Here is a 144,179-nt window from a genome sequence, read left to right on the forward strand (position 1 = left end):
GAGTTATTTGCTACCCAATAAGAACTCAAAGTACTTGATTACCGCCAATTCGGTCGGAAACTACGGTCAAAACCCCTAATAAACTAAAAATATTGGGGGTACCGTTATATGGGGACTACTAGAATAAGTGGACATATATTCATAATTTTTAGTGGAGAAATAACGGCGATACCAATTTGGTTCCCAATAAGAACCCCATGTACAAAATTTCAGCGAATTCGATTCAAACGTGGACCGATATCGCCCGAACTTGAACTGCCTGCAGACAAAAGACGAGTCTATGCAGAATTTTGGCGATCTATCTCAATTCGTTTAGCCGCTAGAGTGATTGCAATAGACGGACAGATGTACAGTCTTAAATCGTCATAGAATTTTACGCTGATCAATAATATTAGGTTAGGGAAGAGAACCCATTTATATGAATTATAGTACTTTATTTAACATATTTCGGAATGTCCGATTTGGGCCAAATATGCACCGTTTTGATGTATGATTTGTTGTCATTTTTTTTAAAGGTAACTTCACAATGCCTCTCTCATAGAAGGCCTGCCTTCTATTTGCAAAAAACTCTAGTAGTTGATTTTCACAATTTTGAGTTACAAACGGAAAAACAAAATTAATATACCCTACATAGAGAGGTATATGTAAATCTATCATATACTAAATATGATGATTGCAGTCGGAACTGCAATAAAAATAATAGTTAAATACTTGAAAAAAATCCAACTCGAAAAGGGAATATTCCAAACGAAATTTCTTCAAAAGCATGATATGACATTTTTTTCTTTGATTTTAAAGATTGATATCAGTCCCAGTTCCATAATATGTTCACTCAATATTGCTCTTGTACACGTAGTTTCACTTTCCATTATTCAATTCCCAAGAATTCAATGCACATCTAAAGAAGTATACTTTATTGACTGTGTCACATTTTATTCTAGTCTACGTTGCAATGAAACTAAATACAATTTTTAAAAGTGAAAAAGAAATCAAACAAATACTTCCAAAACAATTTCATAAGTTCAAAGTTATTTTGAGGTGTACCGAACAAAAATTTACTTTCGTAAAATTTTATTTTCGTTCTTTGGTTTCTTGCGTAAATGATAAAAATGTTCTGGCAGCATCACATTTCCAGCATTGCTGCTGCAGCTACCTTTGAAATTCCATCAACGCTTTAACAATGTATTAAATGATATCCATCTTGTTCCTGCGGCCATGGCAAAACTTTTCCAACTCAATTTGTTGCAACCACAATACTTTGGCATAGGGTATTAAAAGTGTGCTACTGGCAGTTGTGGCAATATAGCGGTCAAGAACCAAACCAACCATTCAACCAACCGACCGACCAGCCAACCAGTACCAGTCTTCATTTTCATTTCTGCACAACAAAGGAAAGGCACGAAACGTGGCTGGCACTGGGGTATTTGTAGCATCAATTCAGAAGAAATATTGGCAAATAAAGAACAAAAGAAATGGAGCGAATGCAAGCAAGCAAGGCTTACTGCTGCATTGAATATCACCGTTTTCCTGATAAATACGCAAGCAAATTGAACCTGAAAGCTTGAATGCTGTTTAAATAAGGAAAATGCAATTACATGCGACTCAGTATTTTAACAAAGTCAACAGCAGGGTCGGGTAACTAGATGACTGGCTGACTGGATGGGTGGTGGAATAAACAAATATTTAATTGTCATTGTTGTGTCAGTTTGGTTGGGTCTATGTGCTTTGTCATAGTCAAGGTACATTGCGTTTCACAGTATTGTGCGATGAATATAATCTGCGACATGCCAATCGAATGCGTTATTTTGCATTCGGAAACTAAACACAATCAAATTATGATGTATTCGCTGTTCGGTAGTAGATTTTGAGATATGTAAATAATCTACAACTTTTAATATTCTCAATTCATGTTGTTATAACTGTTTGCAGTATGTTGCCATCTATGACTACATATGTTGACACAAAATTGTATAATTGCATTATCATAGATTGCCTTCAAAGCGTAAAGATCTAATTGCTGTAAAATCAAATTTATTCAATGAATTATGAAAACATGTTACACTATTTATTTATTTACATATGTATATATTGTTATTATGGAAAAAATGTTATGTTTGTGAATTGTGTATGTTTATACACGAATGCATTTGGCAATTAATGTATTCTATAAGAACATGAAGTGCTAACGACAAAACGGATAAACTTTGTTTCATAACAGTTTCTTTCTTGTAATTCTCAACTTCGTGGGGAGCGATAACATGTTTCCTATCCCTGTAATTGTCATATTGCTATACTGTAAATTGAATATTTTCCCGTCGGCCAATCAACACATCCAATTGGATACGTTTTTTGATTATTTTTTAAAGACCCTAATTCAGTTACACTTTTGGTTCAAAATTGCCAAATTTCTATATCTGCCTCTGGCATTCATTTTTATAACAATGGTAGAGGGCGGATATGTTGAAAATAAAAATAATAAAAGAATTTGAATATGTGTTTGTTTTTGGGGGTTCCTAGGCAACAAAAACTATTAGCCAAAAAACTACAATACAAATAAAAAACCATAGCGGGGGAGAGAAAAGGAAAGAAAAACGAAATAATATTGCTGGTGTAAAAACGTTCATTGAAATGGTAATGCAACAACATGGGAACATTATCCCAGCAATGATGTCGGAAATATAAATGTTTGCAAATTGTACGGGAAAGTATAAACAAACATACACACACACACACAAATACACGGCATATGTATCGATGTTTAGGAAATGTTTACATATGAATGTGTGCGAAAGTACATATAAATATTTTCGTATATACTTGTGTGTTATTTGTATTTTTTAGAATTGTTTTGTGTTTTTTTTTGTTTTTGAATATCTGCAAATATCGAAAATAATTACAAATTCTAATTTACATGGAAATTGTTCACAACATAGCAATCATCGTTGAAGTTAGTTATACTACAACTACTGATTGGCAAATACTGTCAACATTCAAAACACAATTTGGTTAGACACACACAATCGTGATACGATACGAATCGCAATATACCAATAAATGTTGTACTAGAAACTTTTCCACCACAAGGCACTATTTGAAAATATTCCATGTAATAATTTAAAAGCATATGCTGTGATTATGAAAATTGATATTTTAAATTAAAATCTAAAAGCATTGGGGAATAATTTAAATGGGAAAATTCAGCACTGATTGTATGTTAAATACAAATAACTGTTATTGCAATGTTATCATAATAAAAAGGAAAAAATATTATTTAAATAATATTTTGTACTTGACATCAACTTTGCGTCATGTTTGAATATTATTACCCTTTACTTGAAATGGTATCTAAGGAGGGAATAATTAAAACAATTGTTTATAATTTTGATGTACAACCTCACATTGTAAAAGAAATAGGATATACATTTGTAAATATATGTTGTATCACACATTCAAAGATTTAAAACCAATACATTATACCCTACACAATTATGTTGTCAGTCATTGTGTAGCCCCAACAGTTTGTAACGTCGCGAAATATTGGTCCTAGACCCACCTTTAAGTATGTCAATCTCGACATGTGTGTCCGTCCGTCCGTGTGTCCGTGTGTAAACGTAGGCTCGGCTTGGGCCAATGGATACCACTATTTTTTTAATCGTTAAATTTGAGGGGATGAAATGAACCCAAAAACTTTATTTTTGTCTATTTTTCTGGACGCTCTCTGGACAATAATTTCTGAAATTGTACACAGAGAAAGGTTTCTGAACATAGAATAAGCATAACTTTTTTGATAAAGATTGGTTAATACTTATCTGGTCAGACTCCTGTGTAAAAAATTACAAAATTTGTATTTCGGGACGTATATATTTACACCTGGAGATTTTGATAGAGAAGTGATTGACCTATAAATTGACACCCATTATATTGTTGTATGTACTCGGATGTGGAAATTATACCCACATCCGCTCACTGGTTTAATATAAATTGTCTTAACCCCAAAGCTAATGGTAATTCTTACACAATAATTACAAACTTTGAACGTAATAATAAGAGTAATTCAAGGACTTGACATTTTGTACCTCTCTTCTTCGAAAAGACACGCTATTCAGGATGATCCCCATATATAGAAGCATTTAGTAATTGTTCGCATTAAACTATTCAGAATCTATCTCTATTAGTTTCAAACTTTACATCAAGTTTTATTGAGTACGCATAACAAGTATCATCAAGCAAGTACCGTATTTCTAAAAAATGCATTATAAAATTCACACAAAATGCTCCTGTGTACATTTTAGTATATTTTAAAATTTGTTGTGGACTTTTTGTTCGAGCTTCAACAGCGATCCACACCTTCGTTTACTTTGTCATTGTGCTAACGATAGTTAACAAATTATTATATGTTAGTAGTTTCATACACCTTTTAGTACGAATTTCAGATACTACTTTTACATACCAGAATTTAATCTCCGATCAAATTATGGTGTTCTAAGTCTACTCGTTCGTTTAATACCACAATAGTACATTCTTCATGTATTTAATATTTGTTAACATCTTTCAAGATTTTCTTATTAAAATTGTTTACACTGGCAGCTACTTAATGTAACATGAAATGGATTTTATACTGTATGCCTGTATTTAATTAGCTGTATTAATATTGATATGTGTGTGTGTGCATACCGAAACGATGGAAGTATACTCAATGAAAATATGTACATGTGTTGAGGAAATAAAGACTTTCCTTCCTTGTTTAATATTTTAAATATAACAGATGGATTCAATTAAGTTAATAATGCAATGATTCGATAAGTTTACAAACACTTGGTTGAGAACAAATACACACATAGTGTAATTTCCAGTTCAGTTCTACTTAAAGAATTATTTAACATTAAGGATATATTCAAGGATTTAAGAAAATGATCAACACATTTAAATGTGGAAGAAATTCGGCAACCTTTCAATTAAGTCGATTATTTGTGTGGCATATTCAAATAAACAGGTTTTATCATTATTTTATGTATTTCCAACTGAAATCAGGACCAAACCAGTGAGCGGAGCAGTATAGTCGGACGGGGCCGACCATATGATACCCTACACAACTACCACGGAACTCAAATTTTCTGCGGATGTTTATTCCGAGTCTGGGCAATATTTCGTGATATTTGCACCCTCGTGCCCGATTAGAGGTAAACAGCACCTCTTAGTCACACTGACATTTTTTCCGAATATTAGGAGTATTCAGTACAGCTATTGTCCAGATTCCCTTCACCGTGGGTTGTGTTGTAATGTTCGGCTTTCATTTCTGGTCTATAGATCGACTCGAAAATGACACAAAAAATTTAGTGATCATCACCGAAAATTATAGGCGTTGTCCTTTACCATACCTGGAACCTCATGGAACATTTCAAAGCGATCAGCGCTATAGTTACGCTCTCTAGAGTGATAATGGGTTAATAAATAATATACGAATACGGAGATACCTGTAAATATTTAGGTGTAACTCCCACATCCGGGCACATACAACAATATAATTGGTCTTAATTTAAAGGTCAACCACTCCTCTTGGATATAATGTCAACTTCTCGGGTCTATGTCCTTCAGTGGTAAATATATATACTATAGAATACAATTTTTGTAATTTTTCACACAAAAGTCAGGGTCAATTTGACCCGCTAAATATCGACCGATCTTTATCAAAACATGCATGCTTATTCTTTAGCCCGATCCCCTTCCCCATGCAAAATTTCACGATGTTCGGGCCATTATTGCGGCCTCTGGAGCGAACAGAAAAACCGAAAAAAATTTAGTATTTGGTCCATTTCATCCCCTATATATTAACCGATCTTTCCCAAAAACAATAGGGGTCTTCATTGGCCAGGACCCATTCTACATGCAAAATTTCGTGAAGATTGGTCCATAACTGTGGCCTGCATCTTGTTTACAAATTATAATGGACAGACGGACGGACGGACGGACACACATGTCTAGATCGACTCAGCTAGTCGAGATATGACGATCGGTATACTTAAAGGTGGGTCTAGGACCAATATTTCGCGGCGTTACAAACTTTTGGGGCTGCACAAAGCTATAATACCCTGACAACATAGTTGTGTAGGGTATAAAAAGTATAAATCAAAGTAATACATTTTGATACTTTGATTTATCCTTTTTTGTCCTACGAATACTCAAAACGGAAGCTGTGTTCTTCAAATTATTACCGTTTAACAGTATTCTAACATTGCGCATCTTCACTGCCAATTTATTGATTTGAATTAAATATCTCTCAGTTTTTCGTTTTCTTTTTCCTACAGCTTGTCATTTTCACGTATCTATATTGAACATAAATGTTTTATGACAAATAAAAATCTTTAATACTACAATTTGAAATTTTGAAGTTTATATTGGCAATTTAAGGATACTGAACACACTCGATGAAGTCAATACTTTTATTCAAAAAATACAATATTGAATTTTGGGTAAAGAGAACACAACTTTCTACTCAATTTCATATGAAATGAAAACAGAACAAAATTGTGAGTAAAAAAAAAACAACAATGACTTCGTCTTTAACTGTGAAGAACATTTTGATGTTAAGTTTATTGGCCAAGATGATGATAAGAAAACACAGTTGTATTTGTGCTTTCTTAAACACAAAATAAACAGATAATAATAAATATAAAATTTATACACAGCCAATGATTTCAAATGTAATGGAGTTTTGGAATATAAATAAAATATATAACTCATGAAAACATTGATGATATTTGAGCTTTTTCTTTTTCTTCTTCTAAATTTTGGTCTCGTACACATGACTCTGGCTAAGTCTAAATATATGAAACGTTTCTTTTTATTTTGGAGGAATTGTACTCATTAAAATAATTGTGGAAAATGTCTAGACAAATGCATGTTAGGATTATATATTACAGAGCATTCTATTCTCTTTTAATTTATTTTATGTTTTGCCATGGTTTCATTTAATTAAATTTATTATGTCGGTGTTTTGGTTTGCTAAAAAATGCTAAAAACCATTTATGTAAATATCTCGTAGCAAGCCGGGTGAAACTAATTTTTAAAGGACCCATACACTATAAATCATGGTACGTGTAATTTGTTGAAGTTTGTTTATGTATGTGTGACACACAATGCATGAAGAAAATCAAAATAGTTTTGATTTTCAAAATGAAACCCTTTGAATCAGGCGAAAATTATTAATTTTCAAAGCCAACAGTAAATAATTGTGATTATACAAATAAACAAGTTGTCACAAAATAAAATAATAAAATATACGATTCAAAATTCAATTTTTTTTTTTTTTTGGAAAATTCCTGTTTTGGAATTATTGATTAGGGATGTACCTTCTAATTTAAACTCGGCCCGGCCGAACTTAACGCTTTTTTTACTTGTTTAAACTCATTTCAGTCTTTTATGTTCTCTATAAATTATGAATCTTATTCTAAAACTTGTCGGCCAATAAGAAAATCTCCGTCTTATTCACACTTCACGACGCATCACATGCAATAGCACATTAAGTTGGGAAAGACCATTTCTTGTAATTACATTTATGTGCGATTACTTTTCTTAGTGAATGGAAATCTGCTTGGTAAAAATCTGTGTTGATCATCACATTTAAAATTGACAAATTCCGACAAGTTTCTGTTATTCCCATGGAGAAGGATATACAAAGATCGTGTCATCCAAACATATATAATATTTACTTGTTTTTCCTTGACTTTAGTTTTTTTTGTATTTACAATGTCTAACCATGAGTATGCATGTTTAACACATAACTTTACACCGTTTTTTTCTGAATAAAATGTAAAATATATGTGTAGATGACTACAGCAGATATTTATTTTACAATTAATTGTAATATTTAATGTTTCATGGACGGCCCTGAATTTACTCAAAACATTTTTGACTGAATTTTGAATTTCCCTTTTGAGTAAAACCCATAAAATGTACTATATTGCTTCCTCTTCATACCTTATATTTTTTTTTTTTGATCATAACCAATAACCGAGTAATAAATCATTTGAAATATTTTGAATACTACAACAAATACTCATCCATAATTCTAACAATTTATTTTGTACAGCTTTAAAGCTTCAGCATGTTCGAACACATCGTACAATTTTCAAATCAATTGGTTTCTTTGATATTTTTCACCGGCTGTTTCGTATCTCCATTCGATGGAATTGGAAATGCCGTGACATTACAGCACTCATGTGTATGCTGTGCATGTATGGGGGAACCATTTTTTTTGTGTAGTGGTAGTATGCATCAAGTTTTTATGTGGGCGAATGTGGAATATGAAGAATATTCCAGCGTCATTGTCCGACCAAAATGTTTTTTTTTCATCTCTGTTGTTCATTCTGCTTTCACCGCAGACATTTGTGAAAAATGAATCTTCAACATTCTACCAAATTGTAAGCTCGCCATCATACATCCAACCATACACTGGCATGCAGGCCACACATGAACACACACACACAAATATGCACATTATATACATTTAGAAATGTGTGAATGAGGACTCACGCACAATCGACCGCAGTGACAGTGGTAGTGGGAAGAACAATTTCCTTTTTGTGAGTAATATTTCAGAAAAGTGTTTCTGAGTATTGATATGTTGGTCGCTGGACAATAATTGCATGTGGTGATCCGCCAAACACGACAAAGAAACCGATTCTAATTATGATAAATCGATTTTCTAGGCTATGTGATTGTGTGCCCACTGTAAATGGAATAAAAAATTAAATAAAATATAGTCGTATGCATGTATGTCTGCACAAATATTTTGTTCTGTAACTGTAGGTTGGTCCAAAATATTTATACATGGAGCTTGTACTTTTTGTGAATGTTTGAATATCCTTTGGGTATTTTGGTGAAAGAAACAGAAAAAAGATCCAACTCGTTCGTGGGTTTTCATTCATTTTACACGTTTGTGATGATTACATTTTTTTGTGCACTCGCCCTGTTGAATTTACGTGTGTCGGTTTGTTGTCTAGTGAAAATTCCTCTGGAATTTATAACAAAACCAATAACAAACAAATAATGTTAGACTAAAATTATGATACGTACATGAGGTATGTTCACACAAACACATCTGCACACAGCCACACATGATGTTCGTCCACAAAACGGCTTTTGGTGCGCGTTATGGGTTTTCATTTGCCCGACCCACCTGGGCAATGGTCGACACACGATTTTAAATCACAACAATTGACCGGACAGTTGTGTAAATAATGCCAATCAATTAAATCAGGACATTGAATGTTCAAAATAATAAAAATGATGTTATGCCAATTTCCACTTAGAATGAAGGTAGTTTTCAGTATTTGCTTTAAATTTTGTTTATTTTTATCAAGAAAAACATGTGTATGTTGATTTGATGATGTGAAATGGAATGAAAATGTTAAATAATTACGTATTGAAGTAGAGGAGAAAAAATTTAAAAATAAAGATGCAGTTTCTTTTTAATTAAGTAAATAGTATAAAAAAGTTAATAGTGAAATTTCTTGGAATGGGATTTCATCACACCTGCATGTAAACCATAATAATTGATTTATGCTCTAAATGGTATCAACAAATTGGACTATAATACACAAACTCACAGTGGACAGAGGCTGGAATTTATATTTTATGTAACAATAAACAAAATAATTAAAAACTATGTCAATTCTATGCGGTCCGAGCTACTTATTTTAATTATTATTTTATTTAAAAAATGTATACACCACATTACTGACTGAACAACCGGCCCAGGAACGGGACATGTTTAAGGTGGCTATGAAAAAACATGGACTTATGTGGACAACAGAAATGTCAACTCGCAGATTCTTCCTAGAGAAAATGCACAGATTACAACCCAAATTCCTTAAACAATTTATGAATACCTATAAATTATCTCAATATGGACATATTGTAAGTTATTATGTACCAAATATAAATTATTAAGTGCCAAATTTAAAATTTGAGTATATTAAAGCAACTGATATTATGAAACTAAAAATAAGTGTAAATATCCAATTTTGCACTTAAATAGCCTGTCAATTTTTCAGCAACACTTGCTATAGCCGAATATCGTGTTTTGAATATTGAATTGAAATTATATTGATATACATTAGTAGATTGACCCCTCCAGAAATGTGACTGACCATAGTGTATCACATGATATTTACAAAATCCAACAACGCAAAATGTTCTAAATCGAATGTACTTGTTAGACTGGGGGTGGCCACATGATTAGAAATTCGACACACTTAACCATCAAACTTTGACATTTTTGTTGATTGGTGTCTATGAGCTTCTTTCAAAGTTCATCAATATTCTGTGGTGTTGAACCGGCTGGCCACAAAACAACAACAACAAAACAACAGTGGCACAAAAATAATATACAGATACCCAAATTGGCCATGAAATGTTAACAGAATGTTATGGCGTATGAGTGTCATGAAATTGAATCATTAAAATTTGTCATACCAGCCCAGGGCCAGAGAGTGACGCTTCAGCATAACATCGATGTATGTGAATCGGAAAAAAGCCTGTTAATTAATTAAATTGCAGCGTTCAGTGTTGCCACAAACGATGTTGGATATTCGATGAAAAACAAAACCAGCAGCACTTCCCATGTAGAGTAGATCAACATAAGGCCTTGTAAAAGTGTTGAAAATCCCGTACAAATCTCTCGTTTGCCAACGAAATATGTTGGATTGAATGCAACTTTTTGTCCGTAAAATATGTGTTGCCATTTTTATCGTTGATATATATTTTTTCATAAAACAAAAACATAAAACTAATATAAAGGAGTGGGAAATATTGCATTTTTATGCTACTGATAAAAAATCATACTTTGAATTGCAGTACCGCAAATTGACCTGATGTATACCTCAAACTCATTTCAATAAAAAAACTACACATACACTTTGTACACACACATTAACAAAATGGATGAGTGGTAAGTATATGGGAGCAAAAAAAATCTCATTGCAATAACAGTAAAAACATCACTAATGTATACATACACATGGGGATACAGACACACTCAAATGATGTGTTAATTTGATATGCGTACTTGTGAAGGTACATTTAATTGTATTTACAGGGATGCAAAATGTTTCTTGTTGTTTTTGAGATAATGTGAACAAAATCAATAAAATTCGAAATAAAAATACAATATATGTTACAACTAAAAATGAAATTTATAATTATTTCAAATTAAGTGAAGTTTGCCCGATAAAGAGCAGTAATGAAAAGGATGTGAGTTGCAAAGGGACCGAATTTATAATGCCCGATTTTTTTTTTAAATACATAACATTTATTTAAAGAAATAATTCAAAATCCTGAAAATCCTATTCTTAATTTGAGGAAAATTAAAATAATAATGAATTGTGATTTGTCTATAGGCAACATCGTTGGCGGAATTTAATGCAGTTCTCTTCAATTCAAATACTAAATGATACCCTTTGCAACTTTGTTTATATACTAGAGATGCTCCTATGATTCTTATTTTAAGGTACAGTAAGATATATACCTATATAGATCAAGTAAACTCCAAGGACCTATGTGCACCATTCACATCAAATCAGTCAAAAAATATATGGGAGGTATTTTTGTTATTTGAATTTTGCCTTATAAGGGCAGTGATCATTTGAAAGTAATTTTAAGTGATTATTTATACACTTTTGAGTCGAGCTTGATGATCTAAGTTTTGCAATGAAAGGAAAGCCAGGAGACGAACCTACCATAGTGCGACGCGTTGGTTAAGCGGCTCATCAGGCATATTGGGCTATGTGGCTTTACAAAGGTCGTACGTTGATAACTTATATTTATTACGCCCTGGGAGATATATCAAAATCCGAACCGATTTCAACGAAACTTAACGAAACTAGACTAAATTTGGTACACTATGCTAAATTTCGTCCCAATCTGACATAACTTGGAATTTATGTGTACGATTTACTTCCAATTGGACGAAATTAAATATCAATTTGGTTTGGTTTTTATCGATTTCAAGAGGGTTCGACATTGGGCCAAAAGAGCTGTTGCAAATTTCATAATGCGACTGTAATTTTTTTACAATTTAACATAGGCAGACAAACAGATGGACGGACATGCACAAATCTAACCAAAAAGATTTTCTATGCATATTTTCAAATATAACACTGGGTCCATCCTGTTTTCTTTTGTACGCTGCAAACATATTCACAAAGACATAATACCCTTTACCACAGTGTGGCGAAGGGTATAAAAAGAATACGAAAGGAACCAAAGTCGGGCGTTATGACATCACCACTTTAGTTCGATTAGATTTTTAATTAATCAATTTCAAACACTCTTACTGATACTTTAAAACCTGAACGGATAAGCATTTAATTCTTTCCGACAGTTTTTTTCACTTATAAATAATTTCTTTTGAAATCGTATTTTCGCTGTTTCAGATGCATTGCTAATAAAAGCAGGATAACTACACCACTGTTGATAACACAAAACTGTGGCATTATTTTCTCTTTGTTTTTCATTTTTTTATAACAATACATACATACAACAAATATAAATAGTCCAAATAATAAAATCAAACAAACAAAAGACACGCACACACATGAAAACTGTGTGGCTGTCGTCAGATGCATAAAATAGTTGTGTGAATGCATGTGAAGATTTGTAAGTGAGCTCTTCATGTAAAACTGAATTCGTCTTCCTTTTTGATGTATTTAAACGAGCCAAGTACACTCTAGCACGCATATTCACTCACATGCCACACACACACAAACGGAGATATCAACATAGAGGCGCAAACACATATGCCATCATGCAGTCGGAAATAATTTTCATATAGAACATGAAATGCACAGAAAAAAAACAACAACAAAATGTATAAAAAGAATTTTGCATGTAAACAGCAGAATTGCACACACACATACCCACACGTTCAATACACGCTGATATACAACGAACCCAGTTACGTACCAAGTTTTTTGGTAATAAAATAACAACAGCATGGATGAGTGAATGTATGTTGATTTGTTTGTATGCATGAAATGCGTGTAAGTTGCTATGTTCGTGTGTGAGTGAGCGTGTATTCGTTTCTGTAACTGTGATAGTATTTATGCAGTTGAAAAATATGAGCGATAAATAAACGACGACGTTCATTGATATGGTGGGCAATAAAAATTTGCGGTTCTTTTAATGCCGGAGACATCCTACATTCGTTCGATTCTGCATGCCACAGCTTGAGATGATTTTGTTTGCATAAATGATAAACGCGAAGATGGACTACCGGCATTCGTAGGAAAAACCTAGCAAAGATGGAAAGCTGTGTCTGGACAATTAAACGAATTCGAAAAATTTCGTTGGCATATGTTGGAAGGATTATTTTTTTACATTCTTTTTATGTATACGACGATTGCGGAAGCATTGCATACGACATTGAATTAAATATTTATATGTGTTAAAAATAACGTGTCTTTTATGGTATATTATCATCTTATGGAAGTATAAGTCCAGAATTTGTGTACTTTAAAAAGAAAGTAAAATCACAGGATTTAAGAAAATAAGTTTGTGCAAATGTGTGTTCACAAAGAAAGTGTTCTGATAACGAGGTAATATACCTCTCCTTTGTCATTTCTTTTGAAAAGATTTTATTTAGGTAATGATAGCAGAGGTATACTCAATACAATGCCGGATTTTTTTTTTTTAAAGATACATATACGACTTAAATATACTCTGATATTTAAGTCCTATCGTACTGCTCCACATTTCACCTGACCGACCTAACCAATTCTAAATTTATTTTCCATGTAACTAATAAACAAGAAAATAAATATTGATTATGGTTTTGTTGTTTCATATCTACTGTAAACCAATGGGCATTTAAAATTCCCTAATTTATATCTTATGCAAATTCCAAATCCATTACACTCACACATACACACTCGCAGTCAGCCACATGTACAATCCTCAATGGTCGACGTAATCCTATCATTATTTTGTTGTTTGTTTCTGGTCGAATTTACTTTTAATAGCCCACAAAGTTATATTGGCTTGGTGTTCTTGTTCTTGTTGTTGGTGATGTTGTTTTTGTCGCTGTTCGTGTATCGGTAACGGTGATATATTCGTTTTAATGGTTTTAAATTCCACATAAACACATCCAAACACACATACACACCCATACACCGCAGTCTAGCACCATTGTTGTCACAGAGTTGTTACTCTTTCATGTAGTGAACTCCCGGCGAATAGCACTCTGTCAGCGAGACAATTGGCAAATAAAACGGAGTTTATGAAAAACAACAAAGCAATAAACATTTTTTACACATAAACTGAAACCATTTTGGTCGTATATTTGAACAGCTGGCCACACCCTGCACCCCGTCCGTTGTTGTGCTCCAGCTGTGGCATCCTGTTGATCTTTTCACGGGAGATTTTTGATTGTTTTCATTTTGTTTTTTGCGCAAAGTGATTGTTATTTAATCATGTATCGGGCAAATGACAAATGAATATTAATGGTTTTTTGGCGGATCACTTCAGGAGTAATGAAATCAAGTTAAGAGAGCACATTTAAATGGAAAAAAATTTAATAGTTTTTTTTAGTATTTAGACAATATATTTTTGTGCGGATATAAATATGTATATTTGAACACTAATTAATGAGTGTAAAGATTCTAATGAGTTATATCGTAAATATTTTGTTCGTTTCTGACAATTGAACAAAAGCGATAGTTTCACCATAAACAGATTAATTTTTACCAAAATTAGATATATAATTAGTTTAAAGTGCTTTTTGCCAGAACAATTATCTTTAATTGACGTACCAATTCATTTGAACAGAATATCAGATCTCATATACATATGCAACTAATAAATATTTATTATACAGAAAAGTATTAAGGTGACCACTCCAAACTGTTAATGTTATAGTCTTTCAATATGTTAATGTAACAAACACAAGGCTGTAGGATTCACACAGAAATAATGTTTGCGTATAACAAAATTTTAAGTATCGCTCGATTTAGATATAGGACTCTTCAATATTTTCTTCGATTTTTAGGTAGGGGGAAATTGGATATAAAATAATTTAGTGTTTGTATTCTTCAGCAAACTGTGTTACAAGGTATTATATCTTTGTGTATATGTTTGGTCCAAGGACGCACCATGTTGAAATTTGTGAAAACCGATTCAGATTTAGATATATCTCCCATATATATTTTCGTCCGATTTAATGTAAATGGTGCACAAAATTCTCCATATATGTTTCGATTTGGACGAAATCTGACATAGAGCACTGTATTAAGTGTAGAATAATGTGTGTTAAGTTTCATGATTTTTTTTCATATTTAGATAAAGCTCCCATGTATATTTTCGTCCGATTTAATGTAAATGATGCGCCAAAATCCGAATATTTGCCCGTTTGAGACAGCATACTGAATTAGGTCCAGTTTTTCCACTGCGGAGTTTTGTTGAAATCGGTCTAGATTTAGATATAACTCCCATATATAGGTTAGTTCGATTTTAGGTAAATGATGCCCGAAACTCCCAATATTTGTCCGATATAGACAAAATTATGCACAGTCCAGTTTAATGTCTGTGGTGTTTTGTTGAAATTTCATACAAATGTTACTCTTTAAAAATGCAAGTCTACCCGATTGACATGACATTTTTCATAGATTTCAGAATGGAATGTTTATGGTCTTTTATTGGCTCAAATGTCTATGTAGATCATAATTTTTTTCGTCCGATTCCATTTCAATGGTCTTCCAAAGATGCTATTTCTCTTATATCTACAGTATATTGTACACATTATGATCTCTTGTATGTACCCAAAGTTGATACATATAGGATGGAAGTACAAAGTCAATGAGAATTATGTATGACATTTTTAGAACTATTTTTTTAGTTGCTGTGTTATTGTCAAGTTTGCGAGTAGTAAAGTATCTGGTGGCATTCGTATTATTATGTTTAGTACGTTTAAAGATATATCACCTCTTAGATATCCTATAAGTAAAATCAGTATTTTTTTCTTTCGACCCACCTTTGTGTATACACACAACTGACAATGTGTGTTAAATTAATTTATCTAATTTTGCGTATAATACCTTTACGGAATGTACGTAATAATAGTTTCCGAATAATTGAACCATATAACTACATAGGTTCATTGTTCGGGTGTAGCCGCAAATATGTAATTAATAGTACGTTTGTTTGTGGCAAACACGCATTCTCTAATTAACGCTTTAGTCGAATTTGTAAGCGTGCAAGCACACATACTTGCCGAAATAGGAAATAATATTAGAGTGCCATTCGAGAAATTCGGAAAAGTGTTGAATCGAAGCATTTATGTGGTGAAATTATCGTTCGATGTGATGCAAAGTGCGATGTTGCGTATACAAAATGTGGTGTACTGTAAATTTGTGATAAGTATACGCTCGAGTGTGACTAAAGGAAATTTTGAATTGAAGTAAACTAAATGGAAATATAAGGCATGCTGCAATGACTCTTAACCATTGAAGGCCTAAGAATTTCATTTTCACAAGATTATTTCATTTTACTAAATTTTTTAAGGATCATGTCTTACATTCAGCATTCTAATGTAGTTTGAATTACATATTGAAAAATATGCTAATTACCTGCAGCCATAAATTAATATTTGTTTAAAACGACCACAATTATTTACAACAACGAAAAATTTACAATGGAAATTTTGGATTTGTGCCATCACAAAGGAACTCAGCTATGAATGGGTGTGCCAGTGAAGTTTTTGCCTTGCGGCACACTTTCAAAGCCATGGTGATAATTCGTGAAAGTAATAATACATTGTATTCACAGTGAAGCCTTAAATTATTAAACATTTTTATATTAATTCCTATTTGAGTTATACAACAAATATGTGTGTGTGTGTGTGTGTGCACAAGTTTGTAATTTAATTGAAATATTTTATTGACACATATCACATTAAAATGCCTCAAAACAAATGCCACATTGATTTATTTTATTAATTGGCCGCAATTAAATAAAGATTTCCCCCCAATGTGAGCGTGTGTGTTTGGGCGGGTTTGTTTGTGTGCGTACGTCTGTTAACCACAGTTATTAATTTAAATCACAATTCAACCAATTCGCAGGAAAGATTAACCGCAACCAACAAATTACTATGTGATTAAATTGGTTATTAATTCACAAAAATATTATCAAATATGACATTGAATGAACGAACAGCTTTAAGCTATGACAAAAAAAGCTTCATTAAAAAGTGAAATAAATGCAAAAAAATTACCTTAAATAGCTCCTGCTTAAGTTTTTGTTTTGTTTGCAATTTGTTTTCATTTACCTTTTTTGTTGCCGATTACGTTCATCAACATTTTACAAAGGGATTAGAAGAAAACAAATAGCTACTTAGCTACGTTAAGCTTGTTTCTAGCTGCTTTTGCTTAAGACATTAATGGTACCGGTAACAAGACAAATTTCCGTAAATAAATTTTAAAAGGGAAATTGAAAGAGAAAATTAAATATAGCAGTTAGGAAAAAATTAAGTAAAACAGAAAAGGTTATATGCTGATATTGAAGAATATACAGGAAATATAGAAATTGTTAGAACATGGACTTTAATGTTTCAAGATACTTGTGCTTATGAAATATATAGACAGAAAGGTAGACAAAATACTTAAGCTTTACATTACTTAATACACTATCCACCTGATGCCAACACTTAATATTTTCGGCTATTAACTGACAGTTTCATTGTTTTTTTTACGACATTTATTACAACTCATTGCCTTCTTTTCTTCTATTTAATTTAATTTATTTTTGTTTTTCTCACAAAAAGCTGCTCTTCTGCATTAAGAGTTCTTAACTTTTGGCATGCCAATGGTTTTAAAACATTTGTTGAAAATTAAGAAATTGCAGCATCATTTCGTTGATAATGGCCTCATTACCATTTTGATCGAATTTTTAATTACGAACATCGTCATTGTCACCACATTCATTCCATGGCATTGTTGTTGTCTCAGACAATTAAGGACAACTGGTGTTCTTTTCTTCGGCTCTGTTCATTTGGGTATGATGTCGTCGTCGTCGTAGTCGCTGTCGTCGGTAAGAATGGTATTGCCTTTTGTTTTTTGTTCATAAACAATGTTCTCTCATTTACATCTCATGTACTTTTTTATGTTCTCAACGTAAAGAAGGCGAATCGACAGAAATACCGCTTCTTTTGTTATATATAATTTTTGGGTAGGTACGGGTATGTATGCGGAGTGGAACAGCGGGGAAATATATACAGATACTGGTAAGTTATATTGCGACATACTATATCTGATTCCCGATAGGAATTTCATCACATAAGAACTCAAATTCAGATCGAAACTTAACACATGGAAACAACATAAGGGATCCATATAAACTTGTCCTTACAAACTTTAGGATATTAGAAGGATATTTATTCAAAGGTCAATGTCTTAATTTTACGAGTTACCTGATTTAAGCAACTCTTTTCGCCCCCGTTGTGTTTTGCTCTTTTATGACATTCGCAAAAATATTATTGTTTTGCATTCGTAAGTATAGAAAAGAAAACTCTTAGGATAAGCCGGTGAATAAAAACGGCGACAACCAAGACAACAATGAAGTAGGACACAACAATAAGAACAATGTCCCCTTTTTCACGCGAAACACACTTTCTTCTGTCAGTTGACTAATGGTTATGAGGACAGTAACGAAGTCTACAACGACGACTATGATGATGACGACTGAGTATTAACCAATGATTTACATACACACACCCACACACCAAAAACATAAGAAACTTTCAGAATTTTTTGACATTCAGCGATAAGTGGGAAACCCATAAAAGAATGAAATAAAGCAACACCCAAATGGCCATGGACAATGCTGCACTGGAGAGACATTTTCGTAAAGGATTTTACCTTTTAAGAGTCAACGTCTGCTCTTATGCACGCCATTCATGCTGTTATCTGTTGATTGTCAACGGCATGCGGACGACAACCTCAGACGTTTCAACTACAGGCAAACAGCAATAAAAATAAATATTTAACAAAAAGGTTGCCACGAAGATGGCTTCGGACTACTGCAACCTCTGCCTGAGTTTGGCAATCCTCGAGAAAAGAATGTCTCTGGCATACTGAAGATATGCCAACGGTATTTTGTCAATGACGAAGATGGTCAGACTTGTGTATGGGCCAGCAGCGCCAGGCAATTGATAGCAACAATAACATTTGCTGAAAATAAATAAAGTGGAATTTTTAATAAGACATGGCTTTCTCGTGGCATGTCTTTCAGTAAGTGGCATCAAATGTTGCACATGTCTATAGCCTGTCAAGGGCGTTTTTTTATATTTGGTAAGAAGTTACTGAAGTTTTTAGTTGTTTAATTTTTATAAAAATGTTTATTTTTCATTTGTCATATATGATATTTGTTTTTTCAATTTCCTAAGGTTATTTGAATACCATACACAACTATTATAGCTTTGTGTGGCCCAAGAGTTTGTAACGCAGCGAAATATTGTCCACAAACCCACCGATTGTCATACCTCGACTAGCTGAGTTGATATACCCATTTGTGTTCGACCGTTCGGTTTTGGCCAAATAAGACCTCTTTTATTTCTGGTAATGATTGGTAAATAGCCAGCAAATAAAATGGACCAAAAAATATATTTGTAATTTTTTCCTAGTCGGTTAGGGGCTACAATAACGACTCGAATACCACGAAAATTTATATGGGGAAGGGAATTTGCCAAAAAATAATCATAACTGTTTTGATGAAGATCGGTGATATTTAGCTGGTGAAATGGAATCAGACTCAGACGCTGTTTAGACCAAAAAGAGTTTTGACAATATCTGTGCATAATTTTCCTTATGAAAAATTATATACACTTGGATACGGTAAAAATGTGGATCATCGAAATATTGGGTTTAGGCTCCTTGTTTCATTGAACCAAATCCGTTTTAGACAATTTGGAGTCGATTTACAAATGTCCGTCCGTCTGGCCGGCTGGTGCGCACGAATGGTGTATCCAATTTCATCCTAACTTTGCGCATGTTAATATTTCTACCAAACTTAGTTCCAGCTCGAAGATGGGGAATATCGGTCCACTCCTTCTTGTGCCTCCCCAAAACCAAACTTTGCATAACCTATTCTCTATCGGAAGTCTCTTTGATAAAGATATATACCTCATATAAAGCGATTTATAAAACATGTGTGTAATTCCGATGACGTCCGTAAACCATAGGCTGAGAGTATATATATATATATATAAATCTCATGGGTTACGCAAAGAACATTACATATATCGCTGATTTGCTGCAAGACAGGCATAACTCAAAAAAACGAAACAAAACACATTTTGTATGGGACAGAGGAACAATCTATGTGGGACAGAGGAACTTCTACAACCTCTCAATTAGAGTGTGTATGAGATATTCATATGATTTCTTTACACAACATGAAGCCTATTATAGCGAACAATCGTGAATCATTAACTCGAAAATCACGTTTTTTTCATTTATTACTCCCTTGCAGGAAATGAGCGATATGTTTAATATTTGTAACAATACATATATTTATATAAACTTACTTTCGGCTGAAATGATTTCCGCTTTAAATCAATAATTCCAATTATATTTTGTACAAAATATAGGTTCACTCATTGATAATATACTAATAGCAAACAGAATTGACAAATTAACAAAATTAAAAAAAACTCAATGATTTAACTCTTAAGAAACAAGACATGAAACAAATTGATTACAACAGACTCAAAGAAATAAACACAACTATTTAATTCCAGTTTCATAATTTTCTCTTTGCCCCAGCCGCCTTCCAAAAACCACACGTCGTATTATACTGCACTCTCTTGGCAACAGAACATAATAACAGTCCACAAAATAGTATGCCATAAATTGAATAATTCTGTGAAAACATTTTTCAGACTGAAAACAATCTTATGTTGTGTGCAACTTCATCTTTCTTAGTATCGACATCGACCACATCAACCAATCGACGCACTGACTACAGAGTTATTAAATTTTGTTGTTGCCTCCTTTTTCCAACAAATAAAAAATATATTTTTCGTAATACATCAACATATTGTATTCCTCAAGACATACGATTACTGCAGCACTTTCTGTTAACAAAATTAATTATTTTTTAATAAAGAGCTCTGAATTTCATCGCATTCTGCAAAAATGCTCTCCACAAGCCACAAAATAACCCAATATTGTCAACTTGTGTACATACAATATTGCTCGCATGTAAATAATTAACGACAATGACGCTGACACACCGACACCGCAAGAAAAAATCTCAGCTTTATCTGGCACCTTGTATTGTGTATTGACTATTATAATGACGCAAAATTCATGCCATATTACTCGGCTTATCTTCTTTTTCCACTTTTTCGTAAGTGCGGTCGTGTAACAAAAGAAAGAGAGAATAACAAAGATATTTATAATTCTACGTGTTTACCTTGAAAGGGAGTTAAAATAAATAAATAAATGTATTTAATAAAAGAAGTAAGAATAATGTTAAAAAAGCCAGGGATAACCTTGCGTAGCATGACGTTTTTCATTTTTTTTTTAATATCATGAAAAGTGTGTATAAAATTGTTAGCGTGACAATATGACAATCACTGTAAGATGTGAAAAATCGCTGTTGTCATACAAAAAGAAGAAAGGAAAAATGTGCAGAAATGTTATACATCAGCAAAATGAATAAACGAAGAAGAAAGTATACACACAGGTGGCTGTATTATGAACTCAATGGAGGTCAGTAGTTTAACTGCAGTGACGATACAAGAAAAGTACACCAACTATATAGCTAAATACAATATACTCAATTGTCTCATTTAAATAGTTGTTTGACATAAAATAATTCATTAATAAATTAACACTCCTGTAAAATACTCATTATGGGCGAAAATAACTCCTTCTACTTTTCTGTGGAAAGATGTCGTTTATAAACATGTTTTTTCGTGTTATGGTCTAATTTGCAATCAAAGGTCAAGATCTCAATGGTTATTATTGACAACAGAGGAATAAAAAATAAATTTAAAATACAATTTAGGTTTCCTCCGTACACAGCTACAATTTTAATTTTTTCACGGATATTTGTATGTCTGTATAAATTTAAATAATTTAGCATTTTGTGTGTGTGTCTGCGTAATACTCAGTACTTGTTGTCATTCTTTTGTCGCTTTTCAGATAATGTTGCAGTTTATGTTCACATCTGTTGACAATGAGTGATGCAGATGCGATTTAAAATGTGCAATCCAAAGCAGCTTTTGTCATTATTTCAGGACAAAATGTTGCCATCTGTCTCTTGACATTGCAATATGAAGTTGCTGTCTAGCCACATCATTGTAATGCCTGCAAAAATGCAGGAAAACAGAGACGCCTGTGAAATGGATACAGGGAAATGTTTTCAACGCTGGTGTATTTATATGTCATTAACTGGTTTCGGAATTTTGGAGACCCACAGTGGTTTGTGAGTTTGATTTCAATAATTCAAAGATGTTCTTTTAACAAGGAAGTTCCTTGTTTGCAAGTTTCATATCAAATGTCTTCGTCAAAAAGTAAAGCCGTATTATCCATGTAACCACGCCCTTTGTATACAGCAACATATGAACAGCTGTCGCATGTGTTCATATATTATGGCAGAAAAATGTTCTCACCCATGTGCCACAATTAAGGACGAGTCGGGTGTATGTGTGAATGTGTAACGTTATGGAGTTATACACACTACACACTGTCATTTATATCTTTGACTGGGTTCGTTAATTAAATGACGTTGGTAGTGTAAAATATGCCACAAAGTCAGTGCAGTCAGTCGACACCAAATGTTGCCATCAACAGCAGCAGGAGGAACTAACTGTAAAAAAGTACTTTTTTCGCCACAAGTCTGTGCGTAAAGGAAGCCAAGCAAAAAAGAAACAAAAAAGTAGTGCAATTTATGCTACCTTTTGGGGGAAAATGCAGTTAATATTAAACATTTTTCGGAAGAAAAAAATTTTGGTAAATATTTTATCATTTCAGATCCTTTTTGTAGTATTTGATGTTACCAAAGGGAGAATTGTTTTACCTGTTGACTGATGAAGGCAAAACCAAAACACATTACTAAGAAATTCTCATCAACAATAATGCCGTTGTTGTTGTTTTTTTTTTTAGCGGAAAACGGATGTCGATGACAATGTCGAGTATGATATTAAAATTTAAGGGGTTTTCTGTCTCAAAAAAAAAAAATCAATAATCCCTTTCATTTGAAACATAAGAGGGGAGAGGGTGATGCTATTTAAGGTCTTTAAATTCAGTGTGCCAGAAAGGATGTGAAAACAAAAGAGAGTTAATGGAAATAACGGAAATAAAAATGATCGTTTAAAGAAATGTATGAAATTGATCAAAAGGAGAACAATGTTGAAATGAAAAATAAATAAAATTTTAGTATAAGTTTACCCATTATAATCTGAGAATTTTATTTTCAAACCAAGACCTTAAATGGATAATTTATCTAATTATTTGGATTAAAACCCGCTAATGATAACCCGAAATGTTACCACTCTTCATATAATAATCCCAATAAGCCTGCCATTGAGCGTGATTCATATATCACGGTATCTATAATTGATGTATTCTCAATTCCTGCCCACATCCGAGCATGTAAATTTATATAAACAAATTTAAAATAAATTAAATGTAAAAATATATATTTTATTTAATTGTATGTTTAAATTTTTAAAATTAATTCCATATGCAAATAATTCACCTGTTATATAAATTATCGCACTCATGTATTTTTGTATTGCGATAATCTCCAGTGAATACATCACATGATTTCAGTGTTGTGTTGTAATACAATCACAAACACACACATACCGACTATTGCATCGATTTCATTCATAACACGATGCCTATAGAGTTAATTTTCAGTTTCCTCTCTTTTTTCTTCTTTAGATGGTGGAACTGAAAGCCAGCTAAGTACATATTGAATATATCACACACACACACACACGTACATCCATACATATCTATATTATTCAGAACAGCTTCTGAGTTAAATTATATGAATTGCAAAAATATTGAAAAAAAAAACACAGTTTAAACCTTAATACACAGCCTGCATTTAGGCGGTGAAGTATAGTCTGGTTAAAGTTAATATGTATACTATCTCATGTGTGGCTTGATCGTGAGGCAGCCGGGTTCGTTGGTAGCATATTGTGGAGTGTTAATTCCATGTAATGCAAATGGCTTGTGTTGGCTTTATATGGCAAAGTAAATGCAATTTATTAATTTCCATTGATATTGTGAACTATGTGATTACAAAAGAAAAAAAAATAATCAATTGAATTGAAAATCAACACTGTGAATGGAAAATTTCCAAAGGAAACTTTATATGATTAACATAAAAATTTAATAACGTAGATGTAGAAATGTTCGAAGAGTAAACAAAAATATATTAAAGAAAGTCCTTACAGAAAATGATTTGTCAATTAATATCACTCGGTGATGACAAATGTTTGATTAAGGGAACTAAGATTTATTAAAGAGCTGTTTTAATTCGAATCTTATTAAAAATAGACATGATCAGTGAACGCTGTGTAAAAATGCGTGGTTATATTCAATAGATCTCTGTCTATTTCAATTAAATTTTTTTTTATGAATTTGATCAAGCCACCCTATACTGCCTCCAATAAATAAATTATTAACAAGCATCAATCAGTGGCTTATTTTAAATGTGTTAATGCAGACTGTGGTTGCATTAAATCAAGGAAGAAATTGAATTGTTATGATTGAAATGAAAATAAAATTCTACATGTTACGCATATATACTTTCACATACAACACCATTATGGGTCAGAGTAGTTCGTGGTGTATGTGTGTGAGTGAGTGTCAGCTTGTTGTCATATAAACATACATGTGTATGTGGTCATTCAACGAATTGTCAATGCCAATTGAAAGCCGTTCAGGGATAAATATTTGTGTGGCTGACATTGAATGATTTATGTACAAATATGTATGTGTGTGAGTGTGTGTGCGTGCATACACACAAGACAAGGCAATTAAAAACAAATCAAAATTATTGTGTATACTTTACTCGGTACAACTGTTAATTAATTAATTAAAAATCAATTTTGATATTGTGTTACTTTAACGGTATAAAATTTCAGAAATAAAAATTTAATCTTAATTGTATCGAAAGGCTGGTCGGAGAAGTAAAAATATACCAACGAGAATATGATCAAAGCTAAATGGGGTCGACTATATTAAACCCCACATCACTTTTGGCATTTACAAGGGTTGATCTACGAATATTATTGTAACGTTTATTCGGATGTGCCTCATGTTTGGTGTATAAATTAACATACAATCGAATAAAATGTATATGAAAACTATACTGGAATGTAGACCGGCTTAGGGTTTGGCGTACCATACAAAATGTCTTATCAATAGGGACGCCAATATATAAAGAATCTGTATTTTATTCAGAATCGATTGCAATCAATTTAATTTTATTCTCAAATAGGTAGCCCAAAGAAAGTTTAAAGTCTGTCGGCCACTACGACTCCCTGTTGTATGGAATCATATATGTGAACTGTTTTTCAATCTGATCCGATATTTTTTAGGGATTTGCAAAATATTGCAAAAATTTTCATAATATTAAAAAATTTCTATCAAATTCCGTACTCAATTCTCTTCATATGGATTTTGTAAAAACTTTTGTAAAAGCTAAGAAGAAGAGTGACCCGATTAGCTTAATCATCGAAGAATTGTAAGATTCACCAGACATTCAAATGTTGATCCATTGCGGGTAGGGAAGGAAATAAAATTAGTGGACTGACAAGCTGGGTCACAGCCCCAAAATTAAAATATTGACTATTACCTTAATATAAATAAAATTGAAATAAACAAGAAGATTAATTACAAACCTTTTTGTTCATCCCTTACATGATAAAATGCAATAATTGTTTCTTCTACTATTTACGTCTTGCTTTATTGAATATTATTAGACATATTTATACATGCATGGAAAAATCACACCTCAGCACTTTTAACGAAGGTCTTTGTTTCGAGCGGCAGTCATAAATAAATCATGGCATAATTTCCTGCCAGTATCAATTTTGATTGTTTCCAATTGCATAGAGAGTAGCAATCAACAACAGTGATTGTTTAGGAATTTATATTCACACCCACTTACTCAAACACACATACATACAAAGAATAGAATAAATGAACAAACAAATATACGAGTACAATAAAATCAATTGCATTATATACCCCAAAGCGCAAGGAAACTCCCTTGAGAACAAAACGCTTTTGAGAATGTGGAAAATAATGAACGCAACTATTAACCTCTCTCGGTTGCTGGGTGTTTTTTGAATGGATGAGAAATGATGACGACAGTCAAGAGTTGATAGTGGAAGATGCAAAACATGAGATATCCTGCCTGAAGGTGAAAAAAAACAAAACGAGCAAACGAGCGTTGTTGTTTTTTAACTAATAGCTTTAGTTGCAACAACAGAAGAAAACAATGTAGCAAAATGCAATAAACGTTCTTTCTTGTTATATTCAACGATTTTTTCTCTGTGGAAAACTCTACCGGAGGATGTTTTGAAGACCTGAACAACACTGAAACTCATAAATTTTCAGATTACATACAAAGAAATGCATACAAACTGACATACAGACAATTGAACGGGCACTTACCCACACATACATGTATGTCTTCTCATAAAGTCTAACTGATGTGCCAGCTACGGTTGGGCTACAGTACCGATTTGTTAGATGGAGGAGGTTAAATCTGTTTTACCCAATAGTGCCATATATGGGTATCTGCCTGCGGTGTTTCTTTCTGTTGGTAGTTGACTACCCTTTCTCCCCATAGCTGGTGTTTTTTTTATTATTTTCCTAAATTTGCCTCTGTTAACACATGTCAACTATTTTAGGTTGGCTTTCTGCTACAACAATGTCTGTAATGCATTGCAATGTCAGGCTCAGTGAGCGAGTGAGGAGGCAGTAGTTGCCTCCTGGAAAGGCTTTAAGCCATTCTAGCTTAAAGTGTCAGTGTCATGCATTGACACAAGTCTAACACGGTGACACATTAGTCACAACGACAACAATGCCATATTATGTAACTGCACCTATAGTGATAGGCATTCAGTGTGCTAGTGTGTGTGCGGGGGTGAGGAGTGTGCAGTCACATAGATACCATGATATGATTGCTACATCATAACATCTATTATATATTTGCAGACAAACGTACATTGGTATATGTATTTGTATTTCGAAAATATCCGTGAACAAATTACAACAATTCTGGGATTTTTTTTTTTTTTTTGGTAAAAGGGTTTTACATTTTTGGCATGTTAGAAACTCAAAAAGAACGAGTTATGGAAAGTATGAAACATTTTTCCAGTATATTATGTTGGGAAATAGACACATTATTTATAGTATATTATGCAATAACTAGTAAGGAAAGCTCAAATCTCGGACGGGCCAACTATCTGATACACTTCACCACTGGGTACATACAAGACATGCTAATATATACAATACCCTTCAGATAGAACGGACACATAATCTTTAAAGGGTCATTGAAAGGGAATCGGGCGAAACTAAATGTGGTGAAAGGTTTAGATATTTGAACCAATTCAAAAACTCATACACATACCATTCTTAAATCTATCGAGCAAAATAATGTATGTGGAGCTATATTGAACAACCATGGTATATACCATTTGATATGCTGCAGCTCTCCACAATTTTATCTCGTGTATATTGAGCAGATGTAGGCTCATCGGTGCACCATTTACATAAAATCGGACGAACCTATATATGGGAGCTATATCCAAATCTGAACCGATTTTTTCCAATTGGTCAAAATAAACGACTTGTGTCTAATTTCATCTAGATCGGATCATAAATGCGACCTGTACTTTGTTTACAATTTAACGTCTGCAAACGGACATGCATAAATCGACTCAGAAAGTGATTCTATGCATATCCTCAAAAGGAGCATGGATCTATATCGTTTCTTTATGTCTGTTACAAATATCTGCACAAAGACTAATACCCTGCACGACAGTTTGGTGAAGGGTATAAAAACGTTCGACAGACTTTTTTGTATAATCCTTTTTCAGTTGTTATTGATACCAATCATACCTCTGATCTTTTCCTTCTCATAACGATTTGTTGTTTTAAGCTACGTACAGATACACATACATACGTGTGTGTATGTATGATAGATGTATGTACATGGAATAGATGGCGGTTGAACTTGCTATCAAGCCATGTTCTACTTTTTCATGTACTTCAAATTGTTTCTGCTGAACTCGAAACATTGGGCACTTCATTTGAATTTGCTGTTGCCCCCAATTGCGTCGTCAACATCGTCGTCGTCGTCGTCGTTTTCACAACTGTTTGTTACAGTAATGAATTTAGTTCCGTTTTACCAAAGTCTCCATGTATGAATGCATGGATGAGATGAAATACAATGCAATGATATGCCATTGCTGGCATGTGTATTGGTATGTGTGTGCGTGTGGGTGTTTGCATATATATGCATGTGTACGGATATACGTGTGGAGGACTTGCATAATACAATCCCTAATGTCATGAAGCTGCTCTGTGTTACCGAACAAATGTAAATTTGCATAAAGTCTGAATGGAAAGTGAGTGGGGAGCGAGAGAGGGGATTGGTGCTACAGAAAAAATAACAAATTGGTACAGAATACAAAGTGATAATTGTTGAAGTTGACAAGAACAAAAACAACAACAACAGCACAGCAATGATGACAAAAAATGTCAAAACAAGGGTAAATGTGAATTTTAATAAAAATACCAAATCATTGTAAATTTGATAAGTGCTTTTGGGTATGTCCAGTTTATTATATAATACAATTCGGTGTTGAATGAATAATTTGATAAAAAAATTAACTTCATTCATGGTTGAGATAATGTGCTCATGGTCATTTTTGTATTTATTTTCTGGTTTAAAATCTTAATTTAATTTAGGGATTTTTCTTCGTTGTGTTTCCATTTGCTGCAAAATAATACTGCCTTCCAAAGTTAATTAGGAGCCAGGCTCCTCTTTTCAAATGGCCAGTGTGTAAATATTTTTTCATTTGACCTTTGTTGCTTTGGTGGGTTGGAAGAGTTTGAGTGTTTTATGGTTTAACTTCCAAATTATTAGCCACATTGTTTGCCAGAAAATGCCGTTAATTGACTTGAAAATAATCCCTAATGTTGGGGGGTTTTAATTTGAAAAGATTTTTGTTTATTTAAGGTTTGTTGGGGAAAATTGCTGTGTTTTTCGATGAACGTGTTTAAATCGTATGGAAATTTTAAAGATTTTATATCAACCTCTGATATTTTTTTTAATCATAAAATGTATTTCAATATATCGAACTATATGTTCAAACGTTCGTTTTAGTAACAACATTACAAAATTAGTATTATTTAACAATGTTCACTTCAAAGAATTCAGTAAATTGTTTAATCCTCAACATCGTGCTGTTTTTTAAATGACACAATAATAAATTAGCTGACTAACGCAAGTATTTATTAGCACGATTTGAGCCTTACAAGTTTTTAAGTCATTTTTGAGCAAATATTTTTATTTACTTTTTCACAATGTTCAACAACACACTACAGAAAAATTCTTGGCAAGCGCACTTCAAAGTCCTCAACTTCGAAGTCATTGTTCAAGGTACAACATCGACTGCCAACTGAACTGAACCCTTAATGGGCGTTGTCTAAACTTTCCAAGACTGTTTGTTTTGTGTCTGCGAACATTTGTGTCGGTGCGAGAATGCTTTGTCGTGACTATGTTTTGAAATCAATATCACCACAACAACTTCACAACTAATTAACCCTAAGACAATGCCAAAATGTGGCACTGACACCGATGCAACCCTCTGTCGGAGTAGCTAATTAAAACGAACTTGCCATCATATCTATAGCTGGATTTGTTGTAGAACATCAGAAAAGTTTTGATCGTAATATGCAAATACGCAGTAGTCGGTTGAAGAACACAACAGCAGGTGTCTATAGGGTTATAATTGTACTATGCGACAGGAGAATTTTAAAATTAATATATCTTCAATGAAGGAATTTCAATATTTTTATTTTCTCGATTATATAACCACGAAGAATTAGTCGCTTAATTTATTTGAGTTAACATATTTTTTAGTATAGGTCCAGGTTTTTGGATAATCGCCCTTTCCAACTGAAATGACTTTAATTGAGCATGTCGTATTCTCAGGATATAAAATACCAACTGATATAAAAATTGTTTTCATGTTTTGACACATATTGTTGATCTTGTCCGCATTTGTCCACCTAGAATTCTGTAGTTTGAAATTTACATTTAAATTTAAAAAGGTTAACTGCAAATTTAAATTGTTTTGCTCATTTGTTTCCCCTTTCTTGGCATCATAGTATATGTTAATCTTTTTAGTTATTTAATCGTGTGCAATGGCATATAATAGTTTGTAATTATATATCTTTGCAAACACAAATTCCCAGAAGTATTTGTAATTATTAAAGTTATCATCGGCACCATTATTATCTTAAATTTCATATAGAAACGAAATGATATACAACAATTCATTTGCATGTCATTGAGTTTCCACTTAATATTTTTCCAGGCGAGTTCAAAAGCATAAACAACCTGGTGTTAATTATTTCCTTTGGGATTTTGGCACAAATGTGCAAATGGCTTTTAAAAACCGAACATAAAAAATACACATAAAACACGAACAACAATGACAACAAAACATTTTTACACGTGTATATGATTATGTGTGCGTGTATTTGTATGTGTGTGTACCTGTATACAATTTGTTCATAAACATGCGTTCAACGTTATGAAAGCATCTGTTTGTTGTTATTCATTTTGTTGTTAATACACTTTGTTATCCTCAAGTTGACAAAGGATCACACGCCTTACCACAAATCCCAATGCAAAGTGCAAAAAAAAAACATATATAAAAAAGTATATGAATATAAACATAAACTGGAATAAAAATTTATTTCTGGCGAATTTATTATTCCCATTGTTCCAGGCAGGATTTCAAAATAGAGCGAAACCCATCAAATCAGAGTTTATGTTTAATGAAAGGAAAGATGGTTCTAAGGGTCAACTAGGTGTGCTGAATATATGCCCTTTGTGAGAGTGAAGGCTATCAGATGATTATCATATGAGACCTGTTTTTAAAATCACGATTTTCGAACCTGCAAAACCTATGTTGTTAGTTATGATCCATAAGCTTAATTGTCTGGCTACTTTTTTTGGCATTGAATTAAAATATTTTTTAAACTAATGAAATGCAAATCCTCAAGTACAGCCAATGTATAATTTATGGATTTTACAACCAATTTCACATAAATAATATTTCGCAAAATTAACAATATATGCATGTAGTTGTATATGTAGTTTTTAATTGGATTACAGCATATATTTATTTTGGGTATGTTAAAATGTTTAAGGTTCAAAGGAGTTAAAGTCTGTATATACGAGGGTTACTATATATATTTTGGTCTAATAATGACAATGTGAATGTTTATTATCGACAATTGTTTTACTGGTTTTCGCAAAATTCTTCAGAACGATTTAAATACTTTCAGGTGCGCTCAAAACAATTTTCGGTTGAAACATCTCCAAAATAGGAGTTTTGAATGCTTCGACAGAATCTTATGGTGACGAAAATTGTAGACCACACATGTTTTTCGGAAATAAAATCAACTTATAGGGTGACGAGTCTGCAACGTTGGGATAGTGATTCATCCTCTTTTTTCTTGATGAAAATTGTGGATTACCACTAAGAATTGACCTTCTACAGTGTAATTTTGTAAATCATATAATATTAAGTTTGCATTTTAATAATATACAATAATAACATTGATCCTTTTTAGAAATAAGAAATGTCCTGTAAATATTATTGGCAGGATTTAGGGTTACACTATATTCTATAGAAGTCATAGAATTTAGTAAATATATACTGAAGAGTTCAATTTCATTTAGCCATGCTGGACAATGGCATATATAATGAAGTCAAAGTAAATCGTTTCTTTACTAAACAAATAATGATATTGTAATACTGTGGCCTCAATCCATAAACTAAAATGTGTAGCCGTATGGAATTGTACAACAAATTTAATTTTTATTTTCATTCTACTTTTATGCAAATCAACTCAAAAAGGGTTGAATTTGTTTCAGCAATTCAATAGCCTTTCTTGTAAAATATTAACATTTATCCCACATAAAAGAAAAAAAGAAAAAGAATAAATAATCAATTTTCACTTTAAAGCTGAAATCTTTAAGAAAAATAAATAAAGTAATTTGCTCAACATTTTGCTATGGCCTCAAGAGGGCAATTCTTTGCGGTTTCTTTCAGAGCTATTTAGCATTTCTCCTATACCGTTATATCATACTCACTTTTTTTTGTCATTTTTGTGTTTCACCACATTTTTGGTCAGATGTGAGGATGAAAAAAAAAAACACCAATACAAACTCACGTACAGAGAAGTTTGGATGGAGCTAAGGGCAAAACTTTTGTTGCCAAATAAGTTTATTTTTGTTTTGGTAAAACAAGCGACATCAATGGAACCTGAATGGGTGGTAATGGCTATGGTGGTAGGTGGTACTCTTGTGACTTTTCAGTCGCCTGCCTGCCGACCTGCCTGTTGAAGACAGCAACGGAATTTTGCTGTTAAGAGCAGGCGGCACTGATTTCTCACAAATAGGAAACAAATACAATTTAAATATTCAAAAGTATATTTTACTTGAGCGTGCCTTTAATATTGTTAACAGAAATTGTTTTGGAAATGAAATGTAAAATTTTAATGAGAGTTTTCTTCAACTACGAAATTTGTTAATATGAAGTTAACAAGTCTTTGATTTCACGTGTCACGTTAATTTCCTGCATGTCTGGAATGAAAACTTTTAATTACACTGTGATACAAAATAACAAAAAAAAAAAAAAAAAAAAATTCAGGGGTTCTAATGTACCAATTCTATTTAGTTGGAGTCCTTGGACCACGAAAATACCTTTAGTTTTTTGGGTCACTTCGAAAATTAGTTTTATAACGGTAAATATAGAGAAAAACGTGGTTTCATAGATTTACAATTTGAAACGCGAACAACTTATTTACTTTATTACGGATTTATATTATTCTTTTTTTCATTCGAAAGATAGAATTTTTCATTTCAAACCAGATATATATTTGGTAAATCGGTTGAGGATTGGCTGAGCTACCGTGGTTGAAATGTGAAAAAATACGCATAAAAAGACAAAATTTATTTTTCTTCGGACTGTACGATGAAATTATGATAACAAGCCGTATAAGTTTTATTATATTACGGGGAAGGAAATTAAATAAGCTTTCTAAAATGAGAAAAAAATCGGTTAAAAATTAATGACATATTTACATTTTGTATTGATTCTATGCATACTCTCTAAAGGAAATATCGGTCTATCTCGTTTCCTCGTTTCGATATTATGTTTGTAACAGGCAAAAGGAAACGTGATAGACCCATAGTTCCTTTAGAGAATATGCATAGAATCAATACAAAAATGTGTATAAGTCATCCATTTTTAACCGATTTTTTAGAATTTTCTCATTTTGTAAAGCTTATTTAATTTTCTTTCCCGTAATATAATAAAACTTATTAGTCCAGTAGTCCAGGGACTACAACTAAACAGAATTGGTACATTAGAACCCCTGAATAATTTTCGTGTCGCACAGTGTTATATACACAACAGATTTTATGTTGCAAATAAATTACTATTTTAATTAAAAAATATACTCATTAAATAAAATAGACTAAATATTACAAGATATCTAAAAAAATACTTTAATACTGCAAAAAAGCGAACAATTAAACGGTCAATGTGGTACTTATTTAACGGATACAGAGATGGAAATGCATATTTGATATGGTTTAGTGAAAAAATCAAAATTTAAGATTTATATGCGTTCTGCAACTTTTTCCTGTTCACTCTATGTGTTTACAATTTAAATTATTCATGTAATATTTCCACTTCGTCAAATATAATATATACCTTAAATGCAAAAATGTCCCTAATTGTAATTAGATAGGTATAATGATATTTGCTGGCATAAAAAATAATACACGAAAAGAATTCCAATGAAATGTGTAATACTAACCAATTAACTTTTTGTGTTTAAGTTTTTTCTTCTTCTTCTTACTTTAATATTAACTGGAAAAAATTCACAGCACTCAATTTAGTACGTACTTTGAAATGTTAAGTTAATTAATTAAATTAAACTCCATATTAATGGCGGAATTTTGATGTTGTTATACGAAATTAATTTAAAAATAAAAATTGTGTGTTTGTGTACGGCATTAATATTAAATGTAATCTGAATAAAATGTTGTTAACTTAAATTATAAAAATAAATGTGCGGTAATGTTTTTGTTTATTTTAGCATTTAAAATTTAAGCAACCAGTCAGGGGTCAGGCGGGATTCGATGGAAATAAAAATTTACTAGCAAGTAACCCAACTACGTTGGATATGCCGAGGATACAATATGCAGTAAACGTGTTATTTTTAAGTTAACCTGCATTTTAAATTTATTAATCAGAGAGCTAAGGCTCTGCAGATCATAAGAGTCAAACAAAGCTGTATGATCAGCAAAGCCTCAACAAGCTTATTAGAAAAAGTAACAAACAGTAAACACAGAAACACAGAGTTTTTAGCAACCGTATTACAAGAAGTGTTCTCTGTATCACAGTGTGGTGAAGGGTATGAATGCACTTACCATCAATGTATTGTTGGACTAAATGATAAAGCCCCCCAGATTCAGTTTGTAGTACTCATTGCTACCACTTCACATTACAATTATTTTACAATAACCAATGCAGACGAAACATAAATAATACTAGCCGAAAATATTAACCGCGTTTAATTTAATTTTATTCAATTTGTGCAACAACAGTTTAAACAATTCTATTCTCAAATGCAGCACTTTTTTATTTTCAAATATAAATTTCCTTTATATTTACTCCTAATTTAAAGAGATTTTGATTATGGATGAATCTCTTTCAAAACACTCGCTCTCTTTGGCATAACAATGGAGAATAATTTACGTATTTATCTCTTCAACACTTCAACGTACGCCAAAAACAGCATAGTATTTCGCCACATAAACCGATCATTTAAATAACATTTTTTACTTTAAAAAAATAATAAATAAAAACGTAAACTAATTATTTGCGTAAAATATTAAATAAGAGCTATAGTTTTTAACAATTTTACTTGACAATTTAAGGATCCACAAAGAAAAACATGCGAACGAAATGGATATGCGACGAAAACTAATGGCGACTTCAAAAGAAGAAGACAATGAGAGAGAGAGAGAGAGAATGATGTGTATAATATAAATGGAGATTGCTAATATAGTGTCAAATAAATATTCGGACATTTAGACCTTTGGAAAATAATTTAATTCAACAGTACAAAGAGAGTTTGTAAAGTGGAGGCAGTTTCTCTATTCAAATTGATAGAGCAAATATGTGATGTGTTTTAGTCCCAGTCAATGGTGGGCAAAATTTCTCTTAAAAAATGTTTAAGGGGACCCCCCCATTCTCGGGGCCAAAAATTTTGTTGATATAATTCGAATCTACACTAATTAAAGAATGTCCCTACAAAATTTCAAATGAAAATCTCAAGAACTCTTGAAGATATAGCCGATTTATAGTGTCAGCATCAAGTGACGGCTGAAGGGCTTCTCAAACTTTAAACGCGTTTTTCTCTAAACATTTTTTTGCGAATGGCGGGCACGATAACTCAAAAACTAATAACCCAATCAATTTCAATTTTTTACACGTTTCTCTGTGAGTGTATAGCTATCGTATGAACTAGGATAAAGCCAATCGGTGAAGATCTTCCTTATTTTTTAACTTGGGTTTTGGTAAACAATCGGCGATTTTCCAAAAATATTTTTTCAAATGTCCGCCATTTTGTTAATTTTAGGGCGAAGTCAATAATCCTAGTTCATACGAGAGCCAAACATGTACTCTTTCTAACACCGTTAAAGCGCCATCAAAAACAAGGACTTTTCTTTAATTACAAAAAACAACAACAAAAATTTTTTGTAAATTATTTTTCTTCTATATTAAATCTTCAATTATATATGTGTAAAGTTACAAACCTTAACAAGCATTGGTATTGATTTACCAGCCCATTGAAAATCTTGAAAAAATAAAATCGAGAATGGGTGGGGTCCCCTTAAGGGAAAATAAAAACATTAATTATTCTTCGGAATTTACTAAATTCAATATTTTTAAAGCATAAATAATATCCCAGGGAGTTCAAAAAATAAATTCATTAAACAAATTTCGAAAAAAATTAATTAATGTTTATTTTTACATCAAAAAATGTAAAGAGAACCCATCAACGCTGGTGTGCAAGTCTGCCCAACTATGGTCCCGGTAAATGATCCCACTTCATTTTCCGTACGTTGAAGTGCCTAACCCTGATTTTTCATCCTGAGTTTCTGTAATTAACATTAACCTGCACATGAACAACTTACACCACATAGTTCTTTTGATTTTTTTAAATTCAGAACACTTCGATATACTGCACTTTAGAGATTTAGTGTGAAAATAGAAAATTATTGCAAGCAATTTTTCCATAAATAACATCGACTTTGAGGTGGCCACATAATTAAAACATTGTGTAATTTGTTATTTTACTGAATTTTTTATTTTGAAAATGTTTAAAGAAATTCTTTAAATTAGTTAAATTATGTAAACTTAGCACCGATAAAATCATTTACAAATAAAAAATCTTGAAAAAAATCTGTAAAATTTATCAAAATTGCCAAAAATTTGTGCAGTACACCTAACATTCAGAAAATCATCCTTATTATAGATATTAATGGTCCGAATGCACCAGAAATTGCTAGAATTAGTAGAAAACAATAAATAATTCTCAAAATAAATATTTGAAATAAAAACTCAAAAAATGGGAATTAACCTGAAGGAACGACTTAATTTCGATAGCCTTTATTGAAGAAGGCCGGAATATTTTTGCAGTATGTGAGGAAATATCAATTGATATTGGCATTTATTACATTAAATCGATTGTTCGAGTAGTACAAAATATATTTTATCAAAAAATAGGTATATTATTAAATTTCAAAAATACTTCAAAAGGACCGAGGGCTGATCAAAAACTTTTTAGCACATTAAATGTTTAAATTACGTGACCACCACTGTATATATATATATATATACATATATGCAACTATCTCTACTTTCTTAAACTTCTAGAAATTTACACACAGTTAGAATTAGTCTTAAGAACTCTTCCAATCTTTACAATTGAATCACTGCAATTTTATTGAGATCATATTAATATTCTCCATTTGCATAACTCCCCTCTCATTCTCTCACGCTATTCCATTTCAATAGAGTAAAATGTCAACACCATCTTCTTCTTCTTCTTCTTTTGAGGTTGCAGTTAGTTTTCGTCACAGCTTAATTTCGTTCGCACGGTTTTTGTGTGGCTTCCCAAAATTCACAAATAAAATTGTGATTAATTATAATTATTATTTAATAATTGATACAAATAATTAGTTTATGGGTTTATTTATCTCGAATATATAAAAAATAGTTTTGCGATCATTTATGTGTGGTAATCGAATGATGTTTGTGTCGTGTGTACTCTGATGAAGAAGAAGACGAATACGTCAATTATTTTTTGTTGTTATGTGATAGAGTGTTGTGAACAAAAAGGAGAAGAAAGAAAATAAAAGAGGTGTTGCAAAAGGAAATGAAAGAGGTGTTGCATTTGAAAACAAATTTGTTAAAGTTGTTGTTGTCCAAATTGAAGGAAAGTAATTTAAAGAAGAGAATAGTACTGTCGGCGTGTTATCAACGTCTCGTATTTGGAGCATCGGTTAACGCGAGTGTTCGGTATTGTAAAAGAAGTGTGGTCTGTAGTGCAAACATCCGTTGATATCGTGTATTACAATTAAAATATTCTGTAATGTCCCTTGTTTATTGCAAATTTGTTCTCTAATTATTGCAAAAATGCTTGTGTATGTATCTGCTATGCTTTGCTCTGTACGATGTTTGGCTAGATGTGCGCGTTTGGCTACAATAAGCTGCTTAATAATTTAGGTTTACCTTTGCAACAATGTTCAAGTGTCCGTGCGAAAGAGAGTAAAAGCTCCACTTCCTTTCGCTTGTTTTCGTTTATCTATTCATGAGTGTTTGTTATTTTTGTGTTTTTTTCGCATTCGGTTAGTTTTACTACAAAAGCTTCTTTAGATAAATTTGTGGATTCGTTTTAAGTGTTCACAGTCAGTGCTTTCAGGGTTTCAACCTTACAAATTGGTATAATTAGATAAAAAAAAAACAAATAATTTATTGGAAAAATGTATTATTTCAAATCCAGTAACATAAAAAAATAATATGAAAAGTGTAACTAATGAAATAAAAGACTAACTTCGAATATGTATCGAGGAGGGTTAACCCTATAAATGTACTTATAGCAGCGCAATAAGACTCCAAAAGGTAAGTGTTTTCTAGTTCTCTTATTACGTTTCTATTACGGCCCTCTATTGTAGCCCTGTTCAACCATGGGAATTGGTGCCCTTGTTTACATGTATAAAAAAGTTCGTTTTCGGCGTTCCCTTTTAGTAAGTCATTTCATAGGGCGGTTTCTCATTTGTTCTCTGAGAACTTTTTTGTTGCACGCCTCTACTCTATTGTTTGGTATCACTACTCACAAGTTTATTTAGTGTTCGACACGAAGAGAGGCGAATTAATTTACATAGAACAAATGCAGTAAAGTACGGTTATAGCGAACTTGTAGGGACCAGGCAAATTAGTTCGTTATAGAAGAAGTATTAGCCGAAAAAATATATTAAGTTCCAAAATATGTAATTTGTGCGTCCTTTTTGACAATACTTTCGCTGTTTCTCTTTTCCTTTTATAAATCTGAGATTTTTTTGTGAATGTTGCAGCGTTATCTATATTTTTTTTTGAGCAAGTTTGTCATTTTTAAGTACTTTGTATATTTATAGCAAGATCGTTATAACCGAATTAAAATAAATGAGAACTGAAAGATGGGACCGAATAAATAGTTTGTTATAAAGAAAGTTCCCTATATCCGTAGTTGGCTACAAGAGTAAAGATTTGTACGAAAAATATGTATTTAAATTTCGGGATCAGGAAATGTGTTCGCTATAAAGAAAATTCGTGTAATTGGTGTTCGTTATAAGCGTACTCAACTGTAATTTGGGGTGGTATATTAAATTTGAAACCTATAGAGATACTCCATTTTCAAAATATTATAGCAAAAAGTTTCATCTTCGTTTTCGACTTTTAGTAAAATTGTGACCTTTTTCATTTATACACATATAAAACCACATTTATTTTAAGTTTTTCAAAAGCAATCCTAAACTAAACTCTCTCCCAAGTAATAACCCTTTTCGACAGAATAAGGTGAAATAAAATGGTATCATGTAAAACCCTAACCTTTAGGGACTGATATACTAAACTGAACTTTTCGTATATTTATAGTACGAATTTCCTTCAACCTTGGCAAAATTCTGAAGAAACAATTTCCAACATTCTCAATTTTAAGAATATATCTCTATAAATTAACCAACTGTATATTGTACTAAATTTAGCTACATTTAGTACTATTCGAACACTATTTTAATTCATTTCATAACCATCTCCTACACACACTGAAAATGAACTAATGACAATTTTCAGACGTTCAGCTTTTTCTATTCATCCATTAGAAAAGTACCAAAGTTTAGTATAGTTTTCCGAAATCGTCTTCATGCCTAATTTCGATTTCGTTCACCCAATACCAACATCATAGTTGGTATTGTATTGTACATTTTGTACACTATTTGTTGCAGTTTTAGCAAACCAAATTTCATAGGCCTATGTTATCCCCCAATATTACCAATGCTACCAATGTCATTTGTAGCACTGTTCGATACAATTTCCGTACACTTATAGCGTGAATTTCCACAAACCCCGTCTCGTCATAAATATACCAAGCAATATTGAAACACAAACTTCAATAATTTCTTCTGGGCGATGATTATGGGAAATAGTTATTTTAGAACAACATCAACATCAGTTTGATTGTGTTGCATTTACACCAACGAGTTGCGGCTAACCCCTTGTTATAAAATTAATATTAATTAAATGGTAAAGAATGCGAGGTTTTAAAATTATGTTTAAAAAACATTCAACTGTTTTACAAAAACAACTCTTTATAATTAATTTTATTAAGTTTTTTTCTAGTTTTAATGCATTTTAGTTGCAATATTTTGCCATTGTCAATGTAAACAAAATAAAAAAGCTCGTAATTAGTGAGTCGACAACATGGATTAAAGATTAAACAATTAACCTCATTTGAAATAAATAAATGCATATTTAATTTGATTTACAAAACAATGTTTTTTTTGTTACGCGTTGTTGATAGAATAACACTTTTAATGTATTAGTTGGGATAAGAATTGTTTAAATGGTGTTCAGGTCGTTTTGCTGGAACCACATTCATCATACATTAATTATGGTCCATAAAAATGTCAACATTCCCAACCCTTTTTTATTTTTTCTTGTTGTTTATTTAGCATCACGAAACCTTTTTTAATAAATTATATTAATAGTCCGTAATTAATTTTCAATTAAATCTTATTCAATCATTTTTTGCGAGTCGTTGAATACAGAATCGTTTATTTATGTGAGAAACCCCAATATCAATCACAATATCCTCAAGATTAATTAATTTTGTCATTCGCATAACTAAAGTTTGGCATAAATTTGCTCAAGCAAAAATGATTTGCAATGAATTGTGAACAAAGTTTGTCAATTTGTCTTTTCTTCACAGAATTCAATAGAAAAAGGATGTTTGTTGGATTTCAAATGCTCTTTGGGTAACAATACAAAAAATTGATTTCCAAAAATTTCTATATGAACTTTCTCTATCAAAGGCAAAAACAAATATCTCAATAAGGTATATAAATTGTGAAATTGTACAAATAACACAAGACAAACATTCGAATCTTTTTTGTCAAGTGTTTTTATTTTGGGGTTTCGAGGCATGCCATTTTTGTTTGCCTATCAAATATTGATTTAAATTGATTCATGCAAAGGTTGAGGTTCCGACAATTGGAAGTGTATTATGAAATTTCTGAAAACACTTATTGTATTCAATTCAAGAAATTTGTACATAGAGCATTTTTTTGTTTTAGTATGTCTACTATGTCCTTCACTACACATTGGAACTAACATTGTTGAATAGCAATATCGAAGAAACAGTTATAGTTATTCGTTTAGGCGCACATTTTTTTTAATTAAGAAATTTTGGATTGTGGAAATGTTTGCTTTCATGAATGGATTATAAATAAATCTTAAACCTCAAAGTTAAATCTTCAAATTTTGATATTGGTATGCATGTGTGATAAGGTTGTATTTTAGGAAAATGTGTACAAAATGATACTAAAACTTCTACTTGTGCTACATTGTTATTGGGTGAGGAAGAGATATTTTGGGCAAAGAGAAAAAGTATGGAGGTCGTAACTCAAATTCGAACTAACAGAATAGCAATACATTCTTGTATATCCAGCATGTCATTTAGGTATCATATCTTCGTTTTAAGCCTTACCAATATATGAGGTCTTCAGGGTATTATGTGATGTAGGAAACTATTAGTAAACCTAAATCTAAAATGATTGAAATTGAAAAGTATTTTTTAATATCAACACAAAAATAAAAAAAAATAAAAATGTTGAATGGAGATATTCACCGGAACTGTTACCATTTTTGTTTCCTATTAAATACATAATCAAAACACTGTAAGGATTTTTGAATTCTGTTCGAGTAAAAACAAACATTGATTCAGGATCATCTTCCTACTTGTCATGGCCATTATTGTTGTTCATTCTTAAGTATTGATATGGCTATGACGATGTTTATAGTCGGTTGAAAAAAAGCCAACACTCTTTACCAATAAACCAAAGCACAATTTTGTTAATACCACAGCCTCGCATGCAGAGGATGCCAAGAGAAGAATGAAATTACTAAAATTTGTTGTCAAAACAAAATCCGAATTAATGTGTTTCCTTGGAAACAAGATAGCAATAAAAACATCTTACCGCCAAAGGAAAACTTGCTTCGAAGTAAAATAGAACACTTCTTTTCGGCTTATCAATGTTGTTTACAAGTCATTCGCGTGTTTTGTTTATATTTCCAGGTGGCTTAGATGAACCTAAAAGCAATCATTTGTTTACCTAGTTAGCTATCAAAGCCCAACAATTAACTTGATGGACAATAAGATTTGAGTGAAATAATTTTCCATACAACTGGGATGAAAAGTACGACTTAGAAATAATCTGCAAAGAAGTCCAATTTCCAATTTAAAGGGAAATTGCTATGCCAAAGCAAAATGGAAGGATTTACTACAATGTAGTTAAAGATATAAATATGATACATTTGTGAATTTGCAGCTCAATTTAAATTTCTGTATGTGCACACAAAGAAGATTAAAGTAAAATTCTATTCCTTGCCTATCTTTATATATGCTCGTATATTCAGTGGCCATGTAACATATGCTCTATCCAAACCAGGCAAATAAAAATGTACAACAATTGAATCATAAAAGATGTCTCTGTAGTTTGCCGCCGTTCTTATCCCAGACATACACATCATATTCAGGGATATAAGAAGAGAAGATCCTACCGATAACTGGAAAAGTTAGTTTGTGCGTCCGTCCATATGTTTGACAAAGTTGAATTGAGCAAAGAAAATTGCTTCCTGATAAACGTTTTCATGGAAAAATATATGGCAACCAGATCTGAGCGCACATTCACCAATACATCCTTACAAATATTTTCTTTTCACTTTTGCTTTGACGTTCACAGGTGAAACTTCTAAATTGGGTTTAGTGACATTTATGAAGTTAAGGATATAAGATAGTAAATTTAAAATAAATATGCTCATCGATTTTCAATTTTAAAGAAGATAGTTCAAGCATAGAATGCATTTTTTCTTTTTTTAGTTGCACAAATTATCGCAATATTCTGTGTGGAGCAGTCATTACAAAGTGTACAAGTGATTCCATAAGTGACGTTGCAACGACAGATTAACGTGAAATCAGCGATATTATATATCAGATTTGTTTATGATTCAATTAAATAGAGAATGACAATTACCTTGGTGAATCATGTACAAGAAATCGGAGGAACATAGGCAGGTATTTCCAAATATTAACGAATTTTCACAATTTTCAAATTAATTATCCGTCACGATTGGATATGAAATATTTAATATGCAAATACAATTTTTTAACATCATTTATTGGTCTACATTTTATAAAGTCCTTTTAACTGCAGATTTTAGGCATTTGGAATATAAATACGGTCGAAACCACCAATATACCGAATATTTGGGGGTACCGTTTTATAGGAGCTACCAGAAAAAGTTGACATATTTTTATATTTTTTTGTGGAGTAATTTAGTACCCAATGTACCAAATTTGAACGAATTCGGTTGTAAAACGCGCTCAAGAACCCCATAAAAATTGACATATATTTATATTAATTAGTGGGGACATTTGCTGAAAAATAAGAACTTAAAGTACTAAACTAGATCCAATTCGGTCGAAAAATGCGGCCAAAACCCTTCAAAACCCCTATATTTATAATTTTTAATAGAGAAATTTGGTACCCAATAAGAACTCAATGTAGCAAGTTTCAGCGAATGTGCTTGAAAAACTAGCTCAAGAACCCCAAAATGCCGAAAATGTGTACTAGTACAGAATAAAAAAAATTGGCTGTTGCAAACATAAATTTATTCTGAAAAAATTTCCCGGGCCCCAGGGCCCCCCTTCTGGCTACGTCGCTGGTGAAGGGTGTAACAACTTAATCATAATTGATGTAAATTTGTACCACCGCTGCCAGGAATATCCCAAATATATATAAGCAGCATTTAGTATTTCGAATTTATTTAACCCACAATTTTACTCTCATACTACCTTCCATCAGCAACAACCAAATTCTCAAACATGTATGTGTAAATCTTATTAAATAATTATAAATATATAAATTTAATTCTTTATTTTAAATTTTAGTGTTGTTCCTTTTTTTCATTAATACTATTTCATTGTAAAAATATTTTCCTTTACGATAAGCAACAAAATAGGATTATTAATAAAAATGAAATATGAATGCATGAATGAACATGAATGTGAGTAAGGAAATCATATTTTCATATTTACAAAAAAAAGTAAAGGAAAAAAATAAAAGAAAACATATAAACTGTACATAACACACATCGTTGTGTGTGTGTGTATGTAGAAAAGTGATGATGTGCAAGAGTCACTTTGTCATCACTTGACTCCATTGATGATTAGTGGTATTGGTGTTGATGCTGCTGTTGCATCTGTTGCAGTTCAGTGCGCACTGTGCCCGTCGATGAAGACGTTGATGATGTGGCTGAATCTGATTGCATCGATGATGCCGACGATGACGAACATGACGATGTTACAGATGCAGGTTTCCTGTTCGATGGATACGACGATAAGACTTTGACATCGTCGTAGACTCTGACAGCTTCATCCGTAGCACTTGTCTTTGTCATCGCAACACCCGAAGAAGAACTTGTAGAATCCTTCGCCTGCGAAGCCTGCACGTTGGGAGCCCAAGTTTTGTTTGGAATTGATGTCAATATGTTTGTTGCCTGGGGTATTATATTTGCATTTGTTTTATCCTTATTGATAAGCTGTTTGTGCTGATTTGGTTGCTGGTGCTGGTACTGATACTGTGGGTAATGCTGGTGCTGAGGTGGATGCTGATGGTGCAGGGGCGGTACATTTGCATTTCTATGTAATTGTGGTATACGTGATTGTGACATGGTCGGTTGTTCTTCTGTTGATATATCACCGGTGGCTGGCTGTGTGGCTGTTGTTACTGTTGCCATTTCCGCTACATCAGGTGTTTGTAAAGTTTCCTTGGATGACACTTGATTGTCATCCAGTTGCATTGGTGTAACTTGACAGCAATTAGTAGTATCTGTTTCTGTAGCACCAGCTTTAGTTGATGCTGATAATGCGGCCGATGCTGATGAGGATGACGGTGTAGTGGGCGACGTGGGTACTGCTGCTGCTGATGTGGCTGTCTGTGCTATTGTGGAATGTATTTGGCTGGTGGTGGCCGCCAATGTTGCTGCTGCTCCGATTATCCTTGGTATGTGTGACTTTTTGGGTTGGGCATAAACGGGCGAGCTGCATGACGTAGTTGTCACTGGTGTACTTGGTTCGGAGGCATAACATGACGGATGATGTTGCTGCTGCTGCTGTTGTTGTTGATTAGTTGCGGGTGCTTGTATGTTATAGACTTTCTGTGTCAGATGTGCTGTCACTTCTCGTTCAGGTGTCTCGTAGATGGGCGATGACTCAAATGATTGAAATACTGATTGCTTTTGTTGGAAATTACTTGTATTGGTCTCTATTTGCGGAGGCTTGTTCTTCCGCTTAAGCGTGGAATAGTAGCCCTCGGTGGGTTTCAATGAACCCACAATCAAAGTGTTTTGAGTTATTTTCGGTTCTTCTTCCTCTTCGGTACAGTCTTGGGCTAGCATGACTGGTGAAGTGGTAATGTTGTTGCTATTTCTACGTCCAGGCGATGGTTTCCTTCCCAATGTGGCCACAGTACGAGGTGGTGGTAAGGGAGGTTGCTGTTTTAGTTGCTGCAGTTGTGTGTGGTGTAGGAAAAAGGAGTTGGGTGGCAAAGAATTCCGTTTGTATGTGGTAGACAAATCCTTGGTCATGGGTGGAGATTCCGTCTCACGGTCTCGTTGCATAAATGTGGGCAACACTTTTGGATATTTCCGTCGTTTAATGACATCGACTTGCTGTTCTAGTGTTAGGCTTTCGTGGGGCCATTCATCATTGTCATCTTTGCTGGTGACATTGATGTCCAGATCATTTCCGGTATCGGCTTGCATGAAACTGGTAACCTTTTCCTCTTGTTCGGGGTCCAGGCGATAATACATATCAACTGGGTCCGACCTTGAGTGCGAGTGCATGGGCTGAATAAGCTCGCTGTCACAGGTCTCCGTAACGGCGGAGTGTTGGCGCATCAAGGTGTAGCGGCTGTTATCGAGCGAATCTTGGGGAGTTAACAGTTCTTGATCTTCTACTTCCACTTCCTGACATATTATTCGGTTAGCCTTGCTCTTAGTCACCTCAATGGGTTCCTGTTCCATGACACTGCTGCCTCGAGTCTCAGAGGTGGCATCAATTGCCACACTAACCTTGAGCGGATGTTTGCCAAATGAGCCACTTCCTCCTCCTATCGAGGAAAATGAGGACGATTTCTTGGAGTCTTTGTTGCTGCTGGTCCTTCGTGGCAATGCCACCTTATTTTGACCCATCCATTCGCTCACCTTGGTGTGTGTGTCCACTGTCGAGCAACTTAATTGCCGTGTCATTTTAAAGCCATTCATTGAGGATCTCTCGGTTTTTACGGCTTCATAGGTATTCGATTTTCGCACAGCATCCATAATATAGCTGTCACCATCGTCCTGATGGGTACTGGGCTTAGAGCGCTTCAAGTCATCGTCGTTGGTGCCATCGTATGCCGTGAGGATGCCCGTGCCCAACTTGCGCTGCATTGTCTGGGTCTTCTTCTTCTTTTGCATTAAAATTGTCGAATAGATGACGACATTCAATATTATGAAAATGATAATCAGGCCTATCAGTAGCTGCAGTGTTGTTTCCGATTTGGCCACATGCTCTTGGCTGTCTTCTTCGTCCACCGTGCCATCGACGGCTTTATTATCTTCATTTACGTAATTGCCACTGATGCCCGTGTAGGGATGACTAAATTGAGTTTGCTCAAAATTATCACTGGCTCTGCCCGGCACAGCTGCACCCTGCCCGCTCGTATCATAGTGGCGTATGCCGTAAATTGTTGCCGAAGTGGTGGTGGGTGCACGGGCCACAAAACCATAACCGCCATTGTAATTCAACTCATAATTACGTGACTCGCCGCCTTCCTCCGCTGTGATGGGACGGTGCCTCACCTTGCCCACATACGTTGTGGAGGGCGGTGCATTATACATATTTTCAGCCGTCTCTGATGCTGGCTTGTGGCGTTGATACGAATTTGGTTCTTGCATTAGCACCTTCAGCGTTCGGACCGGATCTTCTGCGCCATTATCACGTGCTCCAAATTTATTCATATGACCGGTTATTACTTCACTGCCGACAACACCGCCAGCACCACCACCAGCACCACTTACACCATAATGTTTGGGGTAAATTGCCGTGGTTCCTGCAGGTGGCAGTGGTGTTAGTGATGGCATTGTGTTTGCATAGTTGGCCTCCAAAAATGGCTGTTGTTGGATGTGTGCAATTTGATTGAGTTCATCGGGCAATTCTTTATTCCAAAAATGCATGTAGACTTGTCGATATTTATAACCGATAGATGGTGGTATTCCTGTTGATGATGTAGATAGTTGCAGTCGTGATGATGATGATGGCCGGTTGGTTGATTGCAATCCATTGGTGGTGGTGGTGGGGTGTTTGCAAGAGAAAGAGAGGAGAAAATGCATGCACATTTTGAAAAAAAAATTGAATAAAAATTGATTTTCAATATTATAAAGTATGGCATAAAATAATGTAAAAACTATCCATAAAGATGCCTGTTTAGCATTATTCATAACGGATTGTGCCGAGTTAGCTTTATTTTAGAGGAGAAAATTGAATAAATTGAATTTAGCAATTGTTTGAACAGATAGTTGATTGTGTGTTTTTTCTTTCGGTTTAAATTTTATAAACTAAAATTGTGGTGAAGTTTAGTTATTGTAAGGAGTTTGTTAAGGGAAAAATGAAATTTTAAAAGTTGAAGGTGTAAATAGTCGAATTTCCAAATACAAATCAATTGATGGGAAAACTAATACACATTACTTATAATAGTAGATCTTTATAAAAAATAATCATCATAAAGCTTTTATTTATTCTACCATTATTTTTTTAATAACAATTTTTCAGATTGCTGACGTTTTTCCAATATTCTCCTCTTTAATAAAGTAGCTAAATATTCTTCCTATAAAAAATTTTAAATTGCCATTGCATTCACTTACCAATATTCATGTATGCCTGTGAACGTTTATTAAACTGTGGCCATTCTAAATCGTAGCGATCCCATTCCAGTGCATGTAAATTTATGAAACTCTCCTTCCATGGCGCCTTCGGATTCCTTCGGGTGGGGGACAAACAAATAATAGAAAAGAGAAGCCAAAGAGCAAGCAGATTAGAAATGATGATAATTTTGTTTGCAATAAAGAGAAAATAATCCAATAATGCTTTTTAAGTTGAAAAAGTGTTATGGCATTTTATTACAATATCCACCAGTAAAGGAAACTAAATAAGTGCACAAGTATAACGATAAACTTGAAATCAAATGGCCAACAATTTTTTTTGTGTGGTGCCCCTGTAACTCGAAATAACCTTAGATGTTAGGAGGAAACGAAAAAGTTAGGGGGAAGAAAACAAACTAAAGTGATAGAAATAAAATTTCAATTTCTATTTGAAACTATTACAAAAGATGCTTAAATTTTTTGGGGAATGCCAGTGTCACTGCCACTGTCAAACCAAAAATAAAATGTATCCAGCTATTGGCCATATAACCGAGTTAAAAGAAATACCATGCAGATTCTTAGTCTGTTGTGGAATATCCCGTGAATTTCCTGTATTTTTTTCATTTTTGTTGGCTTGTAGTAAATGTAGCTTCTAGATTCTTTTGCCACTTTGAAGTGGTTTAAAGATATGAACTTTTTTCAGTTGTTGTTATTTTCATGCTTAGGATAGCTAGTATGAAAATCACAACAACTGTTTGTTGTCCATAATAATAATAACAATAATAATGATAATAACAAGCAACGCCATAACGTGGCACTACTTACTGTCGTTCGTTGCAGTTCTAGTAACACTTAACTATTGCCACGGCAACGGCGATAATAGAAATCTTCTTTAAAATGTTAGAGATATTTTGAACAGTGGTAATCCTATATTTTTAAATAGAAAAATTTAAAAGGTTCTCAATGTTAGGGCTGTTGCCACTATCAGGACCTACATGGTAAAATTTTTAAGGCTGTGTATCTTATGCAGATTGTAGTAGAGGTCATTTAATAACAAAAATTTCTCAGACCATTTTGTACACTGTTGTCCCTATTGGCGCCACTGTATCTTGTTGATGTAATAATGTTTTTATTCATTGTTATTACATCATTTGTTGTTGTCGTTGCTGAACATTTAATATCCGCACAAACTTACCCAGTCTTGGCGAAATTGCACCAATACGACATAACAGCCTCGGCCAATAGTTTCTCTTGAGGCGTGTAGTGAATACCATGGAAAAGGCCAGCTGATGCCAGTGGTGCTCCAAAAACGAAGGCCAACTCTTCGCCCGCAATACTATGGGGTAACTGCAAAGAAAGAATAACAACAAACAACAACAATACAATATTATAAAAAAACTGACAATGAACTGCTGCAACTACTGGAAAAAGTGAAATTCGTTTACTGGAATTTGTGATTATTTTTGGTAATTGGTTTTATTATCATTCAAGATGCTAATGCCATAATGCACTATTCTTGACCCATCCCCCAACAACAACAACAACCACAACACAGTAGAAGATGTTAATAAAAATGCAATACACAAGTTCACAATCACACTTTCACACACACACCCAAACACACCATTGTAGTATAACTCTTTATAGAATTGGTTTTTAAATTAAATTGCATACTCCCAAATGTAACCCTGCCACCCGAGCACTTGCCCAGCTTATGGGAAATGGAAATAAAGATCTATACACATTAACAAAGATGATGATGCCGGCAACAACGTCAAAGAAGCAGAAAAGTCATCATCTAACAAACATTCATTTGCAATGTAAGTGATGTTATTTGGGAACTTGACAATTGAATTTGCCAAGACCCTTGTGTAATTACTCTTCAGGGAAAAGGTCAAACAAATAAATTTACATGCAAATGCAAAGCTGGCCTGGCCTGGCCTGCTCTCATCTGGTCTGGGTATGAGCAGAATGACTAATGGGAATTGCTTAAAATTGAACATTGATTAAACCACAAACACTTCGTAGTCAAAGGAAATGAAATTATTTCCCAGACAACACAAAGAATTGCATTCGTATTAATCAATAAATCACATCACATGACTGGAGAGATATGTTCCGAGGACATTTGTCTAATGAACAATGACAACATTAATTTCTTTGAAAGTATGGATTTGTTTTTCTTAAATGCCCGAAAGAGACTAAATGAAATTCCAGTTAGAAATGTTTTTTGTTGTCTAATATTGCTTCTTTGTAGTATTCCTTTTTAGTTTCGGTGAAAAAAGTATCAGGAATTAAGACAATGCACTATGGGCCAGAAACCCATTTTTTTTTTTTTTTTTGAGGAAATAGTCCATTTCAGATAGAGATAAAAAAGCTAATAAAATTGTATATCATTGTTTGTATTTAATTCAGTTCCCTATGGTAAATTTCGTGTAAATCGAAAAATATATAGGGACTTTGGTACACCATTTACATTAAATCGGACGAAAATAAAAATGGGAGCTATGTCTAAATCTGAACCGATTCTAGACTTAACTCAGTACCAAATTTCTTGCACATCGAAGGATATATGGGGACTTTCGTGCACCATTTACATGGAATCGGACGAAAATATATGAGAGCTATATCTAAATCTGAACCGATTTTTCCCAATTTCAATAGGGTTCGTCCTTGGGTTAATATATGTCTAATCTCATCCAAATCGAATCATAAATTCGGCCTTCACTTTGTTTACAATTTAACTTGGACAGACGGACAGTCGATATATGGACTCAGAAAGTAATTCTATCCATATTCTCAAAGGAACCATGTGTCTATCACGTTTCGCTTTGCTTGTTACAAACATATGTACAAAGACATAATACCCTGTACCACAGTGTGGTGAAGGGTATAAAAATTGACCGCCATTTTCGATCCTTGCAGAATCGTAATCATTTGATACTTATTTATTTCATGAACCAATTGTTCTAATTAAGACAAACAATTCCATTATCTACGTCTTTTGATGTTACACATGATGGAAGATGGAATTAATAAACAATTTTGTTCTATTATTAAATTAAAATTAATAGCAATTTGAATACATAAAAATATTCAACAATTCTTGAATTTGTTACTAAGGGAACTTACACAAAAAATGCTTCCTTTCACATCCCCAAAAATACATCGTTTTTAAATATTTATTTCCCCTTTTTCCAAAATCAACATACCACATTATGCTGGATAGGGAATAATTACTTCTTATTTTTGTATCCATGTTTATTTAAGAAAATGCAACTATGTTTACTAATTATCTTCATTCAGTCTGTTTCTTGACAATGTAAATACTTAAAACATGCTTTTCAGTAGCAAAACCACATTTCAATGCCTCGTGAAGCAGCCATTCAAGCGTGGCAGTAAAGAAATGCATTCTCATAATGTAAAGCTAACTCATTTTGAAGATTAATCCGGGAAAAACAGCAACAACAACCATGCAGTCTTCATCCAAAAAATGTACACACAGACAGCCATGCACGCAGAGATACAGACTTAAAATACGTCTGGCAATTTCTTACAGATGCGCTTTCCATATACAAGAATAACAACAAAGTTAAAAAACACATTTCGTAAAAGACGTGCTTATATTTGTGTGTCTATGTGTGTGTGTGTGTGTGCGGTAAGAAGCTCCTTGTGGTTGAGAAGGACTCTTTGCCCAAAAATTGAATTACAACGCTAAAAAGGAAGTGAAATATAAGAAAAGCGTACTTTTACGCCACGCAACACACAACACGTTTATTGTAATAATGTTAATTCAGGAAATGCACCAGAATATCTCCTTTCTTGTAGTTGTTGTTTTTGTTTTGTTTCTCGCAGCACGGCTGTCATGCTCATAGATATCAACAAATATTTGCGTGTTTTTTGTAGGACTTTTGTTACAAAATTTAAACTTTTTTGTGAAGTTTTGTGATGAAATAAATAAAAGGGGGAATATTTTCTTGTTTTATTATATATAATAACCATGAAGAAATATATTGAGTCGTGTATATATACCTACATATATTCCATATGTCACTTTGTCATTGTGTAAACGTCTACTCGTACTTTTGTATTTATTTATTTAACACACTTAATTCTGATTGAATATTTCTATTATATACAATTTACTTTTCATTACCCTAAGGTGTGTCCTTATTGCACTCAGACTTGCCGATATAATTTCATAGCCAAAGGCTAGCAACAAATCCAGCTACTAGCAGACGTCTTAGAAATGATTAATACCATCTCAGTAAGACCAGTTTAATTGTCGTATAATGGGCTTTAATACTATTACAGACACCTTGGCAATTATCCTTTTAAATCTGATCATTAATTCACGATTAAAATTCTTCTTGTGCCGGCAATTGCCAAGACATTAATTACAGAATTTAATCATATTATTTCCAATTAATTTCACTTATAAGCTTTACATTTTTAAATACAACAGCAACATCAGCCGATGCTGTACTCAACAATTTAAAGTCAATGTCTTTAAGTTTATATTTGCTATCTAGCATTACAATAAAACTTTTTAAAAACAATTGCCTGTCTGTCTGTCTATCTACTTGTTCATACTTAGAACAAGACAGGACAATTTAGCTGTAACAACAACAACGAAAACAAAACAGAATTGAGTACATGAAATATTGAATTGTTTTGAGTATAAATTTCTTAAATGGAAATAAAAAGTTGCTGCCAAAAACCAAAGTTGAATACTTGTCTATGACTTGATTCTTTTCTTCTTTTTGTGGGTCTTGTTGTGTTGGCGTTCTTCTTTATGTTCTAGACACACAGCAGCTCTATGGCCTTACTAAGCCAGGACAACAACAATGTGCACCCACTCTCAATGTCATCATACAAGTATTCCAATAGAATGACATAGTTTTTTTTTTGTTTTTGTTGGATATGGAACACCACAACATGTTCCCCGAAATAAACTTGAAAACCCCAAAAATCTGGCCACAAAAGTAATTGACGACAATAACAGCTCCAATGAGCGTTTCTCCTTTCGTTCTCAAAGGACAGTAGAATGTGCAGAAGTTTCTGTTTTAGCTGTTGTTGTGGATAGTTACAATAATGAAATGAAAACTTATAGAATTTTCTAATCGGAAGACAACAAAATGTCGACAAGAAACTAAATGAAGGCGATACAATAATGAAACTAGAAGTCAATAAATAGAACACAGTCGAAAAATATAATATTTATATAACTACATATATATAAATGAACATATAGTAAAGGGAATGTCCCTTAGGAGCAAATATAAATACGAGGATATATGTGCAATTTGGTTAACTTTGATAAATATATCATTTTGTAACAGTAGTATATGCTTATTTTGACCAAAGTCATTGTATTACCATGAAGTACTACTCCAATATCTATATTTGTGTTCCTAAATTTTGAATTAAATACCGGTTCGGCACGAATGAACGAAACACAATAATTTTATCAAATAGATCTATAGGACACAATTATTATCCAGAAACATGAAAATGGTATCTCAGGAAGGCATTGACAGCTTTTAAGCCGAATTTGGTATACCCTTCACCACAAATTGTTTGTCAGGTATGAAAATTAAACCAGTAAGGAAAGTATTATAGTCGGACTGGACCGACTATAAGATATCCTTCACCACTTTGGGTATATTTTATCTATATATCATAACAGAAGTCGCATTTTCGAAGGAACTTTAACATGAAATTTAACGAACTTAAATATGTGATCTTCATTTATATGTGAACTGACTGACATAAACTCTTACACATGCCATTCAGAAACCCCTACACATGCCTATACATGTTGTGTCAATAGGCCTAGTTTTGGGTCTTTAGTGCACCATTTACATTAAATCGGAAGAAAATATATACGGTCATTCTAGACTCAATTTAGTATGCTATGTATATATATACGGACATTGGGACTCCATTTACATAAAATCGGACGAAAATATATATGGGAGCTATATCTAAACCTGAGCCGATTTGCATGAAACTTTGCATGCAACATTCCCAACTCAGTTCAGTACGCTATGTCAAATTTCGTCCAAATCGAAAGACATATGGGACTTTGGTGCACCATTTACATAAAACTCATATTTAGTATGCTAAGTGTGAAAAGTAAGTTTTTTAGAAGCTCTCAAAGTACGGAAGTTTCTTATATCTTACGTGCCAAATATATATACTTTGGTTTGGATTGGCCGATGATTACCAACATTTCAGAGAATTTAAATTAAGGACCGTAGTATCGAAAAACGTAAAGAACTTTAAAACATGCTAAGTCGACTTAGCATACTATGGATCGGAGGCGTCGATATATAGGATCTATGTCTTAAACTGAACCGATTTTTACCAATTTCAACAGGGTTCGTCCTTGGGTCAAAAAAATGAGTTGTGCTAAATTTCATCCAAATCAGATTATAAAAGCGACCTGCACTTTAAATTGACTTATATTTAATTAAATTGACTTATATTTCGAGAAGCTGCATACTAAATCGCAAATTTACAAACACCTCTTCACTCCGGGTTAATTTTTGCAAACAATTTTTTCAAAATAAGATTAGCTGGAAAGAAAAAAGTGGTTTAAAATCGAATCTTTGGAACCAAGGAGGAGAGGGCTATGATTAAGAATATTTGTAATGGTTACTTCGATGGGTTGCAAAAAGAAAGGCAAAATAAAAATATTCCTTATATTACAACTCAGAGCGGGTTTAAAAATTTGAACAACGCTTAGAAAGAATTATGATCAGTATTACTTTACAAAAATTCTAGTAATCAAAATGGAAAGTCTGCTGCATCAGAAATAGATCAGAGCTTTGCTCGGAACTATGTCTAAACAATTTGGTTCAAATCGGTATATGTTCCATCTGATTCTAAATTATTTCCCTTTATTTATTTTCCCTTCCGTCCCATTTTTCCAGATAACAACCCAGTCTAATTTTATGTGATTTTTAATGGTATTTTAAATAAAATGATAAATGACGTCGCCAAAATACTTTAGTTTATTTCTTCATCTTTTCATACCACCCTTGGGACAAGTAATAAAGTGTCAAAACGTTAAAAGAAATAAACACTTCGTTTTGGCTTTCATTGATATTTTGTTTTCGAAACAAAGTTGTTATTACGACAATGGTGAACTTTTACAAATTTGAACCGAACATATGAGGAGGGGTAATGAAATTTTCCTAAACTACGCAAATTGCAAAAAGGGAAACAACTTTCGATAATTTTCTCATATACAAAGAACTGCAATAAATTACTTCCTCAATTTGTTATTTAGAGTTGGGTGTTGCTCACAATTTAGCCATCGTCATCCATTGTGATACCAGGCAAAAATGAGTTCTTACATGAAATCGAAATTGCTACCCAGATTGTGTCACAGATTTTAAAAACAATCTTCTACAATGCTAAAAGTAATACTACCATGACTATTTGTTGTATGAGCTGGACCAAGTTAAATCGTTTTGTTTACCAGTTCTAGGCTTTTTAAAATAAATCCCATATACCATTTTCGCATGGTCATATTTCTTGCAACTGCTCCCCAAAGGCTTAAGTTTGCTTCGCTTTCCTTTCGTTTCGTTTAGTTTTGGTTTGGTTGTTTTTATTTGTATTTTCACTGGCTGGCCAAAAGTAATAAAAATCTCTGGGTGGATGTTAAGTTTAACAACGTGACCGAAATGTTTAGGTTACTGCCAATGTTTGGCAAATCAAACAACAATAGCCATGATATGTTGAACGCACACACACACGAACACACTTATATGACAATGTAGACTTGCAGACGCAAGGCCAATACTTACATGTGAGGAAAATGTGCATGGGCTGGAAATTTTATGAGCCAACTGACCATAGTAACCAATGGCTAGGAAAAATGGAAATTCCGCCTTTTTACGACCCGAATATTTTTTTTTTTAGTTTTCCTTTCTTTTGTGTTAGTATAAGTCTGGCTTCCAAAAAACATATTTTCCGAACATGTTCCAACGCATTCTTTTTAGTTTTTTTTAGTCGGCCGTTTGGTTATGTTTTAGAGAATAACATAACATTTTGCCAGATTGTTTTCTTTTTTATTTTCATATTTTTACACAAATGTGTGTTTGTGTGTGCGGGACTACTGCAGTCACCGTTTGTTACGTTGTCTAGCTGAATGGGCTTAAAAGCAAATAAAAATCGAGGGAAATAAAAGAGCAAACATTTAAAGCCTAACCATATTTATGATTGTTGTTATTTGGCTTCTCTGTTTCCCTGCAAGAATCATATCCTGCTGTTTTGCCAGACAAAATAGGAATGGGGCTCATAACGAACCTTTCGTATCCGAGTTGATTTTATGCAACAAATAATAAAAAAGTGCGACTGTATATAAGAACAGGAAAAAACAAATACTGCATATTCATATTCATTAACATATGTGTGTGTGTCCTGGTTTTGTACGCTTTCCTCGGATTCTATTTTATTATATAGTTAGATGTTCACTATATTATGCAATTTCTGTTGCCAAAAACTTAGTTGCAATTTAACGGTTTGATGCTACAGTGAATTAAGGTATAGCATTTTACTTAAAAACAGTTCGTATGAAAATTTGACAATAATATAACTTAAAAAAAAGATCGTAGAAGTACTTTGGTGGCATTTTAAAAAGGATCATTTTATGATCCATATATCTTGATATATTTACTTATAATAAAAACTGACTTGCCATAATTCAAATTCAATAAACTCAACTAAATTATGTTTACTTTTAACGAAAGCTGACTCGATTGTTGTTTTCCACTGTTCATTAGGAGAAAAATTATGAGAATGCAAATACTTGTATGTATATAACATATCCTTAGTTTCTTACGAAAAAATCATGTGTATAAAACAAATAAGAAACTATTTTCAAATATTGTCTTCTTATCTTGATATGAGTATTTCATTTAAAGTGTCTGCACAAGCACATACACACACACACTTTCATGCGGATTTCCTATTTCTTTTAATCAACAATTTCAATGAAATTCGCAAAAAAATCTCAATAAATATTTTTTATGAGAATATACTTAAAGAATCTTTGAATTTTGTATGTGTGTATTATGATTTTTTTTTTGCTATGAAATATTCATAGAAGAAAATTAAATATTTTATCGACACAAACAAGTAACAAGGTCAGACATTATTAAAGAGATTCAATAGCAAAAGACGGGGAAATTAGTAAGAAAACAAGAGTAGTGAAATCATTTTGAAAGGAAATAGTTTCCTTTCTACTAAATTAAAACCAAACATACAGCACAACTTGCAGGAAATTTTCTCAGAAGAAAGTCTTTTGAAAATAAAAAAAAGATTTTTTTTTTAAATAAAAAAGAAGTAGTGTAGAATAAAAAATAAGAGGTATTGATTAGAATTATGACAAAAACCAAAACTAGGGCAATCTATTTTTATACCCTCTACCATAGTATGGAGGGTATATTAATATTGTTTTTCCATTTGTAACTCATCGAAATAATCATTTCCGACTCTATAAAGTATATATATATTGATCAGCGTAAAACTCTATGACGAACTAGCCATGTCCGTCTGTCTATTGTAATCACTCTAGCATCTAAACGAATTGAGATACATCGCCAAAAATTTTCATAGAGCATTTTCTCTGTAGGTAGGTCACGTTTAGCCACAGCTCCCATATGAGGGTATTTTGGGGTTCTTGAGCGCGCTTTCAACTGAATTCGCTGAGATTTAGTACTTTGAGTTCTTATCGGGTAGAATATCTCTCCACAAAAAATTATAAAAAGGATATTTTTATGTAGATCGCCTCCGATTTGCGGTATTTTGATGTACTTGAGCACATTTTGCAACCGAATTCGCTGTAATTTGGAATTTGTTAGTCATATAGGATAACAAACCTCCCGACCTACCCCATATTGGAATTCTGAGATGATATATCCATATGTTGTAATTATTACGTCTTCTAAGATTATCGTGATAAAAAGCCTGACGATGATGAAATATATCGGCCATTTAGGCATCTCACCCATATAATGATAACTCCTGAAGGAAGGTATTGAGATACAAAACTAAAATATTGAGTTCGGAGTTGAGCTATATCGATCATTAATTAGACATAGCCCCTTATATAATGATAACCCCAAAATTTTCGCTTAGGCATAGCCTCATATAACTTTGCACTCTAAATTGTAGTAATAGTAGTTTTAGGATGTTATACATGTGTTCCACTCTAGCATGGGTTATTAATATCGGTCCACGCTTTGGGGTTTTCAGATTTTAGGAAAAATATATAGTGCAGATAATGGTTAACATAAATCGGTTTGTAGAATTGTCGGTATAGGTCCACTTTTTGGTATATATTTCATTTCACGTAACTATAAGTATTCCTATGATGGAAGGTATTCAAAGTTCGGCCACGTGGAACTTATACCCAATTGTTCTTAAAAATGTTCAATCTAAGGTATAATATGAATTAAAAGAAATAAATTAGAATATTTTTTTTTACATTTTTCGAGATTCTGACTCCATTTTGATTCTGCAGCAGTGGTCGATTGAAAGACCACTATTATCGATCCGACTTCACAGCATCGATAAAACCTCCTTTTTTGTTTTATGTTTATCAAAGTCTAAATAGTTAAAAGTTGTTATAAATATTTTTTTTAATATCAAATTTGGGGGCTTATTTGCTCTGTTTTTGGTGAGGAAGTAAAACTATTGAAATATAGAAATTGAGCTTAATTAAATAGCTAATTACCTGATATCCGCCCTTAGCCTTTAACCTGTTACATTTAATTTCAGAGTATATGAAATTTTTTCCAAGGTCCTTACATATAGTATTATACTTTGTATACATGACTGACTATTAGATAGTCTGGTACCGAAATTATTATGTACTAATATCTACGTCGGATGCTGTTCATTTCGACGCCATTGGTGAATTATATTCTATTTACTCGTGATTGGTCTTTCAAATACCGTTAACTTCTTCATACGCTTTTTGATATTCATCATTAATGTTCGCATGCATCGAAATTAATTTTCCTCAAACAGGTGTCATCGGTGTCATATAGTTGGTATTCATGTTTTAATCATAATTTGTCGCTTTAGCAGAGCAAACAATTTGGATGATGTGAAAAGGACGAAGAAAAAATTCTTCGAATTGTATCGTTTAAAATATTTTTACGAATAAAATGAATAATTATCTCATAAATTGTTCTTACAAAAAAATAAATAAATGACTATAGCATTTTCAATTGGAAACAAATTATATAGTATTTTCAATCACTTCCCTTCACCTTGAGTTATTGCGAACAGGCCGTAAACACGTATGAATATAAAGTGACATAATAAATATTCTCCGATTAAAAATCTTTTGTTCGTTTTTAATTTCAATTGATAAATATAAAGATTTTATTTTTATTTTTTTCACTTCAGCTGTAAGTAAATATGCCAGTATATGCTTCATGTTGATATTCATTGTAAAGGCAGGAAAGCTACATGTGTGGGTCTTGCTGTTGTTATGGTTTTTCACCATAAAACGGAAAGTAAGGTAAACCTCGAAGCAAGGCTCCAAGCAGCAATATTTATCGCACTTATGTAGGTAACAATATAAGGATTTTTTTGGTGTCCTTCGCCTGCTGCAGACAAATATCACATTGTATGCTTTCATGTCAGGACAAAAGATTTAAAATAATATGTGTGACTACTCACTCGATGTTGGAAAACATGAAACATATGTGGCAAAACATTTTTGTATGTAAGAAGGATATAAGTGAATAAAAAATAATAAATATGAAAAATAAGCCGATTTTATGATAATTGAAACGATTTTATTTTTGTATTTTTAAAACTACAGCTTTTCAGAAAATATGTATAATGAATAATAATGTTATCCCAAATATTTTTACAAATAACCATGAAAACAATACACAGAGAAAAACTTAAAAAAAAATATCTTATCAAATTGAAGTCAAATTGTGGACAACATTATAAAAAATTGTATTTCCTTTCTGAGAATATTTCGAAATCCTGTCAGACAAATATAAAAGTTTTCTTTAGGGGAAAATCTGTACAAAAGTGTAGTTTTCTAAGGAAAACTTGATCTGTCACATACATTTTGTGAATAAATAATAAGCTATGGCAAAAAAGTTATTTCTGTCTGTACACCATAAGTCTTTGAAGATGATTGTTGAACATTAATGGAAGAAAATAAATCAATAATTATATGAAATCGGATGTAATTATACATGCAATTCAGTAACTGGTGCAAAATTGGAGCACCATGAAATCCGAAGAAATTTTACAGGGGAGATATATCTTAATTTGAAACGATCGTTTAATGTTTGCATACATGGGTATTTGCCTAAACGAGGTCATATTGGTCTTAAGCTTTCCTGTAGCATTTTCTCATTTCAATTTGCATTTTACCAACATTTTTTATCTTAACTCATTCTTGTTCTCATCCATCTCTACAACACTCATACACTCGCATACACACAAACAACCATCGTGCGTAAAATGAAAATGTTAACGGAAAATATTGACATCCAACTGATTTTGTTTGACTTTGATGAAAGATTTCACTGAATTCATTGACATTATCTGTCTCAATTCATTCACTCACACTTTATTCTGCTGGCAGTGTCGAACAATCGTACAAACGATATAATTGAATACCGAGTAAATTAAAAATAAATTCCATAATATCTAGGTATGTATACTTACACTGGCATGAGGTCCTCCGAAACTGTTGTGCCCGAACACGTACATATAATTTTGACGATTCACCTCAGCATGAAATAGACCAGTCTGCAGCAAGGGACCAACAACACGAGCATCTGACAATATATCCAAGACAACGTCACGATGTTCCATATTCGTAGCTTTAATGGGATTTGTGTACATGTCACTGTATCTGAAAATTGAAATTCCATTGAGGAGTTGGAGAGCATTAACTTTGGTAAACTATAAATGATTACTTAAACATACTTATTTAAACGTTACAAGTATTTCGGTTGTTATACAAATGTTAATTACAAAACTATTGAAATTCGTACACGTACACACAGTATTTGGACAATAGGAAGTTGTACCACCGACCCACCCATTGGGGATGTGCATACATAATAACTATATTTTATATAAATATATTTATTCAATGGAAATAGTTAAATATCGTGTTAAAATATTCAACTACATAGTGACGTGTGTGAGTATTTATAAAATATCCCCTTTTTGCTTTTCCGCACACACAAACATCATTCATCTGTGTTTATTGGTCTTTTTCAAGTACATGGCCCGGAGGAAAATGTTATAATTGAAATGAAAATGTTGCAAAGGAAATGAGTTTTGTAATCGTTAAATATTCATTATCATTAAAGGCGGCATTTCCTTTGAATTCTATACAATTGAAATTTGCCAATTTTTAGTTTCCATGACATACACATGTAAATGAGTGTTATGTATGCACGTGTATGTCAACTTTTGGTGTTAGCAGAGATATTTGCTTTTCATTTGCCTGTTTATTATTAATAAACTATTTGCATGTTTTAAATTAGAAATTAAAACCCCATTATTATAGACTAAACACGCCATCACATTAATCTTAAATGCCAGCAAAACCGATATCATGGCAATCCATTCGATCTTCTAAGGTAGTATTAGGGTAATTGAAAATGTAGATATAAGTGAAATAGTTTAATTTGATATTCATTGGCAAAAATGGTCTTTACAAATTGACAAAATGTTAACCCACCGAATCGAGATAATGCGCAAGACAATGGGGACAATAATTTAATTTTATAGTTAAGCAATTATTTTGTGTTGTATTTCTGGGTCATGTTGGGCCATTTTATTTAAATGTTAAAAAAAATATATGTAAAAATATTCATATTTGTGTTTCCTAATATCAAAAATACAAACAAATATCTCTAAAGGATATGAAATAATCACCATTACAAACGGAAAATAAAACCAGTGAGCAGAACAGTAAAGTCTGACGGGGCTGACCATGTGATAACCTACACAACTAGCGCTGAACTCGAACTATTTCGCGATATGTGCACCCTTTTGACCGATTAGATACTCTTTATTACGCTTGTATATTTCCCGAATTATGTTTACCCGGAATGAACATTTACGCCATGCAATTCAAATTTTCTTATTAACCCACAAAATTCTTCGGTCATTTGACAAGCTAAATATTGACCGATCACTATCAAAAAGTTGGCACGATCCCATGCCAGGTCTCTAGAGCGACTAGAAAACCAGACAAAAGTATATTTTATCCGCCCATTTCTTACCAGAATATCATTCGATCGTCATCGTTAATTATAGATCTTCATCCACGACGCCCTTTACGCATAACTCCCACATCGGATGACTAAGAACAATATAATTTGTATCAACCACTCGTCTTGAATATACTAATAACCTCTCCGATCTATGTTCTTTAGGAGTAAATATATGAAAAGGAGTAAATATATGGAATGCTAATTTTGGCACTTTTTACACAAAAGTCTTGGTCAATTTTATCTGCCGATGTTTATCAAAACATTAATTTACTTTCTTTGACCAGATCCCCTTCCACATGTAAAATTGCGTGATGTTCGGGTCATAATAATGGCATCTGCAGTGATCGGAAAAACAAACAAAATATAGTTTTTGGTGCATTTCATCTACTAAATATTAATCGATCATTACAAAAATCAATACATTTCGTAACGATGGGTCCTTGGTCCTTGGCAACATAGTTGTATATGGTATAATGACATTCCATTCTAATTCTCGGTATTGGACGGAATCGGGCACATGAATAAATGTGTAGTTTGTAAAAAGTTTGGCCCCGCCGATTTCTTAATTTGTTTCATTCTATTGTTGGAAAGTTTTTAAATCTTGGCCTGGCCAAATTTAATGTCATTCTTATTTTTTATATACCATGAAAGTAGTTTGTTATTGCATAACACATTTGCACTTTTCATAGCCTTCAGAATAAATATTTTATTTCAAGCAAATACGTCTTGTTTATACCGAACCTCTGAGCACAACAAGCTAAGTAAATCTTTTGTAGTGTAAAAGCCTCACTTGACAATCATAAGAAGTGACAACCTTGTTTAACCTCAAGGCTTTCAAGGAGCATTATTGCAACGTTGTGTACTTCTGTTGGTAGCGAACGCTACCACTATCAAACAACAGGGTTGGTTCCTCAAACGGATGATGCTGATGACGAAACATGAATACACACGCACGCATACACACACACACACACATGTACTGTGTACAATGTGTCCTTTCATGTGAAAAAAGTACCGCAATACTGAGACGAATCTACGGAATGTTATCCCAAGTGGAGTAAAGGGGTAGGGCAATAACATGTTCTAAACCTAATACGTTTAAAATCAACCACAGACAACAGGGATTCTGGTACCTGAAAATATAAAACAACGATAAGGAAACCTGGCGACCAATGTTCTATTGAAGAAAAGTTAAAGATTTTCTGATTGTATGCTTAACAATATGTATATACATATTGAAGATGAAGTTACAGTAGTGCAGAAATATTTTCATAAATTTTTTAATTTAATGTTTTATAAAGTTAGGAAAATATACACATTGTATGTGTCGAAAAATATTTATATTATCATGGAATGTTCTAGAGAAAACGAAGACATTTAAAAATGTTGTCCCTAATTGATATACTAGACGTCATAAAGAAGATAACACATTTGCCTTTTACTGTACAATTGTTCAACATTCAAAATGATACTAGACTGGTATTTGCCATTATAATCATATGCACATGTGTTTGGGTGTGTGGCTGTGTATCAACGTGTAGAAGGCTATGTCATGTACGTCTTATTTATGTGGGTTAACGAGCCAAAGCACATAACACTTAAAGGAAGCACAACAATCCACCTAAATAAGAGGTTTAATACCATAAGTGCTGCTACCTAAGAGTTAGGAGAAAAATAAGAAGACGACGACGAAAGACAAATTTAACCTCAAACAAACCAAGTAAACCAAACTATTTTGCACTTTATTACCCACAAAAACAAAATAATAACAAATGTAAACTCATACATACTAATGAGTAAGTGTGGGTGTGTGTGAGTCTAGGTGATTGTGTGTGTGTGTAGGGGAATGCTACTTCTTAGTAACAATTTTACTTACAATTTTGTCTTAGCCTTATATTCGACTATGTGGGAGTGTGTGTGTGTTTGTTTTATACTAATGCAAATAACACCTGCAGCTACAACTAAACTCATGTGTGTAGTTGTAAATGCATGGACATTTATTGTTCTGTGTAGCTGTGTATGCATTGAGCAAGTATGTTTTAAATAGTCAAATGTACACAAATACCAACACCTGTACAAAAACAAACAACTAATGTCTACAGATAACCAAGCATAACTATATCTAAATCTCTGTTAACATTTACTGTAAATGCTATGGACTTGTATTTCACCTTGTAGACCGCAAATACACCCACACAGCTAAATACCTCATACGTGTAGACGAGTAAATTCGGAAAATGCATATGGGTGTGGGCTGAGGGTGGAATATATATATATATATATATTTATGTTACGAAGTCTTTTGTTGCCATAACGAAATTTATACACACACACATACCCACCGAAATGCAAACACAAATACATTTTCTCTCATATCTCAATAAATAAATACATTGGCAACAGCTGTTGCAACTATTTTCTTTGTATCCCACGCTCCACCTCCAACCGGTGGGAATGATTCAAAGTAAACACACACACATACACGCAGGCACACATACACTCATGTCGATACATTTAATTTGGAAATGTACTCTGAGTAACACTTAAAGCCCGGTTAAGCCAAATTTGCCATTAACATTTAAAATGATTTGGAAAAACAAATTAAATACCTATAAATGGCGTATGAGAAAAATCTTCTATGCCTTTGGAAATTATAAACAATTTGTAGAAGTAAATTTAGATTTACATTATGGGTGAAGAGAATTAAAATGTTAATAATGTACGAGTACTCGCAGTATATATATGGAGCTATATCTAAATTTGAAACGATTTCCGCGAAACTTAGCACACATCATTCTAGAATCAATTCAGTAAGCTGTGCCAAATTTCGTGCAAATTGAAAGAAATGTAGGGGCTTTGGTGCTTAATTAATATAAAATCGGACGAAAAAATATATAGGAGCTATATCTAAATCTGAATCGATTTTAACGTTATGTTATAGTAACTTCAGTACGTTGTGCAAAATTTTGCGGCAATCGGACTAACTTTGGGTCTTTGGTGCACCATTTCATTAAAATCGGACGAATGTATATACATATGGGAGCTGTATCTAAATCTGAATAATTTGTTTCCAATTTCAATAGGGCTGGTCCTTGAGTCAAATAAGTGTCCTGTGGCAAATTTCATCCAAATCAGGTCATAAATGCGACCTGAACTTTTTTTACAATTTAACATGGACAGACGGACGTACGGACATGCAAACCCTCTGTCACAGTGTGGTGAAGGGTATAAAAATGGTTTGAAAAATACCTTAATATCGAAATTTATTCATACCCAGTTTTTTGCTTTTCTTTAACCAAATTACAAAAGTATATTGGAATGAACAGTCTATTGTATGGACTTTTTAATTTTTTAAATAATAAAATGTTTAAATTTCTCCTTTAACTTTTAACAAATAAATATGGCATTATTAATGTTAAATATATGACGTCTTTGTTGTATTTTTTTATTATTGCCATAGTATTTATGCATATAATATTTTTCTTAAATACTGCATATCAACATGCCACACATAAAATGTCCCTTTTTGCCGAATATAAATCTTACACATAACCTAACAGTCGTAGCCAAGCACAAAACCACAAATATATATGACTGCCGTCTTTGCTTTTATTTGTGGCTTTCGTTATTTGCTTTTTCATCTTCTAATAAAATGTTATGCACTTCAAAACAAATATTTAAGACTTGTTTGCTTCTCTTTTGTTGCCATGAGAAAAAAGGACCCAACCACGGGGATATGATGGGGGCACTGTATTCTATATACCACATATACCACAAAAAAGGACAAAGATCAAAACACACATAGATGGGTCCGGACGGACACGGACAGCGTTGATATAAGAGTACATGTGAGCACGGCATTACATCCTTAACAACCTCTTTAGAAAATCTCTACAATTTCCTTCCCTTTGCATTTCCTGTGTGCGCTCGTGTGTTGTGTATGTGTGCACCCATGAACATGACTACATGAATGAATACAAATCTATTTTAGATGTCTGCAATGCGAATGGGTGTGTCGGTGTGCGTGTGCGAAGAGCTAAGATTTTTGCCATGGAATCTTTAAATGTTTATTTTGTTAAGATCGTTATTTGAGTACGTGCAACGTCCAAAACATGTGTACGTACGTATGTATGTGAGTTGATGTTGTTGCTGTTACCTTGTAACCCCTCACATAGCCATGCATATGTATTTGTTTTTTTCTGGTGTACCATTGCAAAAGGCGAAGAAAGATCTCAAGTAGTAAAACGAAAGGAAGCTTCTTATTCGTTTGCCGCTGCCGGTTCTTCTACTTCTTGGTGCTACAGCATTTCAACGTCACTCACTTCGTTTTTGTGCTAAGCTGAGGAAAGTAAAGTGAAAAATCATAAACCAAGCAGCAAAGTTTTTGCGGTTTGTTCTTTTATACACTCTGTCATATGTAAAGGATAGTTTGTTTATCAATGTGTGCATGCGTGTGTGTGTGAGAGGCAGAAGCTCTGCTGATAGTGGATAGTTTGTCAAATGTTATAACATTCACACTCACTTTTTGTGTGTTTTAAAGTGTATGTGGTTTCCTTAACCCACATTTTTGTTGCTTTTGTTTGCTTCCATTTTGTACAGCATTGAGATAATTTTTTTTGTTACAGTTTTTGGATGCGTTTAGCAAATTAAACTATAGTTTGTTAAATTTTTTCTTAGACACACACACGCACACACAAAAAAAGAAAGTTTCATTCTTCAAACACTTCTTTTCTGCCATGCAAACCACATTCTAGTGTTTGACTTTGGATTACAGAGCAAAAGAAAAAGTACTAACATAGCTCATAGTTTCGGGATGATTACTTTGTAATTATTTCGAAATATGGGTTCTTTGAGAAAAAAAAACTTTATAGTTAAACAAAATAATTGGTTACAGTTTTTTGTGTTGTGTATAAAAAAATATTTTAATTTTATTTGTTTCTCAAGTAAGTAGTTTTAAAAGTAGTTTAATTAACATTGAAGGAAATTGCATTGAAAGAATTTGAGAAGCTATAAGAACAGACAATAGGTATAACATCGAAATGCCATTATCTTTTGGGGTATTATGGGTAAGAATTGTTTCGGTTGATAAATGTTGATTCCAAGATTACGGAAGGTATGCATTCCATGATGAATCCTAATAATATATGCTAAGTTTCAAAATGCATGGAGTTATATGGGTTGTTATAAGAAATCAAATTTACACAGTATTAAAAAAAACAACACACACAAAAAACAACACACACAAAAACACAACAATGGTTGAAATGTGTGTATGTTTGTTTTGATAACGTATACGCCGTATACTATTTCCCCAGTTCATTTAAAATACTTTATAAGCTATTTTTATTTAAAACTTTAATATCTAATAACTTTAACAATAAATATATTTTCATATATCACTTCATTAAGACATCCATAAATGTGAAATAAAAATATAAACTACAATTTCCCCCCAGTTTAATTTTACAAATATCCTTGGAAGAGAAAATTGCACACAACTATTTTTCATCCACCCACTTCATCCATAAAAATATGCACATATGAATTCTTCATTATCACATCATGTATTATATAAACTAAAAACTTTGCACGATGTACATTTGCACGTACTACATACTCCGACACCGACGACAACAACGCCAACAACTACAGTTAGTACATTAACTGGTACAAATATCGTAAAGCATTTTGTTATGGCATTTCCGTGCCGGAAATGCTAACAATTCATAAACTGTTTGTCAGTCAGCTGTAGTTTTTGTTTTTTGTTGTGGCAGTTGTAATTTCGCTTGTTCAACCTCTTATTGTTCTCTTAGAGTGATATTGTATGTCCGTCCGTCTATCAGCCAGTTAATTTATCCTTTTGACTTTCAGTCCGTCCGTCCGCCAGTCAGTCAGTCAGACAACCCGTCAGTCAAGCTGTCTGCCAGCTGCATGTGTCTATTCACATATGCAGTTCATAGATGCCAGTTGGCGTTTTGTTAATGTTAAGTTTTATTGTTGCAGCATAATGGTTTTAGATGTTTAAAAAACATTGAAATCCTCTCTCTCAGTTCCTTCCCTCTTTCCCTTAATCTCTACGATGAAAATGCATCATCATATTTGTATAGAAATTTCACTTTAAAGCCGTTTCCATTTTAACTTATAATCGGGTATGAGCGCTTAGGTATACCACATAGTGGCATAGTTAAGGACAAACCATCCATGTGTGTGGGTGTTTGTGTATGTATACATATTTTTGTAAAAAGTGTGCTCTTACATGAAAACAATTTAATTTCCCGCCAGGAAACCACTATAGCGCTTCAAAGAGTATGGGGCTTCCATGCACCATAGACGACTCTAGGGATAACCAGATAACAATTTGTAATTACTACGCTCCACTTTTTTCAGTTTAAGGCAATGACGAGTGAGTGGGTGCTGGAACATGAGGTGCGACATTGTTATCCACCATAAAGGTGAAGGACAATAGAAAGTAGTAGTAATAGAAGAAACAGAACAGAAGTACAATGAAAGAAATCAAATAAATGAACTCATTATACATGAAGGGTGGAGTAGTTAATTTTTTTTTTGTTTGTTCTCCATTCCTTTCCTTGTGCTCATTGTAATGATAATAGAATACTAATCGTGTGTGAAAAAGACCATAAATGATGAAGAGGGCAAACGAAACCGCACACAAAAACCGCAAGATATGTATATTCACGGCAGATGATGACGGTGGCTGGGAGGCATGAGTAAAAATATAAATTAACGGGAAAAAAGTTCGACGTTAATGAGGGTGACGTCAAAGTTAATTATAATCATCGGACAAGTAGAAGAGTAGCTGATAATGGATGGTCACTCACACCACGGATAAGTTCAAATGTTACACCAATATAAAATAATAATTGTTTGTTTGTAGAAAATGGGAGGAGGGCTATTGAAGGACAATAAGGTCACCAATAAGTATGTACATACAAATATACATAAGTATTGTCTTAATCAGTAGTAGCGAAGTGTCAATTCCAGGTATTATATGATAATGTGATATTTTCTGAATATCATGTAATTTGAGGTCATAGAAAGGAAGGCAATCATAATTTGAAAAGTTAATTTTTTAGAAAATTAAGGTATTCAAATTTCATTAATATTTTTTCAATCAAAAAATTTTTTGTGAAGACGTAAAGCTACATATTACGTGGAAAGGTCAGTAATAATATAAATTTCTAACGCGGGACAAAAACACAAAAGGATATTAACGCAATAAAAGAGTAACAGATGTATTCCCCTTGGTAAACCATTTTCATGAAATTGGAAAATTCAATTCAAAAATTTCTTCCACATTGGGTCAAAGGAATTAGCTGTTCCAAATCACCGTTCATACATGGCGCTTTAATCGACACAAAAAGTTATATTTATTATATATTTTCCAAACTATTTATTCTGTAGTTGTCAATAATTTCTTCATTTTTATAGAGTGTTCCGTGTAGTAATCACAATTCCTTTCAATAAGATCGAATCCGTAGCCCAGTAAACGAAGACGCCTACTTCACTGATCATTAGATATCTAAATTTTCTGCATCTGTCTGGAGATATTTATTTTTGAAATATTTTAATATTCACTGATGACATTGAATAAAATAATGACAAAATATGTCATGTCAACATTGTGGGTCTCCATACTACGTTTGGGAACTGCTAATATTTCGATGATTTTATACAGTTTAAAAATTAGTTGATTTTATTTTTGCAGTTCACAATGAAAACCCATTATTTACTTAAGATTGTATTTTATTTTTACTCCTCACACAAAAACACACATTATTGTTTATTGTTGTCTTTTTGGTACTAGTTTGTTTTTTTTCTATTTTTATAAATGTGGACAAATGTTTGTGTTGTAAACTTAAGTTTTTATTTCAATTTAACGGCAGAGTAAAGTTCCATAAAAAACAAAGATTTTTCTTTCGAAATATTGATATGTTAAATGTTCCAGGATTAGAGGCTGGTGTTAAAATAAATATATGCAATAAACATGTGTGGCAATGCTTCCTAGTTTGGTCTTGTAAAAGGGTGCGTATTATTTATGTCAACAATTATATAACAAATACGCCTTCACATCATTGGAAGAGTAAATGTTCGTTTGCATTGCTATTATTATACAATTTATTATATATATTATGCAAATAAGTTAGCTCTTTTAATAACAAAAACTAATAAATTTATAAAGTTTTACTTTTTTTTGCTATATAAATTAATGCGTTTGTAATTTTTGAGTTTTCTTTTTTTTTTGTTGTTGCCTGAATTAAAGTCAATGATAATATTGTCCTTTATTTCGTTATGTCAATTTTATTTTCTCTTATTTGTTTGTGTCCACCTCTTTTGTTCTGTTTTTATATATTTTTTGTTTAAATCCTGTTTAGAAGTTGATGCACATAGAAACCCCACACATCTGTTGGTTACAGTTTCAATTTTGATGTTCTTCTTTAAGCACAAGTTTGGTGTGTAAGTGTTTTATCTACACTGTGGATTATTTAAATAGGAGCACAGCAATTATCGTTATTAGCGACATCAACTATAGGAAAAACATTATTTCGGAACTATTTTCATTTTTACGATTTCGATTGCAAATACAAAACTCAGATATAAATTTATTCGATTTTTTAATCCGTTAAAGTGTACTGAAATTTGTTGTTATATGAAAGCCACGCAGACAGACATAGAAACCCCCAATTAATTTTTGCACAGGCTTTATATACCCTCAAACTTATGGATTTGATAGGCAAAATGTGTCTCATCAAAATTTTTTATTTTTAAGATTTTAAATGGGCTGGTAAATGAATACCAATGCTTGTTAAGGTTTGTAACTTGGCACATATATATTTGAAGATGTAAAAAAAGAAAAATAATTTACCAAAATTTGTTGTTGTTGTTTTTTGGGTTCAAAGAAAAATATTTTCGATGGCGGGCATGATAACTCCTCACTGGAACAGAACGAAAATTCTAACTGTGTTATGTCTGGCTCTCGTATGAACTAGGATTATTGAGTTCGCACAACAATTAACAAAATGGCGGAACTTTGAAACAAATGCCTATTTTTTACCACAAACTAAGTTAAAAAAAAAATTAATTGTACAATAGCTACACACTCCCAGAGAAACGTGTCAAAATTTAAAATTTTAAATTTTTATAAATTTGACACAATAAATCGGCTATATTTCTTGAGATTTTCACTTGAAATTTTGTAGGGACATTCTTGAATTAGTGTAGATTCGAATTAAATCAAAAAATTTTTTGACACCGAGAATGGGGGGGGGGTCCCCTTAAAGAAATATGTTGTTCCTGTGCACTAAATCTGTTTCAGACAATTTGGATTCGATTTACAAATGTACAAAACAAAAAATTAATTGTACAATATCATGGTTAAAATTTTAAATTTTTATAAATTTAATATTAGGCGAAAGGAATATCCAATTTGAACCAAACTGATATTGATCAAGCATAGATCAAGCCCGAAGATGAGGCCCATTAGTTCACTTCTTCTGATAACTCACAATTATTTTCGCAATAACTATTTTAAAATTCTCCACTGTATATTTTATTTCAATTTATTTCGTCTTTAGTTTCTAATGTCCCATACGACTGTTTTTCACCACATATATGTGTATATTTTTGTACATGTGTTGATAGAATTTCCTGAAGAAGAAAAACAAAAACAAGAAAAGAAAAACTAGTTTCGTGTTTAGTTTAAACTTACTCATGGTGGTGGTGGTAGTGGTGGTTGGCATAAATAGTTTATAAAAGACAAAATAAATACACTTGCTGTATATAATTTTTAATTAGATTCTTTTGGAATAAATGAGAATATATGTGGATACGTATGTGTGTGTGTTTGGTGTTGGGTTGTCAGCACGATATTTTCAATCTTTTTCTTTAATTAAAAAACTATTGTGTTTGGATGTTAGATATTTTTCTTGTTGTTGTTGTTTCGTTTCCTTTGCCTGGGTGTATAACGAATATTGACATTGGTCGCAGATAACCAACATTGGATTATTGCACCAAAATGACCACAATGAGTTTATTAAATCTTTAAAACGAGAGATACAGAAAAGCTGTCCATTATAGTTTATTGTGCGGTAGAAGACTGCAGGTTTTTCGTGTGAGTTTTTAAATTTATTTTTTTTTGTTCGTTTTCTCTTTTCGTTATCTCAAACGTATGTTTCTCAAGTTCCACTTATTGTACAATATGTCCTTTACACAAACGCTTTTAGTTGTGGGACAAATAAAATAAAAGATACAACAACGAAAAGCAAAATAAGTTCAGGCAGCCCAACAAATCGTAAACGTATGTGGCATGTTAGCTATCTGTACATGTGTCTGTTGGCGCTGTAGCTGCTGCTGTTGTTAGTTTCGTTGAGCTGTGGCGGATAACGTCGTAAAATTTTACTAGTTGAAATTTATGATATTGTTAAGCAAATATGAAAGGATTCATGCAAACAAGTTTATACCTTTTTGCCCGGGCGTTTTGAGGAACTATGCATAAAAGTTTTAGATCACAAATGTTACTGCTGCTGCTGCTGACGTTGTTGTTGTTTTTGTTGCCTCTGTTATGCATATAGAACGAGTTTATCAAAAAGTTAGCTGTCAGAGTGGGTGTGTAAAGGCAGCATAAATGTTCATTGTTGTTTGTTTTTTTTTCACCCATTTTAAATAAATAAAAACATTTTGTAACAGAAAGGACTTCAATTAAAAATAATTGGATTTTAATGACTTTATTTGTTGTTATTGCAAAACTAAAGCCCTTTTTCTGTTCGAATAACAACTATAAGGGGAAAGCACTGTAAATCGAAATATTCTGTATGGTATCCAAAATGTTAAGTGGTTTCCTAAGTCCTGGACAATGAAAAACACAATATAAACTGTTTTTAATTGTTGCTTAGGGATATTTTCGAATTAAAATAACAATGTCATTGTAGACGACAATATATTTGTCATAATTGTAGCAAAGGTGTATACATTTATTACTTCATACACTTTGTAATTCTCATCACAACAAAGGATCAATTTAGATTTTGATTCCCTGATGAATGAATTTGTCATGACCGAAATAAGAGCCGTTTTTAATATTTTAGTGTATATATTAGGTTGGGGAATTTTTATTTTTTTATTTTTATATGAACTATAGGACTTTATTTAACATGCTTCGGAATGTTCGATTTGGGACAAATATGAACCGTTTTTTTGTATGATATGTTGCCATTTTAAAGGTAACTTCATAATGCTTCTCTCATAGAAGTCCTGCTCTCTATTTGAAAAAAATCCCTAGTGGTCGATTTTCACATTCCTCTTTAGATACCAATTTTTTATCATTAAAAAAATTTGCATTGCAACAAAAAGATGATAATCCCTTGGTGCCAAGTCCAAACTGTGTGACAGATGCATTAAAACTTCCAAACCAAGCTCTGGAAGTTTCTAGCGTGTCACTGTAGATGTGTGTGGCCTAGCTTTGTCCAGGTGGAACACGACACCTCTCCTGTTGGCATATTCTGACGGTTTTTGGTCAATTGCTATCTTCAAACTGTCCAGTTGTTGACAGTAGAAATCAGAATTTTGCGTTTGGCCATATGGAAGTAACTCTTAGATAATAAGAATAAATAATCCCCTTCCAGTCCCACCAAATGCATAGCCGAACCCTCCTGACCGTTAGTCCTGGTTTGGCCACCGTTTGATGTGCTTCACCGCTCTTTGACAGGATTATCGTTTGTGATCCATTTCTAATCTTCAGTCAACTTCCGTTTAAAAAATGGATCTATCCGTTTGGAAAAGGCTTCGCAGATGGAAATTCGATCCATTCTATTTTTTTGTCTGTTAATTGGTTGGGCAGCCAATCATTTAGCTTCATTTTGAAGCTAGCTTTCTGTAAACAGTTTTATGCACGATTTTTAGCTACTGGGCGATTATACGACTGCTAACATGCCGGTCAACTTCGATCATTTGTACGATTTTATCGGTATTTACGACGACCGTCCTAATTGATTTCTGTTTCCCCATCCTAATATTATCTAAAAGTGTTTTCTCAAAATTGTTTAAAGTTTTTTTTTTTTTTAATAAATACAATATTTTAAGACACGTCGTAGCTAACTGGCAAAAACATCAAAGTTCTTATTTTCAATTTTCTATATATATAAAAAAATAATTGCCAATTACCTCAATAGACACTTAAATTACATTTTAACAAGCCACTTACTTAACAGCGATTAACAAGTGAGTGTGTATTTTCACAAACAAAATACCCTTGAAGAGTTCATTTTCTGCGTGTTGTTTTTCCCATTCTTCTTCAGTCTAAGACCCTTTAGCTATAAATCCACCTGTCTGCCAATGCCACAATAAATTACCACAAGAATTCGACAAATTCTGTTGTATTTTTTGTTCAATTCTTCATCATCAAATGTTGAAAAATTTCTCATTTCATTTTCAAAGCTTGTCAGATATGGTTTTCAACACATGATAAAGACACTTCATTGCAATTTTGCTTTTGGGAAAAAATTAAAATTCAACAAGCCACGTTGTTGATTGGATCCCGGGCATAAGTGAGAAAATAAAGAAAATATTAAATGTTTGTTGCGAAAATGTTGGAATTTTATGAAGGACATATTATTTGTTCGCTGGCATTTAAACGATGCTTAAGCTGCAAGTAATGCTGCTGTACGTGTACAATTTTTATGTGTACTGGGCAAAGCGATGTCATCAATTTATTGTCTAAGCTGCAGGATATTAAACATATATATGCTGTTAACAGATATAGAAATCATAAAATTGGTATTTATATGTGTAAAAATAAATTAGATATTATTTTTTAATAGCTTTATTTTATATGTTATTAAAAAATGTAAGTCTTTTCTTACTCAATTAAATAGAAAGTGAAGAGGAATACCAAATAAATACCGATTCGTTATGAAATACACCGAAGACCATCAATGACGCTTTAATTAGTAAATACGTCTAAAACTTTGGAATTTTCGGTCCAAGGTTTTTCCAACCACCAAGAATCCGGAATGGCAATTTACAGCCACTTTTAAAAAAATCAATATTCTCTATCAAAAGATAGACTTATATTGAAACCTCTCTCTACAGATGTTTTTTTCATAATTTTTTTCCAACCACCAAGAATGCGGAATTTACAGACACTTTGGATAAATTTACAGGCACTTTGAATAAAATCAATATTGGTTATATAATATGATAGACTGATATTGAAACCTCTCTACAGATGTTTCTATTTTTTTATCAAAAAACTATTTGTAATATCAACATATGTTTAAAATTTAAAAGCTCTATATTAAATATTGTGGTCACTATCGCAGTTTCAACAGACGAAAAATGTTCATTAAAATATGAACTCATATCAATATTTCTTAGCATTTGCTAATCGCCCCCAACAAGTAAGTGACAATTATTTACACAAACTAAGTTCATCAAATGTTGTGTTAATTTATGTCAGCCAATGATAATCATAGCTTGTATGAAGATGTCATCTCAATAATAGTCATGCAAATGTTCATTTAATTGCAGTGTTCATTGCAAAGCTTAAATTTATGAAATATTTAATATTCACTTCCACCCGACTGGCTTTTGGAATTCTTCTTTAACCCACAATTATGTATAGTTTAGTGATAGTTATTCTCTCGTTCTCATTGCTAACGAAATCCATATATTTTCCAACTAGTAGCTGTGTAGCAACAGTGCAGCAATAGTATCTGCTACTTTTATAAAACACTTGCATTTTCATTAAATGCGTAATTATCAACCTCCCACCCCAGTCATCAACACTGCACACACACACACATTCGCATACACTTTTGTCAACACATAGACACCTCCCTCTCTACTTACTGCTACGTTCAGTTCATAAAATATGATGGCATAACGGGAGCTTAGTTTCTGCTGCTGTGTTGTTGCGATAATAATAACAATTTATGTTGTATGTTTGAACAATCACACGTATACACACACACCCGCCCGTTCACATACACAACGAGCTACTTGTGCATTTATGCTTTGCAATGTAATTAAAATTTAAAAACGTCATTGCAATCCCTTTCAACTCAAATTACTATAATTTTGCAGCAGTAAATGAAAAGTTGTAATGTATAATTTAGATGATGTTGCTGCTACTTCTTCGAATGTTTTTGTTTTTGATGTTACTGCTATTGCAGCTGTTTATGACGGCTGCATTTGTACTAAAAGAAGACGACGACGACGAAGAAGAGGAACTGCAACTGACATCAAAAATATAGCTGCCGGTGCACTATAGAAATATAATTGCCACAAATCCTTTTGTCTCGGAAAAATAATGATAAATTATTTGCTACACACAAACACATGTTGTCATACATACACACAGACACATACATGCACAATACACGCCCACTTGTACACCTATAACGTTAAGGTGGCATAAATGATCTTAAATTGTTATGACACGTACAATGGTGACCCAGTAACGCCCACCTCAAGTATGTTGTGCCTGTTTGTTGAAGTTGAACGGAGGAAATGAAAATGGGGTTTCTGTTTTCTTTTAAAGCAAAAAGAAAAGGCTAGGTACGTGAAAATATAAAAGTATTTAATTTGATGGTCAAACATCCAAATCCAAATGTTGTTAGAACAAATATGGTGTTGAATTTAATTTCATCTGTTTTAATCACCTCTCCTCCCTCTTAATCCCCAATATTACATACATAAATTATATTTTTATCATAGATTAAACTGAAAATCAATTTCCTTATTACATAAGAATAAACAAAATTGTGCCAAATTATCACTTATCCACCCCAATATTTATACATTATGTGAAATATTAAACAATAAATTTTATGGTAGGCGTTCAACTAGAATTCTGTTGGCATGTTTGCATCCTCCCCCGGGTGCTCATATTACAACTGTGTGTACTGAAATTTGCTTATATCTAAAACGAACTTACTTCTTGAGTGTGGCCGCCAATGCTAGATCCGGTCGAACATCAAAACGGCTTTGCATATAGAAACGCAATAAATTATCGCGTTCATTTTCACGTAATCCTTCATCCAGAGCCACAGCACCTAGTGTATGATACGACTCCGATTCAGTTATGCCAAATAATAAATCATAGCTAAAAAGGGAAGATGAAGAAAAAACGTGAATGAAAAATTGTGTGAAAATTAAACAAGCCAAACATGTTGATGTTGAGCATAAATGTTAAAGTCATGTGACCTTTGTATATTGTACGGCTGGTAAATAGAAATAAATTACTTGAGATATTTCTCAGCTAAGCATTAAAGAACATTCGAATGGGTTCACATATTTTAAATAAAAAATAAGTAAAAATGTAATGGGATTTGGCCGGGTCGATTTCTTAATTTCATTCTCCATCAAAAAAAAAAAAAAAAAAAAAAAAAAAAAAAAAAAATAAAAAATAAAAAATAAAAATCTTTCAGGCATTTCTTATGATATCTACCATTTTTTATCTTTTCCAGACATTCATGTGTGAAAATTGGGCAAGAGTCTACAACAGACTAAAAAAGGGATCGGACCTCTATATCGTGTATATTTCAAAACTGGTACGTATATTGGAAATGTTTTGAAAGGAATTATTTCACTCCATTAGAGCCCGAAATACCAAATGTTTGCCCCTTTAGTTATAAAAATGGGCCCAGGATCATTAAATAGCTTAAATGGGGTCGAGACATTTATATGATGGCTATGTCAAAGTAAGGACTTATATTGAACATATTTTTCGTTCATAACGTAAATTTTACCACTCTCCATATAAGTGATCTTGAGATTCATATTTTAAACCATAAACATACAAATAGTACAAAATTTGAGAAAACGGACTGTAGTGCTTATGTAGCACATCAATTAACAGTAGCTGAAATGGAGTCCAATGAGTTAAGAAATTTGTAATCAAAGCTAAAAGCGACGACACCTATATATTCTTTATCAGAATAAAATTCTATGTCGATTTACGCATGTTCGTCTGCCGCAATATTTAAGATAGAGCTCTGTAATTCTGCACAGACATAGTAAACCATCCATTCGTTGTCCACGTTTTGGTGTAGCCCCCAACGGATTTAGGGATTTTGGACACGTTTTCCAAACGAATTGGCTGTAATTTAGTATTGTGGGCTCTCATTGTTTAACACATCTCCGTACCAACATTTATTAATATTGACCCAAGTTTCAGGGTGACCCCATAAAACGGTACTACCCAGTATTCGGAATTCTGGGGATTTTTGGCACGTTTTCCAACGAACTTGCGTCATTGTTTAGCACGTTTCAGCCCATAAAACGGTAGCCCCACTATTATAGATTTTGTGAATGTCAATCATCTTTTTTTACGTGTTTTTCGTTTTGTTAAATCATTGATCAACCAACTCTTAGTTTATAATTTTTCCCTACCTTCCTTTACCCATTTGAATATACACACTAATGAAATGTGATTCTTGTAAATGGAAGGAAACATGCCGATCCACCGTCCCATCCATTAGTGTGTTAAATGTTAGTTATGTGCCACTCACCCATATCCAGATGAAATGTTAAATTTCTACAACTTTGGCTGTGACTTCAAACACCATGGCAACAACGGAAACATCAAAGGAAATGCAATAAAAACCTTTGTTCTTTAAGAACCGAAACTGTGTTTTTGTTTTGTTTTTTGGTTCCCTTTTCAAAATAAATAACCCAAAATGTTGCAGTGGATTTGTTATATTTGTTCTCTTTAGTATAGAACATAAATTCAAAGGCATTAAAGTAATGGCCCAAGCTTTGCCAAACGTACGAAAAGTAACAATGGCAATAACACCAGCAGCAGCAGCAACAACAAAATCAAACCACAGACAGAGAACAAACAAACTAATTCCCCACAAAAAAAGTGAAAGAACGAAAATCATACATACCGGCTAAAGTGTTCTGTGTATTGGCCCATTACTTTATAGGGTTGATTGGGTATAACATGACCATCGACAATGGGACCCAATGATGTTGAAAATTGTGACAAAGATGTTGGTATCTTCATAATGTCCTGATAGCTGTAAAGAAAGAAACAAACAAAAAATTTATATAAAAAGGATATTTTCTTAAAAGAGAAGGCTTGACAAAGAATTACTCTAATAAAAATGGCAAATAACAGAAAAAACATACCCCGAATGAAGACAACAAAACAAGTATTTGCAGAAATAAATATATATGTGTTACATTGTAGAATTTTACACGTCCAGAGACACACATACACACATATATATTTTTATGTGACATTGTGTGCACACGCATTGATATGTATGTAGGCTAATAGGGATTTTTATTACGTTTCTTTTTATTTTCTTGTTGGCAATATTTTTCCTTTGCTTTGTTTGTGGCTAAAAACGAAAGAGAATCAAAAACACATACACACTCACATTCGCATTCATCCAGACAAAAAGGATTTTTAATGCTTTAAATGCTTTAGGTTTTGTTCAGTTAGTCCTTGTCCTCATAAATACTACTGATACTTGTTGCAAGAGAAACAGATTGCCTAACTCCCACTTAATGGATGTTTTTACAAAGTTGGGGATACAGTGGAATATCTTATATGAAACCATTTTCAAAATAAAAAAATATATAACAGCTTTAGTGTTTTTTTTTTTTTTGCAAATTTATAGAAAAACCTTAATTTTATGGCTTATCTCATGCATCACATCACGAAATGGCAGTGATATAAAATTTCCCATTTCTTGTTCATTAATGTATTTTTAATATTTAAAATGGCTTTTAATACGAACGCCTCAAACATGCTATATATGTAAATTATGTTTATCAATACGAGTATGTATTTCTCCTTAGTTTACAGAAATTATGTATCTATAATATTTCGACACTTTGCTGATTGAATATTCGTTGCAAAATATACTTTTAATATTGTATTTCTCTTTTTGCTAATAAATATTTATGAAAAACATCACCCATTGTGCTTTGTTAGCATTAAAAAACTATAAAACATATGTTTACCGCAAAAACTGAATTGAATTACGAAATAACGCAATTTTGAAGTTATTATAAAAACAAATATTCATTTAATATTCCAACAATATTGTATGGACGCACGAAATGTTTACCAAAGATATGTGTTAAAAAGTTAAATTAAATTTATAAAAACAAAAACGAAAAAAATAAACCCACTTTCATAAATAAAAAATTATTTTTTATAGTCATACTAATAATGTTAATTGTATGAAGCTAAAGGAAGTTAATTCGAAATTCCAACCCGTTTGACATTTATTGATAAAATTCTACTATACTACTTGAGGAAGGAGGCAGCAGGCGTTTCAATATAAGATTACCCCTATAGTCCTTTATTTAAGGGTTTGGCCACTTTTTTTTAATCGAATTGGCTCTGATTTCATTTTTAGGCACTCATGGAGTGTCTCCCCATTGTCAGTATGTTCAAAGTTTTAGGCCTTCACCACACGGTGAATGTCAAAGTACAGTTCGCATTTATGAACGAATTGGATTAATTTGGCACAATTTCGCCCAAGGACAAACCCTATTGATATAGATATAGTCCCATATGTATTCTCCTCCGATTTTATGTAAATTGTGCACTAAAGAACCAAAATTTGTATGTCTGACACACAATTTTGCACAATGTACTGAAGATAATATAAATTAATCTCTGGCAAGTTTCGTTGAACTCGGTTCAGATTTAGATAAATGGTGCACCAAGTGACACTAAATTTTTCACAACGTATCGAATTGAGACTAGAATGACGTTAAGGCGTTTTGTTGAAATTGGTGCAGATGCAGACACAACTTGCATATATATTTCAAACGGGTGATTGAGTTTAAATGTTGAAATGTTGTTTGAGTGCGGTCTACCGAAAAGAGTGTATCAAGATTGCTCTAAATCGATGTACATAAATTTGTCCCATTGTACCCAAACGACTCTAAAAACGCACAAATGAAATCAAATTTAGCATAGGTTGCAGAAAGGCATGTGTATAGATTGATGTTATAAATAAGATCATCTTCATTTCAATGTTCTTTCGAGGCAACACTGACATGAAATGGTTTGGATACATATGTAGAATATACCCAAAGTGGTGAAGGGTATCACATAGTCGGCCAGTCCGACTTTACTACTTTCCTTACTGGTTTGTAATTGTATTAGCTGTAATTTGCATTCCGGCATATTGGAGGGTAAAATAAATTTTTTTGTGAAAATAGTCTATATAAGTCATCGAAATGACTATCAGATTCCTCGTGAACGAAAAGCTTCTTACCAGAATCTATTAATATACATATGCTAATTATCTGTATGTTGAAGTTCCTACGCCAGTTTTCCAACATTATGTTTTGTAATTTGGAACATTATATTCAAAACATGAAAAGCCTAATATCTCATATTCACACCTCGTGGTGGAGTGTATAAAAAGTTGGGCCGGCCATACTTAACGAATTTTTTATATTTTCTTGTTAGTAAAAACACCAGTCTCAATCTAGTTTTGATAAAAAGATATTATGGAGAATAAAAAGCGTAAATTAATGTTATTAACAAGTAGTGATATACAAGAATGTATGGGCATATAGTGTTGATTCCTCCTTCTTCAAATTATTCCTTCAAATTATTGTTACCATTTTTCGTATCCATTGCAGAAATGTTAGATTCTAAACAAAAACCATTCTATGTCCATTTAATCATTGAAAAATGTCCCACTGTTTCGTAAGATTTATTGCTTAATGTTGAGTGACTTGAATCGTTTTACTAAGTTTTTCAAGTACATTCATTTTACTTAGACCGAAATGTTGCTCAATAACAATGTAAAAGAAAGTGTATAGGGCGAAAAGTGTTACATATGTATAGGAAATATTTATGTATGGCCTTATAGTTGCACTTCAAATGCCTGCAAACAAGACATTCTATATAGAATATTTTACAAAAAAACATAAAGCTTAAAGTTTAAAAATATAAACTCATTTGAAAACAGCTGCAAACATACGCATGCACGTTTCTATATATCTTAAATATTGCAATACAACAGCAACAACAACAACAACAGCTGCAAGTATTCAATGACTTGAGCGTGTAAGGCCAAAAGGAGGAAGACAACATTCAGATTTATGTATTTTCCAACATATTTTGTCATCCTCAAAAAGTTAATGCAGTCAAGTGTGATTTATGGTATAAATATTTAGCCATATCTCTTTCTCATAGCTGAATTCAGTAACAACGTGCAGTGGCAGGATGTGTACGAGAATTGAATATATTGTATAGCTGCAGTTCTGATTCAACATCATCAACAACAACAACAACAACAACGTTCTCCACAACAAGCAACTATTACAACACATTTTCCTTAGTACCTTTACAAGTCAAATACTCAAACAAATGATTTTGTTATAAAGCCATCAACGGTTCAGCCATTGTTTGTTGGCAGGTGTATGTCGCTTTTCTCATCATTCCTCTTCATCCTACACTATCCTTGTAGTATACATCTATTTTCCAACATGTCTGTCTGGATTTGATATACAAAATCATAGAACCATACCTTGTCCACCTTGGCCTGTTGCTTGGATAAAACCATTAGGATATTTCACCTCCTCATAAGAAGCTTTTAGGGTAATGAAAAATTTTCGTTTGAAATATTATTTGGAAAATTGCTGTCCTTAAATGTCTTAGCCAAATATATATGGAATAATAAGATTTCTTTTTAGACATTTGCCGCAACAAAAGTAAATTCTTTGGCCAAGAGATTATAGAGGTTGGTACGCTGGTTGGTACTTGACCACACAATGTAAAATATTATTTTGAATTAATAATGCTATGACCTAAAGGGATTTAGTTGTTGCAGTTGTTTATATTAAATATAGAAGAAAAAACGAAATAAATATTTTTCAACAACAACAACAACAAAACATATTGTAGTCAAAAACACTTAGAAAGTAAGGAAACCACATTATTTAGTCTTATTCAAGGTTGTACAATATTGTAAATTCAAAGGCTTTGCATTTACATGGTTGTTTAAGAAACGTCCTTCTATAATTTTTGTATGCTGTAAATTTTGCATGCAAACACACACAACATAGTTCTCCTAGATTATGATATCTAAGGCCAGTGTAATCTTATATGCTTGTTAAGGCGGCATTTATGTAAAATGTGTGTATGTGTATTAGAGGGGGAGAATAAAACATTAAAGAAGTTTGAAATTAGTCGGACAACCGCAATAAAAAAACATATATGTTTTTAAAATTAGGCATGAATTTATTTGTTTTTAAAACATTTAAAGTTTAGATATAGGTTCCATATATATATATATATATATATTCATCCGATTTCATCAAAATTATGCACGAAATAACAATAGTTAGGAACAATTAGTGCACAACGTACCAAATCGAAGCTAGAATAACGTGTATTGGATTTCGTGTCGATGCCACAGTTGCTCAAATGTGTCTACTTATGTATCTATGTACGTAGTTAATTTCGCCCGATTCCATTTCAATGGTCCTCCAAAGATGCTATGTCTATTCTATATTAAGGATATTGTATATATGAGCATCTATTGCGTGTACCCGACTATAATATAGTCGACCCGAGCGAGTTTTGAACGTTCATTACTGGTTTCAAATTATTATTCTGCTAAGATTTTGTTTCATATTATAAATTTAGTCCCCATACGCATGGTATATGTTATGTTATCAGTCCAACTACTATCTTAACTATTCCGCTTGTAACTCCCACCGACAAACCACATATTTGCCGGAATTAAAACAACTTAGTGTAAATCAAGACTAACCGCATATTGAAACTGATTGTGTTTTGAAAGTTTAATATACATAGATATTGTGGTTTTACACGCTTTAATAATTGATTGCATTAATATTATTAGTTTTAAAATTTAATTTTTTTAATTATATCAAGTATGTTTTTACGCCAATTCAAATGATGATAATGTTTATATTATTTGTTATTTTTAACCACAATTTTTTCACTTAAACCAAATTATATAATGAGAATATGGGCTTGGAGTTTTGTTGAAAAGTTCAACAATGTGGCTTTGTTTTGTAGTATTTTTTCCCTTATTTTCAGTTTAAAAATCTACATTTTGTTTAATTACATATATAATTATATGTTAATTCCATAATTTAACAATTTTGTATATTAATTAAATAAATAAGTTAACAATGGATGTTCAGTTAGTAATTCCTGGTAAAATATCATCAATATATGCATTGTGTGTTGGTTAAATTTAAAATTCTGTAACATTAATTATAATTTTATCTCGTTTGTATAATGTCAACAATAACAATTTTGAAAAGGGTTCAGCAAAACAATGACATTTTATTGAATGGCATTTCATACAAGCGGCAACGGTTTATTTGTATTGTGATAAAATGAAAACGCTTGTGTTTTTCATATCTTAAAATATGATTTAAATTTAAAGATTTATATAAAAGTAATATTACTGTGGTAGTCTCTCCAATCTGTAGACTTGTCCAGTCAAACAAAGTTAAGTTTCTTGGAAAACCTGCCATTGAAGAAAAACCCCAAAAGGCAAAATTAAGAAATTTCCTAAATAAACAAAAGACCCAAAACTGGAAATGACGTCGCTTGTTTCGTCACTAAGTTTTAATTTGAAAATGTTTGCAGTTGTTACTTTTTTCACCTGGAAAAAATCGAACAAACAAGCAATCACCTATGCAAATGTTTTGTAAATAAATGCCCATGTCATGTACGTGTGTGTGGGTGTTTTCATTCAACAACATTTTTTCTGCAAAGTCATACTCATTAAAAGTTACACTTCCCACCTCAAACAAATTGGACTGATAAGTATTGTTATGGTTATTAGTGTTAAAAATTCCCAAGCATATCTTGTTCGTGTGTAAAAGTTAAATTTTCTTTGGAAAACTTAAGCGTTCAATGTGTATATAAACATCAAGATGGTAATATAAAATTTTAATTGGAATTTATATTTTTAACTGAAACCCGTAAATTTGGTGTCCAGATGGCATGATGCCTAACTGGTCATAGTAACCAATTTCTTTGTATTGTCTGAGATGTACTTTTTTCCATAAAAAATCTTATTTTAGTCTGAGAATTAATTTTTTTTCAATAGAAAAATAAACGCAGATAATTTCGTGAATATATTTTGAAAAAGACAAAAAAAAACTTCATGTGAAAATTTCCTGAAAATATTTTAAAGTCGCGTGCTCAGAAACTACACCTTTTTCCGAACATGTAGTATGTTGGCAAAGTAAATTATGTGAAAATATGCCACACATTTATTTCGCCATACTTCAGTCTCAATTAACCAAAATTTGAAAATGACTGACAACGACAAAAGCTTAAAATGCTACTGGTCGTTGGCATTATGTGTAAACGCATTAGGTTAATTAATATTTTTATTTTTTTTTTCGAAACCACACATAATGGATTAAGTCTGAATATGGTAAATATTCTTTGGAAAACGTCAAAAACAGCAAATAAAAAGATTAAAACATATGTGGGGTCGTTGTTTTCATTTACTTTTTTTAAAGTTTAATTATTTCATTGTAAGATAAAATTTTACAAAGATTATGATATATTCAAGTAATGTTCTTATCCCGCATTTGTATTAAATTACACCAAGATACGAATATTCTAAAACAACAACAAACATACTTTCTATGTGCATAATCAGAAAAAATGAACAAGAAGGATAATTTTCGATCAGCCTGTTAAATTTAAAAACGTTTCAAATTTGATAAACCCATTTGAAGAAGTCCCATAAGTATTGCCAGCCATTACTTTACATTACAATAATGTACCCGGCAAAAGTTTCTCCTTTGTTCAATGCAATCCGTTTTGGCAGAGAACTTTCAAGAAAAGTATTAAAACGAAATACAAGAAACATTTACGCACCATCACCACATAACGGATGGACAATAAATTGAACAATGCAATACAATAATTGTGTTTAGAATACGAATACATTTGCAATCACACACGGATATACACATCAACACATATGGGAGTGTGAGTGTGTGCTGTTTCTAATCTCCAGATAACCAATGGGTTTTTCTTTGAAATTTGCATTTTCGATTTCTACCCCAAACCAATTTATTGTCAAACATATTGAGCTAGGTTTGGTCATGGCAATATAGAGCTTCAGTTCACATTGCAAATTCTTAAGAATTGTAGTTTTTTTTCTTGCAACAACAATACACATATGTATGATTGTGTGTTCGATGCAATATTATGTTGTATTGAGTGTTTTCGTGTTTGGAGATATTACTAGAAATGTGAACTGACATTTATCAATATAGTAATTCTATTCTTCAGCTGGTGATACGTTTCAGAATAAAATATATATAGATATATGTATATAGTTAGATATTCAAGCCAGACGAAACCGTCTAGATATATGTGATTTAATATTTACATCTATACACCAGTAAATGACATATAATCTATGTTGACTATTGTATTAACAATTATCAATGATAATAGAACATATATAATATATACCATATATAAAAAAATGTTCAAGAAAATTGATTGGTCCTGTATCAGTGCCAATTCATTTCAGGAATAAATATTTCCAATGTTGAATCGAAGATTTGATTGAAAAATATTGCAAAAATTAAAATAGTAGGTGGCAACACTGAAAGGAAAAATCCATTTTCCAAGAACACATTTACATATATACGAAGTAGAGGATTCCATTACCATACTTAGATACATTGTAATTTATAGCATTTCAATTTAACTTTTATCATATTCGGTATGGGGCAAACACAAACATTTTCATACATATGCATGTCCTTATGTAGTGATTGGTTTAATAAAAAACAAAGCAGAACATCTTTGTAAGCATTTAAAAAAAAGAGAGTATTTTTCTCTTTGTCAAAATAGACTATTTTTAAAAAACCGAAAATCATAAGATAGTTTTGTCATTTCATTTGTAACACTTTAAGCAATTTTAAAAATAAAAAAAAAAACATCGATAAAAAAACTGATTACAAAAGCTTTATCCAAGAGAGCTGAGATGTTTTGGTATTTTGAATTGTTCATTAGTGCATAGCAAAACCAATATCCTAAAATTTTTCAAAAAAATTTTGATTTACTAAGTACTACTACTATTGTATGTATACCGTTCTAGTCTCAGATAAACTAATTTGATAAACTTTTTCGAAATTTATCAAATAGATGGAGTAGACAAAATGCTCCTGGAGTGGTATAATGACCAACAACTTAAAAAAAAACAGTGAGCGGAGCAGTATACCCTACACAACCATCTCGGAATACTAACTTTCTACGGATCTTTATTCCGTGCCTGGGTAACATTTCGCAATATTTGCAACCACTTGACGGATAAGAATTCAACAGCTACTCCTTTTTACCCTGGCATATTTTCGGAATATTTTTCCTGGGTTGAATTGAAAATTATAGGCGTCGTCTTGAACATAACCAGAACTTTGTGTAGAATTTAAAATGAATAAACGCTAAATATATGCTCTACAGAATAGCTATATCTCTTTAAATATTTACTTATAACTCCCGTATCCAAGTATATACGACAATATAATTGGTATCTATTAAAGGTCAACCTCTCCTCTAGTATATACAATCAATTTCTCGGGTCTATATCCTTCAGGAGTAAATATATTCATCATAGAATAGGGTCCGTTAAACATTGACTCCTAATAATTTTGAGCTACAAGAAAAACGGACAAAAATAAAATGTTAAATATATTCCGTAAATACGTTTATTACTTTCCAAGATCCGGAAATCCTATACTACAACTACTTTTGTATGAAAATCCGGTTATATGGCTGAAAATGGAGCGCCAGCGCTATACGGTAAATAATATAATGTCGAACCATACATCCGATATTAAATACCAAACCACCTAGGATTAATTGGCAAATCTCTATCTTAAATATTGTGTGTTCAATCATGATATGAACGGAATATAAATACTTTATGCGTCCTGAGATCTGTTATTTAAGGGACATACAAAAGCCGATATTAGAAAATTAGAAGTTGTAGATTTTACCTAAAAACCCTTGTGATTTTTTATGATTTTTTTATTCTTTTTGGTTACAAAATGGACATCTAACTACAGGGTTAGTTGACGATATGGGCTCAGAGTTTAAAATTTACTTAGATATAGCTTGATTCATCAAACGTGGCCTAGGAAATCATTATAATTTCATATGTCTATAGGTGGCCTTTATTCATATATTCAAACAATTGATTTAGATTCCCAGAGTAAAACTCAACATTGATATCCATCCATCGTAGCTATTTGATATGGCACCTCATATCTAGTTTTTTAGTTTAAAACAAAAATACTTATACACAGCTACATATAGACAATTCATTTGAATTCCAATTCAATATTGTACTTTTTTATTATTGAATATTCTTTATCAAGCCTAAAGTTGTTGATCTCTATTTCATTTTTACGAAAAAAGTACACAAGGATTATTAAATTGTAAAGAAATTCCATTGTTTTTAAACTATTGAAATATAGATTATATTACCGATAAGACTAAGACTATAAAATATAAAAAAAAACCTTTTTATATATGTAACAGATTATTTGTCTTGTCCTTAAGAAGAACATTCGTATAGATATGTGTGTATAACTTTCGTTTAATTGCCACAATAATCCCAAAAACTGTAGATTTATAAATTAAAATTTGTGTAACTAAGCAGCAAAGTACATAGAATGTACTTGAAAAGGAATTGCACCACAAGTATTGATTTAAACAATTATTGCTGCAATATCGTTTTGATTGAATTGAATTTTGCTTCAAATAAAGATGTCTACTTTTTTAAGAATATATAGCAATATAACTATATTACATATTGTATAACTGTAGTATTTTGTGAGCATTTAAAAATTGTGATATATTGCAAATTCTTGATTGGATATTTCAACATATCATTCATCGATTAAATTGACCTACATATATTATTTGTTCGTAGCATAATAAATGACATATTTGTAAATTTTTGTTTTTCGATATTGTCTTAATTTTCTATGGTATTGAAATAGGCTCTTATTGATATTATATGTGTTTTTTAATAATAGTATCAATAATCTATATCACTTTTCCATATCACAATTTGTTGTGGGTTAATTTGCGGTCACTGCATATCTCTGGTTTTATCGAAATGTTCTGTCCCTAGGACGTTCTCTTTTTTTATAAAAATAACTGAATTATAGTGTATTGAATATGACCATAACAAGTTCATGTGTTTACAGCTGGGTAAATATATTTTGCAGACATTGCATATTATGAGCATAATAATTGATAACAATTTAATTGAGTAGCATATCTCCTCCAGTAGGGCCATAGGCGTAATGTGAATTTAATACAATGTGTGCGATTTTTTTTAACGAAAAAAATATATTGAACCATTTTTTGTATACCCTTCACCACGCTGTGGTACAGGGTATTATGTCTTTGTGCATATGTTTGTAACAGTTAAAAGGAAAGACACAAGGTTCCTTTTAAGTATATGCATATATGAGTCGATATATGCATGTCCGTCCTTCTGTCCATGTTAAATTGTAAACAAAGTACAGGTCGCATTTATGATGCGAATTGGATTAAATCAGTTCAGATTTAGATATAGCTCCCATATATATTTTTGTCATGGCATGGCATACTGAATTGGGTCCACAATGATGTGTGATAAGTTTCGTGAAAATCAGGTCAGTTTTAGATATAACTCCCATATATATTTTCGTCCGAACTAAATCTGGAATGATGTGTGTTAAGTTTCGTGAACATCGGCATCTAAATAACGAAAATTTGCCTTAACAGTTATATGGGGTCTATATCAAAACATGGACCGATTTATCACATTTCCAATACCGAACATCCTGTGTGCAAAATTGCAAATTTCTATCTTTAATTTTGACGGACTGTTTGCAAGAATGACAATTTTAATATACACACCACCTTATAGCGCAGGATAAACAATAAATAAAAATCTCAACCTTTTTTTTTGGAAAACTTGGAATATTTTCTTAATTTTTTGGCGATTCTTTGGTTACCAATAACGGACCTAAATAAAAATTATAAAAATATCTCATTGTTATTTGCTCTACGGAGAAAAGAGAACTGCAACATTTTTTATTTTTCATTTAGATATATTTTGTGCAAAAATTTCAACTAGAATTTGGTATTTTAATTATCTCTTAAAATTGTATTGATAATTTCGATAACCACAATTTATTATGACTTGTTATTAATAAATCTCAAACAGTAGAATAAAATATAAAGACCTTGACAACCAATGCCTTTAAAATATCACCTCAACTCAATGTCATCCCAATTGGCCAACATCATCAGCACCGTTACTCGACGTCATTAATATTTAATTAAATATTTTCTACTTTCATTTAAAATCAGTTTTGTAAAATTAAAATGTTACAGACCAACCAAATGGATGATGATTGGTGGCCGAACGATTGATCCTAGTCAATTGACTTGCAATCCACATTGAAACGATTACTGGTTGACTGTGAGGCCGTCGTCATCGTTCTCGTTGTTGGTGGTGGTGCTATGATGATGTTGGCTTGGAGACGTTTGTTGGTTTGCAGTAAATGTTGAAAATCCGTGTAAGTAGATGTAGGCCGAGTAACAAGGGTATTGAAAAGTCATTACATAAATTTGTGGCAAATGTTTTGTATGTATCTGAAATTGACCGCAAATGTTGTGCAAACAGAGTTGAGGAATGATCAATGCACAGCATTAAGGTTTATCATTAAGTGCAGGCACAATGGGATGTGTACTACCTTTGAATTTGTGTCCTCAAATAAATAATTAAACCGAACCATAATTCAACACATATTGATATTTATAGTAGACATTGATTGATGAATGATATTTCGAACATTTGTGGCTAAAATACAAGACTTGTTATTTTTCCCGAAATATTTTTCTACATTTCTTTTTTTTTCTAGTAAATAACAAAAAACAAGCAAAAATACGTAATGTTCCCTTTATTTACAATCATGGCAGATTGAACTTTCGTTAATTATTCTAAAATAAAAGAGGAGGATGAACAAAAAATGTTTTTATTTTTATAAAAAAATATTCTCTTATGAGAATGCAAAATCCGAAACTGCAACTGCTGGGAAAATCGACGGGATTTCAAATTACCATCGAGGGGGTTTTTTATTTGTGAAAAATCTAAATCCTAGATTACCAAAATTAGAATTGAAAATGCGACTAGGGTCCCCAATATACCTATGAGTTGTAAAAACATAGAAATTGAATGTCAGATTACAGCCACATTCATTATAAGATGTATGTGGGACCTATAGAACACTAGACGTATATTGGAAATATTATGCCAGGCGCGTCCCCATATTGAACATTTTTTTTTTCATTATTACTAATTTAAGTAAAATATAGCGTTTTATAAATCTGGTAGGCCTATATTTAGACCTTTTATATGAATTTAAATACCTCTCCTCAGATTATTCGATATGCAAAATTTAAACTTCATTGAAAAACTACGTTGATACCATAATACAATATTCTAAAATATTATTTGGACTTTTCCTATAGCTAATTTGCTAAAAATACCTGTGGTCATTTCTCAATTAATGCAACCCTTGTGTTTCTCGCAACATTATCCCACACTTTGAACTTCTTTCTTCCATTGTGTTTGGGAAAACTTTTAACCAATTAAATCAAAACTTAACATAAAGGTAATTGATGATAGTCGAGGCAACAAAGTTGTTGTTTTTCTTTCTGTTTTGTTCATCCTTCTCTTTTATTTTAGAATAATTAACGAAAGTGCAATCTGCCATGATTGTAAATAAAGGGACGCTGCTGCTATAGATGAACAACAACACAAAGAACTACAGTAGACAAATGGTGGGACAGACGACCCCTTTTGGCATGATTCAATCAAGTCATTAACTTACCGCTTTTGTCGCAAACACGATAACATCTCTTCATTGTCATCATTAAGGGGACAATTAAGGCCATGGGCGATTTGCATGGTAAGTTGCAACGAATGATTAGTCGCTGACCAATCAGACATGGCCGAGCCGGACATCAAAATGGCACGATGGAATAAACCTGCCAAAGATTATGGGGATGCAAAATAGACACACAAAAAAGAAGAAGAAAATAAGTACACACAGTACAGAACAAGGAAAGTTGTTAACATTTCCTACCTGAAGCAACGGGCGAGATCATCAGATAGTTGACACAGGCAGCACCCGTTGAATGACCCATTAAAGTGACACTGTCCTTATCGCCGCCAAAGGAGTGTATGTTCTCTTTTATCCAGTGCAGGGCAGCTATTTGGTCCAACAAACCAAAGTTGGCAACAGTATTTTCATTAATACTCGGTCGCATGAAGCCTGTTGGCCAGGACACCAACACAGAATGTACCGAAACAGCAAAAAGGAATGAAACGAAACAAAGCATAACAAAAAACAAAGGTTTTGTTAGAAAATGTCTTTTTCTAAGTTCAGGGGAAAAAGTCCATTGCAAAAACTTTACCTAAAATTCCAATACGATAGTTTACAGTAACTACGATAACTTCGCCGTAACTGGCCAGTACGGAGCCATCGTAGGCATTTCCGCTATTCCATTCAAATGATTCGCCATGTATGTACACAATAACCGGATACAAAGGACGATGTTCGTAGGAATCTTCTGAATCGAATGCGGCTGTGGTTGTTGTGGTGGTGGTGCTGCTGTTGCCACTGGCAGTTGGGCTCCGACCAGCAACATCATCACCATCGCCATTTGTATTTGGAACATAGACATTCAAATACAAACAGTCTTCACTTTCCGTTTTCAGATAGGGCAACAAACGTGTCAGGTGACGATAACGACTTTTGGACATTTTCGCTGTGCCTTGAGGAGACATATCCGGTAATTTTTGCGGGCACACTGGCGGCATGTGATGGGCCATTTTTAAGCCTTGCCATGGCAATGGGGTACCTAAACGATACAAACAAAAATAAAAAAATGAATAAATCAAATAAAATTATTTAAAACAAGCTTCTGAGTATAAAATAATGATTTCATGATTTCTTTTATATGAAATGTAATAATTTGGTAAATGTGTTTCGTGCTTCCAATAGCAATTCCGATTCCAGTCAATGACCTTCTACTACAAACCGTCATTTGTTGTCTTGTGCATTCATTTTTTGTTCCATTCGCATTTATTTGCGACTCTCGCTTTTATGATCCCTAATGCAGACACCAAGTCACCCACTTTCCTTTTAGCCAGTGACATCATGGCGTCAAACGTTATTGGAAACTTTTACTTGGCCAAAACCAAAAAAAGAGGCAACTGTCATTGATGGCGTTTGTCGGTTCGTCGAAAACATTGAACATCAAATCAGCGATACAAAGCACGTTTCATTGCTGTGGATTAGGGAATCCAAAGGAAAAGTTGGTGGACTTGGACGTGGCTGCTGTCGATGATGATGATGTTGGTGATTTTGATGGACGGTATAAATATTACAAATTCAAACTTGAAATTGATCAAACAAAGTCCTATTGATAGGCATGCCTATAGAATGCGGGGTCAAATTTGATGAAATGCATTACAGAGAATAGTAATGAGATTGAAATGGAATTTAGATTATATTAAAGAATTTAATATGACTTTTTATTCAGATGTTTAATAATTGCCGATAAAATGATTTTATTTGAAAAACATAATAAGTTGAGTTTGAGTCAGATTTTCAGGCTATAGAAACACACACCTTTGAGAGTTATAGTTAGTTAGTAAAACAATTACAACTACAAATAAGGTAACATAAGAGCTTGAGATTTGTTGTATGTGGCTTTGTCTATGATGAACAAACAGATGCAAAATACGTTTTATTTTAATTGGAAGCAGTGGATATGAGAAATGCTACAGCTCGGATTTTTAAACAAAATATTTAAATCTTTGAAGTAAATTTCGTATTCGATTTCCATGAAAGAAGCTATAATTCTAAATTTCTTCAAGATTGGTGGTTTTTTCCACTACTCTGGGTTACAAACATTCAAATTCGGGTTTAACCAAATCATGCATTTCTAAACTCGAATTAGGCTTAGCATCTGCCTTTATGGTTAGTCTGGATAGCTCCTGTGCGATGTTACGACTGCTAACATGCCAGTCAACTTCGATCGTTCGATTCGTTTTTATCACAATTTTTTAGGTGCATCCTTAACATCAATGAACGGAATCTACGAAACCAAAATTACACATGATTGACTGTTACAGTATCGGAACTATAAACACCATTCACAATTTTAGCCGCTTGGCTTGCATTCTTCTTTGACAAAATCGAAACGACATTAAGGAGCACTTGATTAAATAAATTAATTGCTAAGTTTATACGATTTTTCAATAATGCATTTTTCCTCAATCCTTTCTCGAGCTGACTTCAGTTTAGGTTGACCATAATTTTAAACACAACATAACAACAAATAAATATATAAAACTTATAAATATATATATATATGTGTTTGCGTTTATGTTTAACAAACCACATCAATGTTTATAACAAACTTTCCTAAACATTAACTTTTGATTTTCGATTCCGATATATATGAGGTATTTGGATGCTCTGTTGCAGGACTGAGTTTGACGATTGTTAGAACTTCTATTATACTGTATATTTTCAAACACAACAATAACTCACACACACAGACGCAAAATCTTAGGTTTAGAAAATCAAAAATGGCTGTAAGAGTGTAAGCCACATATCTGTATATTTGGGTATATATGCTTGTCTTAACCATATGAAGGTTGGATATAATTTTGCCCGTTTACAAATGAAAGTGAACAAATCCCTTTGTATTAATAACATTTTGTTTTTAAATACTGAGAAAAAATTTAACATAAATATAGGTATACTATTGCTTATTAGTTTTTTTTAGAATTTCTTTAGGAGAACACAATTTCTTAAATGGACTTGTTCAGTTTGCTTTGCAGAATTAAAAACAAAATTCAAATCTCCCTTGTTCCATATTATATTTGAGCTGTCTTTCTTAACGTATGAACTAAACACTTTAGAGATTAAACATTAAAGTTTTAACCACCAGCAAACTCAAGACTTTCTTTTGTTCTGCCAAAAATTAACAAACAGTTTAAACTGGCATGTGAAAACTTTAAATTAAAAGGGGAAATATTTATTTGAAAGTTTATAAAATTGTAATTAAAAAAAGAATGCAATTTTAAAGTGCATAAGGCATCCCCACACACACACACAGCTATAGCAAGGAATAACAAATTGAAATCAGAAATATAACTTTTACCAAAAATTTGTTTTTAATTCAACCAAAAAATCGGATTGAAAAGCTTCCATTAGTGGGAAGTTTGGAATAAAATGGCGTTGTCGATACCGAAAATTACTTTTTATTCTTTATATAAAAATAAAAAATATAAAAAAATATTGCCGCCCTCATTTCCCTTGGTAAGTGCAATTAATTAAGAAATTTCCAAAAATTAACAGGCTACTAAATTGCGATTAAAACCATGATAGTAACTTTAGTAGTTTTTTTAACCTAACCAGTGTTAGCATTTAGTGCACATATTTTTTTTATAAAAAATTGAAACTATTCACGTGATAAAGAACAGGAAAAAAAAACTACAAAAATTTCGACTATTTAAAGTAAATATTCAGGAATCCGTACATTGTGTGTGCTTTTTTATGTTGTTATATATACTTATAAGGCAGCAATGAAAAAATTGGTTTAATATTTAACTAGACAAAACAAGTGAAAAAAGCGGCCGGGCCGAACTTTGGATACCTTCCACCATATGTATGCTGACAAATACTTGGAATGAAAATATAGGGAACATACCAAAAATGGACCTATACCAATAATTCTACAAACCGATTTATGTAAACAATTATGTACGCCAAAATTTTAATGGATATTTCTCCTATAATCTGAAAAACCCAAAGCTTGGCTATGTCAATTTCGAACCCAATATTTTAGTTTTGTAGCTCAATGCTTTCCTTCAGGAGGTACCATTATATGGAGGAGATACTGGCCGATATATTTCATTATCGTTAGGTTCGAGTTTTTTTTTTATCACGATATCATTAGAAGGCGGAACGATTTCAATAAATAGCTACATCAACTTAGAATTCCATACTTTTTAGGGTAAAATCTGCGCTTTAGAACCCCAAAATACCGAAAATTGTGGGTACCGTTATATGGGTCTACCAGAAAAAGTGGACCTATATTTATAAATTTTAGTGGAGGGATTTGCTATCCAATAAGAAGTCAAAGTAGTTAATTACAGGCAATTCGGTCAAAAAAATTCGGTCGACCATACTATGGTGGAGGCTGTATAAATAGTATATATAACATATCATAGGATTCGGTGATCACATGCATGTTTAGCCCTTATGGAAGAAACGTGAAACCGTCTTAAAGTCCCTCCATGAGATAAACATTCATTATTTTGAATCGGTCAGGACTTTTATATGGGGACATGTATTTAAATGACATGGATTTTTAGCGAAATACCTAATCACAGCCCATTCAAGAGGAAAAAAATGCCGAAAGAGGAAAAAAAATGAAATCTCAATTGCGGCAATAAAATCAATCGACTACTCAACCTTGTTGAAATATCATTGTAAAAGATCATGGATAAATTAACACTGCTGAATCGGTTCATTTTGACAAGATATCAGTATTTGTATACTATACGGTGAGTATAAAGTGTATCTGGAGGAAAACTATTTTTTTATTTATAAAAATTTGACTTGGCAATATGACCTATTGTAGCTTTTACTTTAGATCATATGCAAAGTGGCATAACAATCAATGTTAGAATATTTCAAAGCAACTATGAACATTTCCCCTGAAGCAAATATTTGGGTATATATTTTTTATGACCGCCTCCTTTCAAGTTTCCCAACTGAATATTCTACACTTAGCACACTTTGCAATTGATCAATTAGTGGCTCATATAAAGTCATAAAGAATAGCCTTTATATGTTCATCTTTTTTTGCTGTTGTCTATGTGGCCACATATTTATAAGGTTTTCGAGATTTATTTTTTTTTGTTTTTGTACTACATACCTGGTGGCATAAAACGACGGCTACCCACTGGAGCTTCTGCATACGGTATACCCAGATATTGATCAACATCACGTATGCCCGCAGAGGGATGAAAATTACGTCTAATGCCCATAAGGCGACCCTGTTTGATGGTAATCTCTTTGGTGTATTGCAATTTTTCGGGCACAATGTGACGTCGTTCCGAAGGTGGTCCTTGTTGCTGTTGTTGTTTCGCTGAACCATAGCCATAGCCATTGTTGTTACTGGCGTTGGTGTTGCTGCTGCTGCTGCCATAGCCATAGTTGGAGAACGGATATACCATTGAAGTGGCTCGTGGATGTGGTGTGACCGGTAGAGAGGAGACAGCACGCTTTATAGTTGAGCTGGTTGAAGTGGCCATAAGATATGCATTATCGTTTGGTGATTTATTAATACTGCTGCTGAAGCTGTTGCCATTGCCATTGCTACCAGCTTTGTGGTTCCTTTTATCATCATTGGTGTGACTCTTTAAGAGTTGTTGCAGATTTTCTTTAAAGTCCTGTACCAAAATCTCGCCATCAATCTTTGGTGTTTTTTGTTTAATAGTTTTAATGCGGACCCTGTTGTGGTCGCTGGACTCACTGAGATTTCTAGATTTTCTTAAGTTCGAAACATGATTGGTTACATTCGCCTCATTACGGCTGGCATTGAATGCGATTTGCACATTCTGTTCGGGTAAAATGGTGTTTATTGAATTTTCTTTTATGACTTCCGCCAACAGGCCATGTTCTTTGTCTGCTCCAGTGGCATTTTGGAGATCTCTTCTGTTTATTTCGGTAACTAGGTTTTCAACGTCACCTATTACTTCCTCTGTTGGCCTCACAGGAAAACGACGTTTTGCATCGGTTTTTTGTGGCTGTCGTTGAAATATACCGCCAGCTACATCTGGTCGCTGTTGCAAAGGCACATTGGCCGCCTCAACACTCGTGTTCCTTAATTGATGGGACTGCTGATGTATGCTGACAAATGTCAGACAGACTAACCAAAATGTTGTTGTCAAATGTTTCACATACATCTTTCTTCGTTGTTCGTTTCGTTCACTTATTTTATATGGGTATTTTTATTTGGCTTTATTTTTATTCTCTTCCAGTTGGGGAGTTTTCGTTGTAACACCAAATAAATTGGATATTTTCTTTTATTTATATCTTTTTTTAGTTGTGGACATTTGTGTTTTATTGTACACTATTAAAATTCCATTCATTTTTATGCAGATGTCTATTGTTGTTGTTTTTTTATTAAATTTTATTTAAATGTGTATACATTGGTTTTTGTTTTAAAAATTATATGTCAAGGCATGTAGAATATTTCCGATTAATTATTTAGGTTTAAAAAAAACATAGTTTTTTTTTGGTTTTAAAGATAAGTTTTCCATTAAAATTAAGTTATTCGAAATAGCTAATCATAAAATTAAAAAAAAAACAATTTTTGTGGAGGAATGACGGACATTTAAAATAGATTTCATAAATCATTCATAAGTAATTCCCTTCAAAGGTATTTCTATTAGCTAAAGAAATGAAAAAATGTGTCGTGGAATTCATGATATTTTTAAATTATTCACTTAAGACCTTTTGAAATGTTTTCAAGGAGAATGAGAGCGTATATTCTCAAGATATCCATAAAAGTTTATATATTGTTTTCATCGGGAGGAAATTTTGGACGTCAAATGTTTAATGGAGAAAATATATCGATATTGAATACATTTTACATTACATTTTTTTGTTTTTCTCAAATATAAAGAAGTTATCTGGTTCTTTATTTTCTACAACAAAAATATTCGTTTAACTGTAATTACAATCGGTGAATTTAATTTTTTTATTTTTTTTTAACACATTAAATACAGAAAAATTAGTTTTAATAAAATTAGCTCGAGCCGAACAAAATAATAATCTAATTATTTTTAAATAAAAAATTCAAAGTTGGGCAAAATGGGTCTACTTCGAAAAATGGGGCAATAGAAAATATATTTCTTCTATATTTCACCACTTTGGGTATATTCTACATATGTCACCTAACAGACGTCGCCTTTTCGAAAGAACATTGACATGCTTTCCTGGAACCTATGCTAAATTTCATTTCATATGGGCAAGTTTAGAGTCGTTTGCGTACAATGGAAGAAATTTGTAAAAATCTATTTATAGCAAAATTGATACACGCTATTCGGTATACCGAACTCTTCAAAATTTAATCTCAATCAGAAACCCGTTTGAAATATATCATGAACACCTCATTATAGACTCAATTCAGTACGCTGTGCCAAATTTCGTGCAAATCGAAAGACATATAAGGACTTTGGTGCACCATTTCTACTAAATCTTACGAAAATATATATGGGAGCTATATCTAAATCTGAACCGATTTTCACGAAACCTAGCACACCCATATGAATTGCTTTAAATCAAATGGAAGTTTTACACCAATATATAATGTTATGGCAAAATTCAATGCCTATTTTAATTTCAGATTTAAAAAAAAATATATTATGTATATTGACTTGCCTTTATGGCTAACCTAACTATAAAACACAATAAACCATTGTTAACCCCATTCAAATTAAATGGACAATTCAAATTATGAATAAATTTTTAATTGCCATTGAAAATGTTTTTTTCACTGTAAATGCATCCATTGAAATACTGGACATTTCCTACAAAAAGTGTTTACCATTAGTTTTGTCCAGTTATTTAAATTTGTTTTCTTTTGTTTTTTTTTTATTATAAAAAAGTAGAACACAATAATAACACCAATAAAAACATTCGACTAACCATTTTATGTAGCCGAATATTTATTAAATTCATTTGCGATGTCATTCAGTCAGTTAACGTGTTAAACTGTTCAGAAAATGGTTTTTGTGTGCAGCCGACATTTATTGCATTTGCTAAAAAACTAATTTTATAAAAATAAATAAATATTTTTTGTGATGAGATTTTTTGTTTTACTCAAAATAAAAACCAAAAGTAAATGCAACACACAAACAACAAACATACGGAACAAAAATAACAAAGACAGCAAGCTAACAAATGGTGTAATTTCTATTTTCGAGTTTTCTATGCGAAATAATAAAAAAAAAAACAAAATGAAATCAACGCGATTTATTTTTGGTATCTCATTTGCAACAAAAAAATATTTAAAAATAAATTGAAATAGTATTTCTCTTTGATACGATGTATAAATTTAAAATAGTTCACTAACCCCAAAAATTCTTTTATGCTAATAAAACATGTAAAATTCGGTTCTCCTCGCATCGCCTCTCCTCAGTACGTTGATGATGCTTCTGGTGCTGCTGCTGCCGTTGATGATGCCTGCCAGTAGATAGTGTCAATGTAGCGGACAAACACACACACGCTCGTACTAAGTATATTTAGAAGCAATCATGCACATACCTACCACATACGACGTGAGGGCAACTGTGTGTGCATGAATGCGTTTTTAGGGGGAATCGAGACACAGTGTCATTGAAATAGTTTTATAAATAAATTGAAAATTTTATTAATTTTCTATTTCCAAGTCAAACGCTCCATTTAGTGTCATAAATCAGTCAATTGAATGAATTATTGGAACATATGAGGAAAATTAAAACGCAATCACACACACACACACACACACAAGAAAATTTAAGTATTGAGTTTTTAAAAATTTCAATAATAGAGAATGCAATGTGTTAGAAAAGAAATAAAAAACTCATTATGAAAATGGAAATAAATAATTTTTTCAGGACAGTTATTATATCCCTAGTTTATACCTTACACCACTCTAGAGTATAGGGTTTGTCCGATCAACTCGAAATTTAGCATGGGCTACCGGCTTGAGACTATATGCAAAACTATCGGTTTACATATTTCGGTCGTTCAAAATCAACGTCACTCATGTTATATTTTCTATAGCATGAGTGACGTTGACCGGGCTACCGACTTAAGGCTAGAATGCAGTTTGTAAAAATTGGTTTGGATTTACATAAATCTCCCATATATTATATTTTGTCCTCATAGGCTAATCATTTACGTCTAGAATATGCTTAAATCGGTTCAAATTTAAATATTACTTCCATGAACCGTGTTTACTGTTTTCAAGGGTGCATTTTATTGAAATAGACAAATTTTCACAAAATATAGGATGAAATTTAGCACAGTTCATTTTTTTTTTGTCCCGAGGACAAATCTTATTGAAATTGGAGAACACCGATTCAGATTTAGATAAAGCTCCCATATATAGCTTCGCCCGATTTCATGCAAATGATGCACCAAACTCCCAATAAGACACAATTGTGTCTCAATCAGACAAACCTTGGGTGTTTGGTGTAACATTTACCTAAAATCGGCCGAAAGTATATTTGGGAGCTATATTTTCTGGAAACCGGTTCTGATTTAGATATATATACTTTCATCCGATTTAACCTAAATGGTATACTAAATAACAAAAGATTTAACGATTTGGGTGAATTTCTGCACAACGTATAAAGTTGGAGCTACGATAACTTGTATTGGATTTTGTAAAAATATTCAGACTTATATATAACCCCTATATATTTTCGTCTGAGTACGAGTAGTGTACATTTTGCAAAATCTCTTTGCCTGGTTGTCTCTCATAGATACCATAGACGTGTATGTATGCAAGTGTTTATATTATTTTAGATGCAAAAAAGTGTTTGTTGTCGAACTACTCTATGAGTATTTGTGTTTTCTTTATAAATAGGACAACATTGGGGAACACACACAAAACCATGCATATAAATAGGAACACAGAAAACGTCAGCGTCTTAGATGCGCCTTTTTTCTCTCCTTTGTTACAATGGGTGTTTGTTATCTCCCCATGTTTTCCTGTGACTGCGGCATCTTTTTCTTTAATCTGACTTTTGACTTTGATTCCTTAACTGATGAATAATTTTGTTTTTTTTTCTTTTTATCGGTTTATCGAATGTTTCGTCAAGTTTGTTATTGTCATTAGTCTCGTTTCCTTTTTTGTATAGCAATTAATGCATATTGGCTAGCTTATTAAAATTCATTTAAATTAGTAAAAGAAACTTGTTTATTCTTCGTGCTTTGTTTGAAGCTAAAGGCGAAGAGTATAACTTGACTTAGAAAAGTAATGTATTGAAATAATATAAGGAATAAGGAATTTATATGATTGTCCTTGTTGGAAATATAAGAATAAAAGGAGCATAGCATAGCATTTTTATATTGACATTTTTTATTTGACATTTTATATTTGTAAAAATACTTGAGCCCTGAACACAAAAGATTTTACTTTCTTTGTTCATAACAAAGTGAAATAAGCAAATCAATGAATTCTAATTTACTTAGTAAATAATAAAAGAAAATAAAGATATTGAAGAAAACAAATATAGTTTATTGTGTTTCCTTGCTTTAAATAGAATTTATTCCTTGTATGTAGTAAAAATGACTTTCTGCTTTTATATGTATATACTATTTAATCTGTATATTCGCTTCTTGTACAGCTGCAAGGTGTTTTAAAGAAACTGCTATCCAATATATAATATACATTTTTTCTGAAGTAATAACACCAACTAATATTTAAAACCTTTTTATTTGAGGATGGTATATTAATTTGTCATTCTGTTTGATAGTTTTCGAAATAATCAGTTAAGGCCATATAAAGTAATTGTACTGTCAGGTTTTCAGCGTTTTGAAAGTTATTGTTCTATTTTCTAACTATCATTGTTAGATTGGCTCTGCATTTTGGCAAAGACGTTTTGTAATGGTGGCGTTAGATTTTTACTAATTAAAATATAGTAACAATATTTTTCATCTGAATTAGCTTTCAATTTTATTTATTTTTTCAAGATAATAAGGAGAAATAAATTGTCCCAATATATTGGGTATGGACACCTTCGGCATAGAGGCGCATTCGGCAATCGCGTTTTCGATATGAAGCTCTCACTGTACATCACTAGCTTCGATACATAGGTATCGAATATCAAAATAAATAACTGTCACAAAGTTTGAAATCTTTAACTAATAAACTTGTTTTGATGCACGGTTTTTTGAAGTCGGCCATATACAGATAGTGCAATATTATTCCACGATCTATGAGAAAAAATATTGAATTTTTTTATCGAAGAAATTTGAATTTTGCGACTAGTTTCGTAGATTCGGAGCCGAAGGGTTTCATTTTACTATCTAATAGAAACGTTTTGTGTAAAATTGTCACATTTGCCCTATACCTAATATAGAGTACCAATATGTATATATGTGCCTATTTAAATTTTTAAGTAATTACTCTTAAGTAAATGAATGTGTAATATGTGTATGTCTTTTTTTTACTTTTGTTATGCCCTACTAAAAATGATTGAATAGTATTTTAGTGCGTGTAGAAACGCTGATAAACAAATCGCACAACCATGCAAACACTTGGTGTGTCAGTTTAAAAATAGTTGTTGAAAAATAAAATCCGTTCAAATCCCACACTTGTGAGTAAAAAACTATTTCAAATACTATAAAATAACAAAAACAACAAACGAAAAAAATGCTAATGAATATCGTGAAAATAAAAAATCTTGGCATGCTTCAATGTTTGAATTGTTTGTTGTACCCTCATGTTTGCCATTGCGAAAATTGTCTATATGTAGTTGGTCCTAATAAGCATCAACATCATCACTACCCCATCAACATTAAAATAAACTGCGAACAACATCGACATCAATTTGTTATGGTGCGCTGTCGTCGTCGCCAACGTCAGTTGTATTTGTAGTGTGTGCGTGTGTATATGTGTGAATTTTTTGTTTATTTTTTGCCGCCAAATTCGGGTTGTTAAATATGTTTATTTTGATTTACTTTTAAATGTAGTATTGTTTGCAAAAAAATACAACAACAGCAACGACAACAAAAACATGCACACAAATCATCAAACACCTAAATAGAGGTAAATATTCCGAACATGTGTTCAAATCATCCTCTTTTGTTTTTATCTCACCTCGTAAATGCAATTATACACTCTGTTGTGATGATGACGCTGACGATGATGAGTGTAAAAATCGAATACAATTCACATTACCTATAATAGGTATTACCAGGTTAAATATATCTATTTGCATAAATAATAAATGTTGTTTTATTTTTGAATTGCACAACGGGGGTTTATATTGGTGCCTAAATGATTCTTATTTTAGGAGTCATGTTAGAAGAATATTTTTAAAATTGCCACGAATTAAATCAATTGTTATAATATGAACATTTAAATAATTTTCTGAAACTTTCCGATATTCCTTCAACAACTATTTTCGATTTTTCTGCTATATGTAAATATCGGAACATTTATGCAATAACCCTATTTTAATTTAGAAACTAATCAATTGAACTTTCATGTATGGTATTTATTGTCTCAATGCATAAATGTTGATTTGAATGAATGAATGTTTAGCTGGCTGTTGTTTATCATCTGGTTTCATTGAATCGACAATTACTGGCCTAATATCAGAGTTTTGCGAAAAACAAATGGTAATTTATTTTAAAGAGGATTCCTGGGAATTGTTAGTCATGCATTAACACTTTAGCTCTGAATAATCAATTGAGGATAATTACTATTTTATTTGCCGTTTGATGTTGTTATTGTTCAAATCATACAAATTGTGTGTGATTACCTGAGAGATGGAAAACTAACATAACTCTGAACAGGACAAAATGTGAATGCTTGTGTTTGTATGTTTGTATCTATGGATTGGTCACATATGTCATCAACTGTGCTGTTGAAGTCAATTCAAATAACGATTATTTCATAAAATATTAATCCGAATATGTCGTTGATTTGCATTGGTGTTTTGGGCAGGATAATTATGGAAAATTGTTTGTTTGGAGAGTTTTAAAGCCAACATTAAATTTCAAAAAATTAAAAATTAACGTCAGAGATTTTGTCCTCGAAGTGTACTATTTAATTTAAAAACTAAAATATGTGATATGAATCTTGGCACAATTCATTCCATTGACCTAGGACGTATATATTGAAATTGCTTATAATCGGTTTAGAGTTTCATATAAAATTATTTATTTAGGTTCATGTAAATTGCGCACCAAATACCCAACGTTTGACCATAGTCATGTTTTTGGATCGATTTAGGGTTTTTGTTAGATATAGATCGCATATTTAATTTAGTCCTATTCTATGTTAATGGTCCACCAACGATGCTGTGTATGCTTGGTTTAAATAGGTATACATACAAAACTAAAACTGAACTGAATAAATAACATGTACCTGCTTTTATATCCTTCACCACACTGTGGTAGAGGGTATTATGTCTTTGTTTGTCATAGGCAAAATGAAACGAGATAGACAAATGGTTCCTTTTGAGAATATGCATAGAATCACTTTCTGAGTCGCCCGTCTGTCTGTCCATGTTAAATTGTAAACAATTCGCATATATGATCCGAATTGGATGAAATTTGGCACAGATCCTCTATTTGACCCAAGGACGAACCCTATTGAAAATCGGTTCAGATTTAGATATAGCTCCCCTAAATATTTTCGTCCGATTTAAGGTAAATGGTGCACCAAAATTTGGCAGAGCGTACTGAATTGAGTCTAGAATGATGTGGGCCAAGTTTCATGAAAATCGTTTCAGATTTAGATATAGCTCCCATATATATTTTCGTCCTATTTAATGGAAATGGTCCCTATATATCTTTCGATTTGCACGAAATTTGGCAGAGTGCACTGAATTGAGTATAGATTGATGTGCGCTAAATTTCATGAAAATCGTTTCAGATTTAGATATAGCTCCCATATATATTTTCGTCCGATTTAATGGAAATGGTGCACCAAAATCCCTATATATCATTCGATTGTCCCGAAATTTGGCCCAGCGTACTGTAATGAATCTAGAATGATGTTTGCTAAGTTTCGTGAAAAATCGGTTCAGATTTAGATATAGCGCCTATATATATTTTCGTCTGATTTTAAGTGAACTGCTAAGTTTTGTGAAAATCGGTTCAAATTTATATATAGCTCCCATATATATTTTGCTTCGATTTTATGTAAATTGTGCACTAAAGGTTAACACGAAATTATGCAACGTATTAAATTGAGACTAGAATGACGTTATTGCGTTTTATTGAAAATGGTGCAGATGCAGATTGAGATTAAATTTTGAAGAGTGCGGCCTACCGAATAGCGTGTATTAAGTTTGCTCTAAATCGATCTACATAAATTTGTCCTATTGTACGCAAATTACTCTAAACATGCCCGAATAAAATGAAATTAAGCATAGGTTCCAGTAAGGCATGTCAATGTTTTTTTTCGAAAAGGCGGAGTCTGTTAGGAGACATATGTAGAATATATCCACTGTGGTGAGGTGGTATCATATAGTTGGCCCAGCCCGATGTTACCACTTTCGATACTGGGTTTACTAAATTTTCCCATTCTCGGTAATTAGTTGCACAGTGGTAGTTGAGTAGGCTATCAAGTGTTTGGCACCGTCTGACAATACTAACTATAAACAAAATGTATGTTTACGTTTACCACCAAAATTGAGATAATTAATTAAAATTTGTTTACCTATATCATAATATTAGGCAAAAGTTTATTAACAAGAAACAGGTATATACATTTCAAGTTCATTAATATTTCCCGTTATAAAATCAATATATTTTTGTTTACCCAACAGGGACATTGGCCAATTTTTTGTTTTGTTTACTATTTGTACAGAATGTGCTATACCGTCATTAATGGGAAATACACAAGAGTACTATCGAATACTCTACAGGACATTTGAAATGGTATACCATATTTAGTTGCGGTGAATTTGTAAAAATTTAATTAAAAAAAATTAAGTGAACATTTTTTAATGGGATTGGAGAATGGCCTTCCTTCCTTTACGGTGATAATAAAACGCATAGAATACCGAAGGAGAAAAATATATTTAACATATAAATCAAACACAGGACTGTTATAAAATTGTCTTCCCGTTACTAATGCATCCAATTTTTTGTTATAAATACACACCCATCCAAAGATGCTGTATACAAAAATTATATTTAGTTCCGTAAATGTGGCGCACATTTATCTATATTTTTTTCTGGATGCAGAATGCGGAAAACTAAAAAGAACACAACACACATTGTCATAAATATACATATTTTCAATTTACAAACTGTCGTGTTCTTTTTGGGGATAACAAAATTGTTTGAAAAAAAAATTAAAAGAAAAAAACATAAATTTCTACGATCACTGACAACGAACGGGAATGAGAAAATAAAAATTCCACAATACTTAGAGAGCAAAATGTTGCTCCATCCTCCATGCCATAAGGCCATTGTGATTGTGGCTAAAAATAAATGGCCAAAGCAATCGTCAATGGAATCCATTAACATAAATCATTTATGAACGTTTTATTGTTGCCGCTGTATTGCGGTTAATGCCGGCTAGTTTTTTGTTTTGAAAATTCTCATATTATTCCAAAGAGAATTTCTTAATCCCGCAGATTTGTGTATTACATGTATTTCTATTAATCTTAAATGCCAGACTTTAAAGTTTTGTTTTATTTATTTTTTCGTTTTGTTAATTAAACATCAACTCCATATGTTTTTGTTGTTAACGCTTGTTTAAATATTGATCCGATTTAATTATTATTTGTTTTTGTTCTACTTTTCTACCTATTTACACAATTAATGCTCATTAATTCCGTTTGATTTTTTCATACTTTTTTATTGCTTCTCTATTAACTGCATAAAAAACTATCACAAATTGTGTAAATATAAACAAGTTTTTCGTTTCTGTTGCGTCCATCAGTTTTTATAACCCAAAACTGTACGTCAAACTGAGGGAAAAATATATTTCTGAAAAACAGTTCTGACGTTCAATACAAATCTTGGCATATTGCGAAAAAATAACATTTTCAATATACAGTCATGGGTTTTTTCGTCTTTATTCAATTTGATAGATTATAAATAAACAAAATGACGACTTTGATTTGATGTCGTCGAAAGAAAGATTTATGTATGAAAATGTATTACGATGAGGTATGTTTCATTTTTTCTTGTTTGTAGGTAAGAGGAAAACACCTATGAAATAACAGATGTTGATTAATCTACACCATTTCATAGAAATGTGTAAAATATTCTCGGCGCCATGATATAATTAATTATTGTTAAATGTTTCTGCCAAAATTTAAATGTGTCAACAAACGGCCCACGACTTCCGAGAAAGATTTTTGTCGTTAAATTATAGTTTATATATAACTGTTTGTGGATCAACACAAATTCCGGGTAAATAGAAGAGTACGTCTTTGACGGTGTTGGTCTTCTTCTGAAGGGAAATTCGAAACTAATTAGCATAGGACGAATAATATTTGCACAAATATATGTAAACCGTATCATTGATAGACTTTTCCATAGCGAATTCGATAGCATGTGTTAAAACTTGTTTTGATTAAACTGTGGTTCAGAGATTATGAGGTTTTTATCCGTTCAGCCTATAATTACCCTAGTTTGCTTCAAATTTATATTTTACTCCCATATATTCTTCAGATTTCATTTCAAAATGACATGAAAATTTGCATGGGCAATATTTATATATTTCTTCCATATATAATTTCATCGGATTTCTCGTAAATAACATATAATAATTTTATACTTATTTCCAAATTAAGCGTACAGTAGCGTATGCCTATGGAAACCGCATATAATTTACTATGTGTTAACAATATAAGGTTGAAAAAAAAACATTATTTTTATATGAACTATAGGACTTTATTTAACATGCTACGGGATATCCGATTTGGGCCAAATATGCACCGTTTTGTTGTATGATTTTAAAGGTAACTTCATAATGCCTCTCTAGTAGTCGATTTTCACAATCCTACCCAGATACCAATTTTTTATCATTAAATAAATTTTACACTGCAAGAAAAAAATGAAAATCGTTTGGTGCCCAGATACCAATTTTTTATCATTAAATAAATTTTACAATGCAAGAAAAAAATGAAAATCGTTTGGTGCCAAGTCCGGACACGACACCTCTCCTAGTGGCCAATTCTGATCGTTTCTGGTCAATTGTAAATAGTTTAAAACAGTTTTATGGTCGATTTTGAGCTCCCGGGCAATGCTACCACTGCTTAAATGCCAGTCAACTTAGATTATTTCTCCGATTTTATCGACATTTTCGATGACCGCCCTACCTGTGCGAGATACAACTTTAACATCAAAAATTCCTGAACGGAATCTACGAAACCAAAATAGCACATAATTGCCTGTTACAGTAACGGAACCATAAAGACTATTCACAATTTTTGTCACCTTTGTCAAAGAAAAACTGTAAAATGTACCGAATTTTGTCATTGTTCACTTCCATCCTGTAACTCACAACTGAATGCACCAACCAAAAACCAGCAAAATATTTTTTACTCCGAAATGTCATTCTTCCAATGAGCATACATCTGAAGTTGTTTGATCGATACTTTACGAGAAATCTATCAGTACAACCATCTGCCGAGAAAATAATGGATTTCTTTTTCTCCTAAGATCACCTCACCAAAGTGTTGAAGGTTAGCATATAGTCGACCAAATTAGACTTTTGTTTCATTTTCCTTATTGGGGTTTTAAAGTGTTTCCTTTTTGTTCTTAAATCCATAATTATTGAATTTTATACACATCCGAATGTCATTATTTTAAAAACTTTAATTTCAATGGAAAATACAGACACGAAATTAATATTAAAAAAATAACTTTTTTATTTTAAAAAACTTTAATCAAAAATTCAATGGTTTTCATTTTTTTTAAACATTATTTCATTTTTCACCGCTTCGTTACAGCTATGAAATGGTGTAAATGTCGCATTACCACTTGCTATATTATATATTTATGTATATTGTGCAAAGTAGTAAGCAATTGGCATTTATAATTGGTTGCAGCAACAAATATTTGCATTACATTTGAATATTGAATTTCTTTTGAACGGCGAGGCTGTCGACGAGTTTGTTAATTTTATTTCTTTTTTTGTGCTGAAATGCATTGCAAATAAACATAACTCATATTTTGTTGTCACAGATTTATTATGTTTTTCCACGTTTCGCTTTTTTTTGTGCACTCTCCCGTTTTCACCTATTTTCTGTTCACTTGCGATTGTGTGAAGTAGAGAATCCGCATTCAATCAAATATGCATGGTTTTATCCGAATGCAAATAATAAATAAATTCCGGTCATAAATTTCATTTAGTGAAAATTACCAAATGACTTTTGGTTTTATCACAACAGTGACATATTTATTTTCCTATTTTGTTTCTCTCTCTCTTCTTTTGTGTATTTCTTAAGTACATTTGGCTTTGTTGTTGTTACGCGGCCGACAAAACAAAAATCGAGGGTGCGTGTATGCGTACCAGAAACATCACGACTTGAATTTTATTTTTAAACTTCTGTGTGTTTCATCGAAAACAACAATAACAACAAGAACAGCACATGAGAGCACAAAATTTTTCTTTAGATTTTTTACTCGTTGACGAGATCACACACACGAAATTTTCCCGCTGATGTTGTTTCACTTTCGGCGTTTGTTTCTCAACTGAAAGGTATTCAGATCGTCGGATCTTTAGGGAGATAGCTATTAATGCACCAAGGATCGTGGCATGTCACAAAACCAGAGAACCTTACAAAATGCCGACGATCTTAAATATTTTCGTATTTCTATGCACTTAAATGTGGGGGAATATTTTAGAGCGTCTACGAAAGAGAAAATATTTTACTGAAAATATCTGCTAAGAGAAAATAGAAAAACATTGGTATATGTGGGGAAGGCTGCCTTCTGTGCGGTTATATGTCGAGAAAAATGTAAATTTGTCTGTTGAGAATGAAAGTTTCCTTAACATAGGTTTGTTTGTAAGCTTATTTCCTAATAAAATTTAATTCTGTTGTATGTTCTGTGAAAATGGTTTCATCGTTCCACGTCAGGCCTAAGAACAGTTTTCAACTGAAGTGACAGTCAACATTAACGTCACCCCCGTATGAATGTCCAGATCGATGTTTGGTATTTTAATTAAAACATAGTGGAGGTTATACCATAATCGATCCGTTCGAATTTAACAACGTTGTTTATACCATCCACTATAGTATGGACAGTATTTTAAGTTTGTTTTTCCGTTTGTAACTCATCGAAATATTCATTTCCGACCCTATAAAATATATGGTTCATTGATTTTAATAGACAGGCGAGCGATAAATCGTCATAGAATTTTACGCTGGTTAAGAATATATTGCTCATTTGCAGCAAGACAGGTATAACTTTATATCGCTCGCCAGTCTATTGTAATCAATCTAGCCTATAAGCGAATTGAGATTGATCGCCAAAATTTTGTATAGAGTTGTCTTTTGTCTGCAGGCAGATCAAGTTCGAAGACGGACTCTATCGGCACACGTTTACGTATTATGGGGCTTGTTTTTGAGTGCGTTTTTCAAACGAATTTGGCACTTTGTGCTTATATTGGGTTTATAATCTCCACACTAAAATTATTAAAAACAAAATAATTGGATGAATTGAGTCTAGAATGTTGTGTGTTAAGTTTCGTGAAAATCGGTTCAAATTTAGTTATAGCTCCCATATATATTTTCGTCCGATTTTATGTAAATGGTGCACCAAAGCCAGTATATATTTTTCGATTTGGCGTGGTGTACTTAATTAAGTCTAAAATTATGTGTGTTAAGTTTCGCGAAAATCGGTTCAGATTTAGATATAGCTCCCATATATATGCTCGTACGATTTTAGGTAAATTGTGGTCTTAATGTTTTTGCACAACTTATACAATTGAGACTAGGATGAAGTTATTGAGTTTTGCTGAAATTGGTGCAGATTCAGACATAGCTTTAAAATGGTGCCTGACTGAGGTAGCAGTGCGGCATAACTTGCATCAAGTGTGCTATAAATCGATTTCCATTAATTAATCGTTACACGAAATTGTCGGATTTATTCATCTGTTGCAATCATTCTACCTTCGGAGGATATCGAGATAAAAAACTCGAACCAGCCGTAATGAAATATATCGGCCTAGCCCCCATATAATGATAACTCTCGATTTTGCGTAAAAAAGAAGGCATAATGATAACCCCAACTATTCGCTAATTCCTACACGATGTGATGAATATTGGTGCAATTTGGCCCTCTAAATTGCGGTATTTTGAGGATTTTACACACATGTTCCACCATACCACGCGTTATCAATATAAGTCCACGTTTTGAGATCTTAAGAAAAATTCCACTTAAAAATTAATGAAAATTGTATTCGGTGTATATTATGGTTTACATCAATCGATGGGTGGAATTGTCGGTATGGGTTCACTTTTTGGTATGTTCCTTATATTTTCATTTCAAGGAACTGTCAGTATACGTATTCAAAGTTCGGCACGACCGAACTCAAAACTCTTTTTACTTATTCTAGTTATATTTTTGTTTTCTACAAAGACAAATCGTTAGACGACTTGTTCATAGATATCTTTACTACTCTGTTAATCATCCTAAAATCCTTTCGATGTTCCTAGCCATAATCTCCCATCGAATTTAAAATAATTGTAATTCTTCTTGCAAATTTTGGTAGATTCTGGCATTTATCTTTGCAACTTTACTTTTCTGCTTTGGTCATTAAATGTCTTTAGTCACATTCATTTTCTATTCTAATTTTTCCTCATTATTTGTTTTACTCCAACACGAAAATGTTCCTATTTATCACTTGGCGTTTGCGCTAAGCTTCTCATATGTATTTATCCATGACCAGTGTATTACTATTAGTCTATGTAGCTTTTCGATTTACAGATATAATATTTTTTAAACACAATAGCCAAAACAAAATATTAATATTCTATAGCTAAGCTATTACGATAATTTATGTGTCTTGTTTCTTTCATAATTTAGCCCTGTTATACAAAATATTATCCTTTTGCTTTATGACTACCTATGCGTTGCATTTGCTTCCTCATGCCATTTTTTTCTCTCCTAATCTCTGTCTTGTTGTCTTGGCCTCAATTATGCTATTTAACGGTATTTTAAACTTGTTAACTCTTATCTTTATTATATAGCATAGCGTATGTTCTTCGTGGTAATTATGTTTGTATTTCGCTTTTCATGTTCTTCTTTTTTTGTTTTTGATAGGACTATCATAATCCTTGGCTGTTTTGATACTTTGTAATTCTGAAAGGCCCTCTGACACACATGCCGTGCTCTCATTATTATGCTGCCACTAGACTTACCAAACTAAGTTTTATTCTGAGCTGTGTGTTAGTTTTTTTCATTCGTTCTATGCTGTATTATTTACTTGAGTTTTTCTTTTAGCGTTTCTTTTTCTACATTTTATTTTGGCTCCTACTACTATTACTAATTTGAGTTTACCTTTGTGAGTGTTGCAATGTCTTGCCGCACTCTGCTGGCTTCTGCTGCTTTGTACTTCATTTTGTTAAACATTCAACTTTAAGCTGTTGATATTCCTCTGATTCGAGATTTATTTTATGCTTGATGCCACTTTAAATGTGTAAAAAAGAAGAAGTAGAGAAATGGCGTTTTTTTAGAAATCAGGACTCTTGAGCAGCTAACGGCACAAGATAAACGCACTTTACGACTTATGTTTTAAACTTAATCGCACCAAATAACTTTGCAGTAGGTTTATTTTTATTTCCACTATTACACTATTTCCATTCCATAAGTTGGAAATTAATTGATTATTTCTTAAAGAGGCAATGATTGGTTCAGACCTTTGTTTTTACCTTTAAGGCTCTACAGAGCAAATTAAGTCGAAAATATCGAAAAATCTGGTCACTTAATATTGACTCTTTGTGTCCCTACAAATGTTGGTAGACCATGAAATAAATATCATTTCCCGAGTTTTCCTTTTGGAATTGGTGTTCTTAAAGCCTTCGACTTTATTTGATGAAGAAAAAAACACAAGAACGAAGAAAAGATTAAACTTTGCGCATGATTGCTCTTAGTAAAAAAGTTTAAATTGTCACCGGAGTATTACGCTGTAAAAGAGTTGCAAAACATTCTTAAACGATTGGCCAACTTTTTCGTTTAAACTACACTAAGAACCGGTTAAAGCAGCTTGAGAATATTCTGTGTTTTTACTCTCAGTCTCTCGTGGCAAGTATGACAGTTTAATTAGCAGTTACATTTTCACTCAAATCCGCCACCGCGTGATCTATTTTTTTGGTTTCGTTTTCCTTGTTTCCGTGTTAGTTTCATTGATTGCGGGACTTTTATTCTTTAACGAATGCCGTTGGCTGTAAATCTTGACATTTAATTAGTTTACAAATATAGTTAGGCCAATCTTCGAACACATAAATTCTAAACACAAACATTGGATGATTCAACCGATGTTTTGGGCATTTTATGTTGTGTGCGGTTGGCCAACATCCGTGAGTACACCTTGCAATATTGTCAGCGTTGCTGGCGACCATATGCTAGATGTGGTGGTGGTGGTGCTGTGCCAAGCAAGGCTAGTGGCAAACAAAACGCCACTATTTACTATCGGACACTAACAACATTAAAAGCATCACTTTAATTGCCTCATTATGCGTACGAGAGATAGAGAGTGCCTTTATTTGCAGGTCTGTTTACCTCGGAATTTGGTAAATTTGTGCGATGATATGGTTGTGGTCCGAGTTAAACGACCGTACAATGCTATACACCGTTAATAGAGTAAATCATGGAAAACTGTTGGCAATATTGCGGACATTTTAGTAGTCAAGGGGGGTTTGATCTGGTAATGGTAAAATTCAGGGTATAATGGGATTTCGTATGCAGATTTTATTTTCAATCCAAAAAAATAATACTAATTCTTATTGTAATCTTTATATACATATTAGCAAAGTGCCCGCTACTTCGTATGCGGAAAGGGAATACAAAACATATAAATAATATTTTGGATAGAAATCGTGAATACCATTATTCCAAATTTTAGGTTTCCAGCTCTCTTCGTTCACTCAAATCCACATTTCACCAAATCTGGTGCCGTTAAGTACTTTTCGTACGCATAAATACGAATTTCCAGAACTGTGTCTATAGATCAATCCTCAACAGTAATTTTAATTCCAAATTTCCGGTTTTCAGCCCTATCCGTTCACTCAAAATCTTAATTTTACTTAATTTAGCACCAGTTAGAACTTTACGTGCCCATAAGTACGAGTTTCCTAAACTACCGCAATCTTATACTCCCACAGTCATTTTAATTCCAAATTTCAAGACTCCAGCTCTATCTGTTCACCAAAATCCAACTTGTACTTTTCGTACACATATCTAGGATTTTTAAAGCTTCCTCCTGTACTCCAAAAATAATCCTAATTCCTATTTTCAGGATTCCATCTCTAAAACAGGTATGCCCATTCTTTACATAGGTCCCCTTCCTTGTGTCAACAAACACTCTAAAGACAGAAAAACGTTCCACGAAATCCCTTCCTCATTCTCTGAATTCCATTGATAGTTGTTTATCCATTGTAGGGTAGCTTCATACAAACACATTATACAAACTATATTAAGTTTGAGTGTATAAATATTAGTGTATAGTTTTCAAAACAAATTTCCCATAGTCACAATGCATTTTCAATGAAATACCAAATGCTTGATGCAGTGAAAATAAAATTATCAAAAGCAAATTATTATAAATTTGTTCAAATATTCTATCAAGCACTATACACAAGCATATGCAAACTTATTGACGTAAATAATAATGTGAGAATGTTTGTGTGTTTGGATTTGTTTTTTGCACAAAATTATAAAAATATTTCCGATATAATATTTCTATCTATAATCGGCTCTTCTATTGATGATACCATAGCTGTTGTTCCTACTCTTGTGGTTGGTTCGAAATTAGTTCAATGTACGCCAAAAACTATTTAGCTTTTTACGTCGTCGCCGCGCCGATTTGTTGGCATTTCACAAAAACACGAATTGTCAGGAACTACAACGTACTACATCGATTGGCTTGTGCGGTTGCAATTTGCCAGCGGAAGAAGGCAACCTGCCATGCCACAGCCGCTATGCCGCATTTTAATATTTAGGCCATAACATTATGACATCGCTTGGTTGGTTAGCTGGTTAGCTGGCTGTGGAGCGCCATCTCTAAGAGGAAGCAAATTAGTGTTTGTATGCTTTGGTAATTTTATTATATTTTAGATATTTTTGTTGTTGTTGCCTTCGACAGTGCATGAAAAATTATTTCATATTACAAAATAAATTATGCATGTTTTGTATTTAAATATTTATAACATTTCTGTTAGGTGTTATACGTAGGTGAGGTAATGTAGGTTTGGGTACTATTTTAAATGAATTCAGAAGAACAATGGCAGTTTATTTAAGGAAACATGAAATATTAGTTGGAAATTTTAATCTGTACCTCCTCTATGACTACTAAAGAGATTTTAATACAACATTAAGCATTAACATTCACAATGGATTAAAAAAATTATAAATATTATTTAAATTTGAAAAATCTGTTTGTGTTATTCTCACGATAGTACACTGTTTTTCTTAACATTCTTTTACACATTTCATAATAAGGTAGGATAATATCTGAAAATATCTTTTGTTTGAGCCACAAAAATATCAGAATGATTTATATTTAGTTGGATTGTTTACTCTGAGAATGTTTATATATGATCGTTACAGTTTTAACACAAAAAAAAAAAATAAATAAAAAATAAAATAAATTTAACAATTTGGCATTTGTAGACACATGTAATGGGGATTGAGTTTCCTCAAAATTGTATTAAATGGTGTCTTATTAAGTCTTTAGCAAACCAATGAATCGTTTAACTCCTCGCCACACCTACGTAATATTAATTTTTGTTCATAGAAAACTAGGCTCATCACAAATATGTGAAAAATTTAATTAAAGTTAAAAATACTCATCTATTTTTAAACGCAAAACAAACATACTCTCTCACGAATATCGTAATTTTTGCTTCCTTTGAAAACTGTCATTGATAAACAAATTAAAACATTACATTTTATTGCTCTGTTTTGCCCAGCTTCCTATTACGGTGTTCGGTTCAAAATATACATTTTAAAACAAATTTATTCCAAAAGTGCATTAACTGTTGAAATATGCGTTGAAAACATAGAGTCAACTATGAATTCCATTAAAATAATTTACCATCTATGGATTTGCATAATGGCCAGTGAGTGCTAAAGTGTAATGATGGTGGTTCATTTTCTGCTCGTTTTTTTCTATCTTTCGGTTCTTTTGGTTTTTATTAGAAATTATTTTTCGCACCATTTCATAGACACTGCCATTGGTGCGTTACGCCGCATACGAATAATTATTTCGTAATTAAATCAGAAGTGGCCAAGATTATCATGGCAATTTTGCCACACACACACAAACATGAACACCGCAAAAGAGAGCGCGTGCTACCCAAAAGTGGCATCTTAAAGATGCTAAGTTATTATTATAATTGTGTAGAAGTGTAGAGTGGCAGGAGAAGAAGAAGAAGCGTATGCTAATGTTAATACAATTATTGCACACTTAAGAGTGTCAGTTTTGAGCTGAAATTATTTGCGAAAAGTTCCAAGTGCTAGGAAAACATTTTCAAGTAAAGACATATACTATATGAGCAAATCTTCATAAAATGTTATGTGTGTGTGTGAATTTGTGAGAAAGCATTTTGTGGTTCCTTAAGTATGATTACAAATAATGAATACCATATATTATAAGTAAGTGTGTGATTGAAGTTATTATTTGACGCTATGAAATTAGATTAATAATAATAATTTAAAAATTAATTTCAAAATCATCCTCCTATAGTTGAAAATTAGGCAATAGCAAATAAAATATAGCGCAAATAATTGTGGTTCAAGCCGCATTTACCAAGAATTCGGTGAAGGAAGGATTTCGATAATTCACAGTATAATACGCCTTTTGATACAAAATATTCCATGTAGTTCATTGTTTTGACCTTTGAGACATGACCACCCTACACGGCGTTATATTTCTTATTATTAAAACTAATTTTATTCTGTTCCTTACTAAACATGTGGTTTTTATAAATGCATGCTTACCTCACTGAAAAAGAATTATCTTTCAAAAATCCCTGCCCACGCCTATGTTTTCAATCTTGTTCCGCACGTCTGGCGCTGTATAATATTCAATTTTTAAGTGTATAGTCAGATTTATTTTGTTATCATACTGGTATTGATTAATTGCCTAAAATACGAAACAAATATATTTATACATAAATAATTCGACAATTTGCGATCAATCATCAGTCAATACTGTATCCATAAGATATGGTCAACTAAAGAAATTTATTTACAACGACGAATTCAGACAATATTTGCCAACAATTAAAAAGACATTACAAATTTATGTGGCATCTTCATTATACATTAAAACATAAGGTAGTGTAGCTAACACGTGTATCTATGTCCTTGATGTAATAAACATGTAAGTAAGTGGGTGTGTGTCCTTGAGTATACGCATTGCTGGTACTGCCACATAAATAAATGTGATATACGTGACATAAACTAGACACGTATTGTCTTTTCTTATTAAGATGTGAATGTCTATTGACAATGCGGAATATTCTATCAGAATTTCATAATTATTATTATTGTGTTTCTTCTTTTGTTGAACGATATTTTAGATACTCACACAGTTCAATACATACATTTAGTTTCGTTTTTCCTTTTTCCCTCAAACTAACATTTATTCCCGCTTTGGAGAATGAACTCTTTAACATACGTAAAAACTATGTTGATGATGACAAAAAGAAGTTTCAAATCAAAGTTGAGTAAATTTTCGTTTTGCTGCATCTTCTGGCATCTGATGGACTTCAAGTGGTGACAACTTTAAGTAAAGAATGTTGAGAAAAACTACCAGGCTCCAAAACAATGTAACACGTCAACTGAGAATGGCATAAAAAAGCAAATGAAAACCAGACAAAAAACGGAAAGTCTGAAATGTTGCTACTTGTGGACACAAATTTAACATTATTTCCGGTTTATTCTACCGAGGTTTTTTTTTTTTTTTTTTGAAGAGAGAATATACAGTGATAGATGGAAATTTTGAAGTACACCTAACAGATATGTTAGTTTCGAATATAACTATGATTGGTTACATGAATTATTTTGAATTGTTACATATTTATAAACTTCGAACTATCTTCAAAAATTCTTGATTTTTTAATTGACTACGTCTCCATATAATTGTCCATATAATAGAGTTAAATCTATCAGTTTATTTTTTTTTTATAAAACTTATTCTGCTCTCAATTTTCGAAGAAAAGTAGCAAGTCTTTCCTCATAAACGCTTCAAGCAATTACTTATATTAAACTTTTCTGAAGAAACTTTTATAAATTATGTTACTAACTTCATTATATGTTTCTCACACATATACTTCTGCCACACCATTATCTTTCACATAAATATACAGAGTACACACCTGATGCACTTATCGAATAGACTACGTTTACACCATAATAAAAAATTAGTGGGAACAATTTAAATGTTTAATATGATATTGATATATAATAGAGCTTAGTGTTAAGAGAGTGTCTGACAGATCACAGATTTGAGTGTGGGTACGAAAAGTACTAAAATTTACCCTTTGTATTAGGCGAACAGGGAATAGCTAGTATTCTTAAATTCGGAAGGTGGGTCATTGATTGAAAGTTAGAAAGGCGTACAAAAGAGTTTTTGGGAATTCGACCAATAAGTTTACGAAAAATACTAAACTTTATTAAATTTATTTATAATTCTATATATATATATATATTGAACATATGTTGATGTATGGAAATGGTTAAGGAAATACTTATGTGTATAAAATGTACAAAATGGTACTAAATTTGGTACTATTTGCATTTAGTTGAGCGTATAGAGATGCAATCATGAATATAAGAAATAGGATTACTATATGAGTACAGGATTGAGATAGCTTTAAAAAATCGCACTTACGTGTACGAAAAGTACTAAATGGTACTACATTTTGTGCAAGTTGGATTTTGGTGAACAGATATATCTGGAGCCTTCAAATTGGGAATTAAACTGACTGTTGGAGTGTAGGAATGAGGTAGTTTACGAAATTTGTACTTATTTGTACGGAAAGTACTAAATTTAGTACAATTAATTACTGTTGAAGATTGAGCTATTGAGACATCTTTGGAAATTTGTATTTATGAGTACTAAACGGCACTAGATTTGGTACAATTTGGATTTGGGTGAACGGAGAGAGATATAGAATTGAGATATGTACAATTGTACAAAATGGTACTATATTTGGTAAGACCTGATTATGTGTGAACGGATGGAGCTGGACTTCAGAATTTTGGAATTAAAATTACTGTTGTAGTGTAGGATTGAGGTAGTTTAGGAAATTCTTAATTATAGGATCAAAAAGTACTAAATGGTATCAAATAGTTTAGAAATTGTTTTTGTGTGAACGGATAGGACTGAGGAAATGTAAATTGTACATCCTTTTCGTCCGCGTCTCCAAATTTTCAAAAAAATATGATACACTTTTAAAACCAAACATTAGTAGAGGTCTTGAATAGTCACATGACATTCGCGTCTACCTCAGAGCACGTATCGGTCGGCAAAATTGTATAGCCTGCACACAAAAACATAAATATTAGAGTTAAGAAAGTTACATGCTTCCAATCTTAAAATTTTCTGGGCCTTATTTTTATATACTCCATCAAGTTATATCCAAATTGTATCTATCCAAATTGTATCTATATCCAACAAAACGGGTGGTGCAATCTGAAATATATATTTCAGATCGTACCAACTAGTTGTGTTGTCGAACATATATTAAAATCAACGATCTACATGTTAATCTAAAAACTAACATTCCTTGTGATAATGCCAATACGACAATTCTATAACTGTAGAGTGTGTATAAAGATTTAAGTTAACTTCAAACCATAGAAAAACTCATATTTTTTTCTTTAGATTCACTACAATGAAATGTTTGTGGATGTTTTTTTGTTTGTTTTGCTATTTGGTCATACCGGAAAATATTCTTGTCAAAGTTATATTCTCATCTATAGCCAATGAGTCAACTCGAACTTAGGACAATGCAGAAAAAGAACACACATAAGAAAAAAAAAAAACAAAGATAAGTACAACAAAAACCACTTCAGATTCGTATAACTGAATATTTTTCTTTGAGTTTATATTCAATAGAATATATGATAGGAAATGTCATATACACAAACATATGCACATGGATGGTGTGTCCGATGAAGACGAAGAGGGGTATACGCAACAACTGATGGAGAGACAGACAACGTCGTCTGAGAAGTGTTGCAATGATGGATGATGACAACTTTGTCAATGTTTTTATTGAACAATGTAATAATTCCGAAATTGAAAACATGTGAACGGCATCATTGCTATGGCATACAACACCAGCAACAACGATAACGATGAGGACGATGGTGATGATGGCGTTAATAGCCAAACGATGCTGTTGAAGATTATGGAGACGGTTTTATTTCTTTTGTTATGGTTTATATAAATCAATTTAATTAAAATAAAAAATATACATATTCACTTGAATGATACAAGGGGTAAATTTAAATTTAAATAAATGGTAGGATTATTTAGATTTAATTATTTGGTATTTAAGGTTTATTTATAAAAAACGAAATTGTTCCTATAACTATAGATTTCTATAAGTTCCATAAATAAGACATTTTTTTTAATATCAATATGAAAAGCTGTGGTGATATAATAAAATATATGCCCAGTATTTGCGTAGGGTGCCAACTAACAAAACCATCCTTGGAAATACCAATGTAAAGCAAATGAATTTAAATTCCTTGAATTCCCTTTTTTCGATCACTGTCTAGGTATTTTTTCCATTTAGACCTCTCGCCATGATATAACAATTCCTCATTTCGTGTTTGCTCATGAATTCGCCACAACCAGATTATTTTTGTCGTTTTTGTTCTATGTAGTCCCCACTTCATCTGTCATTTTCTCGATTACAATTTACTTTAGTTTTAGCGTTTAAGTTTATTTTAGCACAAAAACGAAATAGCAAAGATAAAAATAAACGGCAAATCGAAATGGATTCCTTTTAAAAGAATAACAACGAGTCTGGGTATGCCCAGAAAACCGTCAAGGGCACTGGAACAGGAAGCGGATATGACATGCTTAATGTTAAACAGATGTGCAACGAAGACTCCGTGTACTCTTGCAGTTTCGTTAAGCAACAACATCTGAAACAATACAACGAAGAATGCACAGATAGCCAGCCACCGACGTTTTGCTCTGTGCGCTGGGAGCATTAATGGTTGTTACTGTTGAAAATGAAAATATTAAAATAATATTTTCATTATCACGGTGCCAGAGAGTGTGGCGGGAGGGAAGAAACCGCACATCAAATCACATAAAACATTAAACCTCGGTAGCAGTGCTGTGTTATTTCGTTTTGATTCACTTACACACACACACACACACCCAAAAGCACTACTGGGCATCTTTCATGCTGGTTACGATTAAACTAAGAACTATTACCACTCTGGACTGAACACTGTCGGCATTTGTAATAAACTACAATGCAGTACTTATTTAGGGCTTTGGCGAGGAGCTAACCGCACACACACCCTCATACACTCATTGTACCATGTGGACTAAGAGCAAATGAAGTACTTTAAAAGAATAGCAACAACAAAGTCGGAATATAAACTACTTGTCGGCACTACGCTCACTTAATCGAGTTAAGTACAGGATTTGTGATTAGCATAAACTGAAAATAAAATGTACACTGCACACCGAGGCATGGCTCTGGCACTTGAGCAATTGTCAATTGATGATTTCTTCCTTTTGGAGAAATGATTGAGGCGTTAAATTAACTTTTGAGGCGAAGAAAAAAGTTTGTTTCTTTGTTTTAATACCAAATGTTGTGAATTAATATAATTAAACGTTTTGTTTTACAAAGAATTAAAGGAAGACTTTACTTGTTACAATCTTCTATAATTAATTTTATGATTCTAAATCAAATTTGTTCAATGGAAAAAGGAACATTGTGGGTTGTATTAAGGATCTCATACCACAATAATTCAATGACATATTAAAAAAAATCGAAGTCTATATGGACTAATCAGTTTTTTGTGTGTGGAGCATCCGAACGGATTTTCGGCATTTAACATACATTTCACACATATATCATAATCTTTTCATGAATACATATCATCATTTTCATATCGATGAATATGATGTATATATTGTAGCCAAATTTTAAACTCAAACTTATCCTTTCATCCTGAGCGCCCATAATTTAATTTAGTATTTCGTATTTTTCAGACGACAATGTAATTTTAGCAAACAAAAAGCCAAAGTAGTTCTTCCTGTTTAAAAAGATGAACATGTTTTCTATCAGAAACATACTTGATATGGATAAATACACGATTTATTTTATAATCATGCTTAAGTCCAACCCTATAAGGTCTCTAAAAGTCTAGAACGATTACAACAGAGAGACATGTACTTCTTTTATAATCACTATATAGCTACACGTTTAGGAATAAAACAGGTCTAGTCCGAAGATGGGCTATATCAGTTCACGTTTAGGCATTTTGGGGGGTTTTAAGCGCGTTTTTCAACCGAATTGGCTGAAATTTGTTACAATGGGTTCTTATTTGGTACCAAATCTATCCACAAAACCTTATAAATATAGGTAAATTTTTTTAGGTAGACCCAATATAAGGGCTCAATATACCAAATTTCAGCGAAATCGGTTGAAAAAGCGCTCAATCTCCTAAGCCTCCAGGGACATATTCATACACATTATTTTCTGCAATGACAATTTTCATATTGAACCAGCAGTTTCCACCAAACTCCCGAAATAAAATCTGGGTGCGTGGGTGATCACCTCATATAACTGTGGCCTCTCTAATTGCAGTATTTTGGGGATGTTCGTCGCCAATATCGGTCCACTGTTTGGTATTTTTAGGAAAAATCGCCATTAAAAATTGCTGAAGTTTGTATTTGGTGTACATTAAGGTTTTTACAAATCGGTTTGTAGAAATGACGGTATATGTCTACTTTTTGGTATGTTCCCTAATTTTCATTTCAAGTACCTCTCAGTTTACCTATGGTGGGGGGAATGCAAAGTTCGGCCCGGCCGCTTTTCACTTGTTATTTTTAATATACATTACAGAGTCATTATCGATGACGTATCCTTCAAAATTTCGTTAATATGAAGGGCAGATGTGTTCTGAATGAAGTGGCTGTATTTATCATTGTCGATTATCAAAAGCAAAGTATATTGAAACTCCAAACTATATCTCAAACTCTTCCAATTATTAGCAATGTATTTGCATTTTGATATTTATCTTAAATTTCTAAGCCGTGTTGAAATTAGCTTCTGTTTATATCTGCAATGTTTTATTTTCCACAATTTTATTAACCCTCCAAACAATTTTGCTTTTAATTTTAGTAAACACAACACAACTGTTGTCATTTTTCAAAATAAAACTCAAAAAAAAAAAAAAAAAAAAAAAAAAAAAAAAACTTAAAATTTATTTTTCCCCCATTCTATACGACAAAACTTTTGATTATCATGCCCATTTCGTGAGAATGCCACCCCTAATTACAATTAGTAAGGAAAAAAGAAGAACGAAACTAAAAACACAAACGAATGAAAAACTATCATTGCTTTTAGATGTCTGGGCGAACAGATTAAAGATTAGTAGTGAACATAAAGAGTAGTGTGTGTGTGTGTTGTTTGTTCTAAGCAATTTCGGGTGATATGCAGACGAAAGTTAAAAGAATTTCTGCTAATACTACATAGAGTGTGTGTGCAATGTTTGTGTTTATTTTGTTGAATACAAGCCCATCACTGGCCCATCATTGTGTCTAGTTGTCTGTCTCAATGCCGGTCGGCCTGCCCGTCTGTATTTAACGGCATTGCATCCCCTATGGGAACTATCATTTGTGTAGTACACTTGAAAACACAATAAATCAAGTGACCGCCAATCCTTTGGACTCCTACAAACTTCTTTTGTCAAATGTTGGGCAGGCAACACGAAAACGAACCTGCTCCGAGGATATTTAGATCTCCCTTTTGGCAACAAATAGCTAAAAGGCAGCGGTTGAACCTCTGCATGAAGAAACAAAAAAACCCACAACCAAAACTCACAAGCAGAGAAGCAATTTTAAGAGGCCACTTCTAAATCTCACGGACAACAGCTAACGAATTCATCATTTGCAAACAAACGAACCTGCAATAAAAGTCGACTCATCAAAAATAGAGATGTCAGATTCGAATCTTTTAAATTCTATTCGTATACACAACAGAAGAAAACTATGTGACAGCGACCATAGTAAGAGCAGGGCTTAAATTAAATACTCATTTTCGAAGAAGAAGAAGAAGAAGTTTGGTTCTTGTTCCACGTCTTTACCAAAATAGCTGTGTATCTGGGATTTAAAATTAATTCTCATTTTGAGTCGATCTTATCCTCAACTTTGGTTTTTAATAAATTCCACTTTAAAGAAAGTCACATATTTACCCTTTTATGATAGAAAAAAATGCCCTATTTCCATCTTTGGTTACAATTCCTGATAATGTCATACCTACCACACACCATACAAAATGTTTCCCAATTGTAAAAACAAATCTTCTACAGTTATCTAGTTTTGCTTTATTTCGCCATTCTTAGCATCATCGCTACCATTACCAACCAACAGGAGCATCATTGGTGGCCGTGGTTGTGGAATAAATAACTCTGTGTTTTCCCAACTCGCTGTGCCCAATAAAGTTCCGAACAATGAACGAATTTAAATGTTACTTAGAAAGGAATGCAATAGAATAAAAGGCCATATTTCTTTCAATCCCTTTCTATGCGAAAACAATCAAACACTGAGAGTCTCGGCCCACGGCCAAACAGAGAATAAAAATAAACCCGAATAAAAGAAATGAAACTATTTTCTTTTTTTATCACCACACGTAACAGGGTGGTGTAGATATTCAGGTTATCCTTGCGTGCATGGCCTACAAACATGGCTTGGAAAAACTTGAGTTTTTTCTGCAAGTATCCAATAACTAATTGTCAGGGTTTTTATTCGAAGTTGACATAATTATAAAGTCTTTAAAAAATCTATGCGAATTACATTTTCTACTTCTTGGTCCATGTCTATTTGAAAGTAAAACACCACAGCTGGCTTTGTGTGGCAGAGCTTATAGTGTAATATTTCATGCCAAACCTCAACGTTTTACTTTCCTTTTTTACGCCCAGCATCCTGGCTGTTATTGTTGTCAAGTTTTTTTGTGTTTTTTGCACCTTGGGAGCAGAGCTTGAAGTGCAACTTAATGTTCGCAGAAAGGGTTTAGGAAACTAAAGAAGAAACATTCAGGCTACCCACTCGTTGCAACAACGAAACCCAGAAATAAATCTGTAAAAAACGACAATAACAACATTCGCTTTTCGCAGATAGCCCTTTTTAGAATAGTAGATGAATTTAATGCAAACTCCGCTCGAGGCATCTTCCTCCACAGGTTGTATGGAATCAAGCGAGTTACTTTTTTGTGTGGCTGCATCCTGCCTTTGTCGACGTTGGTGGTGTCCGTGGTGTCGGCGTTTGTTGACACCAGAAAACAACGCAATAGTTGAAAGACAGGCAGTGAAAAGACTGCAAAGTTTCAAGGATTAAAGGATAAACTATGGAGATGGCTATGTATGAAAACGGCAACATCAAGCAGACAGAAAAGTGCTTATTTGAAGAGTGTTGCTTTTTTCGGCAATTATTTCCGTTAAAATTAAATCCATGATTTTTAAAGGGCGAAATTTGGGTTGAACATATTAAAGTTTTTTTTAGTAAATGGCTTGAGTTGGTCTGTTTTATTTCCCTCAAGATCATCAGATCAGTATTCAGGGTTTGTTATTATACACCCAAAAATGGGCGCTATATAATAATATTCGACGGAAACCCTATAAAATATACATGCTGTATTTGGTACAATTTTATGTTGAGCTTTAGAATTCTATTTTTAATAACCTAACTATAAATTGTCAATATATATAAAAAAGTTCATGCAGTCCCGAATATATCTCCCTCATTTGTGGAATTTGGTGTGTTAAAACTTGTTAGTTGAACTTGAACTTGTTGTTCAAGGTAATTCTATTTTTGACATAGCATCCGCCGCTACCACATGATGGCCTCGCCCCATATTTAGTATTTTCATAGTTTTACTGGTCCCACTAAATTGTAGGTATTTTGACGCATATTTCTACCGAAGTGACTGTGTAGATCCCCATATACGGTTCTCGCCATATTTTAACTCATCAATCGACGCAACCGTAATTTTTTATGTCAATGACTCAATAAGCTCTTTTAAATGCCGACCTTTTGCATATTTTTTTCACACAATGACTAATTAATGTGGATCTCTTAATAGTTTCATTATTAAACAAATCGACGAATACAGAAACACCAATCAAAACCACACAATTGAAATAAATATTTTCTAATAATGAAAACTTTTTTCTGCATCCTTTGGCGTTAAATCATAAAAGATTGGTTAGAGAAAAATCATAGCAAAATACAAATAAAAACCGAACACTCAGATTTAGTTTTCATGCACATCTGCGGTAGATTTCATCATTTTTCATAGGTTTGTTAGTTGGGTTGGGTTTGGATTTTATTTCCATAGAATCGTTTACTGTAAAATAAATTTGTTTTTCTCTGTGATTTCTTTTTTCGTCTTCTTTCCCCAAATGTTCGTTAACCCTTTTTCGTCCTTTAAAGTTATTTCAAACCGAAGCAAATGTTTTATGTCACTTTTGTGAAATGTACCCTGATTGTGATGGCTACTGGGCAGTGAAAAAAGGCTCCAGATTTTTGCTTATTTGAGTTCAGATTGTTTCCTAGAATCCATTCAGGCATTGATACTGCAAATGAGGAGAATCAGAAAAACAAAACAACAACAATGACGGCAAATAAATGAATAAAAAAAGAACCGAAACGTACCCAACTGAGTGACTGTATGCCAGTGACTGTTTTAGGAAAATGGAAACTTTTAGCCAGCATTGGCACAAATGAAAAATTTTCTGTGCAATTTTTCTTTGCAGCCTTTTTGTTTTGTTGCCACTTTTGCCATTGTAATGATTTTAACATTTCTTGTCCCCACGCTGCTACTGCAGTGCCTTGCAGTTAATTCATTATTAGCCCCCTTTCACGTTTTTATTTTTTTCATATTTCTTCTGGTGCTGCAAAAATAATAACAACAAAAACAATAATATTAGAGAATACTTGGGTAGTACACTGAACAATTTTTCTCTCATTACTGCAGCATAATGTTGTCGGTTGTCGGCGGTCTGGTTTTGACAATAATAATTACAGTTCTGATTGGCTTATATACTTGACTTTTGTTGTTATGGAAAATTAAAAGTTTATTTTAGTTTTTGTTTTGGTTAAGGGTGAAGCTAGTCTCAAGTTCTGGTTAGAAACTGAAATATTTCGGTGGTCTACTTTATGTTGATTACAATGCTAAGTATGGTCGTTGTCAAGTGTTGTTGTTTAGTTATGTACATCAATGATAAGACAGACGAATAAAATAATAAATTAGTTAAACAAAATTTTAAAACGGTATTTTCAATATTTTGGAAATATGGAAATATTTTGCTATATAGAAATACAGTATGTGAAGGAAACTTCAGTTCCTTTTGCAAATAATTTAAGTTGACTAACGATATTGCCGTTGGATCTTCGGTTGCATATATTAATATTACCGCTATTAATCATATACGCCGCATATGCACTTCAACAAAGTGTGATTCGAATGGCAAGACTATCGAACTGAAATGCCATTGTCTAAATCCAAAAAAAAGCGAGATCAAAATAAATTCTTTTCATGATTTGGAGGAGAGATAGGAACAAATATGTACATTATTGCTATGTAGCTCAAATAAAACACTCAATGGTATTTCCGATGATGGTTTTTTCTACAAAAACAAAACAAAAAACCAGGAAAACAATTACCTTTTCCGTTGATGATTTTCATCTGCTTGTAGGAATAAAAAAAACAACTAACATTGAAACAAACTAGCTACATTTAACAAAGGAAATGGGAGTCAACAAGTAAATTCAACACAGTCGGTCGAGGACGACTTCAATGCATCCTTAAAATGGAATATAAAATCTGGAATTTTTATCGAGATCATACCTAAACAAATTACGGAATGTTCATTTAATGAATCAGTTCTAAAAACTATTATCGAAACTGCAAAATTTTTACAAAATGTTTTCATTGTAGAAAAAATTTAGTTTTAAATAAATAACGAATGATGATATGTATACGGAAAACAACAGTATGTCATAATTTTGCATCCTAAAGTATTTTGCTACGTTCAGATATAAATCGTGGGAGGCACAAAGTGAAGCTAAATCAAAGAGTGAAGCCAAATTACGTTACAGCTCAATGATATAACGGTATTTTCGATGGCAATATTAAATGCACCAATGATACCAATTCCTGATCAAGATAGGAGCCTGATTCCGTTACAGATCAACTTTTCGAGGAGGTATTCTGCCGTATGGAAACACAAAATGCACCACTGAGACCAATTCTAAAATAAATATTTATGGAAACTCCGTAGAATATCCATTTTTCGGCAGATGGTTGTCAGAGAGATTTCTCTTAAACAATTTCAGATTTATGCTCGATGGAATGGTGACATTTCGCAGTAAAAAGTTATTTTGCCGTTTTTTGTTTGGAGCATTCAGCTGTGAGTTGCAGGGTGTTAAAAATGGAAGTGAACAAAGGGAAAATTCGGTACATTTTACATTTTTTGTTTGACAAAGGCGAAGATGCAAGCCAAACGGCTAAAATTGACCATTTTGTGTGGGAGGTACCAGAAGGAGTAGACCGGTGTTCCCCATCTTCAAACTCGATCGAAGTTTAAAAGAAATATTACGATGTACAAAGTTTGAATAAAATTATTTACTCCCTTTGACATTTGTAAATCAACTCCAAATTGTCTGAAACAGATATTGTCCAAAGAAACATGGGGTCTGAGACCAATATTTCGATGAGGCACATTTTTTCCTTATCAAAATGTATATACCCTCATTAGTCATAAGGCTGAGGGTATCATCATTTTCCTAATCCACAAACGTGAAGTGTATGCTGTATTCGTTTAACCTCAAAGTATCTTCCATTAGAGTTGGTTGTTGATTTTTGATTTGTATTCCAATTGCTGTGTTTGTTAAGTTGTGATTTTACGATCCGGTACTTACTCACCTCATCGTTGTATGTAGATATTTTCTATTTCCTTTTTGTTTCGCCGAGGCGTTGTGCAATAAACTAGCATGTGAAATTGCTTATCGATTTTTCGCTTCCGATTTTTTTATTGAGGTGGTGGGGAGATGCTGCCATATTTTACAAGTAACATGTTTTTGCAAATGCTATTGATGCAGATTCAGATCTAGATGTACATTTTTGGTGGATTGTTATGTGAATACCGCTGTCCGTAGCTTTATAACATTGGCGTTGTAATATCTTTTGTTGTTGTTATTGTTGACGCTGTCATTGCTGTAGATATTATTGGGGGGATTCGTTGTTATTTTGATTACAATGATTTGTTGCATACACTTGTGCACCCACACAAACACGCACACACACACACTCTTGTGTATGCGTACTCACATACATACCCCTGTGCCACTGCAACTTTAAAACTATAACATGTTCCCTTTTGCCATTCACGCTGGTGTTACGCCGAAGTTGGTGATGGCTACATAGCTGCTGATGGTTGACTTGCACGGGGGAGTTTCTTTCAAATTGTGCTGGTGCAGCTGCTGCTATGAGTGTGGGTTTTTTTATTTTGAGAAAAAATGCACATATATATTCCGAAATGTTGCCAATGTTAAAGTAAAATGTCGAGGTTTTGTTTGTATTGCTTCTTTTTCTGTTTCTGGTTCGGGTTCTGTGGCTGTTGTTTTGTCGGTTGAATGGATTTTGATGAAATACAATTTTCACAAAACTGCCACACAATGCCAAAAGGGTGAAGAGATAAATTGAGAATTTCATTGAACATTGCGAGACAAATGAAATGCAAAAACAAAAATAACAACAGCGACCGTATCGGAACAATGACGGGGAAAAAGTAGATGCCTTTTATTGATAGCCTGGTTAAAGGTTAAATCCAGTTTGAAACGCTGAATTCATGCTGATGAATGTGGTGGCTCCGCAAATCCCAAAGGGCGATGCGCGGGAAATAAACAATTGATGACAATTCTGGCATTCATGTTGTTGTGACAAAGCAACAAAAATGTGTGGCACATGCAAATTTAAACATTTTGTTGTTTATGTCGACCTCACGACAACTTTCTCGACGACAATCTTTTGTTTAAATCTGAACATTTTAGCAGACCCCTCTCATTCAGTCTTTCGGTCATCTTTAAAGTTTCTTGATTTGCTATTTTGTGAAATAAATTCACTTTTGCAACTTTTAACCGCGCGAACTGCCAAAAGTTATTTTTGTTGTTGTCTTGTTTTCCGGCTGAGAAGCGATTCAAGTGTTGCGATTTTTTATTTTCAATTTGAGTTATTTTCCACTCCGCCAACAGAAAACAGAACAAAATTTTGAAAGTAAAAGAAGAAAAAGAACCTCTAATGTGAAATCTAACCCAAAACAAATTTATTGTCTGATCTTTTCATAAATTTCATTTGTATTCGAAAGGGTCTGCAATTTTTGTTTTTATGAACTTTCATTTTGGTCCCCCTCCCCCATGAATTGCAACGTCAAATATCCTTCAAATATGAAATAGAAGGGTACCAATTCTGAATATGACAACACCATTCGTTTTATTGGTAGACTACACATGTTTGTGTGTCTGTTTTTTCCGAATCCAAGGTAAATGAACTTATTTCCCCCTAAAGGCAAAGAGTTTAAAGTCAATAAATTTTAAAATTTTGTAAAAACACTTGGCTTGCTTGTATGGCTGGCTGACTGACTGACTGGCTGGCTAGATGGTTGATTAATTTGGAGGGGAGCGAATCCATCCATTGGAAAAGAAAATCCATAGCTGCAGGCAAATATGTAACCAAAAAGACGACTATTATATAGAAGATGTTGTGCATCAGAGAGAGTATGTGTGTTTGATGGTATGTGCTGAACGTATGTAGTGTTCAACAACCAGCTTCCCTTTTTAACATCTGACACTTTACAATCGACCGAAAATCGCTGCTTAACAAACAACAAAATTTAGTCATAACAACAACATCTAATCGTAATTGGATGAAAACTGAATTCGTCATAGAACGACTATTAGTTACACTATTTTGTTGTGATATGAAGTAGCACTAAAAATAGAAATTTTTGACATCATAAGAAGGCTTTAAAGAATTATAAGATGAACCAGTAAGACACGATAATTTATTTACTAATAATATGTTTTCCCTAGTGTGAATAATATTAGACAAATATTGTAAAATTTTGCCGCACTATTTATAAACTTCCACACACTGTGGTACAGGGTATTATGCATTTGTGCATATGTTTGTAATATATATATATATATATATATATTCGAACCCTATTGAAATTCCGATTTAATAGAAATGGTGCACCACGGCCCCTAAATATCCTTCGATTTTCACGAAATTTAGCATAGCGTACCGAACTTGGTCTAAAATAATGTGTGCTAAGTTTCGTGAAATCGCTTTAAATATAGATATAGCTCCCAGATATATTTTCATGCGATTCTACAGAAATGGTGCACCAAAGTCCCTATATATCTTTCGATTTAACGAAATTTGGCATAGTGTACTGAATAGAGTATAGAATGATGTATGCGTAGCTTCTTGAAAATCGGTTCAGATTTAGGAACCATATTCAGTTATAGCTCCCATATACATCCGATTTTAGGTAAATTGTACACTAAAGACCCAAAGTTTGTACAATTTTACTGAAGTTAATATACATTAATCTATTTCAAGTTTCGTTGAAATCGGTTCACATTTAGATATAGCTCCCATTTTAGGTAAATGGTGCACTGAGTGACACGAAATTTTGCACAAGTAGTAAACATATATTCATAAATATGTATAATTTTATTTACTTTCAAAATTGTCATATCTATATATGTAATTATGATAACGAAATACAAGACCTATCTATAGATATAATTTTACAATGTTGCCAGACCACTTAACGTTCTGAGCCATCAACACACTTCCAAAACGGTTGCGCAAAAACATGTGTATACCATGGAAGTAATTGTAGGTGTGTGGATTAATTACCCATAGCTACAACAAAAATCTGCTTTGAAAAGGACTGTTCCTAGAATGAAAACAAATGTCGAACTTTAACAAATTTTGATTTAATTCGCATATGCAAGTTTCGCATCAGGGCGGAAAAAATACAAGTTATCAACGTACGACCTTTGTAAAGCCACATAGCCCAATATGCCTGATGAGCCGCATAACCAAAGGCGAAACGCGTCACATAATGGTGGGTACGTAGGTTCTTCTCCTGGCTTTCCTTTTCATTGCAAAACTTAGATCATCAAGCTGGACTCGAAAAAGTGTAAATAATCACTTAATTTTACAATCACATCAAAATCCTTAAATAGCACATTGAAGGGATCAAGTAATGTCATGCCAACCAAATGCGAAAATGTATGCAGAACGACCTCATACTCGAATTTAAAAAAAGAACACAAAAAAACAACATTCACAACATAACTGCAACGTAAAAATACCAACCAAACCCCAAGCGCGTGCTATGCTATAATATTAGACGAACACATAAATATCCTAGAAACCATACGCGTCTATATTCTTATGGATAATTCTCGTTAATACATGCACACATATGTACAGATGTATATCTGCATGTATGTGTGTATGTATGGTACGGCAGATTATGCGTCTATGTTAATATGTGCAGTTTACTAGAATGTTGCAGCATAAAAATAGCAACCATCGCAACATACTATGTACATGTAGACGCTGCAAGAACACAACAATCATCCACAAGGAACGCCGATGAGAATAATTGCAAAAACATCTGAGAATAGCAACGCAACGTTACGCAAAGAAACCAAAACAACATATTAAAAACAAAAGTAGAAAACAACCAACTGCACAGCCCAACCAGCTATGCATTGGAACGGCGAAGGCAAGTGCATATTCATGCCTTTAGACATTCTGCGACATCATGGTTAAACCGAGCAACTAAACCATCTGGTCGTTTATATCAATATTTTTTTTTCTTCCTCACATCGTTGCTGCCGTTTTACCCATAATGATGATGCTGTTGTTGTTCTTTTTTTACGCTTACGCTCACGAGAATGACGATGATGATCATCGTCATCTGGTACTGACGTTGACGCCGGCTATGATGATGCTTATGGTGGTGCTTGATGGGCCCTCCTTACAATTTCGAGTGCAACTCAGTGTTTGTTTTCATGCCTCTGTTTATAATTAGCTTGGGCATTATTATTTTCGAATACATCGTCCCAAAATGAAACAAACATTCAAATAGAACGACGTAATATTTTTCCCCTTCCATATTATTAGGCATAACACTGCAACGTATTTATATATGCGAGATATATTTGTACATAAAGTATATTTGGATAAAGTGCTTTGGATAAAATGTAAGGCGTTTTAAGCGTTTCTGTGCTATTTTGTACTCAGGGCAAAGTCTATGGAAAATCATTTTATAACGCCATCCTTATTTTTATAATTTTTTTTTTGTTTCCAAAACGCATTTGTCAAGTCTTTACAATTTTTGTGTCATTGTCGATAGTTACAAGCATCTATTATATTTATTTATGATTTTATGACAATTGCGAATTTATACAAATGTCACTTACTAAGCTTTTACAAGCAAAGAGAATTCCTACAAAAAAGCAATCATGCCGCAACAAATTGACCTCTCCCTTCCTTAATTTTTTTCTAACAACTGACAAAACACAATGATCCTATACAATTTACGCACAGTGTACATTTTCGTATATTATGTATGCAGCTATCAGTTGCATCCCACGTTGATGATGGGGAGGATTTGTACCGTTGAATGCAACATGTAGCAAGTATTTATAAAATGTTAATCTCGTTTCATGTTTTTTTTTTTTTTTGGAATCTTTGGATTTTTCAAAATTGAAAATGACATTTTGTAGGAAAAACAAAACAAGAGATAAACAAATCAACCCGTTCTTATTCGTGTTTTTTCTTTGGTCCCTTCGACAGTTTGAAGTTAATATGTTTTTTATTTAATTTACATGAACTTGTATGCGAGTGTGTGGCTAAATCTTACTCTTTTGTTAGGAAATCCGACGATACAATGTTATACCTAAATTTATAAGAGCATAACAGTGAATTTTGGGTATAAAATGTTACGTGCAAAGAAGTATTTAAAATGCATCTGGAAAGAATGCCCATTTACAAAAACTAAGTAAGAAAATTATAATATGTGGATAATTTTAGTAAAAACTAAGGATCCGGGATCGCAAATAACATATACCCTCTTATACTTTGGAATTAAAGACTCATCTATTGTAAAATGTGCCTAAAACCATGATAATATAAAAAATGGGGAGGTTGTATTATATGGGGATTATGTGAAAATATGAATGAATATTTTATTTAAAAAAGTCGAAATCGTGTATAAGACATATCGGCTGTAACAACGAAATTCGAAAGTCCCGAATTTCTGCCCTTTATAGCCCATACAATAGAATATCGCTTGTAAATTCATTACTTATAACGCCATATCGGTTGGAATGACCGGTTTTTGCAACATTTTCTTGAAAATTTTAACGACGAAACCTACAAACAAAAAATCCTTTTTTTTTGGTACTTCAAATATAAATTCCCGAATTTCTACCCTTTACAGCCGATACAATAGAATATCGTATAGGTGGAATATTTTAAACAAACGATTCTATATCTCTCCAAATGAAAAACTATTGTCTAGATTGCAGAATGACATGTTTATGATTGATCTAATTCGGTTCACATTTATATAAATAAATAATGAAAAATTATAATAAATAAAAAATCTAAGCTTAATTTGCATTTTAACCAACGAACGAAAAAAGTACTTAAGCATACATATGTGTGAATCATGAAATAACATTGCTATATATTTGTATTATTATTGATTTTAGGAGGATTTCAAATCATATTCCCTCTAGTGGACACTTCGGGCAATTTGTAAAATTACTACGTCGAAGAAACAAACGGAAATATTAAAATTACTAAGACTACATGTCACATTGAACGTAGAAACAAAAGAAGAAATCCAACAATCCGAAGTCACACTCAAATACAGATGACGCCTTGACTCCGTGCGGAGAGCTTTTATCATTTCCAAACATTTTCCGAAAATTCAAATTATAAGTTGGCAACTACATTGAACTATTGGCTTTGCTATATTGCTACTGATAACTTTAAAGCTTAATGTATGGCAACACTAAAGCTTTTAGGACAAATTGTTTAATGTGCTTTATAGCTTTTAACCAACATTTTCAAAAAGATGAATATATATGTGTGCATAAAATAAAAGCCTCATACGGTTCGGAAATGTAGTACATCTTCAATGAAATATAAACACATCTTCGATATATCCAAATTATAGATGGCAGAAATTATAAATGTGGCGTTAAGAGAAGAAAAGGCGTGCAACCAATATTGCCGGTTAAACAGGCAACTTGCTGTAGATATACAAAGAACTGTTTTATCGACAAGTTACTTTATGTACTTCAATACTTTAATGATTTTATGTACTTACCATAACGCTATCAATAGCTTTAAGTTTTTAAAACGTTGATTTCATGCAAATACCATACCGTTAAAATAAATAAAAAGCTTTACATGGTTTAAATTTAAGTATGGAAAAATATACATTTAAATATTCCTTATATAATGTATAGTGGAATTTGTATTATGTACATATTAATTTCATATTACAACACTACATAATTGGTCATTTAATTTGTTTTTCGTAAGTGTGAAGATTGTTTAAATCTCATTTTAGATTTTTAAAATCTTTTTTTCCAACCAAAGGTGTAGGTCCAAACAGTTTTGCACGTCAAATTTTAACGCTTTTTCAATTGTTTACTACTGAGGCAGCTGATTTAATATTACAGATGCCATTATAAATACTGCAAAAATATATAGGTTTTCTTCCACGAAGCTTTTCGAAGTCAAACGTGTCCTTTAAGTTATTTATTTTTTTTTTTTTGATTTTGAGGATGATAGTATTTTTATTAAGGATGTTCATTGTTAAAGTCATTCCTTTTTAATTTGAAAACATAATTAATTCGCTAGTTTTGGCCAAATATGTTCCCAATATTTCTTTTGAAAATATGTGTCATATCATGTACTTCTTCCTTGTATTAATGTAAATATCCTTTATTCAACAGGCTATATATTTCCCCAACAAAAAATGAACAATATAATAATGATTTCCCAAAACTGGGAAAACTCTTCCCAATATATAAAAGGATATTTTCTCTTAATTACACATTCTTATATCCAGTCACTCCTTTTTACCGCATGCGCTCTACATCCAATAAAGTTTAGTAGTTCCCCTGATAACTGTTGGCGCTGTTGTCGCTAATGAGAGAGAGAGCGTGTTAGTCCTTTAAGGAAGAGTATTGTACCAGTCGGCCTTACGAAGAGCCACTGGAAGTGTAACAGAATGAGCTGTGGAATTTTTACAATTTTAATTTCAGTTTATGTTCGATATTTGTGTTGATTGGTAACGGCAGCAGAGGTGCTGTAACGCTCGTACTCAAATTACGCGTTTACTATACGGTATTCATTAGTACTTGCCAAAAGGATAACGAGGCCGAATAAAATAAACCCAAAAAAGAAACTGTCAAATGTCAAAAAGTGTTTCGTTTTTGTGACAGGAAAGAAAACAAAAAAGAAAAATATTAAATAAATGAGAATAAAATTATTATGGAAAAAAGGAAATGTTGGTGTAAAAAACAACGCCCTTAGTAAAAAAATTATCCTGACACAGTAACAATGTTGTGGTTTGTTTTTGTTCTGTAAAATAAAGAAGAAAAGGCTCGACAAGAAAAAACAACAACAAATGAAAGGCAATGCAAAATAAAATTGCTCATTCTCAGAGGCGACATAAAATTGCGGCATATCTTGTGTTGTTGATGTTCACGTAGACAAATACACACAAAATATCCAGTAATACTCACACACACCCAACCAACGTACATACATATAAAGCGAACGTGTTAAAAACACATACCGAAAATCTTTATGACCTAAAGTCGCATAAAAAATATAACAAAGAATTTAATTGAAAACAAAGTGGAGCACCACAAAGCGGGGGAAGAAGTTCACCAGTAATCCTTAAATCGCCCCGAGTAATCAAAAGTTATAAGTCCTCGCCGAAGAGGCGGAAATACGAAAGCCAATGTTTAAAACAAGTGAGTGTGAATGAGAGAGAAGAAAATGTTCATCTCGTAAGTGATTTAAAAATTGTCCTTTTTGTCGTGATATTCGAAAACAATCGATGTAAATAAAAGTGCGTAGCGGTACGAAACGGTCCGGTTGTTTTTATGGTATTTTTCTGCGAAAACCCTCTTACGAATTTGTTCACACTATAGGGTGAAGAAAATACGTTCAACCAAAAAAACAGGGGTGGCAATAAAAGCATACAAGCACAACAACAAATGCATGAAATAAATAAATAAAACAAAAGAAAATATGTCTATGAAAGCAAAGAAATAAATGAAAATAAATTTCAAAAAAGGTGCTCACTTTTCTGTGTAAAAAGAAATAATAGATGTCTATTAATTAGTCCCTTTCCTCGATGTGCACCCCCATTAAAAGAGTGCGAATAAAGTGTTATAAATTGTCCCATAATTAAATGTAATTAATTGTTATTTTGCAAAATTGTTCCACCCATCATTGGAATTTTCTACAAAACCACCGTCGACAACAAGAAGAACAGCAGCAGAAGCAGCAGGCGCCATCAACGCCCACACACAATCATCAAGCTAAGGATTGCGACTTACTATCATCCGTATAGTGGATACAACAACACTCTGGCCCAGAGCCTATTTAACAAAAGTGGTAAATTGAAATGTTTATAGCCTATCCTAGATTTTAGCATAAATAATTGAGGGTATTTTTATTGGCCATTTAGGTTAAGAAGTACTGGGCGGTCACGGATTAGTTCAAATTACAGAACGTAGAACTGATTTATTGCAAAATTTGGCATGGATGTTGTTAATATATTTTGCGTGTCTAGTTTTGGTGTCTCTATTGTGGGGAATTTCCTATAGGATTTTTGGTATTTATGTAAATTAATAAAATATGAACTCAAGTTTTATAGTTTTTAGTTAAAGAAAAGTATATTTTATTTAGAAAGAATAATGTTTTTAGAATATGGGTTAGTTTACTACCAGCAATTACAATTTGTTAATGTGTTTTTTTATTTTAGGAAAGTACATAGTATTAATTAGCATATTAAAGTCGGAAAGCATTACAATCTTTATATCAGTCTACATGATTTTTAAAAATTTCAAATGAAATAGCTGCGATTTATTTTTAATCGTTTCTTCTGGACCGAATTTAGTAATTGTCGAACGTGTCTTATCTGGCACCCAACTTATTTTTTTAAGGGTTTCTTATAAAAAAAATATTGATTAGAATTAATTTTGTTTATAATTATAGACAATTACTCAATATTATAAGAATTAATAAAAACATCCCAACTATTTTACATCGTCAGTTGTTAGATCCACATACAAAGGCTTACAATTTCGACCCATTTTGAATAACGCGTGTAAAGTTTGATTTAAATGAGAACAGAAATGAAAATGTTCTATAGACACATAATTTAAGTATATAACGCAATAAAGATTAAAAAATTAAACCCAAAAATTCACTCTTGCATATACTTCAAATGTAGTTCATGTATCTTGGATCTATATGATGTCAAATAATAATATGTAACTCGAATGTTTACAATAAAAATATGTAGTAATCATATACCTGATATTTAAAGGTACCTAATTAATTTGTTCTCGTATTAGGCTTGTGAAGTACACAAAATATATTTAATAACTCTCAACAACTATTTTAAATATTGAAAACTTTGAGATGCCATCCTCATTAGATTAGATAAAATTTCCAAGCATTGCAAGCAATTTCCTATACTTCGATTTGATCATTCAATAATCCCAAATTCACTTGGATCTGTCACCTGGCGTATAAGGTAAATTTGCCATGTTGACGATCATCGATCGGTTCAAAAATATGAGGTCTATGACAAAATATGACTATGTATTTATGTTCAATTGAGATGTCATTTTTTAACTAGTTTTGATTGTAACAATCTCAATGTCCTAAACACGTCAGGTATTGTCGTATTGGGAAAAAACTGTAACTGAACATGCTTAATAAATCCAACTACCATTGAGTCCATTCTAATACTTGTGCCAATATGAAATTTTGGTGTAAGGAAGTCTTCTCCTAAATATAACCAAATCCCAAATTATAGTACATTTTATTATAAAGTGCGTTTTAGATATTAAAATTGCTAAAATTAAATCTAATTATCTCTAGAACCTCTATTGTTCATATACAGTGACAATATAAATGAATGGGAAATGATACCTTTAAATATTGTTTCTGCACAATTACCGATTTAACAACGTTTCCATATAAAGTCTATTTTTTTCGTGACAGTCCAATATATACAAATATTTTATTTAAACAAATGCTGATATATTATATTCCCAGTTAACTATTTGTTCCGAGTTTTATCCGAATTCAGAACGATATTCTGCAAAAGTTTCCGATTCTGATGCCGAATTAGTACCAAACTCGAAGGTGCCGACGAATTTGGAAAGTTTTGTCCGAAAAAACACGGAAGGAACATTTGTTTAGAATTCGTAAAGAAACTCGGATGAAATAAATGGAAATTGTATGGGAACTTTTGATTTTCTGCACAACAACACTAAGAAAAACTCTTAAAGAATATTAGAATATGGAAACGTTTTAGGATACTTTTTCATAAATTCAAAAAAAAATGGGAATATATTTATTCGAAATTCAAAAATTTTTTGGATGTTTGATCCGATATTTGAAAAACTATTGGGTGCTGTATTCGAAAAAATTATCCATTTTATTTTTAGAATAGGGTAATAGGATTTTTATTTGCAATAATATGAATGTATTTCAGTACAAGCTTTTATTATTACTTCCCATGATTAATAGAAAGTGGCATTTGGACATTAGTTTATGTTTTACATAGATTCTATATTAGTGTTCGGCCTAATTGCCGTTATTTTGAAGGTATGTAGCATTTCATATCCAAATGGCTATAATTAGGTATTTTCGAATTTCACGTTATAAAAGGCCGTCTTCCATTTTATTATAGTTGCACAGGATTCTTATGGTTCAATATATTATATTTACAATAAATTTTGTTTATTATTTTTTTCAATTCTTTGTTATTTTCCAAATCACATTTTCCAATTATCCCTTTGTCTGCTTGCCAACAACTAAACATTGGGCAACAAATCAAAATACAAAAATTTGGTTTTTCTAAAAAATCATTCTTTAGAATGTACTATAGGCAGAGCTCCGAAATGCTCGCTCGAATTCGAGTAAAGAGTGAAACTTGCTCGAATTCGAGCGGTAGTACTCCTGCGAGTAGAAAAAGTAAAACGAGTATACTCTATTTTTCCCTTCCACTCAAATAAGAGCGCAAGTGCTTCGCTCGTATTCGAGTGGGAGTGAAATTCGCTCGAAATCGAGCAGATTCCACTCTTGTCGAGTACTCTTTTATTATTATTTATTTTTTTTTATACCGTTGTTCCGTTTGATGTTTTTTGTGTTCTTTGTTTGTTTTGTGATGTTTGGTTTGCAACTTGTCACATGTGTAATGATGTATATGATCTATCTCCCCACATCACACAAAAGATCAACAACATTAACAGTTTGCTACTACGCACATACAAACAACCAAAAATCCAATTTAATTGTCCGCTCGATTTTACTCTTATAGTGAACTCTTACTCTATTTCGAACGTTTTAATTCTCACTCTTTTTCTTCAATAAGGAGTACTCGCGAGCACTCCCAAACAAAATAAAAGAGTGAAGAGTATACTCCTTAAAAAAACTCGTACTCTTCTCGTACTCCCACTCGGGAGTATTTTTCACTCGCGAGTAAAATCGAGCAAATCGGAGCTCTGACTATAGGTAATTTGCCCTGTTTTGAGCCAAAAATGAATAACAGCGGTTTTATTATTATTATTATTTATTTATTCATTTCAAAGCCAAGCCAAAAAGCCTTATATGGCCAGTATACTACAAAATAAACTTAGACCAAATTAAAAATATAAATTTTAAACACTAGTATTTCTTTTCATGTTACATTTGTTCAAGCTCCATAATTATTCATTAAAAGTAATAGATTAAAATCAATTGAATAAGAACTACTCTGAATTGACTTACAAAAACAATAAAGTAAAATATTAAGTAATTATAGAAATTTTTCTTCAGTATTCAACTACTCAAAAAAACGATTTTAAACGATTTTTTTACTTTTTAAATGATGTATATGTACAACAAAGAGAAAATGCAGATTTCTACAGTAAATAACCGGATATAACGAACAACGGTTATAAGCAACTACACATATAACGAACAAAGCTAATACTTTCTCAGATATTTTCATTAGTTGTTTTATACACAAAAACGGTTGAAAACGATTAGGGTAGTAAGTTAATAAAATTTCGACCCCGCTATTAAATTTTTAAAGGAATAATTATTACAATGTCGTATGTTTTTGCAGAATGCATTAATAACGATTAATACAGTACCCATTTATACTCCTTAAGGACATTAATATGTAAAATTGAGATAAAACCATGCTTACTACAGTCGAACACGATTATATATCCGACTGGATATACGGAACAAAAATTTTTATATGCCACTTTTCTATTTTTAATCAATCCTGAAAAAAGTAAAAAAACGTAAATTTTGATGGTTTATATTCTAAGGGGAACTCAAGCCCGCCATTTCCTGTTCTCCACTATTTAGATTTTTTTCTCATAATCTTTCCTTCGACAACCTATTTGCGTTTTAAGAGTAACGTTATTTATTTTGTAATCAAAATTCGTGTGTATTCGTTTTTTCGCGGAAAAGTTCTATCTTCCTATGTCATTCGGGGCATCTTGACAAATGCATGCAAAATAACCTAATTTCCTATTTTAATTTGACGTCCATATTGTTGTTATTGGCAATTTGACTTGCGGGGACGTTGGGAACAACAAAATGTTTCCTTGCTTGTATTTCTTTCATCAAACCAAATATTGAAACTATTATTGGTTTTTATTCTGAAGTTCCCTACAAAAAACTGATATACCATGAAAAACGCAAAAAATCGCAATTTGAGACCTATTGGAATCAATTTAGAAGGCTTTCATTAATATATTTCAGTTGTCAAAAGATCAGACAAATTTTAAAATTTTAGTAAAAGTCTATCTAAAATGACTTATGTGTAAAAAATAGAAACATTTCTTTTATTATAGTCAACTATGTAAATTTTGAATCGCTACACAAACGTATTAACAAATATTATATATTAAATAAACAGCACACACCACCGTTAATACTCTCCATGTTTAATTTTTATGTTTATGCTTTGAATTTAGCGGTTTTAAACGTTTTAAAACCGGCCTTGATTTTTTAATTTTTTTTTTATTTCTTTAATTTTATTTTCAAAGTTTAGAGTTTGGCAACGATTTTCACCGCTTTTAAGGCACTTTTACG

At 32.5% G+C, this 144,179-nt stretch overlaps 1 protein-coding gene across 1 annotated transcript; it reads right to left on the reverse strand.

Moving 5' to 3' along the window:
* Positions 1 to 44,368: 44,368 nt before the first annotated feature.
* On the reverse strand, positions 44,369 to 97,663 carry LOC133321337 (uncharacterized). Its single transcript, XM_061530430.1, has 10 exons — positions 97,472 to 97,663; positions 92,927 to 93,373; positions 92,596 to 92,784; positions 92,341 to 92,497; positions 79,326 to 79,457; positions 77,372 to 77,539; positions 60,854 to 61,043; positions 49,329 to 49,480; positions 48,137 to 48,252; positions 44,369 to 47,490 (listed from the first exon to the last, which is right to left on the reverse strand). Exons 1-10 carry the CDS (start codon positions 97,581 to 97,583, stop codon positions 44,399 to 44,401), a joined length of 4,755 nt encoding a protein of 1,584 aa, XP_061386414.1. The 5' UTR covers positions 97,584 to 97,663; the 3' UTR covers positions 44,369 to 44,398.
* Between the last annotated feature and the right edge of the window lie 46,516 nt (positions 97,664 to 144,179).

Source organism: Musca vetustissima, unplaced genomic scaffold (assembly GCF_032173495.1).
Source record: "Musca vetustissima isolate MV318-11 ecotype Yass unplaced genomic scaffold, APGP_CSIRO_Mvet_v1 utg81121, whole genome shotgun sequence".
NCBI lineage: Eukaryota > Metazoa > Arthropoda > Insecta > Diptera > Muscidae > Musca > Musca vetustissima.

Bases quoted from the DNA above. Each gene is read 5' to 3' on its own strand.
- LOC133321337 (XM_061530430.1), bottom strand. From the start codon at position 97,583: ATGGGCATTAGACGTAATTTTCATCCCTCTGCGGGCATACGTGATGTT. The intron at 92,785-92,926 runs GTAAAGTTTTTG...CCTGGCCAACAG, and splicing joins CTATCGTATTGGAATTTTAG to GCTTCATGCGACCGAGTATT. The intron at 77,540-79,325 runs GTATGTATGATT...TTCCCTTTTTAG, and splicing joins TACACAGAACACTTTAGCCG to CTATGATTTATTATTTGGCA.